This window comes from Talpa europaea (assembly GCF_964194135.1).
Source record: "Talpa europaea genome assembly, chromosome: 7".
NCBI classification, from domain to species: Eukaryota; Metazoa; Chordata; class Mammalia; order Eulipotyphla; family Talpidae; genus Talpa; species Talpa europaea.
The window spans coordinates 125,370,936-125,498,434 of record NC_140074.1 but is presented as its reverse complement, the minus strand read 5'-3'; the positions used below and the strand labels follow the sequence as shown (position 1 = coordinate 125,498,434).

The following is a 127,499-nucleotide window of genomic DNA, read 5'->3' as shown; positions in this document are numbered from 1 at the left end:
GCAGTAAAGATTAGCCCCCCTCCCCCGGCACCCCTGTACAGGGCTGCCTCACTATAAATGCTGTAGAAAGATCATAACAAGCCTGAAAAAGCCACTGAGGGCTCCAGGACACCCCTTTACCCATCTTCCCAGATCCACAGAGAACCTGCCTTGCTGGCATAACAAGTGACATAGGAAGCAGGATGATTCGACGCAGATGGGGATGATTCGACCTCGGGAGTGAGGCGGGGCGGCAGACTGTGAGCATGTCACACTTGGTGGCAGGCCTCCTCTCTGTGGGCATCTTCCAGAGGTGGCTTGAGGTGGCTAAGTCCCCAGTGCGGGTGAAGAGAGGACCCTGCTCACAGTGGGGAAGCATTGGATGGACATGGTGCCTGCTCGGAGGCAGGGCTGGGGGGTGAGTGTTCCCTCACAGCTCTGCAAATGGCGTTAAGGACAACACTGGAGGTGCCACAGCAGCATACGTGGGGACCAGAGCCCAGGAGCTGCGGGAAGAGGTAAAGATGCTGCAGGAGCAAAGGCAGTGACAAGGTTGAGGAGATGCAGGGCAAGACCTTGAGTGGAAGAGACAGCACGCGAGGACCAGCCCACGAGCCCTGGGGCAGCAGACTCACTGGGGATGAAAGAGGACCACAATTCCTCATTCGGAGCTCGCCCTGTGCTCACACAAGGATAAAACTGATGGGCTACAAGTTCCACCAGAAGGTGGGAGAACTTTGATGGTTGATGTTATGTCTATGGGACCCTGGGGGTGGAGGTGGAGAGTATCATTTGTGCACCCCAGGAGATGAGAATCAAAGGGTGGCCAGAGGGCTGGAGTGGCCTAAAACAGCCTTGTGTGAGGTTCTCTGCAGCCAGACAGAGGAGATTTATCAAAAAGCCAGTGTAATAAGGCAAAAAACTGATGCCAAGGTTGGGAAGGCCTGAGCGGTTAAGCAGCTGAAGGATGTTAAGGCAGGCGAGCCTCTTAAAATCACCTGTGGGTGATGCCCTGTTCACTGTTGAATAAGGGTGAGGTGCTGAGGAACCCGTCCTTGGGGGGGCAGATGGGGACCGTGGCTTGTGCTGGGGACCAGAGTCCAAGAGGGGACCGAAGCAAGGGCACATGTGAAGCTTGTATCCACGGGTCCCCGACCATGTGCACATGCAGAGGGTTGGCCTTTTGTGCAGGTGACGGTGGAGGCTATGAAAGCCCAGTGTTGGAGTGATAGCAGTAAGTTCCCCTGGGGATTGGCTGATTACCCCCAAAAGAGTGTTGCCAATCTCAGCGTGAGTGCATCCTGGGGGGCATGGATGCGGTGTATGGCTTGTGGCCGAGACCACAGCCGGTGAAGGCCAGGAAGCTGATGGCTCCTAGCGTGTGATGGCAGGAGGGGTTCACCCCTCGCATGAGCAGGGCCTTTGGCTATAGATTGGATGGATCATCTGCTGGTGCCAATGAACATCTTGTCTTTTTAGCCCCTAGGCTGGTGCCCTGACTGGGCTTAGTTATATACTCTTGTATTCAGTTTACTCTTTCAGGTCACGGCTGCAGTGTTCCACATTCACCAAGGAAAACGTGTACATTGTGGGGCGAATAGCCCTGAGGGGGTGGGTCGTAGGGTAAATGAAGATTTCTCAGGCTTTTTGCACCATCGGCCTCTGTGGCTATCACCTGCGGCCTTGTAAGGAGGCACTTGGGAGCATGGGCTCAGGGAATGCGTGGCTGATGGTGGACACCTGGAGTACGGCGTGGGCATGCGTGAGTGGGCTCACCTGAGCCTGCAGACGGCGTCATGGAGGGCGGCAGAGTGCAGTGGAGAGCAGCCCAGAGAGCCGGACCCCACCTGCCCCGCACCCCAGCCTGCCCTGCACCGGGCTTCCTCACTACAAATGGTGTAGAAAGATCATTAAAAGCCTGAATAAGCCACGGAGGGACCCAAGACTGTTACCCATCTGCCCCAATCCAGAGGGCCTGCCTTGCTGGAATAACCCTCAGCGCATGCGGCGAGCAATGCTGGACGAGAGGAGGGAGGGCCTCATAGGAGGCTGGTACTGTCGAGGGAGTCATCAGCTCTGTTAGGAGCAGGGGACAGCCCTGCCCGCCCTTGAGGTTCATGTGGGAGGGACGAGGGAAACCACTTTCCAGGCTGAGGAAATAGCCAGCACAAAGCCAGGAGTCTGGAGCCCTCCATGTGTCAGAAAAAGTGAGCAGAGAGGCCCGGCTGGAGTGGTTCGCAGACTGCATGCTGAGGAAAACCCTTCAGGATGTGAGGGATGTTGAGTGCAACAACAGCCTTCCATAACAAAATGCCTTTGGGAAACTCCAGGTCAAAGTGTTCTTGTCTTTTAATCGCAGGACACATCAAAGCCTTTACTATACTAATACACCAGGGGTTCTCCAAGACGGGCGGCTCAGACAGCGCGTCCCAAATTTAACTAGACACCCACACACTTCATCCTTGTTTTAAGGGAAACTTGTTAATGTCTTACACCACGATGTCCCCAAGCCGGAGTGTGGGAAGCAGCTGTGGTCAGTAGGAAGCCCGTGCAGAAACCCAGTGGAATGAGATCAAACACAAGCGTAAATGTCCCTCAGACCTGGGTTCAAATCCCACTGCCACGGTTATCCGCTCAGCCACCTTACCCAGGCTGTTTAAGCCAGCCGCCCTACACTCCCAATCCCATAGTTGTCTGCCCACCACATTGACGAGCCTGCACCCCGATGGGAGTTTCCATCTTGTCCAGCAACTGTGGGCCAGCTCTTCTTCAGAGAAGCTTGAATTCCAGCGTTGGGTCTTGCCCTCATCCTAGGAAATTCTTTGGCATTAATCCGCATTTACAGTTAATCACTGTATCAAACTTTCCTTGTTCAAGTGACCGTGTGGTTTCTCTCCTGTTCTGGGACCCTGAATATTACACAGATTTTGTGAATTTTACTTTGTTAGCTGCTGGATTTTGTGGTATTCCAGTGAATATAGTTGAGCCATGTTCTGGAACACAGTTAAGCTTTTGGGAACACTTTTATCGTTTCAAGGTTTGTTATTGAGACTGTTTAGACAAGACTAAGAAATACTTAGTCAAGGGTTTATTTTTTCCCCACTCACAAGGGGGAGAATACAAAAGTCCCCATGACTTACAAGGTCCTCCGCTGGTGGGAACATGACTACTCCTGCAAGGACTATTCTCTTTGCTCCTGTTACGTGGCTGTCTCCTGGCTTCTGGTCATCTTTGCCCTTAGTTGTTCTGGTTAGTACTCAGCCAATGACTTGAAGGGGACCCTGTGAAGATTTCTGAACACTCTCTTTGTGGAACTCTCTTCTCCAGGTCTCTGTCTTGAAAACTAGCTGCCCTAGCCCCCAAAAAGCACTGCGAAGCCCCAGTGGCTGTCTCCCCCAGGAGCTCTGGTGTTCCTGATAAGGGGGTGCAGGGTAGACAGGGGTCTTCCTTATGAGTCAGCTGGCCATCTTTCCAGGGAGTGCTTCAGGTCAGGCTTACCTATCCAGAAACTTCTTTATCAGCTTACTTCACCAGGCTCACTAATTAAGCGCCCAAGAGTTGGGGAAATAATTCAGGAAGCTAATTTTATTTACTCAGTCATTTAATAAATTTATTAGCACATTCTTTTTGCTAGGCATTTATTATTTTTAAACAGTTGAAATCACCTTTTTAAAAAAAAACAAAATAAATTTATGCATGTAAGAGCTGGGGAACAGGCCAGAGGCTTAGGGGGTGAGAGGATTCACCAGGGACAGAGTGGGGAGCAGACCAGGCAGATTGACCAAAGCATATTGCTGAGGGGAGCAGTGGGTGAGCCAGGAGAGGCCTGCGGTGCCATGTGTGTTGCCTCCAGGCCAGCGGGGGATGGAATTCATGCCGCAGAGGCTACGGACAGCTTTTATAGGCTGCATCCTAATCCCTGGCGCCACCAGGGAGGCCCCTGATAGGCATTTATTAGCACATTTTGTTTGTAGGAACTGGGCTAAGAGTGGAGAAAGAGACCAAGGCCTCACCCTCACAGGGGTGCAGTCCAGTAAATTCACTTGTAGTTCATGGATTCTGTGGGGAATGTATGTATAATAGGCTACTTAGTCATATGAAATCCTTGAACCTTGTTTCTTACCCAAAGACAATGACAGGTTCTTCAGGATACCCCCGGGTCGATGGACTGAAATAGATTGGAAGTCCCTCGGTAGGTGACCCAGTATGACATTTATGCTCCTTAGGGGAGCTGAGCTTCACCCTTGGATTTTTGTCTAAGGATAGTTTCTTAGTTTGACCACAAGGTGGTGCAAACAGGCTTCTTGCCCAATGGTGGTTGGCACTGTGGACTCAATCTCAAAACTGTCTCCTTAATTGATAAGATCTTAATTTTCCCCCCTATCCAGCAATTTTCAGTTTCCACAAGGGTCTTGCATTTTTTTTTTTTTACAAAAGTAAAATTGAGCGGGGGAAGGGGAGTCACCACTCCACAAACTGTTATTTTGCTGTATCAACAGGAGACACATTTTCCTCACATAGCCCCAATTCTATGGTAAGATCATTATTCAATCATTTCAGACTTGGTATAATAGCTTTCTAGGTTTTACTTCTTCACAAATCCATTTATTGCTGTGCGTGGCACAGTGATCACATATTGAGACTCAATGGAAACAAGGCCTAAGTTTTACCTGTATTTTTGCTTGGTCATCTTCACAGCCGGACTGCTCTCCACTGCAGTGGGTACCAGGTCGTTTACCTGTGAGTAAGAAAGGTGATGCTTCCAGAAGGCTTGATAGGGAATGGTTAATTACAAGTGAGTCTTCTGCGTCACTGCTTTCTGAGATCACCTGGTCACCTGGTTGATGTCATTGTCCAGATTCACAGTCACAAATGAAGCTGCAGACAACTTTGTGTATAAAGACTTCTCTGGAGTCAGGAAATATTTCCAAAAGTGAATTTTACCAAGCCTTCATGTTTTTGAGGTTCTTGATAAAAACACAGCAGGGCCCTCCCCTGGCGGCACAGGCAGTTGAGCCCGCGCGGCACTGTGAAGCTGTCTGCAGCCTCTGCAGCGCCAGTTCAATCCCGGCCAGCTGGTGAGGGTCCCACATGGCGCCGCAGACCTCTCCTGTCTCGCCCGCTGCTCTCCTCAGCAGTGTATTTCGTCAGTCTGTCTGTTCTGTTCCCTGCTCTGGGTACAGGCCGCGGATCTGGCCTGTACCCCGCTTCTTGTATAAATAAATAAATCTCAAAAAAACAAAAACAAAAACATAGCAGCAAAAAAAAAAAAAATGCAATTCAGAAAAACTTGAACTCTGGCTGGGTATTTTATGACATTAAGGAATTGTTCATTTTCCTGGGTATGCTAATGGTTTCTGATTGTCTGTTTAAAGTCATTTCCTAGTGACACATAGTGCAGTATTTACAAATGCAATATTATCTATAATTTACCTGAAAATAATCCAGTTGAGGGAGGAGGAGGGAATTAATGGAAAAGAATAGACATGTGTTGCTGGTTGAGTAAAGCCGGTTGTGGGGATATGGGTTGATTATGCTATTTTCTCCATTTGTGTATATATGTTTGGAGTTTTTTATAATAAAATAGCCTAAACCATAGCTATAAAAATATTATAATCTTATAAAAATCAAGAGAAGCCAGCCAATAATTCCTATTCTGCCTAATTAGTGCAAAGGGCAGGAAAAAAGGGGCAACTTCCTAGAACAGTTTTGTTCAGCTCTTCCCATCAAACAAGAGGTAAATTCTCCCTAAAGCCAAAACATATCAATTGACTTTGTTAAGATATTTATTTTTAAATAGTTTTAGAAAGGATTTAGAGCTGGAAAGAATCTTAGAGATCTGGTTGGTCTTCATTCTTTTCTGAGAATCTTCTTTCTGAATTATAATCCATACCCTTAAGGCAATTTCTTGCATACACTTTCCACTTGTAGTTTCATGCGGGCTATCATAAATTTCTGGAAATGTCCAGTGTTCCCCTTTATAATGAGGAAACTCCCCTATCTACCACTTAAAAAATTTAAAGTGCACTATTTTGTTTTCTGCACAGGTGAGCTTTGAGTCTTTGAAGACTGTTTCCTGGGGTAGGTCATGGCATCAAGAAGAAAGAGTTCTACCTCTTGTCACTTGCACACATGCACATGTGCATGCACACACATGCACAAGCACATGCAGGTGCACACACACCTCTGATTCTACTCACATCACTCCTCCTGTCCTCCCAGGCCTCACCTGGCTGACTCACCACATCAGCACCCAGGCTTGGGCCTGTCACGCCATACTCCAGGCAGCTGGTCCCCATCGTGGTGAACCGAAAAGAGGAGGCTAAGGAAAGATCTCGAAAGCACAGCACCCCCTTTGCAGTTTTCTGCCTCTAAAAGTCCTAACAGAAAGCAAACCTCAGCACACCGCCTTCCCCTTCTTGTTTCCTGACTTGGCCAAAGAAATAGGAATTTCTGCTCCTCCGTATATACTCCAGGTGTCTTAGGAAGTAAAATCCTCTAAGGCAAAGAGCTGACTCCCTTAAACAAACACCTTTACTGCAGGTTTGATTAGGTTTGGAGGATGCTGGGTGAAAAGTCCTTGACATCACTGCCCTCCCTGCACTGTGCAGGGGAAGGATTTGGGTATTTACCCTTGGCCTTTGAAACTTCCCCCACCAGGATACACTGGAGAGCAGCACCTCTTGTTCCTCTGGGTGCTGCTCTATTCCCTGGGTGGGACTTGTCAATCTGAAGCTCCTGAGGCCGAGAAATGCTGTCTGTCACTGTGGAGCGAGAACAACTCTGGCTCAACCCAGCGGCTTCCAGCCTAAAAATATCTCAACTCAGCTACAGGAACTTTTCCTGCATAGGAATTTCTCTTCTGGAAGACAAGCCTGGGGTCAGTCTAGACCTTTCCAGTGCCAGCTGGAGAGAGCACACGTCTGTCAGAGCTGAGGACAAGGGAATGCTGAGGGCCATCTCCTGGGCCAGGAGGCCAGAGAGGGCCATGATGGCCTCTTGGTGGATGTAGAAGGCTTCTGATGGGTCTGCTCTTGCAAAGGAGAGAGCGAGACCAGATCCCCACTCCCCATGAGCTCACAGTCTCTTGCAGCCCCCTTTTGACAAGTCTCCCAACGGAGATTCACGGGGCCAGAGGGATCTAGGCCACTGGCGTTTATAACCCGGGGCCGATGGCAGTGGGTTGCCTGGTGGCAGGGCTCGAGGAGTCTGGTGCAGATGCAGAGGCCTGAGGAAAAGGAGGGAGTATTGATGGTGAAGGTTGGGATCTGACATCGATTGAACTGCAGAGAGGGAGAAAAGGGAGGGAGCTTTCAAGCTGTTCCTGGGGTCCTCAGTCAGCATCAATGCTAACCCAATGATAGCAGAGACATGAATCCTGGAGTTGTGCTCTGGAAAAGGTCACGGAGATGCTGTGGCAGCAGCACTGGGGCCTCAAGGGACACCAGCCCAGCCCTGGCTGTCACATCCTTCAGAGCTCTGGCCAGCAGGTCATCTCCACAGTTTGCTTCCCCACCTCGGGTACCTCCTTCCTGGCCTTCCACCACACACAGGCCCTTGCAGCTGAGGGCCAATATGATTGTTTGGTGCCCGACTTTTCTGTGTCCCAAAGACCATCAGAACAGCAATCATGGAAGCTGAGCAGGCCCGTGGGATCCCGTCTCTCTCCACGTCCACATGCTCAGTCTGCATGGAGCTGGAAGGAAACAGGCTCCGGGGACATTGTTTGGTGACACCCTGGGGCCTGCCTTGGCCCACACCCCACTCACACATCCTGGCATCAGCAGGCAGATGGAGGTCGCACCTGGAGTCCCATCTGCTGGACAAGAAACAGCCCACAGAATTGGGGGCCTGGGAGGCACAGCTGGCTACTGTCCCCCCAAGGCCTAGAGGGCATGAAAAAGCAGACTGAGGGAGCAAGGTTTGGGGTTGCTGAGCGGCAGCCAGTCCATGTTTAGAAAGGATTGAGTAAGGGTCAAGAAAAACAGGAAATTGACCCTGGATTCAACGAGAGCAGTTTTGGGGGTGCAGGTGGGAGCCACTCTGTAGAATGAGGATGAGAACTTGTTTTTTTAAATAAATTTTTTTAAAAAGATTTATGCATACAAGAGCTGGGGTGCAGGTCAGAGATGCAGTGGGGGTGGGAGGGGGGAGGGGGATGAGAGGATTCACCAGAGACAGTGGGAAACAGAACAGGCAGACTGAAAGACACTGCTGAGGGGAGCAGTGGGCGAGACAGGAGAGGTCTCTTGTGCCATGTGGGTTGCTCCCTGGCCGGCTGGAGTTGGAACTCGTGCTGCAGAGGCTGCGGATTGCTTCATAGTGCGGTGCTTAACCCCTTGCGCCACCAGGGAGGCCCAAGAGAACTGTTTTAAGGAAAGCAGAGCAGAGGCTCTGGCAGGAAGGAGTCTGGCGGCAAGGAGACTTCTCTGAAGAGGGAGATTACAGCGTGTTCGTATGTTGAGGAAGAAACCATGAAGGAGGGAGAGGGAAGGGCACAAGAGTAAACTCCCCACACCAGAACTGAGGCCTTGCGAGGGCCATGGAGAAAGCAGGGCATGCGTACAAACACCCCGAGACTTGGTGCTGGGAAGATGGCGTCTCTCTGGTGGGGATGCCAGGGAAAGAGGAGACGGGTTAGCAGCTCAGTGCAGGGCAAGGCTGGCCTCTGGAGAAAGCACCGTAGCAGTGCCCGAGGGTGAGCAAAAGCACTAACTCTGGAAAGGGCGGCCTTGCTGGCAGGGTTAGAGGCGCATGGGAGGCAGTATAAAGCGGGAGCCGTGAGCGAGGGGTGCAGAGGCCAGGTGAGCCCCGCCGGGGCTGTGCAGACTGGGAGAGGCTGACAGAGTGGACAAGGCCGCTCCATGTACCCAGAACAGGACTCGCTGGGAGCCTGGATGTGACAGGAAAGGGTGGAATCCAGGAGAACCCACTGCTGCTGACAGGAGCAAGTATGTGGGTGGTGATGCCATTGGCTAAGGTGGGAGTGGACTGAGCCCAGGAGCCCATTTTGAGGAATTTTAACATCAGATAAGAATGAGGCACCCACCAGAGACCAAGCAGGCAGAGGGGTCCAGGTGGAGCACGGGGTGGTGGAGGGGCCTTGTGTTTGCTCCTCCACTGTATGAGCCAGAGCTGGGTAAATGATACTCCTGACTTGCACAAAGCAGAGGTCACTAGCCTGCTTGGTCCCTGGCCTGCAGGCTTCTTGAGGGCAGGGCTGTGTCTGAGGCCTTGCAGGGCACCGAGAAGATGAGATGATCAATCATTATTCAGCTGGATACATGACTGACCCACCCCCAGCCTCCAGAAACCGGGTGGCATTCAGAAGTTGAGGACAAACACCTGGGACTTAATGAGAGAGGCCTTACTAATTAGGGCCATGCTGATGACCAGCGGATGACTTATCATCAGGAAGGGCCGCTTGCTCTTCTGGATAATCATGTAAGTGGGTCACACCATGGCTACTCAGGCTGATGGGGAGATTGAGGGGGGTGTGGGTTGGGAAATGGATGGGGCAGCTCCAGGTCCACCAGGAAGCTGGGTGTGCTCAGTGACTGCAGGCCACCTGCTCTACTTCTCTGGCCCTTTGCGTTTGTTCTGATTTTATGGGAATGACAGAGCTCTGTTGCCCCAAATGGCTGTAGCACTACTGAAAAAATCACTATACTTTGGTGGCAAACAAGAGAAGGCCTTGAGGAAGGGTAGGTGGGCAACATGATCTGTGTGAGTTTTGCTCTTGCCCTGTGTGGCCCTGGGACCTGCTGGGAGTGTTCCCGGTTTCCTCTGGTCAAAGAAGGCAGGTGCTGCCCATGATAGGGGGGCCGGGGGCCGGGAGCTATGCTAGTCTTTCTTTCCACATTAGGCCACCCTGTGATTGAAATCTCCAGGGACTCTTCCCGAGAACCAGGTGCCTTCAGTGTCTGAGTGCCAGAGAAAGAAAAAGAAGGAACTAGGGCGGGGCTCAGAGAGATGGTACGGGCACTGGAATCTTCCTACCAGCATAAAGTGGGGCCGTGTGGCAGGCAAGCAGGTAAACAGCATGAAACATGATCCAGATGGAGACAGTGTGAGGCAGGGTTTGGCCTAACCTCTGTAATTTATAGAAGAGGAGACACAGGTTCAACACAGCTCATCCATTTACTCACCAGACATTTCTCAACAACCAATTATGTGCCAGGTGCAGGCCAATGTTTTGGTTAAACATTGCTGCATGACATAGCACCCCCAAACTTAGAAGCTTAGAACAGCAGCCATTTTATCATCCCTTACGTGGCTGTGAGTTGACTGAGCTCAGCTGTGCGGTTTTTTGGTCCCAGTGGCGATGGCTGAGGCTCTGGTCACCTGGGGTGAGACCCAGCTGGAACCTCCAAGCAGGCTCACTCACAGGGAGGGAGGCATGTGCCAACTGGGAGCCGGGAGCTGAGCTAGGCCTTTCTCCTGCTTCAGTTCCTTCTGCATGACCTTGCCGTGCAGCTCGGGTTGCTCATAACACAGACTGACTCCAAGAGCCATGAAGTGGGGCTGTCAGTGCCCTTCTGAGGCCAGGGCTCAGAGGTCCCTGAAGATCACTTCTACTGCATTCTATTGCCCAAAACTAGTCACAGGATGTATTAGTTACCTACAGCTGCATAACAAAAAATCCCATCAGTGGTGGCTTCAATGATGTGATCTCTCACAGTTTCGGTGCAGATACTGGAGCAGTTTTGCTGGGCAGTTTTGGGGCATCTTGTGAGATTGCAGTGGAAATGTTTTCTAGAGCTGCACTCATCTGAAGGCTTGACCTGGCCTGGGGGACCAGTCTCTAAGGTGGTTCACTCACAGAGGTGGCAGGAGGACTCAGTTCTGTGGTGCATGTCCTCACCACATGCTGGCTGGAGGCCCCCAGAGTGAGTGACACCAGGGACTAAAGTAGCCTCAGAAGTCAGATGTCATCCTCTGTGCTCACTCCTCACACAGACCAGGTCCAATTCATGGCAGGAGAGGACAAGGATGTGAGGATCCTGGGACCACCCTGGAGGCTGGCTACCACTCAGGCCTCCCGTAGGTACCAAGAGGTGGGGAAATAAACTCCACCTCTGGGTGAGGGGATGGCTGTGACTCTGAGGCATCTTGAATCCACCAGAGCCAGGGGCTGGGAATTTAGCACAGGACCAATCAGAAGGGGGTTTCTGCTCATGGAGTTTACAGTCTAGAGGACCACACAGAAAACTCGAAGAGAATGGATGTGACTCTCATTTCATTATACAGATGACAAACCCTAAGCCCATAAAAGGTAAATAAATGCCCAAAGTCATATAGTGAATAGTAGCAGAACTGAGATTAATAGTTAGACCCTTTGACTCTGTCCTTTCCCTTAGCCTATATTGCTGCTCGTTGTGTTGCAATGTTAAATTTTAAATAAGGACACTGTACATAATGAAAAATAACAGACAGATGAAGGATGCTTTTAAAAATAGTGGAAGGGAAGCAAACAAAATGTTGACCATTATTAATAGATGGTAAGAAAATGAGTTTTTTTCCTTCCATGTTTGTGGTTTTTTTTTTTTAAGATTTATTTTTATTAATTTATGCACACAAGAATTGTGGTATAGGACAGAGGTGTGGGGGTGAGAGGACTCACCAGAGACAGAGTGGGGAGCAGAACAGGCAGATGGACTGAAACACACTGCTGAGGGGAGCAGCAGGCGAGACAGGAGAGGTCTGAGGCACCATGTGGGTCACTTCCCTGGCCGGGGATTGAACTCTTGCTGCAGTGGCTGCGGATTGCTTCACAGCGCTGCAACTTAACCCCTTGTGCCACCAGGGAGGCCCTCACTTCTGTTTTTGAGGTTTAAGCATTTCATCCCATTCTCTCCCCAAAAGTATTAATCTCTACGGTCAGTGATTTTTCCCAAACTGAAAAACAGCAGCTTCCATTACTTGGCCACCTAGTATATAAAAACGCTATGCCAGGCATTTTACACATACACTTCATCTTTCCCATAACCTATGAAATTGATATCTCTGATTTACAAAAGAGGAAACTGTGGCCCAGGAGAGTCAATAACTTCTCCGAGGTTATATGACTCAAAAATTATGAAATGAAACCAGAACCCAGGCCCAAGTGACTCTAAAACCTCCATTCTGATGCTGCTTTTCTAAAAAGAAAAAAAATAGTATAACAATGTTCAAAGACATTTTAAATCTTCCATCTTCCAGCCTAATTTAGGGTTATTTCGGATCCCTCTTTTTGAAAATGGTCTTGGCATCAGGACCCTTTTAGGTACCACTTGAGGCTTCCAGCCACTGCCGTCCTGGCCAGCCTATGAATACTCATGCCAGCTTCATTTCTTGCATCAGGTCCTCCGTGGGCACCTCTCCAGCCTCTCTGCTCGTTGTCCACACCCACTCGGTGTTGGCCAGGCCCATTCATCCTGGGAGTAAGACTCATGCCTCTGCAGAGCCTTTTGCCATTGGGGGCAGAAACCAATAGACAAATGCTTTCCCCTCCCCACACCACCCCAGATAGTGGGTCCTGAGTTCCCCCAGGCTCTAGGGTTCCCCTAAGCATCCCAGGCCCTCCACATCAAGCAGACAGGAAGGTGGCCACACCACAAAGACACATTCAAACTCCTCTCCCCTCAACCTGGCTTTGGTCCCTGAGCATCTCTCAGAGATGTCCCTGGGCTCACACTCCCGCCAAATGGAATCACTTGTGAGTTTTTGTCTCAAGTGCTGCTTTTTGGGGAGCGCTGGCCAAACATTCAAATATTTTCTTTGTCTAAACTCTCACCAGAGGTAGGTCACAGAGATACTGAGGAGAGCAGCGCGTAGAAATGGCAAGGGCTAGAATTCTAATGTTTCCATTTACAATTCTGTTTAAGCATCTGGTTGAGAGCTGACATTTCCCACTTGCTTCCAGCTACTCTGTATCCGGGTATATAAATCTCCTTTTCAAGATTAAAAAATTAAGCAAACACAACCTTCCCCCAGGTCTAGGTGGATGTGTGTGTTGTTAGATGGCCAGCTGAGCCTTCCCTCCTATTACTGGAGGGGCAGGGACCCTTGCTGCACTGCTCATCCTCCACCCCTGGAGTTGTGCTCCGGGCGATTCCAGGCCAGCTGGAGATTGAATTCCCCGTGCTGGAGCAGAGCGAAGGGATTTGTCCTTGGAAGGCAGCAAGGATGGCGAGTGAAGTCAAGGTTGCAGGGAAAGAGGGGAGCATCAGCTGTGGCGGTGTTCATTCTGTGTGGCACATCCAAAGGCCCTTGAGAGGCAAGGCACAGAGAAATTTCTCTCCCCCTAGAAATTCCATTCCAGCTTTGCACCATAGCAATTAGAAGTCACTGTCCCCCTGACCCCCCATTGGCCCTCAAATGACAGAGCTTTGAGGCATTTATATTTAATAACTCAGGTCTCATGTGCTAATGAGCAAAGTAAATAATTGACATCACCTGCTGTCTGTTGCTCCATGGTGGCTGGGAATTCTCCACGGGTGCATCTTCTCACTGGCTGAGGCATCTCGCAAGCCCCTGAAGGCTCCCCTCAAGTAATGCTTCCCACGGAGACTCCTGTGTTGGCGGTGGCGGGGCTCCATCTGATTAGGGCTCTTTTCCAGCCCTTATCCCAGGGAGTCACCCAGGTGATGGTGCTGAGAGAACAGACATTGTTAGAGGTTTTCCAGTCTCTGGTCATCTCCACAAGGAGCAAGGGCCAGGGAGAGCCCAGGAGTGGAACATCTTCAGGAACTCCAGTTCTCTTTTTCTTTTTTTTTTTTTGTGGGACCCTTGCTGGCGGCCCCGGGGATCGAACCGGCGCTGCAGAGGCTGCGGGCAGCCTCACAGCCCAGCGCTCAAACGCTGCGCCACCAGAGGAGACCCAAGAACTCCAGTTCTCTGACCGCACCTGACCCTGGCATCACTTAGGATGGTTCTGTGAAGCCCTTGTCCCTTCCACCCCACTCTGAACAAACATGTTATCTGGTTCTCCTCTCCTACCCCCATGTATTTTCTCACATTTGTCTCCTCCTCCTTGAATTTCCTATCTCCATCTGTTATAGAGCAGGAAGAGGGGTAGCCCAAGCCCCGCAAACCTGCCTATTCTAAATGGGTTCTGCCATCCGCCGCATCAACACAAAACATAGGAGACTTTAATGGGAAGGAACTTTAATAAAGCTAGGAAACAATACAGGTAAGGCAAAGAGTCTAGTTTCTAAATGAAGCACCCAAAGTTACCCGTCCCCTCGTGGGTAAAAGTCCATCCAAATGGGATTGGCCCAGAGCAAGGCCCCAAAGCCTGCCACAAGTCTAAAGCATCTTCCAGTGGGGACCCACAGAAAAGGGTCACAAACAACCGGACAAGCCCGGAAGGAAAAGAGCAAAATCAACATCAAGATAAAAGCTGCCATGGTCACCTCCCCACGGGTCTCACCCACATCTGTGTCACCCAGTCCACAACCAAAAGACAAGCGCAGTTTCTTCACGGGTCTCTAGGCTCCATGCGCCTCCTCCAGGTCTCCTGGCTCCATCCTGCTTCCTTCCTGTCTCTTCTGCAGCTTCTCCTCTTCCTGTTCAGCTCCACCCTCCCTTGGGTGGGGCAGGGAACCTGGAACCTCCCCCTTTCCTGGGGACCACCCTGTTACACATCCACCACACAACCTGTGACCATCCTCAAGCCCTCTGTTGTCAGTATCCCAAAATGGTATCCCCTATTTCTGATGCTATAAACTGCTGACTGGATTCTCCACACCTGGGCCCCAATGCTGAGTCCTGGACAACCATCTGATCAGCTCAGCAGTCCTGGGGTCCCCGCAAATGCATGGGCCCTCAGGGCTGCCCAGAATTCTCCCTCTCAGTCTAAAAGCTTCCTCTGTCATTGTCAGTGGCTTTTCTCTTAAAGCCCCTGGTTATCACCCCCCTGCACATGCTCAAGAGGTGACTTTTCTTCTTACAATAAGGCTAAGAAAACACAAGCCACAGGCAGGGATTTCCTCTATTTCCTGCCCTCCACCTATGAATAATCCACACCCATAGCCATTCTTGCTCACTTCAGTTTAGAGCAGTGCAAGGGACACTCTCTTCCTGCCCACAGAAACTCCCCATCCCGGAGGCCCTCCTGGCCCTCTGGGCCTATGAGTCCCCTCCTGCCCCTCCCATTCTCTTAGCATTTCTGCTCAGCCCAGCTCAGCAAAGGAGCCTCCGCATTTCTGGCCCCACCTACCCTGCTTTGTCAGTGACCCTGTTGCGGAGCAGTGACATCCTTTTCCCCCTAACAACCCCACTAATCTTTTTTTTTTTTTTTAAGATTTATGCATATAAGAATTGGGGTGTAGGCAAGAGGTGTGGGGGGTGAGAGTATTCACCAGAGATAGGAGAGGTCTGCTGCACCATGTGGGTCAGCTCCTTGGCCAGGGATTGAACTCATGCTGCACTGGCTGGCAATAGCTTAATAGTGCTGTGTCTTTAGCCGCTGCACCAGGAGGGCGGTCCTGACTCCACTAATCTAATTTCTAAATGAAATGGCCCCTTCTCAACCCTCTAACTTGATCTTCTGATACCATTCCCTCCTCCGATCTCTCTTCCTTTGGGTTGGGTAACATTCTCATTTGGATGTTAGTCACTTTTCTGGTTTCTCTTAATGGCCTTCATCTGGCCACCCTAAAACCTTATTGGGGTCCCCCAGAAGTTCTACCTGCTATTCTGTGCCCTAGAGCTCCTAGCTTACCTTTGTGGATGCCTATAATAGTCTGACAACTTGTCAGACTAGATCTGGTGCCAACTGCTAAATCTGGTGCCAAGTCCACCTTCTTCCTTACACCTTTCTGTGTTACTAGTATATTCATCTCCATTCCCAGTGCTCAGCACACCCCCTGGCCCACCCGAGCCCTCCATAATTGCTCATTAATAGTGCAGCACATGGATCCTTGACCTTTTTTACATGGTCTACAAGTGGATCAACTTTTGTGTGTGTGTGTGCTTCTTAACCATTTCTCCCTCTAAAAATGCAATGTACTGTCAAAAAATGCAATTAAAAATCTTAGAGCACTTTTTTGTTTGTTTAGAGAAAATAGGGATTGTCTTGAATGACTATAATTGGGAATAATTCAGGTATGCCAGTACCTATGGAGGCTTCGGATGAAGCCTGGATTGTGAGAGAGACTGGGGTGGGGAATACATGCCGGAATAGTGACTTGGGCCAGAGTTAAAAACTTTCGTTCACTTTGTACATGCTGTAGCTCTATAACAGCTATTTCATGAGTTCAAACTACATATATTTGTTACTAGGCAGGGTGAGGAGCACCTCAGCACCCCCAAACCTGCCTGCTCTAAGTAGATTTTACCATTTACCACATCAAGACAAAACATACTCCAGTGTGTAAGATCTTTAATGGAAAGGAACTTTAATATAATTAGTGTGCAACAAAGACAAGAAAAAGAATAAAGTTTTTAAATCAAGCACTCAAAGTTACCCATTCCCTCATGGGTAAACACCCAAACAGCCAAACAGGGTTGTTCCAAAGCAGGACTGCTAAGGCCCCAAAGTTTGCCTCAAGTCTAAAGCACCTTCTGGTGGGGGCCCATAGGAAAGGCTCAGAAATGACCAGACAAGTCTGGAAGGAAAAAACCAAAACCAAAATCAAGTCAAAAACTGCCGTTGTTGGGCCTCCCTGGTGGCGCAAGGGGTTAAGCACCGCACTATGAAGCAATCCACAGCCTCTGCAGCATGAGTTCCATCCCTAGCCGGCCAGGGAGAAACCCACATGGCGCAGCAGACCTCTCCTGACTCGCCCGCTGCTCCCCTCAGCAGTGTATTTCAGTCAGTCTGCCTGTTCTGTTCCCCACTCTGTCTCTGGTGGATCCCCTCACCCCCCCCCCACATCTTTGTCCTGTACCCCAGCTCTTGTATGTACAAATAAATAAAAAGTTGTCCTGTACCCCAGCTCTTGTATGCATCAATAAAATCTTAAAAAACAAAAAGCTGCCATTGTTAAGCTCCCCATGGGTCTCTCACCCACATCTGTTTCAATTGTCTTTGTCCATGTTCCCCAAGTCCCTGGTACAAGTCTGGGGCCATGAAGCAAGTGTAACAGGGTGGTCCCCAGGAAAAGGGAAAATTCCAGGTTCCCTGCCCTACCCCAGGAGGGTGGAGCTGAGTAGGATGGAGAAGAAGCAGGGAGCTAGGGAGACCAAGGAAGGAGGGAAGCAGGATGGAGAGCAATGAGGAGACCTGGAGGAGGCACATGGAGCAGAGAGACACGTGAAGAAACTGCGCTTGCCTTTTGGTCCTGGACTGGGTGACACAGATGTGGGTGAGAGGTTAACAATGGCAGCTTTTATCTGGTTTTGATTTTGCTCTCTTCTTCCCAAACTTGTCTGGTTGTTTCTGACTCTTTGGATCTCCGCCGGTAGGTGCTTTAGACTTGTGGCAGCTCTCTATCCTTGCTCTGGGCCAATCCCCTTTGGGTGGACTTTTACCCACGAGAGGATGGGTAACTTTGGGTGCTTGATTTAGAAACAATATTGTCTTTTCTGTATTGCTTACTAATTGTATTAAAGTTCCTTTCCATTAAAGGTCTTATATGTTTTGTCTTGATGTGGCAGATGGCAGAACCTATTTACAGTGGGCAGGTTTGGGGGATCTGGGGTGCCCCCTCCCTGCCCTAGAACACAAGCACAGCTTCTTCATGTGCCTCTCTGCTCCACATGCCTCTTCCAGGTCTCCTTCTGGCTCTCCATCCTTCTTCCCTTCTCCCAATCTCCCCTTCACCTGCCCCTCCTTCCTGCTCAGCTCCACCCTTCCTTGGGGCGAGGAAACTGAACCTCCCCTTTCCCTGGGGACCACCCTGTTACACATTCACAAACGTTTTTTGATTGAATTTGCATGCCAGCAAGTCAGGTTAGAATCTATTATCATTCCCATTGTATAGATGAGCAATCTGAGGCTCAAAGAGCTTTAATGACGTAAGGTTTTCACGGTCAAGCAGATGGAAAGTTAGTGCAATGGGACTTGATTCCAAGGCAGTGCTCCTGCGTTCTGTCTTTTGGTGAAGATTAATGTTATTTGCTTCATTTGCCTTTTGAATTGATGCATCCTGTTCCCGGCAGCAGTCAGGAGGGCTGGTCCTCAGGGTCAAGAATGCTGGCTCTTTTTAACTGTTTCTTCTGATTTTGGAGACATCAGGAATCCTCTGTGAGCTTGTTTCTGTAAAATGGAGACAGTAACAATCACATCTACCACACAGGGTCACTGGAAGGTTTCAGTGAATGAATATGGGCAGAGACCTTGACACAGTATTTGGTACAGAGTAACTGTTATAGAACAGGGAGAGGGGCAGCCCAAACCCCGCAAACCTGCCTACTCTAAATGGGTTCTGCCAAACGCCGCAACGCCGCATCAACACAAAACACATGAGACTAATGGGAAGGATCTTTAATAAAACTAGGAAACAATACAGGTAAGGCAAAGAGTCTAGTTTCTAAATGAAGCATCCAGAGTTACCCGTCCCCTCGTGGGTAAAAGTCCATCCAAATAGGACTGGCCCAGAGCAAGGCCCCAAAGCCTGCCACAAGTCTAAAGCATCTTCCAGTGGGGACCCACAGAAAAGGGCCAGAAACAACCAGACAAGCCCGGAAGGAAAGGAGCAAAATCAACATCAAGATAAAAGCTGCCATGGTCACCTCCCCATGGGTCTCACCCACATCTGTGTCACCCAGTCCACAACCAAAAGACAAGCGCAGTTTCTTCACGTGTCTCTAGGCTCCATGCACCTCCTCCAGGTCTCCTGGCTCCATCCTGCTTCCTTCCTCCGTCTCTTCTGCAGCTTCTCCTCTTCCTGCTCAGCTCCACCCTCCCTTGGGTGGGGCAGGGAACCTCCCCCTTTCCTGGGGACCACCCTGTTGCATAACCACTTAGTAGTATGAATATTTTAGTGGTATTATATGTTTATTTATTGATCAAAGCATCCAAAATCCTTCACTTTTCAAAAAAAAAAAAAAAAAGAGCTCCTTCAGGTGTTCCTACTGGATCTTATTGGTTTGAGGTCAGATGGATAAAGTATTAATTCATGTCATATTATGTAGGTCTCGTCGTGCACAAGAAGGAGGGAGATGGCTCAGAGAGGCACACTGCCGGCTTCCAAGGACTCTTGCCTGGCACTCTTGCTGTGGTGCAGCTTCAGAGCCCCCCACCCCAACCCCTACCCCAGGTGGGGTTCATAAATATGGTGAAGAGCTTTGGGCTCTTTCCGCTACAGATAACTGCCCTTCTGGCATATTTCCAGATAACTGCAACTGTAGCCCTCTCCTGTTGAGACACAACTTCCTTTCCTCTGGGGAAGGCCAAGGAGAGGCCAGTAGAGCTCCCAGGAGGTGATGTCGGCACCCCATGACTTTATGCTGATGAGGCAGCACCCTTCAGATATCACAGCATTAAAGGGGTTGCTCTCTGGAGGCTACTCCTACATAGAAGGGCTCCAGTGGAAGGGAACTGACCTTCAAGTTCAAGGGCCATGGCCTCTGTGTTATTGTGTCTACAAGGCAAAAAGGGGAGAGGAATGCGGCTGGGAGTTTGGGCGTTGCTTGATGGCTTTGGAACAAAGCAAGTCACCCTCCCAGGGTTATGACTGAGCCTGGTGATATTAATGAGGAAGGGTGTGTTTGCCATTAAGCTATGTAAGCATTGTGCAGACCCGGTGAACTAGACTGCCTTGTTGCTTCATCCAGGCCCGGTGCTCTCCAAACTCAGCTGCTAGCCTGACCTATTTAGGGAGCTAGAAAGTCTCCCAACCATATTATTGATTTTGAGAATTAAAAAAAAAAAAAGTCGTAGTGTTGGCAGTTGAACTAAAATTCCAATACTAGGACAGACTCCAAATATGCTCCTGAATGTGGCTCTTGTGCAATCAGCATCGGAATCACCTAGGGGGAGAGTTGAAAATGCATATTTTCCCCTGCTCCTCCCCAGACATAGGGAATTATCGGCTCTCACTAACCGTGTTATAATTCTCCAGGGAGATCTGACGCTGAAGTTGGAAACCAGTGATGGAGAAGGCGCTCAGGTAGGGCTGTGGGGGTGAGCAGAGGGAACTCTCCGCGGGTGCTAGTGCTTCCGCCTGACGCCTCAGCTTCACAGATGATGAAAGTAAAAGGGGCCTCGGCAGGAAGCTCATCCTCCCGAGAACAAGCCTCCCGAAGGCACACAACCTCGGGGACCTCAGCTGCTGCATCTCTAAAATGAGTCGTTTACACAAGTGAGCGCCAACTCTTGAGAACTAGCAACAGTGTGCTCGGGTCAGAAGGGGAAGCACCTCCTGAGGGAAGCTGGGAACGTGTCTTTTTAAGCCAATTTCTGGGTCTGGACGGGGCCAGAAGCGTCTGCTAGCCCCTCTCAAACCCAGAATTTGGGGGCACTTGCCCTGCCCAGGAGACTGGTTCTCCTAGTTTCCATTTATCACCGACAGTGGCACATTCTGTCTCCACTTGTTGCCGGGGTGCAGGGAAGAGGAAATTAATACGTGCCAAACGCTGGCGAAAGCGCAGCACCCGGGTTGCAACAGAAGAGAAACTCCGCGCCCCCAGACTCCCGCAGAGAACCCCGCCTCCGCCCCCTGCCCAGTCGGGTGGGCGGCGGGCCCTTTAACAGGCCTGACCAATCGCCCGCCCATTTCCACGGCCGCTCCTCGGCGGGTCGGGGCTGGATTGGCAGGGCCTGGCGCGCGCCGGCCCCGCCCCTGCCGCCCTCTGGTTGGTGGCGGCGGCGCGGGCCGCGGGGCGCGGGGCGGGGCGGCCGGCGGGGCGGGGCGGCCGGTGCCCGGGGGCGGGCGGCGGCGGGACGGCGGCGGGCGCCCGAGCCGGAGCGGGAGCGGGAGCCGGGGCCGCGGCGGCTGCGGAGCGCGGACGCCGGCGCAGTACGATGAGGCAGCCGGCGGGCCGGGGTGAGCGCGCCGCGCCCGGCGGCCGGCGGGGGCGCCGCGGGGAAGGCCCGGGCCGGGGGCGCCGCGACCCCGCGGGGTGCGGGTCCGGGTCCGGCCGGCGGCGGTTGGCGCGGCGGGCGCGGGGTCGGGCCTCGGGGCCCCCCCCGCGGCGAGGCCCGAGCGTGGACGGGGCGCCCGCCCCCCTCGACGCCCCCGGGCGCCCCCGCGAGCCCTCGGGGCGGCGGGGGGCAGTTGGGGCTCGCGCGGCCGGAGGTGCCCGCGGCGGTCCCCGCTCCGGGCTGCGGGCTCCGGGCTGCGGGCTGCGGGCTCCGGCCGGGGGCCCCGTCCGCGCGCGAACTGGAGGAAAACAACTGGCGCCCCTGGAATGGGCCCCGGCCCCGCCGCCCCCAGCTCGCGTCGCGAGGTGCCGGCAAGTGGGAGCCGCGGTTACTTTTGCGCGCGGCGGTCGGGGGCTGCCTGCGCCCCGGGGGGTTTCCTCCAACTCCTGAAGTCGGGGTGCCCCGGGGATGGCGGCGCGCCCGGACCCGGGGGAGCGGGAGGCGAACTGGTGACATTGAGCTGAGGCCTAAGCGCGGCCAGGTGCCGGGTCCCGGAGCGCGGCGCCGCAGGGCAGGTGCCGGCCGTGGGGCGCACGCGGGGGAAGGGGGGGCCGGGGAAGGAGCGATGCGCCGAGTTCATTGGCACCGCGCGCCCTGCCCGGAACGCCAGGCTGAGGCCGTTGGAAATGGCTTTTTGGAAAACTTAGCCCCTCAGTGGGTTGATGGTTACTTAAAGCATCCGTTGTTATGGTTACAGGCATCCAATGTGAGGGCAAAGTCTGTTTCCACCCTCGCTCTCTCACCAGAGCTGGGAAGTACTTTGTCACTACGGATGTGTAGACACTGCACGGGGAGGGATGCTTTTTTATTTTTTATTTTTTTTTGGCTCTTCGTTTTTGTTTTATTTTATATATATTTTACATCGTTCTTGCTTTTGTGCAGTGCCTGCTTTCTCCTCTCTGATGTAGTCCCCGTAAATTCCCACCAGCAATTCACCCCTGCACCATCACCATAGTCCCTTGGGTGAGAGCACATTCCCTCCCCTGTTTGATCCTTCTCCTTCCCCCTCCCCTGCAGTGTCTCTGATTAATAATAGTTGCCTGTTAATGCCTTGTTTTTTAATTTATTATTTTTTTTCCTAGTCCCTTATTTGGTTCCCCTACATTCTGCCTATAAGTGAAACCACCCATGTTTTTCTTTTTCCTTCTGACTTATTTCACTGAGCATACTCCCTGAAAGCATAATCTTTTGGGCATTTGGGTTGTTTCCATATCTTCTCTACTGAGAATAGTGCTGCAGTAAGCATAGGGGTGCAGGTATCCTTCTGAATTGATGTTTTTGTGTCCTTTGGGTAGATTCCTAGCAGTGGAATTGCTGGGTTATGTGGAAGCTCCGTTTTCAGTGGTTTGAGGAACCTCCAGACAGCTTTCCATAGTGGTTGGACCAGTTTGCACTCCCACCAGCAGTGTAGGAGAGTTCCTTTTTCTCCACATCCTGGCCAGCATTTGTTAGGGAGGGATATTTATGCAGAGTTGAAGGGAAAGCATGGGCCCCTTGAAGGCAAGGGTGGTGCCACATTATGTTTGAAGTCTCAGGTCTTGCCGCCATGTCTGCTATGCACAAGAGTAGTTGAAAGGGACCCTCTTGCATGTCTTGATGATTGTTATCAAAGGATGCAAAGGAATCCTTTCAGGGGCAAGGTGTAAGCTGGAATGGAAGCAGTTGTGACTTTTATTTGGAAACTGTAAGGCAAAATGAAGGGGCAAGTGATGCTTGAACTCTGGCCTAGGGAGAGTTTGAGGGGTCTAGGTTTGTGGGTTTAGAGTTGAGGGCACAGTGAAGTTTACCTCAGGGGGTATTGAACAGTGAATCTGCCATTTCTGTTAGTTCTTACCCAGCCCTTAAGCTATTTCAGTATTCTCTTAAATACTTAAAAAATTGGTCCTTGGTCTAAATTTACAGAAAACAATCCAGCCTTCAGACGAGATGGAGATAGAGGGGGATTTTTGCCATACAGTTTCTTTCACACAGACCTCTTTCTGGGAGCAACAGTGAAGGGTTGAAGTGGGGGGGGGGGCGGGCAGCTTGTGGAAAACTCTGGGTGCACTCAGCTTGTCTTTACATGTACCTCCAGGAACAGGTGCTGTGCTTGGGAGGAGGGAGACTGTTTTAACAAACTGATTCACATCAGAAGGTGGTGGTCAGTGAGGCAACTGGTAACCCAACGGCTGGGACAGATGAGGGAAGAGGGTAGTTGCAGGGGTTTGTTTGGCTGAGTGTGCTGGGCTTTGTTGGAGGTTTGAGGAGGGAGTAGAGTGTCAAGATGTGAGTGAATTAGAGACGCAGGGGACACCAGTCTTACTGTGGGTTATCAGACGTTTTTCGATTGCATCTGGAGGAGAAGCAGGCAAGATTGGGCTTTTCATAATGGATAGGATATTCTGGAGTTTGGGTCAAAAAGAAATTGCACAGAGTCAAAAAATAGTCAGTCAGGTAATTTTTATTCAGAGTAGGCTGTGTGCCAGAAACTGGGTAGCATCGTGGCTATATGGTGAAGGGGGTAAGAGGGGTGGACAGCTTGTTTCTGGGAGCCTTGTGACGCGCCTTCCCTCCAGTCCACAGTGCTCACCTCCTGAGGATTTTCGACATTCTTGAGAAAGAAAGGGAAGAAATGCACAGAATATTAGTTAACGTAAAGACAGAACAGAGCAATGGGACAGTCTTCTGCTGCAGATTACCTTTGGTAGCAAATGGAGTCTTCAAAGTCTGGTTTTCTGTGTCAGGCTTGGTATAAAACTATCATTATCCCCATATCTGTTGACCAGTGTCTCTCTCTCTCTCTCTCTCTCTCTCTCTCTCTCTCTCTCTCTCTTTTAATCATTTTAGGTTCTTTTTTTCCCCCCCGCCCCCATCAATTTATTTATTCAAAAGTTTGGAAGCTCATGAAACATAGTCCCGTCTTCCTGGTGCTTCCAGGTTATTTTCTTTGCTTGAGTTCCCCTCAGGGCCCACTTTAACCTGTCTGATCCTTATTCTCACTTGAACGTATCCCTTGGAAATTGTTGAGGTCTCAGGGAATGTTTGTTCTTTGATTTTTTCAAAAATAAAGATTTATCTTATTTATGCATACAAGAGCTGGTGTATAGGCCAAAGGTGCAGGGCGGTAAGGGGTGTGGGGTTGAGGTGAGAGGACTCACCATAGATAAAGTGGGAAATAGAACAGGAAGATCTACTGGGATGCACTGCTGAGGGGAGCAGCTGGCGAGGCAGGAGAGGTCTGCTGCGCCATGTGGATCAGCTCCCAGGCTGGGATTGAACTCATGCTGCAGTGGCTGCCAGTAGCTTTATAGTGCTGAGACTTAACCGCTTGCGCCACCAGGGCGGCCCTGTTCTTTGATTTTATTCCAAGATAGAAGAAGGCTAATGTGGAAAAAGAGCATTTGTTGAATTCCACCTCTGCCAAGTACTACCTTTTCCCTTGCACACATGTCCTCTCCAGAGTGGTCCATACCTCACCCAGGGGCAGAAGCTGGTTAGAGGATAAAGTAAAAATTTTAATCTAGGACTTTCTGATTATAAAACAAGCTTTTTCCATCATGCCATGTTGCTTTTCCCAGAAGAGTAGCAGTAGTTTGTTAGAGAATTTAGCACAGCACCGTCTTTGAACATGAAAAGGTCAGGTTCAAAGATATTCAGAGAATGGCCACAGTTAGTGTGCTCGTAGTGGAGTTGGGGGAGCACCTGGTGTCCTGTCTCTGCCCAGTGCCTTGGATGATCATGTGGCTGCTGGGAAATTGGCGTTTACTGCCTTGTGAAGGTGACCAGACTTAACGGTTCTTTCATCTTGGGCAAGTTATGTTCACTCTCCTTGCACCTCAGTTTCTTTACCTGTACAATGGGGCAGTGTCCACATTTCAGCAACACTGTTTCAAGACAGTACAGTTTGTCTCATCTTAACATTTCTGGAGAAACTTGTATCTTATAACCCTTGGGATCCTATTGTTATAGGTGACAATGACGTCCTTACTTTTGTACATACAATAACTGTGTGTCTTACATTATTAGGATCGATTTGATGAGCTGTGGTCGTTGTGAGGATTGCACGGTCTCGACTCTCTGGCACATAATAAGCACCCAGTAATTGTCGACACTGTTGACTGATAGAACATAAGGGTTAACTAGTATGTGGCTCTAGGATAAGCTGGGGAGCATCTTACAAGATTTGCCACTCGAAGCCCAGGCAGTTAGCAGTGATCTGTGGGCTGGAGGGACGTTTTTCCGCTCTGCCTGGAGCTCTGTCCTTTGGCTGACTCTCGTCCCCGTGAGAAGCATTAACTTCAGGAGCTAACGAGCCATGGACAGACAGCTCCCTGTTACCTGCCTATTCATTAAGGTCTTTGTCAACTTTAAATCCCAAGTTAAAAATAAATATCATTAAAAGAAGATTGGAAACCTACATGGATGTGAATACCCTTGCATGTGAATTTCAGAGCACCTCAAGGTTATGTACAAGGTTACATACAAACTCCTTAAAATGTTCATCACATGGTGTGAAATGTCCGTGAGACACCGTCCATCAGAGAGATGCTCGGGGGTTCAGGAGCAGTCGGGTTTGATGGGTTGATGGCAGTCGGGGTGATGGAGAGGCCTGACTTCCCCTCCTGGGGCTTTCACTTCTTACCTTTATTTATTCTGTTATTATGTGTGTTGTTGGGCACATCATTGCACAACTCTGGACCTCGAGGGTCTCATCACAAAATGAGGACTCCTCCACTTCCCCCCAAACAGGGCCATAGATGATGTGAGTTTATGAAACGAAGGGTCTGAGAAATTAGGTGGTTGAAAGGACATCGTTCGGGACTGCTCATGTCTCCTTTGACGTTTCTCATCATGCTTTTTGTGAAGCAGAAAACAACAGGCAGGTGATAACAGTATGAATAATATTATGTCATTTTGGGGAATGGCTGGGCACTGTTCCTTCTTTGCACCTAACATCACCTATGGGTGGTAGATTCTGGCATGTGGTAGCTGTCATTGCGCTGTAATATTGATGAGGAAAAAAGAGTCCCAGCTGATACTGAAGAAAATGACCTTGTTCAAGGAGCCGCTTTTGTTATATTTCACTTCACTTAACATCTCAGTTTCCAAGGACCTCTCAGCACTCCAAATGAGGACTTACTGTAGAATTAGCAACCGTAGTTTCGAATGAGGAAGCCGAGGGTCAGAGAAGTTAAGTAACTTGTCCAGAATCACACAGCAAGTACAGGGGCCTCTAGTTAGGACTAGAATTTGGGTCTGTGTTGCTCCCCAGTACCAATTCTATGGTTGTTTTGGATGGACCCTATTTTGTCTAGGCCTCTTCTCAAGCCATTCATCCTGGAAGGATTCCTTTAGCTTTGGGGTCACATGGCCTAGTCTTATATGCTGACACCTGTTTAAATGCTGAGTTCTTACTCATCTCGACATCTGCTGTGTTTTGGGAGAACATTGTTAAACCTAAAGAATAACCCCTATGGGAGCTGTAGAAGAAGAATCCTAGAAAGGTTTTTCTTTGATAAACAAACCATAGACCAGTCACTGTGAGCATGAGCAGGAGTGTCAAGAGTCCTTAGAAACTGTTGGGGTGGGAAGCCTGGTAGACTCCATTCTGATCAGGCAACCTTTGCTGTTGGGTTTGCTTGGAGTATTGGTTTTAAAAACCTTGCCCTAAGAAGATCATTGGAAGAAGATTATTGGAAGTAAGCAACAGAGAGCATCCCTGGTTTATCCGAGTGGTTGAGAACACTGCACTGGCAGAGAGACCTCCTCGGTCGTAAGCTTATTTGGAATTTGAGAATCAAGCAACCCATGGATTGCCCCTGCAGGTAACCTTCCAGATGCACGAGTTGTATACTGTAAGTTTCATTTCTTTTGTTACTTAAAGCTGACATAAACCTCCCTGCTCTCATTTAATTTAAATTTTTTTTAAGATTTATTTTTTATTTATACAATAGGGTACAGGCCCGAGGCGAGGAAGGGTGAGAGGATTCACCAGAGACAGAGCGGGGAGCAGAACAGGCAGACGGACCGGAAGCACTGCTGAGGGGAGCAGCGGGTGTGCAGGAGAGGTCTGCCTGTGGGTTGCTCCCTCCCTGGCCGGCTGGGAATCAAACCGGCACCGCAGAGGCTGCGGACAGCTTCACAGCGGTGCGCTCAACCCGCTGTGAAAATTCTTTCTTACACCTAATGCTGTCTTTGAAGCAGTGTTCCTAAAGATGGTTATATTTATCACTTGCAGCTTGAAAGAGAGCATTTAAAATGTTTACACTAAAAGTACTTACTGAATAATGGTTATCAGCCATTGGACAATATTTGAGTGTCAGAGTCACCCATTGTGCTTGGCTTTGGAAATCTGATGGGGGGGAATATCTTTGCTCCCGCCTGCATTTGGCATATTATCTCGCTAGCCAATAAGCTCGTCAACAATTGATAGGACGCCCTGTATATATTACGTTGTGAAATCTCCTTCCTCGGAAGGAAAAGAACCTGGTGATGAGGAAGAATAAAGAGAAGGAGCCAGCATCTGGAAGTGTTGGGAAGAGCTTTTTCAAGACAGGAAGCCACGTGGGAAAGTGGCTGTGGTGGCGGGGCAGAGAGGAGTTGCGGATGGAAAGGGCAGCAGGCGTGTCACGGGGTGAGTAGTGCAGTAGGCGGTGCAGAGCCAGGGCTTGAGGGGCCTTGGGAAGGGCAACCACTTGGGGCTTCAGTTTCCTACTTCCAGGTGGCTTGAGGGTCAAGCGAGCTTATATCTGGGGAGCCCGACTGGATGGGCCAGTGTGTATTGGGCTGTGTGAACTGTACGGCACAATGTGTGTATTGGGCAGTTTGGGTAGGTGGAAAAGAAGCAAGAGCACCCACACTGGCTGAAAATCATGGTCCCACCCCTCCCTACAAGGAATCATAGGATTATTTTCAAACATTCCTAGCAAATGAAATTCACACAAGGTCCAAAGTATGAATTGACTAAGAAGCAGTGCTTTGTAGTGTAGACGGTGTTCCAGGTATAGCATGTACTTGTGAAATCGAAGAGAACAGAGTTCACGTGTTGAAAGCCTCTGCGTGTTAAACTTTTGTGTAGTTTTTTAAAGGGGACATTCAAATTAAGCATGCAGTGACCCCAGGGTGCCTCTGTGGAGCTCTGGCCCAGCAAGGGGGCCACCCTTGTAAGTGGCCAGTGCAACTGAGAAACTGCAGTTTTAATTTGATCTGATTTTAATTAATTTTTGTTTATATGGCCCCATGTGGCCACGTTGGACAGTGTCACTCCAGAGGTTCTAAAACCGTCGATTCACATGATAGGCTAGAGTCTAGCACCAGCTAATTTGGACAACAAGATGAAAGAGCACAATTGAGAAATAGAGCCTCGACTCAGAACACTTGAGAGGAGTTTGATGGCCTGGAGGAAGGACCACGTGTTGGGGTTCATGGTCTTCCATAAGAGTGAGGTTTGGGCTCTCAAAAACCTTGACTTAGTGCTCTGATGGCTCCCAGGGCTGAGGATCTTTTGAAGAGGAGGGAATCTCTTGAGTGGACAACGCATGTGCTTCTCTTGCCTTCTGGAATGTCTCTGAGAGGTAGAGAGAGTCTGAAGTGGCTCTTACAAAGCTTTCAGGAGGTGAGGGTGGGGGAGGACCTCCTACCCCTTGGGAGTTGTGCTCTCTGACAGGAGGATTTAGAGGCTTAGGGGACAGATGCTTAGGGCCTCTTTATCCCCAGCACATAGTAGATGCTTTGTAAATGTTTCAAAAATAGATGACAGGGCCTCCCCTGGTGGCGCAGCAGTTGAGCGCTGGGCTGCGAAGCTGCCTGCAGCCTCTGCAGTGCTGGTTCGATCCCGGCTGGCTGGCGAGGGTCCCACATGGCGCGCAGACCTCTCCTGCCTTGCCCACTGCTCCCCTCAGCAGTGTATTTCGTCAGTCTGCCTGTTCTGTTCCCCGCTCTGTCTCTGGTGAATCCTCTCACCCTCCCATGCTTCTGACTGTACCCAGTGCTTATATAAATAAATAAATAAATCTTTAAAAAAAAAAAAGATGACAGCTTTCAGGAATGGATTTAAAAGTAAATTTAAGAGAAGGGATTTCAGTTTATCTAGAAATTCTGAAAAATCGGGTGCCAGGGATAGATTGCGCTACAGAGGTTTCCTGCAGCTGGTGTTTTTTGCCAGAGGTAATTGACATTTCTTTTCACCGTAGACAGGGGCTAAGCCTCCCTCACCGCATCCTTAGGTAGCTCTTCTCCAAGTGCAGTTGATGTTGATCTTTCCGGCACCTCTGGATGTGGACTGTTGAGTGAAGAGAATGGTTCTCTTTCTCTCCACCTTCACTGCTGCTGCTCTAATCTAAACAAGTACCTTTTGCTGGGACGACCTCAGCAGCCTCCCCACTTTCTCCCCATGGCGCCTGCTACTCGTCTCTAATCTGTTTACCCCTTGCAAAGAAGTCATTCAAAAATTCCCCATCTGATCATGTCATTCTTTGCTTAAGACCCTATGAAGGCTTCTTGTTGCTGCGGGGGTAGGGCACAGGTTCTGAACATTGTTCTGCAAAGTGCTGTGCGCTCCAGCCTTCCAGCTTCTGCTGCAGCCTGCCGCCTGCTCTCACCCTCATTGTCGTCCAGGCACCTCTCTGTCCCCAGCTGGAAGAGAGCTGGACTTTTCAGGAACTGAATCACCACACCGCTCCCTCCTTAGGAAATGGCTCTGCCCCGTCTACTCATGCCCCATTTCTCTCTTGTCCTTTATAGCACATCTGACAGTTTCAGTGTGTTGTTTAGCAGGCGTCTGCTTTTCCCCTTCCTCCAGGAGGGCAAGGTTGATTTTGCTCATCGTTCTGTGCCCAAGTACCTAGCACAACTGTCTGACTCATTGCACAAGCTTCTTCTTTTTTTTTTTTTTTTTTTGTAACATTGGTTTATTTTTTTTTTCAGTCTTTTTTTTTTTTTTAAAGGTTTATTTATTTATTTATACAAGCACTGGGTACAGTCAGAAGTGCGGGAGGGTGAGAGAATTCACCAGAGCCAGAGAGGGGAGCAGAGCAGGCAGAAGGACCGAAGTACACTGCTGAGGGGAGCAGCGGGCGGCAGGAGAGGTCTGCGCGCCATGTGGGACCCTCCTCCGGTGGCCGGGGAGCAGCCGGGGATAGAACCGGCGCTGCAGAGGCTGCGGGCAGCTTCGCAACCCAGCGCTCAACCGCTGCGCCACCTGGGAGGCCCTGCACAAGCTTCTTAATGTCTGTTGGGTGAATGAATGAATGCAGGTACACTAGAAAACGGGGTGGGGTGGGGGGAAGCCCAGGAATATTTTTTAAAACCTCAAAATCATGCCTGGTGGGCACTAAAGAGGGCTGTGGGCAGTAAGTACTGGCAGGGAATTCTGGTGGTGCCTTGGGGAAGAGGCCTCCTGCTGGTGGGAGTCTCTATAATGGGGGCAGAGAACAGACAACATTGTTTAGACCTGACCCTGCAGATGGGGGCTGAGCCCCATTTCTAATCTATTTATTTATTTATTAAGTTTATTTGTTTTTTTAAATCTCTCATTTTTATTTTATTTTTTTACATCATTGTTCATTTTTAAACAATATTTGCTTCCCCCCACCTTGAAACCCACTTCCGATGAGGGGAGGAGCCTGTCAGTGCCTGTCAGATCCATCTGTCGTGTGGGAGGGAATCATAGGGGAGACCAGAATCTTCACAGGGAATTTTTGGTTGTCAGCGGGAAATGAGCCTGAGGTGGGACAGTGGGTATATTTTTTCTACAACTTTTGTGAATGTGTTTCTGAAAGAAGAAACAGATATGTTCTAGCTGGTTTCCTAGGTGATGTTTTTGCAAGGAAAAGACTAGTTTCTTAGGTCATTGCCTCTCATAACCAGAGAAGAGGTGTTATATGAAAGCGGAGTGAAATACCTGTGTCTGTCTCAGAAGGCTTTAAGCTGGCTGTTAAGGAGGCGGAAGAGAAAAGTACACAGGTCAGTTGTTGAACCAGAGCAGGGACCTGCGTGACTGAGCAGCAGTGTAGGCACCAGGGCGGCGCCCAGGAGCTCTCAAGTGGAAGCTGGCACCCAGGCTGGTAGAGAATACCACAGAGGAGGGATTGGGTACTGCATGCCTGAGGCTGAGCAACTGAGGCCTCCAGACCCTGGCATAGCCGCCCGGCCAGGTAGACGTGATTGTGTTGTCGGGAGGATTAGAATGGAGCAAAGTAGTATGAGCACCCTGGATCCCAAAAGCAACCCATGCAAGAGTCAGTCTGTGCACTGATCACAGGGGGCTGCTGGGAAGCTTTTCAGTTGTGCTGGAAAGAGAAGGGGTACTTTGTGTCATTGTAAGGGCTCTGCCGGCCTGCCTGAGGGAGCAAGGATTTTTTTCCAAAGACAAGATTTTAAAATAGCCCCCAGGCAGATGTGCTAGACCTAGGCAGATGTTTGGAGGAGTTGAATATACCCTGTGGTAAATGCTAACCCTACCTTGCTGATAATTTTACATCTGAGGTCAAGAAGAGGGGGTGTGTGTGTGTGTGTGTGTGTGTGTGTGTGTGTGTGTGTTCAGGGTGGCACTACTTGGACATAATGATGACAAATAAGGAAAAGTCAGTTGATGGTATGGACAGGGTAAAGCCATCCAGAGGTGAGGACCCCAAGGCTCTGCCTGGAAATAAGCCCAGAGCTGGGGTTTGGGGGGCTGGCTCCACAGGGCCACATGCCTCCTTCCTCCCTTGCTTTGTTTCCTGTGACCAAATAATGGAACTGCTCCCCACTAAACTGGGTCAGGAGCCATCGGGGTATCTTCAGTTCCCATGCCTGTTAGAAGTGATCTCGCGAATATTAGTCCACAGCAATGACTAACGTGATGTGGCTCCTCCTCGGTTTCCCATCCATCTCATCCCTCTACGGAGCCAAGAGCAGAAACTCCAGTACCTGTGCTGGGAAGTCTGAAGGGAGCTGTCCTCGGGGAAAGGTGAGCTGCTTGCCACGGCTGAGTTCAGAGGCAAGATCGAAGTGGAAAATAAGCCCGAGCAGAAGAAAACCCATGGGAAAGGAGCTGCTTTTGTTTTAATTTCCCAGGGCAGGCTAATGTCTGCGGGGATACGATGAGTGGTGTTCGATCCTGCAGGGGTAGGTTAATAGTACAGCAGGAACATTAATTTTTTTTTTTAAGCTAAAACTCCCAACAGAAATGACTATTGATCATGCTCCGAGCCAGAGACCAAACTCATTTGGTCAGCCTCGTTCTCGTCTCAAGGCTGATGTTGATCAAGAGAGGTGTCGGCAGCGCTTAGTAGCCTGAAATGAGTTTTTATTTTATGAAAGGTCTGATGTGTGGTACAAAGGTCTTATGGAAAGAAAAAACACATCTCAGATTTCTGAATTAGGGGATAGAATTGTTTTGGCAGCAAAGGTAGGAAGTGCAGGACTCAGAATTTTCTGGGGCAGAAGTTCAAGAGGCCCTTTCAGAGATCAACACTTGCAGAGTGTTAATCTAAAAAAAATTTTTTTTTGAAGCATGGTTAACACACATACACACACACACACACACACACACTCTACTTAGAACACACTCTCTCTCTCTCTCTACCTCTCTACTTAGAAGAAGTCTTCCAGAAATTGTAGGTTTTAACTATTTCCAAAACCTACTCTGTGGTCTACTGTGGCCTGATAAGGATCTTAGCCATTTTGTGTTCTGTGTCAGAATTGACACATTAATTTCAATTTCCTCTTCCAGAAATACTCTTCTGCTCCTCCCTGGCTCTCTTCTACAACAAGGTAATGGGGTACCCTGGCCCCTCAAGCCCTGTTATGCTGAATAAGGGCAGCTTGGGGTGGGGGTGTATGTCTGTTGATTGGTTAGTGTTGGTGCTTTTTAGCAAGCTAAGGAGAAAAGGTGGGATTTGGGGGCCATGTTTTTCTATTTCAGGAGTTTGTTTTTACAGATGCTCAAATTGATACTAAAAGTAGGAATGAGAAGTTTTTTTGTTTCCTGTTTTTGCAACAGTAAGGCCAAGACAGGTTCTTGGTTCAGCCCTGTGCGTTCTTAATCTCAGCCTGTCCTGAGGGTGGAGGGTAGACTCTGCTTTCTCCCTCAGGTGAGATGTTGTTGCTCAGGGGAGGCGCCACCCTGTCAGACAGGTAGGAGGCTGGAAACTGCCTTTGTAGTCCCTCCTCCGGCACTGTGATGACTTAAAGAGAAGTTCTTTGAGGCTGAGAGAGGGAATATAGCACATTGAGTTAACATGGGCTGGGCAGCTGGTGATCCCTGGAGCCTTCTGCAGATGACGCTGCTGGGAAGACAGTGGCTGAGCGTGGGGACTGCCCTGGGCAGGCCCAGACTCTCGAGATGAAAGTCCGGCTTTTGTGACTTTTACATGAAGCCCTTACCCACTTTGCTACTTCTTTTAAGGAAGGTAGTTGAAGACTCTTAAGGCACTATTTTAACCTCTTGAATAGCACTAAACATGGTAATTTCTTAATTATAAAATGGTTTATTAGGCACTTTCTCCCAGATTAATAACTTATTAATTAAGCCAGTGTGTCAATTTCTCTTTTTTAACTTAAGTAAGCCCATAGTATGTTTGGAATTTTTAATTTTTTTAAAAAATTATTTGGTTATTTGTAGAGTATCTAGAAAGTAATGTTTTTTTTTTTTTTTTCCATTAAAGTTTTGAGTAAAATTACCAATGGAGCTTTGGGGGCACTAGAAGATTGTCCTCTTCCTGAAGCAGGACTTGCCCCCACCCTCTCTTCTGTCCAACCCCAGCTTACAAAATACCATGCAACCGTCACCCAGAGGGGTGCAGATCAGAACTCTAACCCTTTCACTCAAAACAGTGAAATGAATTATTTGAATCAGGGGGTTTTACCTTTGGGGAGGTGGAGGGGAGAAGCGTAAAGTCTGTGTTTTCCTCTTGAAAATTAATGTGCAGCCTTGTGTATGTGTGAAAGAGAAAGTGTGTGTGTGTGTGTGTGTGTGTGTGAGAGAGAGAGAGAGCGTGCGAGAGAGAGAGAGAGACAGACAGACAGACAGACACCGTGGCCCTCTGGCCCATGAACCTGCCCTGACTTCAGTGCAGGGTAGTCTGGGCAGGGGTGGGCTTTTTCTATCTGGCTCCAAGATCCTAAATGGAACAATCAGGTTTGAGTTAAATGGACCAGTCAAGTTTGAGCAGAATGGACCAGTCAGGTTCAAGCTCTCCAGCTGTCACTCAGCCTTAAGTTATTCAGATCGAAAATGTAAAGTGGGCTGATTGGTGCTAAATGGCCCAGTCAGCCGCTTAGGATGGGTTAACAGTGCACTCGGGCTTGCAGGGCATGGGAGCTCGAAGAGGATATAAGGCAGAGCAGGAGCCAGCTTGAGTCAGTCAGCAGCCAGCCACTGAAGAGGGAAAGAGTCATTGGGCCACCTTTGAAGCAGGATTAGTAGATGGCCTCCAATGAGGGGAAGCATGGGGTGGACAACCTCCACGGGCTTTTAGAACTCCAGGCCTCCATGGGCCTTTGCAGATACCTGGATACTGCACTTGCCTCCAGCCCTGCCTCTGACAGTACCTATCTACATGGACTGCCACTGGCCTTGACCCAGTGTCTCAAAGAGCTGTGTGCTCTTGGTGTAAGCCAACAGTTCACAAAGAGTTGTTCTGGTGCTGTTGAGTCTGTTGCTGTTCAGTCTGGCATCCAACCCCAGCCTTCAGACTTTCAGACTGTGGCTGTGAGCTGCTGCAGTGTCACCTCATCTTCCACAGACAGGCTGTATTTGGGACTTCTGGACACTAACTGGGGTGAGGAAGTAGGCCAGTTGTGGTCTTAGAAACGCTTTTCTTTTCCCAGTCTCCTGCTAAGTAAACCCTCTTTTTTTTTGAGCCTGGATGGTCTTGCCGTTGTGCACACGGTAAGAGCTCCCCTGACTGTGACCTGCCTCCCATGGGCCAGTGCTCCCATTTCGAGCACTGTCCTTTTAGTAATGTTTTTCTGCTGTCTGTGTTCATCAGGCTTGCAAGAAGCCCTCCGAGGAGAAAGGCTTGGGAAGAACTCCAGCCCTAAAGTCTGTCTGATGTCTCATCTAAAAGGCTTCAAAGTCGGGTGTTGAGGATGACGGGACCGAGTCACAGTAGGGAAGAACCTGGTGCGCAGACTGCGGGTGGGAGTCCATGACGCAGGCCTGGCTTTGCCTTGCTGGTCATACTATCAGTAGGTGGTTTTTGGGCCCCCGAGATTCTCTTTCCTCACTGCTGGCCCCTTCCCCCTCCTCAAATTCTTAAGACTTCTGCTTTGCAGGGAGAGTATTGGATAACCATATCCTCTAAGCTCGGTACCCTGTGCCAGGATACTTTCTCCTCGGTTTCCTTAGTCAGTTTCTTTGGATTAATATCCTAATTACCCCACCCTCCAAGTTCTCCAAAACTGCTCCTTTCATTTTCCTTGAATTTATATCATTTGTAACCACCTGTCCTTCCTCCTTTTTGCTCTCATGCATCCTAGATTGACCTGTGCCTTGTCATTGGCTTCACTGTTAGATCTGGTCATTCTTGTCTGGGCCAGAAAAGGGTGCTGAGGTAGACAGAACTGGACATTAACCCTCCCAGCCCTGTGACTCTGGATGGTGGCTCCTGCCCATCCCTGCAGGCCGTGGGTCTTGGGGCCTCAGCCCAGATGTGCAGTGAGTGATCTGTTCCTGCAGCCTGTGGCAGGGCAGGGGCACATAACCCCCTACACACATGAGGCACCGGCCCCCTCTTTCCCCCAGCGCCTCATGTGTCCTGTGCTATTGAGCCCTGCGAATGAAAGTATGATTCTGCTTTATAGTTCACTTTGGCCAGAGGCAGTAAGGACAGATGATCTTGCTTTCAGAAAGACCATTTTTCCAGGGCAGGCCACATTTTAAAGTAACACTGGTAACACATATTATGGCAGCAGAACCCTGTTAGCAGAAATTTAAATTATGCTCAAAGGTGACAGTCTGATTTTGGTAGTTGAAGTTTCTTTCCTTCCTTCCTTCCTTCCTCCCTTCCTTCCTTCCTTCCTCCCTCCCTCCCTCCCTCCCTCCCTCCCTCTCTCCCTCCCTCCCTCCCTCCCTCCCTCCCTCTAGTCAGAAGCGCAGGAGGGTGAGAGGATTCACCAGAGCCAGGAACAGAACAGGCAGACTGATGAAATACACTGCTGAGGGGAGCAGCGGGTGCTACAGGAGAGGTCTGCGCGCCATGTGGGACCCTCGGGGGCCTGGGATGTAACCGGTGCTGCAGAGGATGCGGGCAGCTTCACAGCCCAGTGCTCAACTGTTGCGCCACTAGGGGAGGCCCCAGAAGTTTCTTTCTTTCTCTGAACTACCCCCCTGTGGTCTGGAGGTTGGGATCTGGCCTGAAAGGAGAGGAAGGGCACCGCAGGCAGCTGTGCACGGCTTCACGTGGAGGTGGGCATGTGATCCAAGGCTCTGCTCAGGAAACTGGATCTCTGCATTGATGGAGCCATCTCTGAGCCAGCAATGCAGGCGGCTGGTAATTACAAAAAACCTACCGTGAAATTCATCTAACATTAATGAAGAGTCAGCACTGTGGATTTTAAATATGGGGAAGTTACTGGTGGTGGCTCAAAGTGATCTGAGGGTCAATTATTTCTTGCCATAGTCTTAAAACTTCAGCTGGCTTGGGTCTGCTCCCCATTGGACCTGTGGGTTCCCTTCCCACGCCACTCTCCTTGGTTTACATTCTTTGACACGGGACGATTTTAATGGGAAGCTATAAAAAAAATGTAGCGTATTCCTGTGTCAGTTGTTTGGGGTTATCTGTTCCACTTTTTTGTGAACACAGGGAAGCGAAAGGTTCAGTGTGTTGAAAAGCATACAGAAAACTGGTAGAGAGCAAAAACTTGGGAGTGAAAGTCAGCTAGATGATGGAACAGGTCAGCTTTTCCTGACCTTTCTTTCAGAGCGTTATTCAATACTTCATTTTGTATGTATGTCAGCATATGAAGGAAGGTCTCTAGATCAGCATTTATATGTGCCCTGATACATGGTTACTGTATTTTGAGGCTAAAATCTTTACTGCTTTGGCATACCATCCCCTGATTTAGCATGAAGGCTCTCCGGTCTATATATGCGTTTATGTGACTTGAAAGGGAACTCTTTCCATTTTATATAGATTTCAATTAGGGTAATAGCTTTCAAATATCTTGCAGAGGTACATTTTCTACACTCTTAGAATTGTCAAATTACAGCAAATAGAGTTAGAAATTATTTTGCAATTTTCTCAGCAGATTGTAATTTCTCCTTCTGTACATTTGGCTGTTCTGGAAATAATAGTGTAAAGGCACCTTTTTCTAAAGCTAACTATTTTCCAAATAGAATGGTGCTTTTTGGTTTAAAAGAAATGGGAGAAAAAGATTGTAGTCCAGGACAGCAAGAAGAAAACAGTCATTTTCAGCCTTTCTTTTATTGTACCTTTGGCCACATTTTGGGAAAAAGACCAAAAATTGCTGTAGTTTTGAAAGAATATTGGCAATGGGTAGAATGAAAGTGAGATTTTCAGAGTAAAAAGGTGACTTTCGTCTGTGGCTTGTGGACAGAGGGTGGTGATCACATGGCTCCAGCAGCTGGGATGGTGGAGATCATCAAATGTGTATATTTACATTCTTATGATTCTTAAAGTTTCAAGCTAGAAAAAGCTCATAGAAAGAGTTTGTCAAAACAAAATTTTTTTGAAAGGGAATGTATATGTATTAATTCTGAAGGGATGTTGAAATATCTGGGAGACAGTTGGTGGAGGGGGCCAGAGAACATCAGGAAAGTGAGTGACTCAGGGGTTATGTTTTGATGTAGAACACTCAGTTGAAGAAAAAAACATGCCTGTTAGGAAAGTTTCCGTGGAGATGTGCCCTGCATTTTGAGTGACATACTGAAGCAGCGAAGACTCAACATTAATTTTGATCTTTCTTAGGAAGCTGAATAAAACAATGTGTTTCTGAGAAAGAAATATTAAGTCATGATGAAGCGTCAGAGTGACGCCCACAGGTGCAAAGCCAGTTCAACAATCAGAGCCCTCGACGTGGACCTCACCAGAGCCCCACGGAAAAGAATGGTGGCTCGTACTTTGGCTTCCTAGTATTTTTCCTGGGAAAAAGTGTCTGGTTCCAAATCGCTCTCAACTTGCTAGAAACCTTGCTTACCAGAGGTGGCTCTGCAAAACTTCGATGTCCCAAAATAAATCCAAAGGATCAAGTCCTCCTGCCCTTTAAAAGAAAGAGTGGTATTTTAACTTTGCACCCCTCTGAGTCTGAATACTATGAGCTTTCTCCCCAGAAATCCGAACATGTACGTCCAGACTCAGTTTTGCATGCATGTAGGTGTAAAAGAGTCTTTGAGTTAAAATAATGATTGATATAATAATGATGGAAGAGAATGTTGGGTATTTGCTGCCGTCACAGATGTGGTTTTTCGTGGCGTCCCTGTGTCCTGCGGAGTGTAGCTTGAAGGTTGTTTCTCAGGAGGTTTAGCAGGACTGGAGGAAACACATTGCCTGGCCTCGTTTTGAGAGAGTCGTACTGTGGAGAGTAGTGCTTCTGGAAGGTGCAGCTGCCCACTCCGCTCAGGAGCTGGTCCCAGTATTCCCTGTCTGGGGCTTTTGTTGCTGTCTAAGGGCAGTTTGTAGGAGTATTTGACAAAGCAGTACCAACTCAGTCTTTACTTCCCTGCTTATTCATGTACTTTCTCCCCCTTGTAGAAAAAAAGTGATACAGCCTTTGACCTAGGGTTTTTCAAGCCTGAAATTAATTTATTTGATAAATTGCTTTATATCCTAGTTATAAAAGAGGCACTGTATGCTTTATTATGCATGACATGATTTCATAAGTCTCCCATTTTGACAATTTTTTTTTTAAGATTTATTTATTTATGCATACAAAGAGCTGGGGTACAGGCCAGATATGTGGGAGGGTGAGGACTCACCAGAGACAGCGGGGTACAAAACAGGCAGACTGACTGAAACACACTGCTGAGGGGAGCAGCGGGCAAGAGAGGAGAGGTCTGCCGCACCATGTGGGACCCTCACCTGCTGGCCGGGATCAAACCTGCACCGCAGAGGCTGCGGACAGCTTCACAGTGCAGCGCTCAACCGCCTGCGCCACCAGGGAGGCCCTGAGAATGTTTGTAAAGACAGTACCTTGTGAAAACCGCCTGTATGGGATTCATGTCCTGGTTTCAGATTCTCTGCTGCACTTTGCAGTGGGCTTTGTGCTGTGACAAGCCAGAGCCAGGAGGTTTGGTGCAGAAACGGGCACTCTCCATGGCGGCAGCACTTTGGTTTCCACTTCTGAACCCCTGGTAGGTGGTAACCAGGTCGGGAGCTTTTATTCACACCATGGAGTAGTTACTGGCACCCAGGAGCATCGCTTTTCCTGAAGGAAGCTTTTCTTTGAGACAGCAGCTGGACTAGGATGTCAGTTTCCTAAGAGAGATGCATTTCCCAGCAGATGCAACATAATTCAAAACGGTCTGTGGAAAACCGAGGCTGTAGTCCAGGGAGAGGAAGGCTGTGTTCCTGGAAAGGATACTATTGAGTAGGAATGATCTGGGTTTTAAGTCAGATCTCACTTTCCCATAGCAACAGTGTCACAATGCTGTACATTCTAGAGCTAAAACCAGCCGCCCAGTTTCTAAAAATACACTCAACTGTCAATGATACATTTATCTTCTCTACTATGTGGAGTTTCCTGGAAAGGATACAAACAGGTTACTTAGGTGTTAAGTATAGTATTTATTTGTCCATTGCTAACTATTTTAAGGGCCTAGTCTGTGGCAGCATTATGGGCACAGCAGTGACTACACCAAGTGTCTGCCCACATGGAGTGTGTATTCTGAGGTGACAGGCAGCCAGCGGGTAGGCGGACAACACCTCAGAAAGCAATATTTTGAAAAACGAAGAGAATGAGGGTATGGGGATACCTTTCTTTCAGGATAAGTTGGTCAGAAAGGTCTTTCTGAGGAGGCAACATCAGAACTGAAACCTGTCGTTACTTTTACTAGAACACCTCTTGGGAGTAACAGTCATCTTGGGGCGGTGGAGTCTGTGAGGCTTCGCTGCAGAGATTCTGACTGATTTGAGGACTTTTTGAGGAGTCAGGACTTGGTGTCGGGGACCTTTTGAGAGTGATCTGGCCTTGTCGGTGTTCCTGTAGCAAGAGCAGAAGGAGAAAGGAAGTTGCTGTTGTCCTCTTGACCATGGTTCGGAGCAGACTGTCTCCTCTCCAGTTAGTTTCACACTTGGCTGCTAAACCGAGCTTCAGTCATGTATGCCCACACTCTTCAGGATAAACAACCCAAGGCTTCAGCAGTTCCAGAGACCACCTGAATGCCTTCCCCGGGATGAGCACCCTATCGAGAGGCCCGCTGACCTGAGCTGGGCCCTGCATCCCTCACACAAAGGCCTGGGGATAGGGTAAAGGGTAGCAGCTGTTGGCCTAAGATTTTTTTTCCTGAATGTCATTTTAAAGCCCTGAATCACTAAATTGTAAAATAATTGAAGCAGTGTATTTCTGCTAATGATAGTGCTGCTGTTCACAACATTTTTTCCACACATGTAACCTGTTAATCAGCCCTGTGATTCTTCCTGCTACCCCATAGTTCAGGTACAGGGCTGCATGCGGCAGGCCCGTTGCCATCCTTGGACATCCTCTTGTCCCTCAAAGGAGGGAAGGGGGTGACCACAGATGCTATGAGGCAGACTCCCTCTCCCTTCATTTTGTGACTGAAAAACTGAAACTGTGAGAGCCTGTAACTTCCCCGAAGTTACACAGTTAGTGAGAGGCAGAGCTGGAGTTTGCACCCAATCTATCTGAGGCCACCTGTCCTTTGCTCTCTTCTTCATTTTCTAACTCAGACTCCACCCTACTCTTCAGTGTCACCACAGTCACCCGCCCTGGCAGCTGAGCTGGCGGCCTGCCAGAGTCTGGGCCAGGGCAGGTGTCTGTCTCAGGGCTGGGTTGCTATCTCAGGTAGCTGGAGCATTAATAGACTAAAACATTTGTTGACAGAGAGGTTTATACACACTAGTATCTCTACGTACACATAATTACATTTATATAAATAACCTAAAGGAAAGTTAGGCTCTGTGGCTCTAGCTCATCAGACATTCCTTTACATTTGTAAACATTGTATAATCAACCGTCCTTAGTGGTTTGGGTTTCCCCCTCATTCCTCACGAATTCCTCTGCATCTTACCTCATTTTTACCAGTGCCTTTACGTGGCATCTGTGAGGACTGTTCTGATTCCTGTCAGTATGCATGGACTCCTTGGCTGGCCATTTGAGTCATGAAACTTTTGTGGCCTGGCAAGGAGTTTACCTCATAGCATTGTAGCCTTAGGAAAATAAGTTCTGAGTTTGGCTTAAGAATAAGAGGTTTTTGAAAAATTGTTTTGTAAGTTAGAGGTGGCATATTCAACTGTAGCTGTAATGGATTTTGGCTGGAAACGTGCAGTAGGCATGTGGTAGAAAACATTTGTTTTTTTTCCAGATTGAGTTTAGAGTTTGATTCACAATGTATAAGCAGTTATAATTAAAGCTTAGAAAGCTTTGGGGGATTTTTATGTCTGACTAGGTAAAAACCCTTAAAGGAGCTAAAGCAGAAGGGATTGAATTGATAAAGACAAGTCTTTAAACATTAAAGTTATCTTGAGGCTGAGAATGTAATTGCTGGATCGCAAGTGATAACAGAAAAATCTTTTCATAATAAACACTCCCAAATCCAACCTCCACTGCAGAGAGTTGGCACCCAGAATAGCTCCTTCTTCCCTTCCTGGTCCTCTGTGTTCTGAAGGGTGTTGCCTAGACCTGTTGAATTTTCTTTTCTTTTTACTTTTTTACAAGTTGTGATGCTTCAGGCAAATTTCTCCACTTCCTCATTCTCAGTTTCTTCCTTTGGGAAGTGGAAACACCCCTCTTCCCTCTGGCCATCAGGATTACACAAGGAATGTCTTGACATTCCTGGGACATAAATCTTCATAAAAGTTAATCCTCTTTTCTTACTCTGAACTGAAAACTTTGAGTGAATTGGTGCACACAAGTGAGTGGTCTGGGTGATAGGAGACCCCTTGCCGTTCATTTTAGGAAGCAGTTAGTTTCAATTCTCTATTATTATTTTTTACCTATTCACTGCCCTAGGGTGCCAAAATTTGTGTAGAATTATAGACGGCATTAAATTTCTCTGGAAAGATTATTTCCAGAGAGTTGAATTTAGGCAGGCATTTCTAGAATGGTTTCGTTTTATATGTTGCTTTGCTTGCACAGTATTGTTAGAAGTTCGTGACTTCAAGAAAATACTCTCATCCAACAAGTTCTCTCCCTCCTGGTTTTATGTTATTTGTAAGGAACCATTTGTCTCCTGTGTGGGTGGAGGTATGTTAGTATCAGTTACTGAACCAGAACTTTCTGCTGTCCACTCTTGGAAGTCACCAAGGGTCAGACTCCTAATGTGTCCCAAATGGAAATGTTTTATGTTCCTTCTAAACTCAATCCTCCCCTTATTCCTAGACTTCATGACCACTGTCCTTTTTTAAGGCCAAAACTTGTCCTTACAAGAACACCTCCAGGGCCTCCCTGGTGGCCTAGGGGTTAAGTCTCAGTGCTGTCACTGCTATGGCCTGAGTTCAATTCCCGGCCAGGGAGCTACCCACATGGCACAGCAGACCTTTCCTATCTTGCCCGCTGCTCCCCTCAGCAGTATTTTTCAGTCAGTCTGCCTGTTCTGCTCCCTACTCTGTCTCTGGTGAGTCCTCTCACCCTCTGCACCTCTGGCCCATACCCCAGTTCTTTCACGCATAAATAAAAATCTCCTTTCTCATTTCATCCAACCCCTCAGGTAACCTACGGTATGCTACTTTTGCTACTGATGAAGCCCCTTTAGTGTCTCGGTGAAGTCTCAGGTAGCTGTAACAACTTCCCTAAAGATGGAAATAGAGCCCCCAGAGTCCACAGAAAGGGATGTGCGGCATTTGGGTTTATGATTTGGTACGTGCAATGGAATGTTTTCCATCCGGTGGCAGTGAGTTGGAAGGGTGGTGGGATAGGATGGCTGTGCTGGGGCGGAGGGAGGCCTGTTGACTCTCTGCTTACCTGTGTGCTGTGGTTTACTGTAAGGAAGTTTCCCCCTCCCTTCCCTTAACAACTTGCCTGTTTTCCCTGGTCGATTTTGAGGGGCCTGTCACCATAGAAAGATGAGTTTTTAATCTGTTTTGTCAATTACTGCAACCTTTAAAATATAACACTTTCCAGTGCTTCCCTGAGTTTTCTTCAGACCTAAGCCTCTCCCCTCCGCTGGCATCGATGCTCTCCCCAACAGATTGGTGAAGACTTTTTCTTGCACTGGTGGGCATGGCTGGGGTGGTTTGTCCATGAAGTATCTGAACAAGGCCATGTAGCACTGGCCTAGGAGTGTGAGTCCCAGCTCTGCCAGCTCAGTCCCAGTGGCAGCTCTGTTGTCCTGGTAAGCTGCACCCCTCCGTCTCTTTTCCTCACCTGTAAGATGTGGAGGTGAGACAGTCCTGACCTTGTAGTGTTGTTAGGCTGCCATGAGCTGGTGTTGATAAAGACTTAGAGGCCTGACCCCTCCAACAGACTGCTATAACTCACAGAATCCTTCTGACACATTCTCACAGATCAGAACTGTGTCTCACTTGCTTCTCTGTGGCCCTTGACCCTTCTTTCCTCCAAGAAACAGTTCTTGCTGCTTCAGTTGACCAAGTCACATGCTGCTCAATACATCATGGCCTTTTTAACCACGGAAATTTGAATGGCTGTCAAAGTTTTTGGAGGAAAAAAATCATATTGTCTCAAGAAAAGAGTATTATACATCTTTATTGCAATAAAACTGCCAAATAGACAGGATCTTTTGAGAACAAGTAATGATATTCCATGGGTATAGTACTCGACCGCAGCATAACCACCAAGAGAGGACAGTGGGGCTAATTATAACATGTCTGTGCTGTCAGTGACCAAATCTTCTGTGTATGAAATACTATCCTCATTTTTCCTTTCTCCCAGCAATCCATGAGGGGTGGGGCTTCACCATCCGCACCCTCATTTGACAGAACAGAAAATCTAGACCCAAGTGAAGCTGCTTCTGAGCTGGTACTCTTTCAGGCTAGCCCAGCTGTCCCTTGGATGTGCCTGTGGGTCTTTGAGTTATCGGAGTGATCTTTAATGAGACCCTAATTGCACATGAATGGCCAGAAAGTCTCCCCATTTTGGTGGTGTGCTTAGGGAGGGAGCGTTCCCTGAAGAGCCACAGAAACTAGGAGAGAAACCCCAACAAGAAACTCAGCCTTAGCCACCTGGACAGGGCAGGACACTGCTGTGAGGCAGCGACTGAATCTCTGAACAGAAAAACCTCAAGATCACAACTCTACAGTGTTCATTTCTTTGAAACATCAGATGGAGCCCAGCATGGCCATCAGGTTTATAGTAGCTTCAGAATTAGGTTAGACAGTTTCATTCCCTGCTGTGTACTTGTATTTCTGGTTATGAAATACTACTTATTTTCCCTGATTTTCTGGGAAACAGTTTTCACTTGCTCCTTTGTGTATCCAAGATCCAAGTTTCTTTTTTTACTCCCCTTGCTTTTCATTCTGCCTTCCGTCCTTCTTTGGACTGTGAGAGAGCGGTGAAAGAGACCTTCAAGAATGGGCAGCTGTGGGGGGCGGGGCTAGGGCCAACTCTGTACCCAGCATCCAGTTAGGGAGCCATGACCAAGCCCAGTAGATGAGGCCACAACTTAAGGGCAGACAATGCAGGCGTGTATCAAATATCAGGGGCAGAACTCACTCTGGGTGTGTCTTGTGCGCCTGGAAGCAGGGCCCACCTCTCTGATTCCTTATTTAAAATATCTGAAGTGGCTGGTTAATCGACCTTGATGCAGACATGCCTTATTTTCACGCAGTTACAGAGCAGTGGCTTCTTACAAAGCAATTGCCTCTATAAAGTGGCGCCTTCTAAGCCTGTATTAACTAGTTACTGGTGCCCAGGAACAGCTGGTACTGTGATCTCCAGAGGATTTCCTGGTGATATCACCTTTTTCCGCGCGCTTGCGTGCGTGTGTGCGTATGTGTGTGTGTGTGTGTTGCACGTGTAACATGTTCCTGCTATTCCAGGTTGTTTTAGACCACTGATTTTCAGTTCCATGGCAGGCATTGGCATGTGTCGTGTGTGTCCACAAAAGCTGTGATAAACGCCTTCCATTCTCTCCCTTCCCACCCTGAGATGAGGGGTGACCGTGAAGATTTACCTAGAATTTTCTGGTTCACTTCTCTCTCCAATCCCAGGATACATGTACACTTTGAGAGCTACTGTTAAGAAAGTGAATTCAGTAAGGATTGTCCTGCAGTCTGCTAGGTGGGCCTGACCTAGGCCAGTGGTTCCAATCTGGCTTCTGGAAAGGAACCTGTGGAAGCCGGAGCTCCATTGTCAGCATTGCAGAGGGCTTAATAGAAACTACATTTATCCTGATAAAGACACAAAAGCTACCCAAACCATCAAGTTTCCTTGTTTTTATTTGGAATTGCAACTCTGGATTCATGCTGATTCCAAGTTCTGACTGGCTGTGGATGACGTAATAGGAATTTCTGACACGGGATTGGTTTAACTTGAGGCATTGTTACTAGAGCCAGTATCAAGTCTCACCCCCACAGCACATGCTCACTACCTCTAGGATGAAGTTGACCTTGAATGTGAGTCCCCTTCACTATCAGGATGAAGCTACTGATAGCTTTTTTTTTTTTTCTTAGCTATTCTTATCACACCCTAGCAGTGATGTGGTTTTATACTGTTACTGTAAACCTGTGGATTGTTGGCTAAAATTTAGATCAGTATTGAGATGGAAAAATACTGAACAGAATTAACCAATTACTGTTAAAAAGTATTTGTTAAAATCTTAGAAAACGTGATCAATATGGGGAAGACACAGAGAAAGAGACTGGTAAACTCTACTCTCATCCATTCCCTCATTATATAATGATCCTCTTAACCAGCTTTGCACTAAAAGCAAACAAATAACTCATGAAAGAGCAGCAGCCATTAATACTTGGCATCTCTGAGCCTGTAGATGGTGCATTAGTTGTACTTGATGTACACACATTATTCCAAGTTACGCTTTTTCCTTTTGTATTATCACGTGTCCGCCTTTCCCTGTTTTCACATTGCCCCTGTGTTGTCAGCCTGACGATCACAGTTGCCCGATCTGAGCCTGAAGTCAAGACAGGACAATCTAGTTCTGGTGGTTGGAGAAGACTGGAGACACACTGTCTGTTTGATCCTTGATAATCTGACTGGCGAGTTCACAGGCACTGTTGGCATGGATAAAAAGAAGTGCTCATGCCCTGCAGTTGCCGGGAATGATGACAGCTCACATGGCTAAGTGCTATGTTTTCTCCCCCAGCAGCTACTGTGAGGTGGGCACTGTTATCTCCATTTTCTTTATATCTGAGGAAAAAGAGGCTTTGGACCTTGAACAAGGCCACACACTGGGAAGTAGTGAAAGTAGGATGTGAAACTGGTCTGTCTAATGCCCGAGTTTGAGTTCTCAACCAGGTTTTTCTGGGTGTTGCGGGCCTCATCTAATTCCAGCTCATGTCAGAAAGCTAACCAGCCAGCAGGTGCTGGTTACCCACATCTCAGTTCTCACAACAAACATGTCTTCTGTTAACGTATGTTAAAGTTACAGAGGTCTCATTTAAAAAGAGATAGAGTGTGCTGCTGGCAAGCAGGCACTCTGAGAGCTGTGCATCCACGTCAGGCATTTGTGGGTCTTTTCAGGGGAGAGGGTGAGGGGCCAGCTGGTGTTGTTCTGCCTTCGGCGCCAGCCTTTAGTCACCCTCAAAATTTCACAAACTACAGGGTTGCCTGAAGCATGTGTATTTGTGGGAGAGTCAGTGGATTCTCAGGTCTAATTTGGGCTGGAGGTAGCTTTTTCCTCTGACTGTGGAGCCTACCTCCTGCAGGGGAGTGGCCACAAAGTTCTTTGATGCTAATTAGAAGTTATCTGTGTGCCCTGCTCCATTTGCTAGACAAATTAAGACATTTCCTCATGTTCTTGCTAGACAAATTAAGACATTTCCTCATGTTCTTTTTTTTTTTTTTTTTTTTTTTTTTAGTATTTATTTTATTTTATTTTTTTATTTATTTATACAAGCACTGGGTACAGTCAGAAGCGCGGGAGGGTGAGAGAATTCACCAGAGTCAGAGCAGGGAGCAGAGCAGGCAGAAGGACCGAAGTACACTGCTGAGGGGAGCAGCGGGTGGCAGGAGAGGCCATGTGGGACCCTCCTCAGGTGGCCGGGGAGCAGCCGGGGATCGAACTGGCACTGAAGAAGCTGCGGGCAGCTTCGCAACCCAGCGCTCAACCGCTGCGCCACCGGGGAGGCCCCATTTCCTCATGTTCTTGACAATGCCTTTAACTGAAAAGCAAGACTGAGTAGTTGGAAGGACTGGGTTATTTTGGGCCCTGAAAGTCAGGGACATTAGAGGAGATTAGAACAATGATAGGTTTTTGAGCAATAGAGGGACATGATGAGAGTAGAATTTAAAGAGGGCTTTTCTGGGCTGGAAGCTGGGGGTGAGGGGTGAAATCAGAGAAAAATGCTAAGATGCAAGGTGATGACAGAAGAATGGTCTCTTGATGGCTGAGAGGGAGTCCAAGTGGGGTTGAGGTGAGGTGGGCAAGAATGGAGGGCCAGCATTAGGTTTAGAGTGAGGCCTGTTTGGACCTGGAAGACAGTCTGGGGGTAGAACGTAGCAAGTAATAGAAGAATTTCTAGTCAAGAGGTGAGAATAGTGACTTGTGTCTATGACTAGTATGTGAGGCCAGAGGGCAACTCCTACCACTTTCTGCAAGTCAGGGCCAAGACCCTCTGCTTAGAGGGAGACACAGTTAATTGGACGCCAAGATGAAAGATAAGGCCTGGAATCACAGGAGTTAGGTGGGGGTTAGGGGTGAGGGTGTGTGTGTTATCTAACTAGGAAATCAATTCAATAATTCAGGAATTTCTAGGAACAGCAACAACATGGGCCAAGCCTGCATACTGTAGCCACTTCCTGACTGGGCTCTGTAGCCGTCCATACCCAGCCCTCACCGCCCCCAACCCCACCCCCACGCTCTCCTGTTGGGGTGGACATCCCTGGTGGTGGGAGTGACAGCTCAGAATGTTCACAGGTCATAGACCAAAGTGCGAATGATTTAGAGAGGGTGGTCAGATGGTGGTTTGGTCTCGAAAACCAGGCCAGCCTTTTTCTTACCTTGCTTTCCTTCCCATTTTTAAAGAGTGAGGCAGAGTAGAGGGCATGGAGATCTGTCCCTGTAAGGACACAGGGTCCATGAAGGGCACTGTAGAGTAAGGGTGATGGGAACTTGAGATGGTGTAGTTGGAATCCAAGAGAGGTTGTGCTTGGAGAGGTGTTTGTGCAGAGTAAGAGTGAATGAAGCAGTGGGCTAAAGTCTGAGGGCACTTTGCTCTTATCACAGCCACTGCTGAGGCAGCCTGGGCAGGACCTCAGGTGCAGTTTGGCAGTAGTGGGGGAGCTATGGGGGCCACTTAAGGAAACCAGACTGATGTGTGTGTTTTGTTGCCACCACCCGGTTCTTAGTAACTCTGCCAACTCTCCATTCATGACCAGACAAAGTTAGGGATGTTTCTACAGCTGGGCCAAGCAGGTCCAAAGGTCTAAAAGCAGCTGTTAGTGTGAGATGAGCTGTGTTGGTACTGTTAGAGAAATATTTTGACTGAATCGCCTTAGGCTCATTAGTCAGTTCAAGTGTACTCTGGTTTCTTTGCTTGACTTGAGCAGTTGCCAAGAATTTCTCTGGTGCAAAATGGAAAAAGTAGGACTGTAAGTAGGTTCTGTTCCATGGAAATTGAGTCATAGAAACATAGACTTACAGAATTTAGAGCTTTCTGGAAAATCCCTCAGAGCCAGTGGAGGAGAGTCCCCTCAGTTTACGGCAAAGGAACCCGTGGAGGGGAGGTGAAGGGTGTGCTCATCACTGCCATTTGGGTGTCTTGATTCTCCTCAGGACTCCTACCTTGCTGCTTTATGGTTTAATTCATTATGTATTTCCAGGGACTGATTTTGCTATCAAGTGAATGATGATTGTCAGAAATCTTACAGTTGGACAGAACTTTTGAACTGGGTCATGTCACTAGGCCACCCTGCTCTCAAGGCCTTCCTTGTTACAATCCACACTGGTGATGGAGTTGAGTAGGGAATGGTACCTCACAAGGCATATCGGCAAGTGGTTCTCCTCAGAGGGAACCAAGTGTAGTCAGTGGCCAGTCAGAACTGAGCCTCTGCCAGGAACACCTTACCCACAAATCTCACATGTCTTGAGCATGGCCTTGGGTTTCTTGCCTCCTTCCCTTTTCTTATGCTGTGTCCTTCATTTGGAATGTACTCTCCATCCTGAGTCTGTGGTCACCTAGTCAGGTCTACAAGGGTCAGTTCATGAACTTCATGAACCACTTAAACCACCGTTCATGAACCACTTCGGGGAAACCTTCCTTTCATGTCACCGTCTCTCACCTTATCCCATTACTTCCTTTCTCTCAATTCCACTGGTCTCCTTCTGCCCCCTTACACTAGCTCACTCTTGCTCACACTCACATGCATCTCGAATCTCTTTTTGTTTTAATTTTAATCTTTGGGCCTCATTCCTTATCTGTAAGTAAAATTCTTTGCTAAAGTGTATACTTAGCAGATTTTCCTGAACTGTTTCAAGTTTAAATCTACAGATGCATGTGTGAAGAGTATTGTTTCTGACTGAAAATGGAAGATTAATTTCTTGTTCTCTAACTTCTCAAAGAGTTTTTACAGTTTATGAATGAGGTGTGGATGACCAATTCAAATTATGAATCATCAGTGGGTGCTAATGGATTCTCAGGAAACGGAGAGCAGTATGTGTTACACACATCTTGTCAATGTTTTCTTAAAAGATTTCAGAGACTAATGCTTTTATGCTGATGGAATGGGAAGACTTCCTCAGGAGGCCATGAAAGCCAGAAACTTTAAAGAAGATTGAGAGATTCAGTACCTCAAAATAGAAAACTTTATGTATTAAAAAAAAAAAATTAAGGGCCTCCCTGGTAGCCTAGGGGTTAAGTCTCAGCACTATCACTGCTGGGGCCTGAGTTCAATCCTTGGCCAGGAAGCTGACCCTCATGTGGTGTAACAGACCTCTCCGGTCTCGCTCACTATTCCCCTCAGCAGTGTATTTCAGTAGATCCTCCTGTTTTGCTCCCCACTCTGACTCTGGTAAAGCCTCTCACCCCCCCTCACCTCTGACTTACACCCCAGTTCTATGCAAAAAAAAAAAAACACAAAAAAAAAACCCAGAATTAAAAGATCAGAGATGAGGAAAAATATTTGTACTACATACTGTAAAGAATGTGTTCTCTTTCAAGAATGCATAAAATTTGTAAAAAAAAAAAAAAAACCCTTGGCTATGAAATATAAGTGACCACTTAAAAGAAAAAAGGGGTGGGCAGAGGATGAAGTCCAAGAGAGAGTACATGGGAAAAAAACTGCAAAGCATATGTCCGGTATGATCTTATTTAAAAGGAAACACCAAGCCAGCTCTGTGTGTATTTATAAATGCTTACAGAATTGGAAGAACATAGTCTAAATAGTTGATTTTAGGGGGAAGCAGGAAAAAAATTTCACTGTTTCTTTACATCTGTTTTAGTCTCCTCTGCTTTAAATTATTCTGTGTTTTTGTTTTTTTTTTTAAATTGAAGTGAATATGGGGTTTGACCCTAGGTGTTTCGGTCTAGAAATATTTCTGAAGGAAATAATCAGAGAGGCCGTGGAAAGTTATGTGTAGTATCATAATATATCGCAACGTTACTTGTAACAGCAGAAGATTTGAAGTAGTATCCTGTGTTGAAATGGCTACATTATGGCTTATTTTCACTATTTAAAATCATGTGTGGAAGAATCTTTATTGGCTTGAGGAAATGCTGGTAAGAACAGTTGACATTTAGGAGATGCTTGCTCGGTGGCAGGGACCGTGCTAACTTTGTCACATAAATAGTTTTATTTACTTTTATGCCACTCTTCCCACCCCCATGTCCAGAGGGAGAAACTGAAGCTGGGTAAGGTCAATGATTTGCCTGAGGATCAGTTACTGAGTTGGTGGAACTGAAGCCAGAGGCTGAATCACGTGCTGCATCACGTCACTGTCATCTTGAGGGTGAAAGCAGGCTACATACGTGCATGTCACATGGCTCATTTTATAAAAACGAATCTTTCTGCGCCTTAGTTTTCTTGTGGGTAAGGTATAGTGAGTGGGCTAGTGCAATTTTATTTCTGAAGATGTGATTACATTTTAAAGCTTGACATGCAATTACATGTAATTTTCTTACCAGATCACAAAAGTATTTGGAAATACCTAAAAGCAAAGAATAAAAAATTACCAGTAAACCTATTATATAGAGAAAACCAGCACTAATGCCCTCCCCTGGCCCCTTGAGCTTGGTGTGTGTATAGGGATGAATGTCATTAAGGTGTTTAACGGTTACCACAAAATTGATTTCAGAAAAGATTTTGCTAATTATGTTCCAGCCATTAGTGCCAAAGAGGATTCTGTCACACATTATGTTTTAATCATGTAATTTGATGACAGAAATTGTTTCATTGATTTGTTTTCCCATTCTTTGTTGTTTCTAGTAAGGGGGGCTATTTTATTTCCTTTTTTTTTTTTTTTAAAGATTTATTTATTTATTTATACAAGCACTGGGTACAGTCAGAAATGCGGGAGGGTGAGAGAATTCACCAGAGGCAGAGCAGGGAACAGAACAGGCAGAGTGACGAAATACACTGCTGAGGGGAGCAGCGGGCGGCAGGAGAGGTCTGTGCGCCATGTGGGACCCTCATGGGTGGCTGGGGATCGAACCAGCGCTGCAGAGGCTGCGGGCAGCTTCGCAGCCCAGCGCTCAACCGCTGCGCCACCAGGGGAGGCCCCGGGGCTATTTTATTTCTTTATTGACAACTTGAGCTTTTGGTTGAATTGCCTGTTCACGTACTCAAAAATTTCTATTGATGATGCCTTCCTCAGTTTGACCATTAAGAACCTCAAGAAAGACCATTAGAAGAAGTTTGGTTTTAAAATTTAAGGTATGATTGGTAAAAGGTCCCATGTGCAATTTGTGCAACTTCCTGAGAGTCTAAAAATTTCAAAATAAAGTGCAAACAAAAGTAAGGAACGGACCGATAAAGCGCGGGCTCAGTCCTTTACTGCCTGTTGCTGCACTTGATAATTCTGACTGGTAGACTCAGGCGGGTGGGAGGGGAGCACTAGATGATATCAGATCTCCAAACAAACAACGGTTAGGGACCTTACTTTTGTGTTGTTTTTAATTTGGAAATAATCTCAAACTTTAAACTGGTTACAAAAATTAAAACTCAACAAGGAACACCAAATTTATACGTTCACTTTTGACCCCATGAGCATCAGCTTTTGAAAATGTGCTCTTTTGTGACCGCAGCCACTACTTTCTTCTCATCCTCCTTCTAGATTTTCAGAACCACAGTCTCCTAGATTGAAACTTTCATTTACCTGATCAAAATTGTTTATATCCAATCTTCAAACTTCTCAAGAACCCACATTGGTTCTGTTTCCTAGGACTTAAACAAATCCAAACACAGCCTTTAAAGGTTTTTGAGCAATGGGTTTCCTGCCCCAGCCTTCAAATATTAATCATCCTCCCTAGCCCCCCAGCGCAGCCTAATAAAATGGTTTCTCTTGCTCAGATGTAACTGACTTATTCTCATCTCAGTGCCTTTCTGTACCCTGGAGTTTCTGCTCTGCAATGTTCTTTCTCCACATTGCTTCCTTCAAACTTAGACGTATGACTTTTCTGCTTAAAAAAAATTTTTTTTTTAACTCCTGCACTTCTTGATTATCATCATCTGATTTGGGCATACCTGTTCTGAGTTTTTATTACTTAACTAGGATTTTTGCTCTTACACAGATGTCGCCATCCATCTGATGGACAGATGGATGTTCCCACCCAGTGGAGAGCACCATCATTATTTTTTATAAGCTTGCACAGGCCTTGAATGATTGTGCTGGAGACTTGACCTGATTTTGAATGAATTACTGTGAACTGAATTGGAATTTTATTATTAGAACCACCTAGCAATCCATAAAGCGAAGTTCTAATTGTGTTGATGCGTTGGAACGCCCTTTTCCTCCAGGGATATGGCACTCTTCCCAGATGGGTCTTCCTCATGGAAGTGCAGTGGCTGAAGGGGGAGGGCCTCTGTTTCACCATACCCGACCTTGCTGGGTTGGAAGAGATTTTGAGTGTGGGTCTGGGCGCCTGATAACTAGCGGGAAGGGAGTTCTGGGTTTCTAGCTCCAGGTTTATGTGCCTTGGGAGACTTGTCTTTACAGAAGGAAGACTACTTTCCTTCTCTTTTCTTTTTTTAAATGAAATTAAGGCTAGAGCTAGTTCATTATCTACAATGTCAATATTGATTTTCGTTTGTGAGGTGGAGTATTAACAGATTAGAATGGCTGGTGGCAGTTCTCAGCTGCTTCACTGAATTTAAATGAATGGCGTGATAGCTGTGAAGATGATGCACTTTTAGACTGGATCCAGACTTTTAGACTGGATCTGGCCTTTCGACTGTGGTTGGTTTCACCAGCTTCGTTGTTTCCTCTGCAGCATCCAAGTTTAAATACAGAGTTTTAAGAAGAGTTTTAAGACCTCTTCTTGTCCTTTTTATCAAGCCAACTCCTATTTAAAAATGCATGGGTAAAAGGCGTTAAGACAGCCTCTGCAATATAGTACAGCTTGCCTTTTTCCCTCTGCCAAGAGAAATTTTTGCATTAGAACTGTAGACTAACACAACCCATGCTAGCGCATATCTCATGTCCAAGTGCAAGCTTGTCAGAGGCAGCAAATGTCTAAGGAGCCAAATTTTACGAAGACAAAGACTATTAATAACAATCTGGAAGGATTAGGGATGCTCCTGAGAAGTGGAGAAGCATATTCCAAACCAGACTTGCCTCTTAAGATGTTGTCTTACTGCGCTCTCTGTATCTGGGTGCTAGTTCAGTTTTCAGTCAAATTTGTTTTCTTCAGATCTCCTTGCTTCCCGCCGCCTCCTCTCCCTGCTCTAGTATATGAATTCGAATTGAAATAATAATAATGATTGTAGACACACAGCTATTTAGCTGTCCTAATGTGGGAGACAAGCGGAGTTAAGTACCTCTGTTAGACCCCAGGATTGAATTGTTTCAAATACAGCTAGAGAGGGGAAGGACGGCTGTTTCTAGAAAATTAATAAGCCTTTATTGCTATGGACTTCCACTGTTTTTACTCTGAATGTATCTCTGAAAATTGAGTTTCTTCCCCCTTTAGCATTTCTTGCAATGCTGGTTTCATGGTGATAAACTCCTTTAGCTTTTGCTTATCTGGAGAGCTCTTAATCTCTCTCTCAAATCTGAATGACCATCTTGCCAGGTATAGAATTTTTTGTTGAAAGATTCTGCCTTTCAGCAATTAGATTCTATCAGGCTACTCTCTTCTGGTCTGCCCAGTTTCCATCGAAAAATCTGTTGGTAGCTTCCTGGGTAGCCTTTGTGGGTGACACACTACTTTTCTCTTGCTACTTTTAAGGTTTTTCCTTTCTAATTTTTGCCATATTGGGCCTCCCTGGTGGCCTGAGGGTTAAGTCTCACCACTATCACCATGATGGCCTGAGTTTGATCCCCTGCCAGGGAGCTGACCCGCCTGGCACAGCAGACCTCTCCTGTTTCACCTGCTCTCTCCTCCGCAGTGTGCTTTAGTCAGTCTACCTGTTCTGTTCCCCACTGTGTCTCTGGTGACTCCTCTCACTCTCCCCTCACCCCCACCTCTGGCCTACACCCCAGTTCTTCTATGCAAAATAAATAAAAATCTTAAAATAAAGGAATAATTTTTCAAAAAAAAATTTTTTTTGCCATGCTAATTATCATGTGTCTTGTGTGGATCTCTTTCTTGTTGGATCCCTCAACTTGAAACATTCTGGTCTCTAGTACATGGATGGCTACTTACTTCCCTAGATTAGGGAATTTTTGGTGATTATTTTCGCCAAAACTTTTTCTGGCTCTTTCTGGCTGTCTTCATCTTCCAGTATCCCTGCAATGAGAGTATTACTCCTTTTGATGTTGTTCCAGAGGCTCCTTAGGTATATTCATTTTTAAATTCTTTTTTCACTTTGTTGCTCTGGGTGAGTTGTGTTGCTTTGTCTTCAGCTCACGTCTCCACTCCGCTGCCTCATTTAGTTGGCTGTTGGGCCGTGCTCTTGTATTTTTTAGTTCGATTATTATATTCTTCAGCTCTGTGTCTTCTATTTGGATCATCTTTGAATTTTCTAGTGCATCTATTCTCCTGAGGCCAGTGAGCATCTCTATAGCTTTACTTTCAGGTTTTCTTCAGGTAGTTTGCTTATTTCTGTTTCTTTGTGCTCTTTTTCTTGTGTTTTGTTTTTCTCTTTCATGAGGCATGGTCTTGTTTCCGTTATTTTGCCTAGTTTGTTGTGATGGCTTCTGTGTTCTAGGCAACACCTCTACCTGCTTGCTGTGTGTGTGGTTTTGTGAGAGTGATGTCATGTACAGTGCAGGAGATCCGTCCCCCCCGGCTTCCCAAGTTAGTCGCTCTAGTGTGTCCCTTTGTGGCCTGTACCCTCCTGCGCACTGTGCCAGTGCAGCACTGTGGGTAGGGCTGTCAGCCCTGCCAGGCTGTGGCACGTTGGTTGGGGTTGGGTTTAGCCTCAGCCCTGGACGAAGGTGTGCTTAGTGAGTGGGCACTGTAGGTCTGGCTTTGGTGGGTGACTGCTTGGGATTGCTGCTGGTGAGTGCTGAGGTATCCTTGATAATCAGACTGCCTGCTTGTTGGGATTCACTGCACTGGCAGTGGTATACAGTGCCAGCAGCTGCCTGCAGTGTTAAGAGAGCACTTAGCAGCTGGAGGTGACTAGCCAAGCTATGGGAGATATGTGAGGTAGGTGGGCTGCTGGTGGTGGTCAGATCGGCTCATGCCCAAGAGGTCCGGTAGCTGGATCTAGGCCATGGCAACTGGGACCATGTGTTGGGCCTTGCAGGAGGGGGGAAACGCATGAGTGGGGTGCTGTGGGCCGTTCGTGGGGTACAACAGGTGTCGGGGCCTGCCTGCTGGCTGGTTATGCTTTGGGAGGTCCACAGGGTGCTTGCTGCCTGTAGGGCACAGCTGGCTTGGTAGCAGAGGCTGGGCCTGTTTGTCTGCAGGGGTAGGCCCTTTTGATTTTTGTCTATAAGCCCCCAGCTAGGCTAATTACTTCCTAGAGCTGGGTGGAGCTCTCATCAGGATTCTAGACCTTAGGGTCTAAAACTATGGAGAGTGGGTTCCAAGATGGCACCCTCCCCGCTGTTATCTGCAGGGTTGGGAGAGGTTGCCAAGATGGTGCCTGCCAGTGACTCTAGTTTGTTCCCTAAAGTTTCTGCCTCCTAGGCAAATGCTGTAAGATGATATCTGAGATTCCTTCACCTATGAGTCAGGGCACTGTTCAGATTGGTGTTAACACTTTGGGTCCCAGGGAAAGCGCGTCTACTATTTGCTGGTTGTTCGTCTCTCCTTTTCCCCCAGCTTTTCTCTGCTCACTCATTTCTGACCCTAAGGCAGGGGTTCCAGGGGCTCATCTCCATGATGCTGCATCATAGGGCTGGACGCAGGTATTAGTCTCACCCTGCACCCTGCTCCCCAGGGAAGAGTTGTGTGCGAGGAGACCTCTTCCTGATTTTACCTTGTTGCGCCCAAGGTGGGCTTTCTTTCTGGTGAGAGTGTCTCTCTGTCCTCCCATCCACCGTGGTGCTGCCTCTTTACCCTGCGTGCCCGAGCTGCATTCACTTGGGTTCCAGGTTTGTTTCTTACATAGATTGATCACTAGGTGTTGATTTGCTGTGGTCGTGGGAGGAGCCGAGCACGTTTTCTCTATTCCGCCATCTTGGACCATCTGTTTTTACTTTTGTTGCCGTAATTTGGTATCATGTCCAAGATATTGCCAACCCCAATGCCATGAAGCTTTCCCCTGTTTCCTTCTAAGAGTTTTATAGTTTTAGGTCATACATTAGATCTTTGATCCATTTATTATGGTGTATGGTAAAGATCCAACTTCATCCTGTCACCCGAAGGATGAAATTTTGACCCTGGAAAACAAACCACATGTTTTCTTTGCTCATTTTTCTATCTTCTAGGTGCTTCCTTTTATCCTGTTATTTCTCTAAATTTCCCTGCGACGCATAGTGTGATGCTGTCCTTACTGTTGCTGAGGGAGTATGTCCTGGAGATCTTTATTAATAGAGAGAGTTGACAGTATTTCTCTAATGCTTTGAACAGTGGCCACTAGAGTCAGCACAAAATGAAATTCTCTCTTTAACAATGTATCTTAATTACTTAAGAGAGTAAGACTAACAAACACCTAAGTGAATGGTCTTGCACACCTCCCTTTATTGTTTTCCTTCTACTCCTGTAACAAGTTACCACAAATTTAGTGCCTTAAACAGCACCAATTCATTGTCTTACGTTCTGGAGGTTGAAGTCCCAAAATAAATGTGTTGGCAGTTCTGCCTTCACTTGGAGGCTCTGGGGGAAATTCATCATCTTTTGCCTGTTCTGACTTCTGGAGGCCGCTGCTGCCATGCGCTGTGCCCCTTACCTCACTCCATCCTCTGCCTCCCTTATCACTTCTTTAAGTTTTCTGCCTCTGTCTTCCGTTTTGTAGAACCCTTGAGATTACAGTGCGCCCACACAAATAATCCAGGATAACCTTCCCGGCGCAGGGGAGGGGTGCCACACAGCTTGTCACATTTCGCCATCCCTCCTTGTTTCCCTCAAGGAGCTGGGTGCCTCCTCTATTGAGCCGGCTTGGACTCGTGTGTTCTTCCTCTTCTGTAGTCTTCCATCTGGTCCTGTTGGTTCAGTCTCTTCCACTTCTTTCTCATCTGTCCCTTTCTTTTCAGCCCCTCGCCAACCCTCTCATTCAGGCATTTCTTACCTCATGCACAGACTGCCAAGATCCTTCAGACTGATCTGCCTGCCTAGAATATCTTCTGTACATATTTAAGCTCAACTTGAACCATACTTATTTTTGTTCTGTGCCTGATTATTCCATTATTGAAAGTGCTTTTCTTTATCATCTTTTTCTTCTGCTGTTTCTCAGTTTTATTGCTTGGTTGGTACCTTTGATAATGCGTCATTCCTTTGATTTGAAAAAAGTATTTCTAAAACTAACTTCAGGCCTCAGGCAAAAGGGGAGCGGTTGTGTTTGCATCTGGCAGGTACCTGGGGGTGCTCCTCGTCACCATAAAGGGGAGTCATGGTTGAGATTCTCTGGCTCCTTCAGGAGGTGAATCTGGGCCTTCAGTCTCAGTGAGGACTTCCCTGCCCCGTTTCACCTGGTCTTGAATAGGTGCGGCCCTCCCCTCCCAAGACTCAGAGGTAGTTGAAAACCCAGGGTCTTTTGGTCTGCTGGGGGCTTTGAAAGGTGATGACCTGTTGTTGGGAAGGAAATTTCCTTTTTTGGCATTTCAGTTTTTGAGGACTGAAGATAATGTGGGACCTTGTTTTTTTTTTTTTTTAATATTTATTTATTTTATACAAGAACCGGGTACAGGCCAGATGCGCGGGAAGGTAAGAGGATTCACCAGAGACAGAGCGGGAAACAGAACAGGCAGACTGATGAAATACACTGCTGAGGGGAGCAGCACTGCTGAAGCTGCGGACAGCGTGGCGCTCAACCGCCTGCGCCACCAGGGGAGGCCCAAGATGGGACCTTTTTTTTAAGTGTGGTATATGATTGGATTTGCATAGTAGAAGACAGGATATGTCACCTTTTTATAAAACTAGATCGTCATGAGATCTTCATTGCTCAGTGCAGTTGGTCACATGCTGATGTTTGTTGAAAACCCAGCTTTTAGCTCCTGGGAGAGCTGTCCACGAAGGCACTCAGAGGGTGGGGACCAAGCCCAGGACACAGGAGGGAGCGTGTCGGTGACGTGCGTAAGGAGGCAGCTTCTGCGTTGGGGAAGGCAGCAGGACAGCATTATAAAAAGAAGAGACTTGCTCCTGCCCCTTCCTTGGACAAACTGTAATTTTCCTAGGCCTCAATTAAGTGCGCTTTCCTCTGAGCCTGGCTGTTGTGCAAGGCCGTGACTGTGGAGGTGCTGGTTCTGCTGTCCCAGGCAACCAGCCATCAGAGGACACAAAGGGGGCCTTGGAATCTGCTTGATGGTTGTCTAGAATCCAAACCATGGACCCTGTTGGTCCCGGTACACTCAGTTATCCAGCAGTTTTGGTCCCGGAAGCAGCCCTTGTGTGTCTAGTCTGATCCCTTAACTGCAGATGAGCAAACAGGGCCCTGAGATTTACTTGTTTTGAAAAAGCATCAATACTGCTCTAGGCAGGGTTGTTTAAAAAAAAATCCAGTGACATGGAGCCAGACTTTGGTCTTTGTGATTTTTGGGCATTTACTCCAAACATCTAAAGCTGCTGCCTGGCTGCTGGAGAAAGACACTGGTGATGTTAAGCCAGGTTGCCCGCCACCAGCTGGCCACCTGGCATGTAGCTCTCCATGGAGCCTAACTCAGACCCTGTTGGCTGACAGACCTTGAGATAGTCTTGTCAGAGATCAGCCAACGTCCCTTTAACCCACAAGTCAGGGAACCCAACTGATCATAAGAGGATTGGGCAACTAGGTCCCTGGTGGCCCTTCCTGGGCAGGTGCCAGCTCGTTTCCCTGAGACCTTGCCTGGCTGCTGAGGCTGCAGGCTACAAGATACACTGCTGATTTTGTCCTTTGACCCTGGATTGGACTCTGCTTTGCCTGCAGATTCCCAGGCTATCCCCTCAACTGCAGGCAGGCCTTTCCCCTCTTGCCGTGCTCTCCAGAGGACCCACTCACACTGTTCAACCCCCAACATCATGCTTTCTGTGTTTGCGCCTATGCCCCAGCTGCTTTACTGGGGGCCACTGCTGCTTGCAGAGCAGCGTGGAGTAGCAGAGCCACGCTCGCCCTGTCCGTTACTGAAACAGTTTAAATGAAACTCATTTTTTAGCCTACTGAGAATTATCAAGTACCAAACTTTCTTTTTAAATTACCTCTATAATTTTCTTTTAAAAGTACCATTATAAAACTAGGTGACAGTTAAATGAAAAACATGTGTTCTGTTCGGCATTTTTCTTTTCACTAAGCCTACAAACCTGTTGGCTTACAGATAACAGAAGGTTTGTTCCGGACCTGAGGCTGTCTCTCTGGCTAGCTGCCTTCTGGATTTAGATTGCTTTGTCTGATGGATAAGGGAGCATTCCTGTTCCCGGATCCAGCAGCCCCGGATAGCCTGCGGGTCCTGCAGAAGTGTGGGCAAAACTCTGTTTTTATGAAAAGTACTTGTGAAAGTCATTTCTCTCAAGTACGGATACTAAGAATGTATAGTTTCAGATGTGTGCTCACTGTGATGGGGCCTTTGAGCTGTAATTCTTGTCATCGTGGGGGTATTTCTTGTTTCTGGTGATCCAGGGTCACTATTTCCTGCCGTCCTCCCCCGCTTCCCTGCCCAGTTCTTCCCCCCCGCCCCCGGGTTACCTCTCATCTTGTTAGTGGAATCAGAAGTCAACACTTTGAACGTGAATATTTGATAGAAGTCTTAAATGTAGGAGTTCTTCAAACTAGAGAAACAAGCAAGCAACATAATGCTGGTTGTCTGTGGAAGGTCACGTGTATTATGTTGACTTACATAGACTCGCCTGCAGACAGAAACACCAGCCTTTTAAATTTGAAAAGGACTCTTGATCTCCTGTTTACAGACCCCAAAGGGGTCTTAGCATGTTCAGGGTCCCAGAAAGCCATTTGGAAAGGGAGATGTTCCAGAAGCTGCATTTCCTAATCCCAAGGCTGCTGCCTTTCCTCCCCAAGACAGACACACGTGTACTGATGACCTCAGACTTACCATGTGGCAGGACCCCCTACTCCCCTTCATGCCTCCGGCGCTTCTTTCTCATTATGCCCCTTCCACGATAATCTACCAGTCTGTTTAAAAGATCAAGTGGGGGACCTCCCTGGTGGCGCAAGGGGTTAAGCACAGCACTATGAAGCTGTCCTCAGCCTCTGCAGCACGAGTTTGATCCCCAGCCAGCCAGGGTGCAACCCACATGGCGCAGCAGATCTCTCCTGTCTCGCCTGCTGCTCCCCTCAGCAGTGTATTTCAGTCAGTCTGCCTGTTCTGTTCCCCACTCTCTCTCTGGTGGATCCTCACACCCCCCCCCCACATCTCTGGCCTGTGCCCCAGCTCTTGTATGCATGAATACATAAATCTTTTTAAAAAAAAAATCGAGTGGGTATTCTTCCTCCCATGCTGGCCACCTGAGGTCCACTCTTCCGGTCTGTTTTCGCTCTTTCTCGTCTCTGCAGGTAGTGGTGTGAATTTCCATCTTGCAGGGCCTGTTGTGATGCCTGGTACCCAGTGAATAGGGTGTGTGTCTTTTGTTTCGCTGCCCAGCCTATCAGGTGTCTGCCTTCTCAGCTGGCTGCTAAATAAGCTCAGGAGGACAGAAGGCAGAGCTTCCCCGTCTCACCATCCAGAGCGGGGTTCTCAGCTGGCGGTGGATGACAGCATCGGTCCTTCATGTTTCTGTCACTGACTCGTGCATTCAGTTTGAAATGTCAGCTTTATTATGAAGCCTGAGAACACGGTCAGCGCTGACTTCATGGCACCTACCACTGGGGAAAGGGAAGTCAGCGCGTCACAGCAGTGGTTTACAGAGTCCCCGTCCACACTCGGATGCTTTACTACTTATTTGCGGTGTGAGACTGTGCGTGTTGGTGGGGGATGCACGCTGGTGATTATTAGGATAGCTTGGAAAGTTGCAATGGAAGCAATGACCCTCCTGAGCTAGAAACTGTTCCAAGATCCTCAAAATCACCAGGATGTTGCCTTTTAGCCTGTTGAATTTCTGACGTGACGCTGGTAACAGCTATTGCGCAGGTGTTTCAAGCCTTGAAATACAGAACTTCTGATAGAAATGATCTAGTTGAGAGGGAGGGAGCGATAACTCAGATGCTGTGAAATAAGACAGATTGCATGGCATTTGTAACACTGGTGTGTAGTGTGCGCATAAAAGAGAATGCCTAACTGGAATTTATCCGGTGAAAATTAAACCATTAAACCTGCTTAAGTGAAAAACTGTGGCCGTTCGCCAAGTGAAAGCATTATCACCATTGAGAAGTGAGCTTCCGGGGTGCTGCTGTCTGCTCATGATGGTGTCTCCTGTGGAGACCACTTTCTGACTCTGGTTTTCTTGCTGTTTTCACAGAGCTTGAGCCCTTGTGAAGCCGGCAATGACAAGTCTGAATGGTCGCCATGCCGAGAAAACCATTGACATGCCCAGACCATCAGCCCCCAGAGTGCACGTGCAGAGGTCCGTGTCCCGAGACACGATCGCCATTCACTTCTCGGCATCCGGGGAGGAGGAGGAGGAAGAGGAGGAGGAGTTCAGAGAGTACCTCGAGGAGGGGCTGGACGACCAAAACATTGTAACGGGGCTCGAAGCCAAGGAAGACCTTTACCTTGAACCCCAGGGTGATCATGGCCCCACGGGCCCTGCCGCCCAGCCCATCCTGGCAGGCGGACTGCTGGCATCCCCTGCCATTTTGCCCGTCTCCGAGAACACTGTAAAGCTGCTGGAGTCCCCTCCGGTGGCACAAGTATTAAGTGCAGTGCCATTGACTCTGTCCCCAGGGTCGTCGTCCTTGGGGCCCATCGCCAGCTCTCCCAGCGTGTCATCTCTTTCTGAGCAGAAAACCAGTTCTTCCTCCCCCTTGTCCTCCCCTTCCAAGTCTCCTGTCCTCTCATCCAGTGCCTCATCCTCCACCCTTTCCAGCGCAAAACCCTTCATGAGCCTCGTGAAGTCCCTGTCAACCGAGGTGGAGCCAAAAGAATCCCCACACCCCCCAAGGCACAGGCACTTGATGAAGACGTTAGTCAAGTCTCTGTCCACGGACACCTCCAGGCAGGAGACAGATGCTGTGTCCTACAAGCCACCAGACTCCAAGCTGAATTTGCACCTGTTCAAGCAGTTCACCCAGCCACGAAACACAGGTGGAGATTCCAAAACTGCGCCTTCTTCCCCGCTGACTTCTCCCTCTGATACACGCTCCTTTTTTAAAGTGCCCGAAATGGAGGCTAAAATCGAAGACACTAAACGACGCCTTTCAGAAGTCATCTATGAACCTTTTCAGCTCCTCAGTAAAATTATAGGGGAAGAAAGTGGCAGCCATAGGCCCAAAGCCTTATCTTCAAGTGCTTCAGAACTCTCCAATCTGTCCAGCCTGAACGGTCACCTGGAAAGCAATAACAACTACAGCATCAAGGAAGAGGAGTGTGATTCCGAGGGGGACGACTATGGGAGTGACCCCAGCATCCCTAAAGCAGACCCCCCAAAGCCCATGGATGAGCCCACAAGAGAGGCAGAACTGAAGAGCTTCCAGGGGGCCAGCCTGAAGGACTTAGGCCTGAAGACAAGTTCCCTCGTTCTGGAGAAATGTTCTCTGTCTGCCTTAGTGAGCAAGGAAGATGAAGAGTTTTGCGAACTGTACTCCGAGGACTTCGATTTGGAAACGGAGGGGGAGAGTAAAACTGATAAACTCCCAGATACCCCACTTAAGCCAGAGGTGCTGCGGGCAGACGCAGGCGCGGCCCTTGACAGTGACGACGAGGTGGACACAGGCCCGCAGCACCCGGAGCTGCCAGTGAAGACGCTGGGCTTCTTCATCCTGTGTGTCTACGCGTACCTCATCCTCCCCCTGCCCCACTATGCGAGCGGACTCTTCCTGGGAATTGGCCTTGGATTCATGACTGCAGTTTGCATGATTTGGTTTTTTACACCACCAAGTGCTCATAAATATCACAGATTGCATAAAAACTTACAACACTGGAACTCAAGATCTCTGGATATCAAAGAACCTGAAATTCTAAAGGTAAGCGTCCCAGCCGCAGCTCACGTCCCGGCTGCTTTGAGATCTACTTAAATTTTGTAGTTAACTGATAGGTTTATTTTTGTGGGACCCTCGCCGGCGGCAGGGGAACGAACCGGCGCTGCAGAGGCTGTAGTTAACTAATAGGTTTTTGCACTCACGCTGTTTTTAGAAAGACTTGGGAATCCCTTCCTTCTCCGGACACCCGTGAGACTGATCTGGTAAACCTTATTCTAGTATAGGTTTTGCTGATTCACCAAGAAGTTTTTCTTTTCTTTAGTTTTTTTTTTTTTTTTTTTTTAAGATTTTATTTATTTATACAAGAACTGGGGTACAGGTCAGAGGCGCGGGAGGGTGAGAGGATTCACCAGAGACAGAGTGGGGAGCAGAACAGGCAGACAGACGAAAGACATTGCTGAGGGGAGCAGCGGGCGTGACAGGAGAGGTCTGCTGTGCCATGTGGGAATCTCCCTGGCCAGCTGGGAATTGAACCTGCGCCGCAGAAGCTGCGGACAGCTTCTTAGTGCGGCGCTCAACCCGCTGCGCCACGGGCAAGACCCTCACCAAGAAGTTTTTCAAGGATCTACATACATCTCAGTCTCTCTCTCTCAACTTAGCAAGAATTTACTACTTGCAGAGGATTATTATAGCTGAGTCTGTTAGGATTAAATACTCTTGGGACCCTGGAGAAGGGTTAAATACTGGAAATGCAAGAGAAGAGAAGGAGGATGAGAAGGTAAATGCTGGCCAGTGGTTGCTCTCTCCTGGCACAGGGGCATGGGCTGGAGAAAGAGACCTCACCATCCACTGTGTCAGATGCTAGGCTTGGGTATCGTGAGGGAGGCACCAGATGATCCCTGAGACTGCAGGAAGAAGATACTAGAACTTAAAACAAAAGAGAGAGAGAGAGAATATTAAAACTTTTGTATTTATTTTTGCATATTAAAATTTTCTGTTTGTGTATATTTCATAATAGTCACAATATGAAAGTACCCTTGTAGCTTATATAGTAAATCTTAGGTACCTACATCTTTGAAAAATATGTATTCAAGTCCTTTGTGCATTTTTGAATGAGATTTTTTTTTATTGTTAAATTGTAGTTCTCTGTATATCCTGGATATTAATCCCTAATCAAATATGCTAATTGCAAATATTTTCTCCCATTCTTTAGTTTGCCTTTTTACTATGTTGATAGTGTCTTTTGATGCACAAAAATGTTAAATATTCATGAAATCTAATTTGTCTATTTTTTCCTTTGTCACCTGTGCCTATTGTGTCATAGGCAAGAAATCATTGCCAAGTTCAATGTTGTGATGCTTTTGTCCTGCTTTTTGTTAGAATTTTGTTTTCGGTCTTACGTTTACATCCTTGGTTCATTTTGAGTTAAGTTTTGTATCTGGTGTTAAGTATGGGTCCAACTGCATCCTTATGCATCTGGATGTCCAATTTCCCTTTATGCGTCTGGGTGTCCAAACGTTTCCCTAGCACCATTTGTTGTTTTTTCCCCATTGGATGGTCTTGGCACCCTTGTCAAAGAATCATTTGATCCTATATGGAAGGAAGGATTTGTTTCTGGGATTCTGTTCTGTTCCAGTGGTCAATGTGTCTATCATGCCAATTGCTACAGTTTTTTTTTTTTTTTTAAATTAATGTAGCTTTGAGAGTAAGTTTTGGAAATAAGAAGTGTGAGTACATTTCTTTTTCAAGGTTGTTTTGGCTGTTTGAGGTGCCTTGAGAGTCCATATAAATTTTAGAATGTTTATTTCTGCAAAAAATGTCGTTGGGAGTTTGATATGATTGCGTTAAATCTATAGACTGTTTTCTTTTCACAAACCTTTTTCCCTTTGTAAAGCAGCAGTGGCAGCTCTCCTGCCCACCTGTGACTACACAGATGCCACCTAGTTCAGTAGTAGGGGTGAGATTTGGAGTGTCCTCTCTCTCTGCTTCTCCTGTGACACCTCTCTGTCCAGGCCTATCTGGAGAAGCCTTTGCATTATAGGAGATACATGAAAATTAGTTTTCCTGGAGGAGTTTTGAAACCTTAGTTATTGATTTTAACCTTTAGCTTTTCAAATTGAAAACTTGCTGCTTTTTTCTGTTAAATAAATAGTTTTTTTCCTCTTTTCTGTTTAAATAAGAATACTTAAAAAAACATAGAGTATGGTATTTATTGCAAAAACAAAGAAAGTAAGGGGAACGACCCTCCTGGTCCAAAATTCTGTTCTGTTTTGATTTTTAATTTCACAGATGTTTCTCACTGTTCAAAAGAAAAAAACATGGCCAATACTTAAAAAGCACAAGACAGCCATAGAAAATTTTTTTTATCATGCGAGTGGAAGGAAATAACAGTTAATGGTTTGGTATATATGCAGTTCGTTTTTGTGTGTGTGTAATCTGCATGTATGAGAAGCGCACATGCACACTCACATACTCCTTTTGTTTTGATTTAATGGCTTCATATGTTTTGCAGTCTGACCTTTCTTTCACATGGCAATATATTATGAGACTTTCTTTTTTAAGAGAAACTGGTGCTGAGTCTTGAGGGTATTATACGCTTAAACTTAGTATTAACATATGAAATGGAGCAAAATGACTCATTCTGCATGGTTGCTAGGCTTTTTTGATAGGGTGGTGCTGTGACTACCTGAATTTCATGCTTGCTAAGTAAGTTAATGCTAACTTTAGCAAGGAAAATGATACTTATATTTAACTCCAGTGCCTAATGACTATGATATTCAATTTAAACTGACTTGCACACTTCATTGTGTTGGGAAGATTTTAAATTTAATCCAGTCAGTCTTCAGTGTTGAGTTCAAGCACTACTATATGTCAAGAGTTTACTAATTAAAGAGATGCCAATGGAATGGGATTTTAATGTTCTGGCATAGTCTGGTTGCTTTGATCCTGTCATTGAAGCAGTGACGGCGTGCTACCATGCTAAGCACTTATAGTGGATTAATGTTATGTGACGGCGTGCTACCATGCTAAGCACTTACAGTGGATTAATGTTGGGTACATTATTTAATCCTCAACCCTTTTCAGTTAGGGTATGTACTCCTGAAGCTAATAGAGGCACAGAGAGGGTAAGTTCCTCGCCGAAGGTCATACAGCTAGTGAGTGGTAGACCCACATACAACTATTTTTTTTTTTTTAAGATTTATTAATTTATTTATACAAGCACTGGGTACAGTCAGAGGCACGGGTGGGTGAGAGAATTCACCAGAGACAGAGTGGCGAGCAGAGCAGGCAGACCGACAAAGTACACTGCTGAGGGGAGCAGCGGGCGGCAGGAGAGGTCTGCGCGCCATGTGGGACCCTCGCTGGCGGCCGGGGATCTAACTGGCGCTGCAGAGGCTGCGGCAGCTTCACAGTGCGGCACTCAACCCACTGTGCCACCGCCACCAGGGAGGCCCCACGACTATTTTTTTTTTTAAGGAAAGTGTTTTGCTCTCAGTGCCTGGATCAACGTAGTTACATTTTCTTTGTAGAAAGCAAATTCTTAAGTGTTGTCATGGGATGACACCTGTAATCCAAACAAATTGTCTTAGGCTGTCTGATGAGCATTCTTCCTGGTTGATGTTTGAACAGCTCTGGTTGAATATTTAGATAATTCTTTTTAAAAGAAATCCCCAGTACCTGCTTTTTAAAAAGGAATATGTAAGGGGGGTTAAGATGAAAAATAATTACTAAAAAGCCTATAGCTTATAGAGAGTTTTTTTTCCTTCCTACAAAAGTGGAAATTGTTTATAGGATTTAAAAACCGATGTTTGTTGCTTAGAAGTGGTGAGTCTGCTCTCATATCAGTGCCCATTATAGGGCTGCCCTCCTGAATTCAAAGGTAGTCAAGAATGGTGTGTGCCCAGTGGAAGAGTAGAGAAATGGGGGTGATGGTAAGTTCTAGGTTTCCATTCTGTCCCCAGATTTACATGGCCTTCAGGTGATACAGGAGATGGGCTTTGGTTTCTTTATGGTTTCTTTAGAAAACAGTTTGATATTGGGGATTAGTCGGCTATTTTGAGTTATTTTCTGTACATCTGATCCTGCTTAGGTTTTTTTTTTTTTTTATAAAGGATATGATAATGCAGAGTGAGTTTTAAAAATTCATGATACAGAAGGCTAAGAAACCTGCTGGAGGTAAAGGTCTCCAACACAGAGGCCCAGCCTGTGACAGTGACCATGCAGGTGACATGTCCTCAGAAAACTCCCTCGGTGCCCCCAGGAACCAGTTTGGCAGGCAGCTTGCTGCTCCAGGACTGTTTTAAGAGGCATGTGTTTTTAAACCTCTGAGCCGTATAAATCCTCATTGATGGGTCCAGGAGACCTTGCAGCCTAGACTGAGAGTCTGGTTTCTTTATTGGCTCCATAAACAATTCAAGGAGCATTGCAGTTTTTCATCAGTTTGACTTCGCTTGACAAGGAAAGGAAGGAGAAATGTAAAACTTTTCTGTACTTTCTCATGTTGATTTTATTATTCCATTTGCACTATAGACATTTGTATTTAAAAATGATGCTGTAACAGTGATGAGTATGTGCGATGGTGAGCCAAAAAGACCAGTTTGCAGCCCGGTTGTAGCTATTCTCAGATTGGTATGTGGTTGGTTAGCCTCACAGTATCCACAGTCTTCCCCTCTGAACCCTCAGCAGCTGTACTTTCTGGAATAGAGGCAATCAAAGCCTCTGTAAGGCCAAAGAGTTGGAAGAACACTTAGAACCCCCTCCAAAGCCTGCTTGTTCTTAGTATATGGGAATTCTTAGCCAATTCTCTCTCCAAATAGGAGAGGGGTTGCCATAGACATTTAACATGAAGAGATACAAAGTCAAGAGAAGACAAATGTTAGTAGATGCAAATGTGACTTAAAGCACAGCATTCTGGGTAAGTCAACTCAGGTGGAGTCTTGTGTGTGTGCAGAAGCTAAGGCATCATTGCTAAGTAATACCCTGTTACCTTCAGGGGGGTTTATTTGGGTGACTAGCTAGATGGCCTGAACTGGTGACCCTGGGACCCGGGGAGACTGAGTCAGAGTTAGCACAGTACGCTGGCTAGTGGTCGAGGGCGGGGGGGTGGGTATTGCTGAGCATTCTTGGGCAAAGTGAGTGCTCTTCTTTCTTACCATAGGACTTGGAGTATATTTAATTCAGTGTCTTTCCTGCATCCTAGTGTTTCCACTTGTCTGTCCATAATCAGAAGCTTCCTGAAGTTGTCAAAAGATTCTTGGGAAGTATGTTTGTGTATATAACTCACATAGTTTTAAATTATATTCTTGAGTAAGTGCTTTATCTTAGACTCATAAACCACCTGCAGAATATAACAGTAGGATGTTGGGTTCTGAAATATTGATCTCCCTTCTTGAAAGAAATGGCCTACCTAGAAGGATGACTAAAGTTATGTTTATGCCATTGCAAGACTAACAGAAATAAATTTTGGATGACCTTTTCCCCTTAGCTTGTGTCACGTGTTGATACTTAATAAGAGATCTTTTTTTAAATAATTAGTTTCCCTAAATACAGGCTTTGCTTTGATATATAAAAGAATATTTTTCTAGAAGAACATATTAATTTTGAGAAGAAATTTAACTTGTAAATTTAATCTCAGTTTCATGCACTTCTTTCTTTTAAGAAATTGGAGTGAGCACATCTTAAGGAGAAAATTACCTCATTACATGCAGCAAAAAGAGATTTGGGTTGCTTCTTGTTGGTCTCTTATTATAATCCTCAGTACAATAAGTACAAGAAATAACAAAGCTTTTCTTTCTACATTACACTTAACAGAAAATACCCTGCCTCTGAATGGGTCACTTGAGTTTTTATGAATAGGCCATTTCCTGTGCTTCTTGTTGCTGGAGTTACAGAGGAGGTGCCACAATGCAGGCACCCTGTCCTTAAGCAGTGCCCACTTTTTGAAGTTGGTTGGAGGGTCGACCTCGTGGTTATGCTTCCCGAATTCTATAGGCATAGTGGTTAAGGATGTCAGATGACTACAGAAAGTTTTTTTTTTAACTTTTATTTGTAACTTGTAGGAAATTGCAAGTATACTCAAAAATAGACTAGTAATAAGCATCCCGCTTCAACAGTTATCCAACAATTTGCTAATTTAATTTTCCACTGACCTATTAACTGATGGATTGGCTGAACTGTAATTCTTTTTTTTTTTTTTTTTAAAGATTTATTTATACAAGCACTGGGGTACAGTTGGAAGCACGGGAGGGTGAGAGAATTCACCAGAGCCAGAGTGGGGAATAGAACAGGCAGAGTGATGAAGTACACTGCTGAGGGGAGCAGCGGGCATGGCAGGAGAGGTCTGCGCGCCATGTGGGACCCTTGCCAGCAGCTGGGGATCGAACCGGCGCTGCAGAGGCTGCAGGCAGCTTCGCAGCCCAGCGCTCAACCCCTGCGCCACCAGGGGAGGCCCTGAACTGTAATTCTTGTCCACCTATATGTAACTAGTGTATAGCATCATTTCCTTGGGAAAATATATCCTGAATTCCAACTCCGTATTGCAGGACCTTCTTTGCTTTTGTTCCGGGTATCATTTATGGAGTGAGAAGAAGCAGTGGACATTGTGAGATTTCTCAAATCGTGAAAAAAAAAATCAATTCTAGATATATCTTTTCACCTCTAAAATTTATATTTAATATGTAAAGAAAGCAGTAAATCCATTGAAAACTGTTATATAGTAGCTAGCCAATAAAAAGAGATTTGCAGTACCCCCAAAGAGAAGGGGTTGCAAGCAAGATGGCCCCGGGGCATGGACATATAGGTGTGGTGGTTCTCTGGGCCTCGTTGTAAACTCTGTTTCATTCTGTTGCTTCTTTCAGTGGTCTCCAAATTGGGTGGGTGAAGACATTGGCCAAGATGAAAATATTGAAGTTTCTATTTATATATACTTTTTTCTTTTTGTCTAAGAAAATAAATACGCCTTGTTGATATTTTACATACCATGTATTAACCTTTGGTCAGCATCCTTGGAAAATATCAATAAGACTATTTGAAATACTGATTTACATGCATTAACATTAACTGCAAGCCTCACCCTAAGTATGTAAATTGTGCCTTGAGGTGTCAGCTGAAGATAGTACAGAGCTGTCAGGAAAAACAAAATTAGCAAAAAGGTGCTAATAATTTCATCTTTTGTGCTTTATTTCTGTTTTTTAATTTTTATAAAACTACATTAGGACATGTTTATAATTTATAAGTACATGTATAGATTGTGGGTATATACTTACAAAATTTGAATGTAGTATGTATAATCTAAAAAGCTTGGAGGCTACTAATTTATTTGTCTTCTGATCTACTTATCATTTGAGCACTTGTTAATGTGGCTTAATGTTTATCATGTATAATTATAAAACAGACCTTGATTACTTCAGTGGTTTTATCTGATACCATGATGTTTTTCTGTCTAATTTGAAGGTTGTCTCCCAGCTCTATTACTTACTGTCTGTCAATGCATTATAAAAAGAATTCTTTGGTACCCTGAATTAAGGATACGCCTCCCTGAAGGATAGGGAAAGCTGAGATCTAGGCCATTTTCCAGGCAAAGCTTGTGGCTTTAGCCTGTCTCCACTGCTTCTAGAGGCACAACTGTGAAGGTGACCTTGAAAAGCAGGCTGCTGGAGAATGTGGATGGTATTGATGATGGCATTTCTCTCCCCTAATGGACTTTTAAAAATACTCTTAATGGGGTCTTTGAGCATTATTTGTTTTGATTGTTGACTGTTAGCATGAAGCTCTCCTTCAAAATATGAATTATGTGTCTATAGGTCTGCTTTATTTTCATGGGTAAAATTAAATTTGTATCTCAAGTTCCAGAAAGCTCAATACTCTGTTTCTGCCTTATTCTGAAGTTTTGTCATCTATGGTGTTTTAACTGGTGACTCCAGTTCTGAACCATTAATACATCAAAAAGGCTTATCCCCGGCAAAGAGAATATCCTGCCAATGGTATAGTTTTGGGGACAAAAGAAAAGTAATCACATATTTGTTTGCTTCAAAGATGGTTTTCAACAGCAGGGGCCTCAGGTCCTAACTCTGTTCTTATGTTTAGAATTTGCTCCTTCCTGATGACTGGGTGAAGGGTTGATGAAGAGGACCTGACAGGCAGGGTCAGAGGCCAGCAGTCTCGTGCTAGTCGGGTGTCAGCCCAGCACTGCACACTGAAGGTAGAGAATACACATCACGTCATGAGGCAGGGGACTGGTACTTTTCTCTGGTCATCTTGGCATCAAAGCTGACCAAGAGGGCATTGGCCTTGACCCCCTGATTGGCACTGTATCTGAAAGAGAGCACAATAGTAGTCCTTCCAGACTTTATTATTTTGCAAAAGGTTAATTATAGCTTTTAATCTCTCAAAGTATTAAATGTGTCCCTTTATAGATTGTGGTTTATACTTTCAGCCAGACATAGCATCTAAATCCAGTGGAGAATTGAAGAGAACCCCCTGACCTTTTACAGACAGGATCACAGGACTAGTCTGTGGGCCAGACAGCTGCAGCCCAACTGACTGTGGTCATTGTCCCCCAGCAGCGTGCACTGTTCCCATTTAACAATTCCAGCTTCAGAAAGAAGCAAGGCTTGTCTTCATTGCTTTCGTGTGGGTTGAGGGCATCTCTGAATGTTTCAGTTAAACTGTTAGAAATGGGAGTGAGCTGCTAACTGCGCTCTCTCTTTGGACACACTCCCATGTCACAAAGTGAAGTTGGAAAAAATACCCTCCTTGGTAAGAAATTCAGGGTTAAGAAGTGTGAAACAACTGAGCAGTGGACAGTTTGCTGGACACTGTAGGGACTAACTCCCCAGATTTGATGTTTGACTGTATATCAGACAGGCTGATACCGGGCCTGTGGGGTCTGGTCTTCCACTAATAATCAAAGGACTAGGCTAACGGCTTAATGTACACTTCTTCATAATTTGAGTGTTTTGAATGTCCTTGCAGAACTACAAGAATTTAAACAATTTTAACCTTTCACTTTTCTTCTTATTCCTGTGTTAAATCTTGCTCATAAGGTTTTTTAAAGGGCTTGACTTTCTGAAGTAGAATGTTTCATCTGGAGAGTACTTAGATTATCTTCTTTCATTATGTGAAGCACCTAGTAAAAGACAGCATAGATCTGCAAGGATTCACCAGAGACAGAGTGGGGAGCAGAACAGGTAGACTGACAAATCCACTGCTGAGGGGAGCAGCGGGCGAGTCAGGAGAGGTCTGCTGTACCATGTGGGTTTCTCCCTGGCCGGGGATCGAACTCGTGCTGCAGTGGCTGTGGACAGCATCATAGGCTGCATCTTAACCCCTTGCACCACCAGGGAGGCCCTATTTTCCCCTTTTTTAATGTGGCTATAAGACAGTTTTAAATTACTTATCATGACACACATTTATGACTCACGTTACAATAGTTCCATTGATGGTGCTTCCCTGGACGATCCCTGATGTAGGAAAAACAAAATGAAAATAATTGGAAAGAAACAACATTTTATTCCTAAATTTCTCTTCTTCATCAAGTAGATAACCTGTTCAGTCTCAAGAGTTCTGCAAGAGAAAAGTCTCTACAGCCCACATTACTCTCTTTCTCAGACACTGTCCTATTATTTGGAATAACTTCATAATTCAGGGCTGCCTTTTTTTCTTTGGCCTTTCTAAATCTGGATTATAACTGTAATGCTGGGAATTTTGTCTAAAATGTTCATGCTGTTGGTTTCTTTTTTGTCTATAATAATCTTGCATAGGTGGAAATGAATGAAAAATCTTTTATACAGAGATATTATTGCAGAAATGTCATGTCAAATTATTATTACCATAATTCAAAACCGTCATTAAATAAAGGTTGAACATCTCAGCCTAGATATTATGATGGACCCACAGAGCTTTCACATATGCTCTGTGTCTTCATGTGGCCTCTGCGCTAGGCAGAGGGACACAGAATTTCAGCTGAAAAAGAGCAACTCAACTGGGGATTGTCTGACCAAATGATTCATAAATGACATTGATAGCGATTTGCTAATTTTTTTTAAAGATTTATTTTATTTATGCATACAAGAGCTGGGGTACAGGCCCGAGGTGCAGAGGGGTGAGATGATTCACCAGAGACAGAGTGGGGAACAGAATAGGCAGACTGACTGAAATACATTGCTGAGGGGAGTAGCGGGCGAGACAGGAGAGGTCTGCTGCGCCATGTGGGTGAGCTCCCTGGCTGGGGATCGAATTCGTGCAGCAATGGCTGCGGATGGTTTCATAGTGCTGAGACTTAACCCCTTGCACCTGCAATTTGCTATTTTAATCTAATAGTCACTCAGGCCCTCTTCCCTTCCTCCATGGCTTCTTGGTTTCAATACCTCTGTCAGTAAATACATCCTGGCCTTGAGATAATTCCAGAGCAGCTCAGAAAAATCAGGTCTGCTTCAAGCTCATAGTCACCTAGTTGCCTTTAGAACGTGATGTAGTAAAGTAAGCCCAATATATACAAGAAAGTGTATTTTGCAACCAAATCGGGAAAAAAGAAAACTGTGGGTTATATATCAGGAGATATTTAATGAAGATGTTTGTGTCTAAAAAGACAATTAAATACATTTACAGCAAACTATTCAACAGCAGAATGCATTTTTTATTGTGTCCTTGGAACATTCACCATTTTATATTTATAAAATGCAGGAAATGGGAAGATATCAACTAAAATTCCTAGAAACTTCTTTTAAAGAAATCTGAGCCATCCCTATCATCTGAAAAAGGACAACGGGGGCAGGAAGTGTATTCAGTGATGAGTATCGATTACAGCTATAAGCTCAGCTTTAGCACAGTTTTATGGTGTAGGCTTTGTGTGTTGTCCATATATTTCAATGTTTGTTCATTATAAAATCAATGTATAGATACATTTGTGTTGATTTGGGCATAGGGAACCTAGAACACAATTTGTTTTAAGTTACTGTATCTCTTTGAATTTTGACATGTTGTTGGTCATTTCTACAGTTTATTTAAAAATTTATTTAAAAGTTTATTCTCAAAATCCAGTTTGGGGGCCTCCCCGGTGGCGCAGTGGTTGAGCGCTGGGTTGCGAAGCTGCCCACAGCCTCTGCAGCGCCAGTTCGATCCCCGGCTGCTCCCCGGCCACCGGAGGAGGGTCCCACATGGCGCGCAGACCTCTCCTGCCGCCCGCTGCTCCCCTCAGCAGTTTACTTCTGTCCTTCTGCCTGCTCTGCTCCCCGCTCTGGCTCGGGTGAATTCTCTAGCCCTCCCGCGCTTCTGACTGTACCCAGTGATTGAATGAATGAATGAATAAACAAACAAACAAACAAACAAATAAATAAATTTTAAAGATAAATAAATCTTTAAAAAAAAAAATCCAATTTGGTTTCAGTGTCCAGAATACCACAGGGGTCATCATTTTCATTCTGAATCAGATTTGTGTTTATTCTAATTTTACTAACGGGAGTTTTTCTCCATCAGGGATGGATGAATGAGATTTACAATTATGATCCAGAAACTTACCATGCCACCTTGACACATTCAGTCTTTGTTCGACTTGAGGGTGGAACCTTAAGACTTTCAAAGCCCAATAAAAACATATCCAGGAGGGCAAGCTACAATGAAACAAAGCCAGAGGTCACCTACATCAGCCAGAAAATCTACGACCTCTCAGACAGCAAGGTGAGCACCACTAACTTTAGAAACTTAGATGAATGAAAAGCCTTTGGAATTTGGGCTGCTTTACTGATTTTTCCCCCTAAAAATGTTGTGTTTGTGTGTGTGTTTTAATATTAGTATAAATTAGACCAGTAACCTCTCAAGTGTAAATGTACTTATGACTCGCCTGAGCACCTTTTTTTTTTTTTTTTCCTCTGAGCACCTTTTTGAAGGCTGGTTCTAGTTCAGCAATTTTGAGTGGGCCTGAGGGTCTGCATTTTTATGAGCTTTCAGTTGATTACCTGTGCCACTGGTCCATGGACCACACTTTGAGAAGCAGAGGAGTCACATACTCTTCTGACTTTGAGAGTTAATTTTTTCAGCCAAACACAAAGCCATGTGTGGAGGTGCTAGAGTAATAATTAAAGAAGCCTCAGTCAATGTGAAAATTATGGATATGTGACATAACTACATTTGAAAAGATTATTAAATGCTTATGTCTTTGAGAGATGTAAATTATTATGCCCCAAAGCTGTAGGTTCTCTGTTCTTCTTATAACATGTGAGTAATCTTTTAAGTTTCCTGAGGATTTACAGAAGTATTTAAAACATTTTTGTATACATTTATTCCAACTTGAGGTTGATAAATTTGATCATCCCATCTGGATATAGTTTGATAAGTTCACTTTTCCGCCTAGTTTAAGTTTCTTCCAGGGTCATTAAACTGAATTGGTATCCAAACTTAGTTTACTTGACCAGTATTACTTAGATAATCCATTAAACAAGTAATGTGCTACTTTTACCTCACAATTACAGATATTTGTAACTCTTGAAATATTCTTTAAAAATCTATTTTCTTTGAAAACAAGTCCTGTGGGAAAATTATTTCAGTTTTTATGTGGGCAGGTGGTAATTATTTCACATTCATTATGTTAGAAATACTCTAAAGTTTGCATTTGTGCTGTGCATAATATTAATGCACAATGTAGACAATTCTTTATTTAGTATAAATAAAGATAAATGATCATTGCCCTTTTTCTGTAGATTTATCTGGTACCTAAAAGTTTGGCTCGAAAACGAATCTGGAATAAAAAATACCCGATTTGTATTGAACTTGGTCGACAAGATGATTTTATGTCTAAGGCCCAGACTGATAAGGAGCCTTGTGAAGAGAAACCACCAGCTGAGAGAGAGCTGGGAGGTGAGGACCCGAAGAAGCCATCCCATCCTCAGGAGGGAGCAAGATCTGGCCCCCGAGATCAGATACTGTATCTCTTTGGGAGAACTGGTCGAGAAAAAGAAGAGTGGTTTAGGAGATTTATTCTGGCATCTAAGCTGAAGTCAGAAATCAAGAAGCCACCTGGTGTCTCTGGAAGTAAACCAGGTAATGACATTTGTGCTGAATGCTTGTGTGTCTTTAAAGGACCTGGAGCAGAACTGAGAGGGAGTCCCAGGTAGGAAGAAAGGAAGCCCACCTTGATTGATGACTGTGTCTGTTCGTAAGGGAGGTTTTCACAAATCGTTTGCTTTTTAGGCTGATGGCTGCAGTCCTTACCTAGTGGTAAAAGTCAGAGATGTAGCTGGGGTCAGGCGAGCTGCATCCTTACAGCTCTGATGTCCTTTCATTATGCCTTAGTCTGGGTTATTAGTAAGGCTAGAATTGGGGTACTTATGATGAGTCTAAGCCAAGAAAAGTGTGATTAAACTAGTAGCAGAAGTAAATTGGTAAAGACTGTGCCATTTGAAACCCTCGCTGACCCACTGCCTGCCTGGGTGGCTTTGTCAGCTGTTATGGTGTGACAGCTCCATTCTGTCAATACCAAGAGGAGAGGAGTCCTCCTGCTCGACCAGCTGGCCCTGTCCCCCTCTCAGGGATGCTGTCACGAAAGCCGGAGGTTTCACCAGAATCCGCATCGTGCTTCTTAATCTTGACTGTTGGGGGTACCTTGTTAAAATGCAGGTTCTGACTTCAGAAGTCTGCAGGAAGCTGGGGTGCTGCATCTTTGACAGACAGTGCCCGCCCCGCAGTTGAAAAGGGCTCTCTAGGACACTGTTAGAATTCTAGCATCATCTCTGCACAGCAGGGTCTTGATGTGCTATAGGGCCATCATCCACGAGATCCCTAGAGTGTGACAGAGCTTGTAGTTTCTCATCCCCTGGGGAAGTGTGACAATAGCCTTGAAGAGGCTGTTCTTTGGCCAGGAGGCCCCGGCCAGGACCCAGGGTGGTTTCCTTTCTTCCCCTAGGATGACGGGGGGTGGGGGGAGGCACGGGTCTCTCTGGGTTCAGTTTGAAGTGTTAGTGCCTTGCTACCCTATTTATTTTCATCCTTGTTTTTAAATACCTATTAACTAAACTTGAGACTTTATTTGAATTTCACTGGTTTTTCCTCTAATGTCCTCTCTCTACAGCAAGATCTAATCCAAGGTCTGTAGTACATTTCGTTTTCAGCCATTTTGAAAAGTTTTTGGTACAGCTCTTACACCAACATTAAAAATAATGCTGACCATTAAAATGGTATGAGGATGAGAAAGGATTACCTTTTAAAAATTTACTTCTGCAGGTATGCAGTGTAAAGCCTGAGATATTCGAGTGCTGGAAATGAGCTCGCCTAAAACTTAGCAAGTGGCTTGCATGCCCTTTGGGAGGCTGTGAGGAGCTGTGGCTCAGATGGCTAGTGCCTCGCAAAATAAAACGATTTGATTTTTAGCCACTCTGCCCCCCCACTTTCCTCTCAGGGTGAGACTAAAGCCAATTATTGGCATCAGGCACTTCCCGTGCTTAGACCCTCTAGTGCTACAGGAAACTTTAAGTGTCAGGGTTACTTTTGAAGTACATTGCAGTCTGTTCCCGCCTAATGCTCCATCTCTGCCCCATGTACTGCTCTGCTTGGAACTTTAGAGAGGCCCTGTTTTTGCATATGTCATCCCTTCTACCTGAAATGTTCTTCCTACACCTGGGCTGGGAAAATGCTGCTTCTTTCCAAAGGCTGCCCAGATGTCTCTCCTGGAAGAGTCCGTTTTGGGATCACCTCTCAGCTTTCTCAGGCAGAGGAAGTCACCTCCTTTCTGGCCTGCAAGTCCTTTAGTTGTACTTCCATTGCAGTGCTCACCACAGAACATTGTGATGTATTTGCCTAGATGCCCAAGTTCAAGGGAAAGGATTAGGTCTTAATTCTTAACATGGAATTGGCTTAGCCTGAGTGGCTGATGAAAAGCGTGTTGAATGAATGATTCCTGTTGGGCCTCGCGTGGCCTGCGAGTGAGCAGCTAGCTCTCTGCTCCCTTCTCTTTGCCCCCTGGTAGCACCCTGCGCCCACTTGGGGAATGTCGTCCTGCATTTGACCCTGAGAAGAGAAGGTACCGACCAGCTGTATTTTATCGCTCCCATTACTCTGAATTGTCTTGGAGCGGAATAAAAGCTCTTCTTTAAAAAGTGTCTGTCATTAAAGCAGAAGGTGTTTTTCAGGATGGGAAAAACAGCCTAATCAATATTTTTTTAGCTGTCATTTGATACCATTTTCGCTGTTACTCATCTTAACCCAGTGGAGTTTGCTCTGCATTCCTTTTCCACTGCAGTCACTTCTTCATCTGTATTAACAGCCGCCCCTTCTCTGCTGCAGGGGTCTTGCCCTCTCACAGCAGACACAGCAGCCCCTCGGGCCACCTGACGCACAGCCGCAGTAGCAGCAAAGGCAGCGTGGAAGAGCTTATGTCCCAGCCAAAGCAGAAAGAGCTGGTGGGCAGCGTGCGGCAGAAGATGCTTCTGGACTACAGCGTGTACATGGCCAGGTGTGTCCCCCAAGAAAGCCAGAGCCCTCAGAGGAGCCCCGTGCAGAGTGTGGAAAGCAGCCCCACGGCTGGGAAAAAGGTAAAGCAACTGCTGAACTGAGGCGTTTCTGTCCTGCTACTTAAATGCATTCCTTCCAACTTACACACTCGAAGTGTCTCTTATGTGCCAGGCCTGTCCTAGTGAAGAGCAAGACAGGTGAGGGCCCTGCCCTCAGGAAGCCTGCACTCTGGTCAGGGAGACAGCAAGAAACAAACGTGAGGTGGTGGTAAGATAAAATAAAGCCATTATGGGAGGTGGAAAGTGGTCAGAACTGCCATTTTAGATTGGTGGCCAGAGGGGCCATTTTGAGAAAGTGACCTTTTTGCAGAGGTCTGGCCAGAGTGAGAGAGTGCGCTGGGGCACTGTGTGAGAGAGGAACTGGGGGGGAGGGGGCAGGGGTGCCACCATCGAGGGCAGAGGCCCCACAGCACAAAAGTGGTCAACGCATGGGTGGATGGGGAGCAAGGGACAGGGAAGCAGACCGGAGGAAGGCCATGGGATTGGTTGCAAACGAGATGGGGACGCCCTGGGAGAGTTTTGAGCAGGGAATAAAGTTGATCTGATTTAAATTGGATGGGTTACTGGCTCTCTGTGGAGTGGAGAGCTGGCTGTGGGCAGAACGAGGGGGCGGGAGGCGATTTTGCAGTGGAGGATGAGGGTGAGATTAAGGCGTATCAGGTGGTGAGAAGTGGCTGCCTTCGGGGTGTGTTGGAGGGAGTGTGAGGCCAGGTTTTCTGTGTTCAGTTCCTGAGGTGTCTGACCTCTTACAGTGACTGTGTTTCTGTTCTTAGCAGGACACGTGCATCGCCTCCCACTCTGCGCCTTTAGCCGGTCGTCAGTCTGTAGTCATTCCTTTGATCCTCGTCAGTGCAGAGGAGGTTCCTGAACCCTCCCCCAGCCAGTTTTATCAGGACAAAAAGAGACAGTGTGACTTTGCCGGCCTCTGACCTGCTGCCTCCACACTCTAAGTTAACAGGCTTGAGTGGGAAGTAGGCCTCTCTCTAGGCAGCGTGGACCATAATATGAGATATAAATTATTCTACCAATGTCCTCCTTATACCAGAGAGTCCCCCTATCCCAGAGTCGCCTGCCCCTGGATTGTCAGCTGTCCATATTCTCAGCAGACTTGGGGAAATGAGGAGAATTGTGCACTGATGTAACCAAAATTGCCTAATAAAATGCTTACTTTTAAAGAGTTCCTTGTCCTTAAAAGGCAAGCATGTTTTAGAACATTGTTTCCAATGCATGTTCCCCGAGCTTGCTGTGGGTGTAGTCAGGGGGTCTGTCACCAGCGTCAGTTGTGGGGGTCTCTATTACAAACCTTTCCAGGTACGTGGCAACTGCCCCTTTAAGTACTGAGGCATTTTTTCTTCTCTTCAATCTGATGAAAATCTTTAAAAACCACATTGCACTTCCTGAGCCCTTAAGCAGATCAGGCAGCATGATTTAATATTTTCTTGATAATTTAAAGACACAGTAACACCGTGACCAGCCGTCATGCTGGCCTCCTGAGGTCACAGCCTTTCACCCTGAGTCTGGGCATCCCCACACGCAGACTCTGCAGGTTTTCTCTCAGTTCTCTGTGGCTGGTGTTGGCCTGGGTCCCTCTGGCCTTTCCTCGAGCACCCCGCCTCCCACCCCCCCTTATTAAGCTAGTGATTCTGATCTGTGTGGGCTGGGAAGCCAGACCCAGACTTGTGTGAGCAGAGAGAAGTATGTTCGAAAGAGGGACCTTTGAAGAAACCGTATGAGCTTTGGTGACGGGCTCCTGCATCCGCCTGGCCTGCCTGAAGCCCAGGTGGCCCGTACCCTGCTCCTGGACCAGTCTGGTAGTGGACATGATCTTGAATAAGATATAGGTGTATGTTTTAGTTATCTATTGCCAGATAACAAACAACCCCAAGAGTGGTGGCTTAAAATGGTAACAGTTACTTATTTTGCTCACAAATTTGTGACTTGGACACAACTTAGCCCAGGAGACTTCTCTGTGCTCTAGGTAGTGACAGCTGGGGAGGCTGGGCTGGAGCTGGGGGATCTGCTCCCATGATGGTGCACTCACATGTTGGCAGGTAGCTGCTGGTTGTTGACTGGGGGCTATGGGAGGTGAAGGGGGGCATCTCAGGGCTCCATATGCTCTGGGCCTCCTTTAGCGTGGTGACTGGGTTCAGGGGGCACGTGTCCTTAGAGAAAGAGCCAGGCAGACGCTATGCGTGGCCCTTTCTGATCTCGTCCCAGGAGTACACGAGTGTCTCCGGCCTCGCGTGCTGCCATCCAGGTAGTCACACAAGCCCCCCAGACTCAAGGAGAGGAGCATAGGTTTGGCCTCTTGCTGCAGGAGTAAGAAGTTTGGAAGAGCATGTGGAATGGGAAGTACCACCATCCGATACTGTGCTCCCCCACTATTACTACTTCTCATACTTTTCTTTGTAAGTCACCAGAGGTAGTTTTTTATGAGTTTTATTTCTTATTTCATAATTTGAGCCAGTGATGACACCCCCCCCCTTTATTTTATTTTCTTGGCGTGTGTGTGCATGTGAAACATTAACTTGATTCCAGAACTCGAAGTTCAACAAAGGCTTACTCAGGAAAATGGCGTCTTCCTCACCCCATTCCTTCCATCCTTCATTGCCATTTCCACCCACCCTTGTCGTGATCCGAGCTCTTAGTCTCTGGTTATCCTTTCTGGGTGTCTTAGTTGCCCTTCTCTGCTACTCAGGGATGTTCTTTTGCATGTTGCTCTTTTCACTTATGGCTACATTCTGGAAATCACTCCACATTAATTCATAGATTGCTCCCCCTCCCCTTGTTTTTAAACAGTTGCAAAAGCACTCTATTTTGTGAATGTTCCCTCGTTTATTCAGTTTCTCTCTGATGTGGGCAAATAGGTTAATTTCCAATATTTCACAATTGTAAACAACGCCACAGTGAGTAACGTATACGTGTACTTTTGTGTGTCGTTGGAGGTGTATCTTCGAGGTGAAACTGTAAAAGTGAGATTTTGCTAGATAAGAAGGTAAATGCACATGAAGTCTTGTTAGTTATTGCCAAATCTCTCCCCCCTACCCCCGCAAATGGCTTGCACCAGTGTTGATTCCCACCAGTATCGAGTGCCTGTTCCCCTATCACCTCACCATATGTGGGCCTTAGGCTGGCCTGGGTTATTTTTTAGGTTTCATAATCTCTGATATCATGCGTCTAAGAGCAGCTCACAGGGCTGAGGCACAGGAACCTCTGACATATCTTCAGGTTCCGTCATCATGTGGCCAGTGTTGGCCACCACCTACGTGCTTGCCTGGGGTAGCACAGCCCCTCCTTTTTCACAGAAGGAGCTTGGGCCATAACTCCAACCTTTGCCTCATCTCTCCCCTCCATACCTCCAGCCAGCTGCTCTGTCTTATAGGCCGTAATCAAAGCATCCCTGACCCTGAAGCCTCCAGGGTCTAAGGGCAGCTTCTAACTGCCTAGTGCTGAACTATGTCAGGAGGTGAATGGGAACACTGGGTAGGTCATTGGTGCTCAGGAGCCAAACCAGTATTAAAACTCACTAGGGACATAATTAGTAACTATACACTAGATCTGTATTAAATAACACTAAAACACATTTGGCGATTATTTTTTCCCATAATAATTAAAAACAGAGGACTTTGCATATTGAAATCATTTTGGAGCTTACACTTTGAATGACAAAGTCCCACTGTTTTTGGAGAAAGCGCCTGGCACTCTAGATGTCTAATGGCCAGTGACCAGCTGCAGAGTCCTGACTCGCCCCTACAGCTCCGCTCGTCCCACGGCCACGGCTATGCCAGCCTCCAAAGTCTCCACGCCCCGTGAGCCTGATGCCATTCTCTCTTTGCAGGAAGCTGACCCTCTAGAATAGTGATAGACTGTGAGGCTGGCTGAGAAGACCTGGGCCTTTATCATCTTGTCAGGGTGGTCTCCTCATCTCAGGAGATCGAAATAGTAATTCAGAAAACGAGAAAATAAAGAAACTCTCTCAAAATCTGTCTAAAAGTAGGAGAGTATGAGTCCCTCAGGAAGAGAGACTACGCAGACTGGCTGTTCAGGTTATGAGCAGCGAGGCTGCTCGTCCTGTGTGTTAAACATGTTAAACATAATGCTGAAGAGTTATATGACCCAGCAGTTCCACTCCCAGGCACATAGCCGAGAGAGAAGAAAACTATGTCCACATAAAAACTCATAGCCAAGTGGTCATAGCTGTATTCTTTTTTTTTTTTTTTTTAAGATTTATTTATACAAGCACCGGGTACAGCCAGAAGCGCAGGAGGGTGAGAGAATTCACCAGAGCCAGAGCAGGGAGCAGAGCAGGCAGAAGGACCGAAGTACACTGCTGAGGGGAGCAGCGGGCGGCAGGAGAGGTCTGCGCGCCATGTGGGACCCTCCTCCAGTGGCCGGGGAGCAGCTGGGGATTGAACCAGCGCTGCAGAGGCTGCGGGCAGCTTCGCAACCCAGCGCTCAACCGCCGCGCCACCGGGGAGGCCCCATAGCTGTATTCTTCACAGCAGCAGTAGTCAGAAATGACAGAAATGTCCATCAGCTGCTGAACGGGTGACGTGTGGTGGACCTCACCCATTTTACAATGTGGGTAAATCTTGAAAACATTATGCTAAGTGAAAGGAATCAGTTACAAAATAACACATATTATTTGATTCCATATCTGTGAAATGTCCAGAATAGGCAAGTTTATCAGGACAAATTAGTGGGCTGGTGATGGTGGTGGTGGGGCTGGATCTGAAAAGGAATGGGAAAGACTGCTAATGGGCACAGGGCTTTTTGGGAGGGTGATGATAATATTCTAAAACTGACTGTGGTGATGACATCACAACTCTGAGAATACACTAAAAACCGCTGGCTTGTGGTCTTTAAGGGGGTGACCTATATGACATGTCTAGTCCCAGACCATAATTTTATCTGAAAGATAATTTTTAAGTATGCAAAATCCTGTTAGAACAATTTTGCTTTTTTAACTAGTTCTGTATTCTTTTTTTTTTTTTGCGGGCAGCTTCGCAACCCAATAGTTCTGTATTCTTAAAAGTACATGTAATTGCAAAAAGAGTGAAAGGAAAGATGGTAAGAATACCGTGAATGTTTATCCCGGCCAGTGGGATCGTGGATGTTTCTACAATAACAATGGGAGGTTTTTATAATCAAGAAACAGACACACAGGCCTAGGGGAAGAGTCTTCTGTTGGGCTTTCTTCTTGGCCAGATGGCCTTTCTAAAACCCAAGTTGTGCGTGAGCAAGCCTTGAGCTGGCCTCCTAGTCATTTGTAAGCGTAAAGGCTACAACACAAGGCTAAGTCTATAGTACTCAGTCTATACTACTTTACTTCAGAGGTTAGTTTTCAATAAAATATATCCCAGGAGCTACTCAGATCATTCCAGTAGCCTTGCTTCAGCTTCAGGCCATTAGGCTCTGCAAACCTTTTCTTCAGGAAACCACCTTTAGAAAGTTACCCTTTCTAAATGTATGTGTAGAATTGAAATGGTGCAATGAATATTCTTCTCATGTTTCATCTGTAGCCAACAGTGTTGTTAGGAAATATATGCACTTGTATTCCTTAAGCTCTTAAATTTTTATGACATTCATTAGAAGTGAGTTCTTTCTGGCCACCTCCTAAATCCAGATTTTAATCACAAAGCTGCTTTGTGCACTGTCAGTGTTCTGCTGCTCTTGGAGTTTCCTTTTTTCCCAGTGAGTCTGTGGAGAGAAACTTGCATCTGAAAAATGAACTGTTGGGGAGAAAAAAACAACCTGCTTGTCACATATTTGAGAAATTTGTTTCCACATTATATGCCTTTGGCTTGGCCATAAATTTGGCCAGAAATAGTCTTTGTTTCTTCCATTTTGTGCTAAACCTGTTTCCTCTGAATAACTGGGGTTATAAAGAAAGGTTAATAAAGGGTAGACTCTCACTTGAGAAGGAAAGAAAGAGTAACCTGTTCTCTGATGTAGGCTACAAGTCTGACACTGGGCAGCAGCCTGGCATTGCCTGGATATCCGGGGAGGAGGGCCTTGTCCTTGCGTGAGTGTTTGCTCAGAGGCCCGTGTAGATGATCTGATATGACTCAAAGACAAACCCTAGAAAAGCTGGACCAGATCCCCTTGGGGGTGGCTTGCAGATGTCCCTCTAGAGAGAAGAGTGGTTCCGAGAAGCACATAAACTTGTGGCATGATTGAGTGCTCGCTGATCACAGGCTTCTGCGCTTTCTGTCTAAGACCTGGAGGTAGAAATGTCTTGGTTATTATCAACAGACACTCCAGCACTTCAGGAGCCATTACGGGAGTGAGGTGGAGCCCTGTCTCCTAAGTGGAGTGACCAACACATTATTGTTTCAACCAGAGTTGAGTCATTTTTAAATGAGACTTGCCAACATTCATAAGGGAGAACTTTGAGAACACCCAAATTTTAAGGACTCCTAGAACCAAAAAGTCTCTCCTTATATATATTAACATGAGATTAGAAAATGCATATAAACTCCTACGTCCCCAAAGAGAGAGAAAAACACAAATTCAGACAAAACTAGTGGACAGGTGGGTGCTGGGCAGTCAGTGCTGTTCATCTTTATCAGCCCCTCAGGACTCCGGGCTTCACCTAGCGACAGGCCACAGCCCTTTGGAGTACTCACAGGCTATCAGACCGGCAGGGGCACAGGCGCAGTATCATACACATGACTTGGGGGGCCTTAGAGACCGTGAGGTGTCTGGTGTGTGACTGTAGCTGACCCGTGAGGCAGGATACATGCAGTTTATTAGTCCATGGAGGGAGGGGACAAGGCGAACATCTCAGATTTCTTCTGGTTGTTTTGGTCTTTGTTTTCCCAGGCCAGTTGTTTCTATAAAGTTATGGTCTAATTAGAGACGTTATCTTAGGGAATTATTTGTGCCACCAGGGCCCGTCACACCCCCTTCCGCCCTCCCACAGAACACAGCCGGTGAGCTCTGGGGGAGGGTGGCTCTGAGTCATGCTGTGTTCATGAACCGGTGGCCGAGGGCAGGGCACTGAGCACTTCCAAGCCTGTTTTCTCATCGCTGAAATAGAAACCAAAGCTCTGTCTTTCTGGGGTGTTGTGGACATAGATGTGGGGTCTCCCAGGGCCTGGCGCCACATCAGCGGACAGCACTAGTAATGACAGTGCCGCCCCCAAGCTCAGCCACCAGCACGAGTTGTGTTCTGACCAATTGCCTGCCTCAGCCATGTTGCCACGGCTTTTCCCTTCTTTTCCCAGCCCTGGCCCTCTCCAGGCAAGCCTTGAAAATTGGAGGTTGTTGGGGTGGCCCTTCTCTCGCTTTGCACGTTGGCCATGACAGATGTTTCAGATCACTTATATCAGGTGTTGGTGAGGCCCAGGGTCTTTCACTGGGCTGAGGTTGGGGAGAACAGCTATAGGAATTTCACAGCGTCCTTAAGGGTGGTCCTCTCAAATCTAGGTCTGTGGGTCTCAACCTCACCTGCTCATCACATCAGCGAGGGACTGTACAAAAGTCCCAGTAACCCCCTTAAATTAATAGGACCCAGGCACCAGTATTTTTAAGCACTCTCCTGGCCCCTTGCCCAAGAGAATCATGATCTCACAAGAATCAGATAGAATTTTTATGAGTCCTGAGCATCAGGAAACCTGGGATGCCTGGTGAGGACCAACTGGACAATTACACATCATCCAGGAAACCTGAGCTAGAAGAAAGGCGAACTTTCCATCAGATAATGCCACTGATTCAGTGTTGGCCAAGCTAGCTTGAGGGGGAAGGGTACATTGGCTGAGCAGATTTCATGAAATATTAGCTGGTTCATAGGAAGACCGACTGGAAAAAAAATAGACAAAGAGAAATTTTTATCTGCGGTGGTAGCTTTTGTTTCTCCCTCTTTCAATTCACTGACATGTGGGACTTGTAATTTATGGGGAAGAAGTGTGACGCACGTGGTTGCCCGTCTCTGTAGGGAGGGACCTTCAGTGACTTTATGAAAATAAGCACCTGTCTTGTTCTCCAGTTGCTTTCTTGCTAATTTTGGTCCTTTCTCTTTTGCCAGTTGCCAGAGGCGCCACCTTCTGAGGAAGAAGAACAGGAAGCCTGGGTGAATGCCTTGCTTGGAAGGATGTTTTGGGACTTCTTAGGAGAGAAATACTGGTCTGATCTGGTGTCTAAGAAAATCCAGATGAAGCTCAGCAAAATAAAGGTACGGTTTTCTACACAAGAGGCTTCTAAGAGTTCACACTTCTTAATTTCTGAAAGTCTTGTGCCACTACACCCTAAGTGAAAAAGCCTGGTTTAGAGCACATAACATGTGAGGGTGGTGAGTTCTTACAGATCACACGTCTGGGCTGTGACCTTGACCGTCTGACTAACTGCATCTGGGGACTTAGTGAACCTTCCTGTTTACTTTTTTCCTTGTGTTGGCTCTTTGTTATCCCCTCTAGGTGATAATCCAGAATTGGGTTTAGGACCATGTGTGCTTTTACCACACAGTCCACGCTCCAAGGAAAATACCAGACTACTTACGGCTCTTTCCCAATTGTGTTCCCTCTCGAAGCTGGGAAGTTAGCATTGCACTCTAAATGTGTCTGCATTTGACCTTTACCTCTAGCCAGATGGTATTTTATTTTGGGCTCTCTCTCTGCTGAAGAAACAATTCTGGTGCTCCTCTAGGCCCACTTGGAATTGAGTTTAAACCGCATAAGTTCCCTTGGTATTGCCATTATACGTCACTCACTCACACTGCCTTTGCCAACCAAGGGACCGTATTTAGGTTACTTACAAGTCAGCTTTTGATCCAGTGAAGACCCAGCCAGCAAAGATTTCAGTCCCCAAATCTTCATTGAGACCTTGCGCCAACAGCCACCTAAGTCAGTGAATCTTTTGGGGTAATATCCCTTTGAGAAGCAGAAACCTGTGGATCATTCCTGGAAAAATGCACAGTGTCTCAAAATTTTGCCCATGACTTCAGAGAGTTCCACGACACTGAGCTAGGAGACTACACTAAGGTAAAATTACCCTCAATGGAGAATACTAGATGGGGGAGTTGTGGTTTGATATATGTTGCTACTGTGGGTGAAGAATGGAGCCTCCCTGGCTTGCTCATGCTCTAGTGAGCTGTCTGCAGCCTATGAGAGCGGGGCGCCTCCTAAGCTGGGAGAACAGAATTCAGGGCAGGGCTTTGGGAGTGCTCTATTGACAAGGGGCAGCCTGGTTGTGTTCTTCGAGTGGGCAGAGGGTTAAGTGACTCTGTTGGCTGGGATGCTTCCTGCCCCACCGCACCCCCAGCCTGATGCTCCCCCAGTCTCCTCCTCTTTTGGAAATCAGTGGAGGGCTTGAGTTCCGGGTGGAGGCGCACAGGTGGGACTGGCATCCCTCCTTACTCAGAGACTATTGAGGGCCCTTCCCTGAGTGGGAGCTCGTGGCAAGATGAGACAGAAAGCAGGGCATGGCGTGCTTGACCTCCAGACAGGGCACTCTCCCTGTCACACACTTCCATGTAGACGTGGAAATACCAGTGCCCCACACTTCTCTCTGGAACAGACGTCCCCCGAGCCTCTCCTGCTTTGGAGAATGATGGGGCCTTTTATTCTAGAATGAGTGAACAGAAAGTCTCTTTATTTTCATCATCTTCCTTTGCTAGTCACATGGGCTTCTGAAGTTCACAAATTCAAGCTCCCTTTTGTTTTTTAAGGTCAGAAGATTAGGGTAGAGAAGCGCGCCTGGGATCCAGCAACACCAGCAGTTTAGGGCTGTACCTCCTCCATTGCCCCAGTGCCTCCACCCCAGGCTAAGCTGCTGCCCCAGTGGACCAGCAGGAACCCTGGCAGTGGAGTAAATAGGAGGGCAGCAGGTAGCATTCAAATTTTGAACCTACTGCCACCCTCACCGAGAGAACTCCTATTATTGCCAAGTACTTAAATATCCCTGGGAAGAGCTGCTCTCTGAGTCGAGTAGTGATGCTGGTTAATGGCCGGTCAGGAGCCAGGATGACTGCAAGAGCTGTCCCCGGTGACAAAAATGTCCGTGCCTCCTAGTTTCCCTTGAAGACCTGATGTAGGAGAACTCTCTGCTGGTCTCACGCTCCGGTCTGAGCTTGTCACACCTGCCTGGGATGAAGACTCAATTAACCAGTCATAAAAGCGCAGCCCTGTGCATGTATATCTGGGTCTAATGATGGGTTTAAAACAAGCGGAGTTTCTGCCTCAGCAGCAGATACCCTCGACCTTGGCCACCGTAGGGCCCCCAGTAGTGGCGACCCCTGTATCTGTCAGCAAATGCTGTTGTTACTGCTTACAGCTTCTGACTCACCATCCATCCACCTGAGAGTGTCCCACACACCTGAAGGGGGTGGAGAACATGCTTCTTGCATCCTGCTCCACTGTGGTGCCCATGGGTGGGAAGGACAGAGTTTCTGGTTGAAAACAGCAGGAATGACCTTTCCTGCCTCCTGCTGCAGGATAGGAGGAGGCTGCCCAGGGCCTGATCCTGACAGCTTTGAGTCACATCAGAGATCTGAGCAAGGTGGGACTGGGGGAGTGCTTAGAGATATTCTGGAATTTGGAGTTGGGTAATCAGGTGAGTAAATAGGAAATATGGCCCTATTGATCCCCCTGCTCTACTTTCTAGCCATGAGAGCCCACCCAACCCTTGCCAAGTCATTGCTGCTCCCTCCGGCCCCCTCCGTACTCTAAGGACTACAGGGTGCAGAATGGTTTAGGGATAGGTAAGAAAGGCATGAGGAGGCACATGTTCCTGCTGTCTCTGTCATTATCCCTGTGGCTCCTGTCCCCGCCACATAAACCCGCCTGTGCTGGGACACTGGGCATTAGAACAGCAGCAATAGACAGAAAGGGGTCAGGCGAGGGTGCAAGATTTTGGTAACATTCTTGGACAAGTAGTGTTCTGTGCATTGATCGGGAGGCCAGCCACTGCTTGACACCGATGCCCTAGAAAATGGTCTTTCAAATACAGCAGCCATCATTCAAAATGCTCATTTAAACACTGACTGTACTATTCTCCCCCGACCTCCATCTACTCAGGTTGTATCCATTGCAAGTCTTATAACCCCACCTTCCCCCCACAAAAAATTGAAAGGTGAAGTTCTCTGACTGGTAATTCCTAAAGTATGTAAGTTTCTCTGCAGAGAGACAGCTGGAGAGGGTCAGCCAAAACAGAAACTAATCTTAGAATTAGTGAAAAACATACTGGTTACTAGAGAGAATGGGGTTCAGTCAAGGGACGGGACGGGGCATTCCCAGGGGACAGTTGGTGAAAGGTGAGGGAGGCCTGTGCACTTATAGAGGAGTAAAAGTGTACTCCCAAAGTAATAGATAGACATGTAAGCTACTGATAAATTTAACTTTTATAATGTCCATGCCTGGCTACATGCTACCCCAGTGTTTTTGTTGTTTTTTTTTTTTCTTTTTTTTTTTTTAGATTTATTTATTTATTTATTTATACAAGCACTGGGTACAGTCAGAAGCGCGGGAGGGTGAGAGAATTCACCAGAGCCAGAGCGGGGAGCAGAGCAGGCAGAAGGACCGAAGTACACTGCTGAGGGGAGCAGCGGGCGGCAGGAGAGGTCTGCGCGCCATGTGGGACCCTCCTCCGGTGGCCGGGGAGCAGCCGGGGATCAAACTGGTGCTGCAGAGGCCGCGGGCAGCTTCGCAAGCCAGCGCTCAACCGCTGCGCCACCGGGGAGGCCCCATGCTACCCCAGTTTATGGGAAATGTTTAGTTTTTTTTTTTTTTCCAAAAACCTCCTAATTATATTCTGAATTTTGCAAAATTCTAATGTTCAACTGGAAAATACTCATCAAAATAAGAAAATTCTAGAGGGAAAGAAAGGAAAGGGATTTGCAGGTAAAGATGTATTATAAAGCTGCAGTGATAAAAGCAGTTAAATACTGGTGGGAAGGGCTGCTGGCTCAGACTCCAGTTAGATGGGAATCTGATATTTAAAGGTTGTTCGTAAATAGGTTAGGAGAACTGACTAGCCATTTGGGAAAAAGAATCCATTTGGGAATGGACTAATTTTTTTTTTTTTTAAAGAAAACTACATATACACAGATAAACCCAGGTGGACGCAAACATAGGAGTAATTCTATGTTCTTATAGAATTCTATGTTTTTACAGAATTAATTCTGTAGTCTTGAGGCAAAAGAATTTCTAAGCATGACACCAGGACTCTTGTGTTAATTCCTTTAGAATTAATCCCTACTGATAGTTGAATTGGTTGGGGTTCCAGCAAGAAACAGATGGCACACTCAAGTGGAGGTCTACACAGGTGTGCGCAGGTGTGGAGAAACCAAAAGGAACAGAGAGTAGCCCCGGGCTGTCACTGTGGGGAGCAGCAATTATTACCTCCCCCAAAGGGCGTAAGCTAGGAGCAATTGCTAGAGAGCAGCTGGCAATGTGTAGAGGGCCACCTTCAGGATAGGGAGGTGTCCCATTGGCTGAGCCCTCCCAAAGGCCAGAGGCCTATGTGGTCCTCACTGAGCAGCCTCTCAGGGTATCAGAAGGAGCAAATCCAGGGGCGCAAACGGAAAGTGTGCAGCATGGGGTCAAAGAGATGTGATCTTTTTCAAGGACTTTAATACACATGGTGAGTTCACCTATCAGAAATGGTAGCAGCAGTTCCTTCACTCCCCACGCTTCGGGGGAAGTTAATACCGAAGTTAATACCCAACTGGTCAGGGTATTAACCTGACCAGCTCCTCTACAGTTGGCTCTCTGGTCAAATGCCGCTCCTCAGAGATCCCTGAGCCGTCCTTAACCAAACCCTCCCTCACTGCCCCAGGCTCCCCTGTCCTGTCCGTCCAGCTACCCACCTTATTTTGTCTATAACACTAATCACTGTGAAGTTGTATTATTTGTCCACTTATTCATCTGTCTTGCCCTCTCTGTGTAAACCCCACAAGAACAAGAGCCTTATCTGACTCACCCATAGCTCTGTGTGTCATGATAGAATGTGCTCAGTAAATTTTGGTTAAATAAGTATGTTCCAAAACCTTGACCATCATTCCCTGAGAGTATGTTGACACCTAACTTTTACCAGGTTACTAACGTCATCATTGTTTACTTCTCTTCCCTAGCTCCCCTACTTTATGAATGAGCTAACTCTGACGGAGCTTGACATGGGGGCAGCTGTGCCAAAAATCCTTCAGGCCTTCAAGCCTTATGTTGATCACCAAGGTAACTCTTAATTAACTCTGAAGGGAATGGACCATTTTATGAGTGTTAAAATGTTTCCATCCTGCAGAATGAATACCAAGACTCTGTCTTCAGAGGGAACTGGGACTCTTCAAGCATCTATTATTTCCTGTTGAGTGTCCTCTGTTCTTAATAGTCACAGTTTAAAACTGATGGGCAGTAGATCAGGAATCCCTCCTCCCAGGCCCACAGCCTCTTGGATCCTCATAGGTGCGCCTAGGCCCAACGATGCCCCACACCAGCACCAGTCAGTGGGCTGAGCTTCTGTATGGTTTGGGAAGCAGCCCCTGCTCTGGATGGTGGCAGCCGGCTGGATGGCAGCCCCCTCAGCCCTAATGAGCCTCCACTGTGCATCTGGGCCAGGCTGGGCTCTCCTGTGTTTACATCTTTATGACGCCCCAACTTCTAGGTTGCAGATTCTTTGACCTTCATGTTTTACACCTTTGTGTTTCTTACCAATGAAAGCATAATTGTCAGGCTGTATTTTCAGAAATTGTTGCTGGAGGAAAGTTCTCAGATGTGATTTTTAAGATCTGATACTGACATTTTTATACCTGCTCTTGTGGGTGGGGAAGAAAGAGTTAATTAGAATGTATGAAGTGTTTAAATAAAATGATGATGGCAAGATTTATGTATATTTTGTGACACATGGTTTTAAGAGGACTTTGAGAGAAATTGTAATATGTGGGATTCTGGTGGAAGGAGCGAGCCAGCCAGGCACACGTAGTTAATGAGAGCAGGGCAGTCTCCTGTTCTGGAAGCTTCTATTCTGCGATACCCTTTTCCAAAGGAACACTTTCCATGTGCTCAGGAATTACATTATTCTTCAAAAGCTTCAGGAACAAGGTGGGGAAGAAAAAGAATCACAACACTCCAATAGTGATATTTGTTTTGAAGTCAGTGTTTTGTAACACTTGGTGACTACCTCACCCACTTGGTCTCTGTATAGCTCTCAGATGGTTGTTGAACCAAATTTAGTGAAATCATTTTCTATGTTGTAGCTTTCTCATGTAAATACAAAGAGATCTTTGCTAGCAACACAATTAACAGCCACCAGTGAGCCCATATTTCTGTTTTTGTTTTTATCAACACATCGATTTCAGAGAAACAGAGACCAGAGTAGTATTTGCAGATCCAGAAATCTACCTCCCTGTTGAGATCACCTATAACCACTTAGTTTGGTCAATACTGTGAGGAATATGAGTGCTCTTGGGTTTGCTGAATTGCTGATTCACTGTAAAGTAAAAGGTTCTTTGCGATGGTTTAACCAGAGTTTGTGAGCCACATGTGAGGTCTTAAAAGATGCTTTATGTGTGTGTTCAGTGCACAGCGAGGATCTTCTCCCCGTGGACGTAAGAGGGAAGGAGGGATGAGGCTGCCTGCCTCTGGCGTGCCGGTGGGCTCTGGCTTGCTCTTTGCTCCCTGACTCTTCAGGAATCATGACGAGCTGGTAAATGATCAGCCAACATAAATCTCCTGAGTGTGGGGTTTCAGGAAAGCAAATAACATGTGTACATAGGCTTTTATCTTGGGGCTGTCCTTTGTTGAATTAGTAGGCCTTTCCAACCTGAGGGGAGCAGGCCCACAGCAGGCTTTGCAGCATCTAAAGAGTGTCCCTGTGGCTTCCTGCTCTATAGCCTCTGGGGCAGCTGGGTTAGGCTTTGAGTGAGATTCATGAACACCTCAGTCTCCAGTCTCCCCGGCGCCTCTGGAGCAGGAGCTGCAGTGAGACATTCCACTCTAGAGATCAAAGCTTTGAGAGTTTTTAATCCATGTGAGCCTTCTTTAACTCCTTTCCGAGCAAGTTGCAGAGATCTGCCTGCTTATGTAACAAGGGAGGGATGTCCCTATAGAAGGGAATGATAAAGATATAAAGTCTGTGGGTTTTAAAAGTTTGATTGAATTTTCCCAAGTCTGCAAAGGATGCATGTGATGGTAAAACAGAAACGAATTCAGAGGAGATGTGTGTTTTGGATTGCATTGTTTGAAGGGGACCGTTCCTTTCAGGGAAATTAGAACTTGCTAAAACTGACTTTGAAAAGCCTGGTTAGAAAAAAGAAAAGCCTGGTGGAGAAGTCCTCCAGGGCTCTAGGGAGGTCCCTCCCAGGGAACCCTTCCCCCCACTGAACCCACTGAAGCCTCTGGGGAAGCCAGGCACGCTGTGTGTCCAGCTGCCATGAGTTACCAGCTGTGGCTGCCCCCTCGCTCCTGTTCCTGCCGAGGCAGAGGGGAGTGACTGTCTGTGCAGTTGGCCATCCTACAGCACAGAGCAGCAGGCCCTTCCAGAATAAACAGAAAGAAGAAGGTCATTCTCAGCTATAGTGGCCTGGTCACGAAAAGGACAATGAATGAAATCTCTGAATGAAATCACGCATTAACCATCAGTGGCCCGAGTTCCAGGCCACACAAACAATGTCCAGTGTAGGGAAAAAGATGAAATGACCACCTTTCCCAGGTGCCTGGGAGAATGGAGCAGATCTGTGCCTTGAGAATGGACTGTGCCCCTCCCACCTTGCCTCTGACCCCCGCCCCCACTCCACGCACACCTAACCATGGGTGCATGCCTTGTCCTTGCTTCCACACTGGCCACCCGGGAGGGCCCAGATGCATTCTCTCCCCTTCTCTGCTGCCTCACCTCCTCACTGCTGCCCGCTCCCCCCCAGGCTGCTGTCTTCAGGGCCTGTCCTCTGGGGTCAGGCCACCCTGCTCAGCCAAGCTCTTTCCAGTTTTATTAACTCTGTTAGTATTTTTTTTCCTACATTCAGCAAACACTCATTGTGGGAAGAAGGAAATATTTAGAAAGGGCAGAAAAGGAAACCATGACCTCTTCTCCCACTACTCAAAGACAGATTATCTTTTTGGTACATTCTCTCCAAATCTTTTTTTTCCTTTATGGGTTAAAAAAAAAAAAAAAAAAAACAACAGAATGTGTAGCTCTTTTTTTTTTTAAGATTTTATTTATGCATACAAGAGCTGGGGTATAGGCCAGAGGTGAGAGGAGGGTGAGAGGATTCACCAGAGACAGAGTGGGGAGCAGAACAGGCAGATCCACTGAAATACACTGCTGAGGGGAGCAGCGGGCGAGCCAGGAGAGGTCTGCTGCACCATGTGGGTCAGATTTCTGACAGGGGGTTGAACTGGTGCTGCAGTGGGTGGATAGCTTCATAGTGCTGAGATTTAACCCCTTGTGCCACCAGGGAGGCCCTCAGAATATGTAGCTCTTTTTTATTTTTTATTTTTTTTTAAAGATTCATTCACTCATTCATACAAGCACCGGGCACAGTCAGAAGCGCAGGAGGGTAAGAGAATCCACCAGAGCCAGAGCAGGGAGCAGAACAGGCAGGCTGATGATGCACACCATCGAGGGGAGCAGTGGGCGCTGCAGGAGAGGTCTGTGCGCCATGTGGGACCCCCACTGGTGGCCAGGGATTGAACCGGCGCTGCAGAGGCTGCGGGCAGCCTCACAGCCCAGCGCTCAACCGCTGCGCCACCGGGGAGGCCCCATCTTTTTTAAACTCTAAAAGTATTGGGAAGATTGCCTAGTTAGACCTGAAATGTTTTAAAGATTGCCTGGACCCTGGAATGTTTTAAAGCCCAAAGGCACCTCAGCTTCGCCTTCTCATCTTGTTCCGCAGCCTCTAGGCCAGTACCAGAGGCTCATAGCGAGCCCTGACTCTGCGTTAGGGCCCTGCCCCTCACCGTCCAGGGCGAGACCTGGGCTTCCTTGTCCAGAGAGTGCAATGGCAGTTGTGTCCCCCTGGTTCGGCTGAGGTGGAGATGAAATGTTCCATATACAGTGCAGGCGGAACACGTGGCATGAGCGACCACGTCTCTACTATGGTCACTGCTGCTGCTGCTATTAGAATGCTTTGTTGTTAGGGAAACTTCTTGAGGGACTGGGTAGGGACCCTCTTCTGTTGCTCAGCATTTCGTCTTCCACACCTAGGATCAGGGTATCAGAGTGGGGCCTGCAGGCCTGACATCAGGGACAGAACAAGCCAAGGACGTGGACCTGGGGTGCAGAGTGATTCATTTAGTCTTCAGGATGTTGCTGGGGGGACCATGGAAGAGAGTTGAGCCAGTTTTGCCATTTCAAGATGCCCAGTAGTGGCCCATTTCACTGGAAGGTCTGGGTATCTGTGAATGCCACGTCCACAGGAACAGGGACCTTGACTGCCCACCACTGATGACTGCCCTGCCACTCCTCTTCTGGTCCTGGCTCTGTAGTGCCCACCGCCTTGATCCAGTGTTGGGACAGAAGTCGCTGTCCGCGGATTATTGTAGATTTGGAACCATCCCAGTTGTGACCTGTCCTCTCCTTCCACTTCACCCTTGTCAGATGCAGATGTTAAGAGGGCAGCTGCCCAGGAGTGAACTCTTGTAGGCCAGACCAGGGGCTCAGCGCTGACAGGAACAGCACATATGCTCAGGCCAGACCAGGTTGTGGAAAGGGAGAAAAGTACCCTTGTGTACTTTTTGCTTGGGATGGGAGAGAAGACTGGCTTGTGACTTTGTCAACCCCGAAAGGCAGAGCTGTTTCTGAGAACGGCTACAGGTAGACAAAGCTAAAAACGTCTGTCCTAAGCACATGCAAATACCAGGAATGCTAGTCTGTGGTGTTTGTGTGAGCAGTATGGCTGCAGTCTGTCTGCCAGGAACATAGTGATCACTGGTGCTCTCTCCTAAGAGTGGAATCACTCAAACATCTATTCTTGGTGATATATTGTTAAATGCCCCATTTTAAGGAGTTTTGTTCTGTGGATGCCAAATGTGGACTCTCAGTGTGCACATCAGCCATGAATAGGTCCAGGAAGAGGACAGTGCAGGGCAGCTGACACTAGGACCAAGCCCAGGCGAGCAAGGAGTTTGGTTCTCTTGACTCCTCTTGGTAAACCTACGGGCCAGACCAGTACCTTCTGTTTACTTACTTACTTACTTACTTACTTACTTAATTAATTAATTAATATAAGCACTGGGTACAGTCAGAAGCACGGGAGGGTGAGAGAATTCACCAGAGCCAGAGCGGGGAGCAGAGCAGAGCAGGCAGAAGGACCGAAGTACACTGCTGAGGGGAGCAGTGGGCGGCAGGAGAGGTGTGGGACCCTCCTCCGGTGGCCGCAGAGCAGCCGGGGATCAAACCGGCGCTGCAGAGGTTGCGGGCAGCTTCGCAACCCAGCGCTCAACCGCTGCGCCACCGGGGAGGCCCTTCTGTACTTTAATTGGACAAGATGGTGCACTTCGAGGGCTGTTGTGGCCACAGCAGAACTCTGCTAAGGCCCTGGGCTCCAGCAAGTAGAATGCTAGGGAGAAGGCCGCTTGTCTCTGGTCAGGCACCCAGACCAGGTTTACCGTCTCCGGAGGCTGGGCATCTTCGTTCTCCAGCCGTAAACTTCCTGAGGGGTCGTCTCCCCTCTGTAGCTTGCATTAAGAACTCAGTGAACAGGGCCTCCCCGGTGGCGCAGCGGTTGAGCGCTGGGTTGCGAAGATGCCCGCGGCCTCTGCAGCGCCGGTTCGATCCCCGGCTGCTCCCCGGCCACCAGAGGAGGGTCCCGCATGGCGCGCAGACCTCTCCTGCCGCCCGCTGCTCCCCTCAGCAGTGTACTTCGGTCCTTCTGCCTGCCTTGCTTTCCGCTCTGGCTCTGGTGAATTCTCTCACCCTCCCGCACTTCTGACTGTGCCCAGTGCTTGTATGTATAAATCAATAAATAAATCTTTAAAAAAAAAAAAAAAAGAACTCAGTGAACATTTCTGGGTGGGATGAGCTGTAACTCTGCCGCAGCCTCCCTGAGTGGCAGTAGTAGTTACATTAACTGCTCCTGCCCTCCTGAGGCTGGGAAGGGCAGAGGGGGCCTCTGGGCTCCTCACAGCTCCTTGTGTGAAGACGGGCCCAAACTCGTCGTTTTTGTTGTCAGCTGTTTTTCCGGTTTTGAAGAATGAAGGGTCAGTTTTTTTAGGGACTTGTTGGTAGTTAGCTGATAGCCTCCGCCACTGGACACTCTCCCCATGAGGACCCCTTGTGAAGAGGAGACCTTGGTCTGGCCTGAGTGTGTGTCCTCCCCCAAGTCCATTTGTGGAAGCCCTGCCCTGCAGTGCGATGGGCTTGGAAGTGGGGCCTCGGAGGGGTCTCGGTTTTGATGAGCTTATGAGGGAGGGTCCGGTGGAGTCAGTGCCCTTGGAAGAGACCAGAAAGGAAGAGACCAGACCTCTCTCCTACCCTCCCTCCGCCATGTGAGGATGAGTGAGAAGGCAGCTCTGTACACCTTGACCTGGGACTTCCCAGCCGCCATAACTGTGGGAGAGAAAAATCTGTGGTTTAAGCCACCCAATTTCTGGCTTGTTGTTACAGCATCCCAGCAGATGAAGGAAAGACTCGCTGTATCCGCGCCTTCACAGGCTCTCTCAGGACTGACGCCGCACTCCTCTTTGAAGGCATAAAAAGTCCTCTTCAACTTTTGGTGTTTGTCCTTGAGCACTACCAGGAGCAGATGGTTAAAGAAAGCAGCCTTTTATGAAATGCCTCACTGAATAAAGAGTGAGCAGATGTCGAGCACGAAGGGAAAGACTAACTGCATTCATCTAGAGTAGAGCGTGGGGCTTGGTGGAGGTGCGATGCCTCCACTGGCGGCTTGGAGTCTGTGTCCATCATCATGTCCTTGCTACCCGTACTTTCTAGTAACTGTTAATTTCTTCTTCCCGACTCGCAGGGCGGGAGCCTCCTGACTCACTGGTTATGTAACCAGTTGGTCTCGGCTTCAGGTTGTGTGTGCTCCAAGGTTCTCAAGGCGCTTTTCACCTGCTGAATCATTGTCACAGAAGCAGGTTTTTCTTTGCACCTAATGCTAAAATAGTTTCCTCACTCTCCTCTGAATGCAGCTGCATCATGTGAAAGTACTTTGTTGGATTATTTGCAGTTTAACATCTTGATTTTAAAAGTTCTCAAACCATTCTTGACCCTTTCTTTTTTTTTTCTCTGAGAACCAGGGCTGAACAACGCCTCAGAGAGCTACAGGGATAGGAAACAGAGGCTGGGTCCAGGCCCACATTTGTCCACTCCCCACCCCAGTGGGGCTCTTTGCTGCTGTCAGGCAGCCTGTCCCCTCTTGACCCTGCGGACTCCTCAGGTCTGGTCCTGTCTACGGCCTCAGCAGCCAGCTAGGCTGGAGCAAGGGGTCTTGGAAGTAAGGGAGTGGGCTGCCACTTGGGTGGGATGTGCTGGGTGCTGGGATGCCCATGGCCCTCCCCTCAAGGGCATTGAGGTCTCCCTTGTGCCAATGGGAAGGCCAGTACATGGAGGTCAGGAAACTTCCATTGATACTCAAGCCTCAGTCCATGTGACGGGACTTCCCAGGCTCTTCCCTGGACCTTCCTCCTGCCTCCGTTCCAGGCAGGAAATAGCCCAGTGACTAGGGAAGACCAGCACTTGACTGAGCTTGTACCCTATCCCCGCATTAAAAAAACAGACAAAACATTCCACTCAGTGAGATGTAAAATTCCAGTGCCTTTAATATGGCAGCCTTCAAAAGCAATACACACTATTAATATCTGTTGGACCCCTGACTAGGATTTTCAAAAGGAATCATTGTCTGATTATGTGTAACAGCCAAGCAGTTTGAGTCTATTGATTCTCAGATAAAGCTGGAGGTAGTATACAGGGGCAAATGGCTTTTTTATTGTTGTTCTGTGTATATTGAGTTTAAATTCTATTAATAGCTAAATTTTGCCCTAGTCCTCTTTCCAGTAGAAGTGATTAATGACTAAATGTCTTTATTAAAGCAGATGTGTCCTTTATTTCCAGTAACAGTACCTTTGAAGAACAAGCTAATTAATGATTTTTAACTGCTTAATGTAAGCAAGAACTGAAACAGTTTTGTGAGTGGCTGTAAAGAAGACAATCACAATTGATTTGCATATCTCTTAACTAAACCAGGTTATTCATGGATCGATGATAATAAAACCAATTTGTTGGAAACAAAATGGAAAGTATTCTGCCTTCAGTGAGAAATTACACCATCAGTGCTTCTTGAGGTTAAGCAAAGCTTTTTTCTGAGGCTGGCCGAGAGGGGGATCGGTTATTTACTGTAACTGCTTAAAAATGCTGCTGCTGGATGTGAACAGTGGTTTTAGATTAATTTCCTGCTTCCTTTTAGATGTTGTCATTTATCTTCGGAGGATCCATAAACATTTATTAACATTTAAACACCCATTTGAAGGATCGCTTTTTGACTGAAAGCCCATGAGATATTGTGGAACTTGGGTCTGAAAACTCATAGCACAGCCCGTCCCTCCTGCTCACAGGTCCTATGGAAGGCCGGGAGCGCACCCCATCTGCCACCGGCCGTCCCCAGTGAGAGTCCGCAGAGCTGACAGCCTCTAGATACAATCGCACTGACATTAGTGTCTTTTCTAAGCAATAGGTTTTTAAAACTCAGGTACAAAGGGGTTACCTGACTCTGGGAAATGAACATTAAGTTTTTTGTTTGTTTCCATTTCATGGTAATTTCCAGAGAGTTTCTAAAAGTTTTTGTCACTACCCCCATCATACCAAGCTAAATCTGAGCCATTTTCCTTGCCTCTCCTGGCTAGCAGCACTAGCCAATAATAGGAAACACACAGGGTCTCACTCGCCTTGAAAGACGAGTCCCCTGAGGTGAAGCCCCCCCACCCCTCTACCCCTCTGGGCTGCAGTGGACCTCGTCCTAGTGGGCCCTGGGTCAAGCCTTGTCCTTCTGGGAGTGAGCTTTCTTCCCCAATGTGAGACAAACCCCGAGGACAGGACCGTTCCCTGCTCCCAGGGGGACGGACGCGCTCACCATTTTAGTGGACAGTGAAACACTGGCTACTTGCCAGATGCCTGAACCATTTCCGGAAGCTCTTCTTTCACTCTCCTGTTGCAGGCCTGGGTAGCTCAGGCCTTGTATATATGTGCAGATTTTCAATGCGATGTCTACTCGATACTTTAAAATATAAAGTTTTAGATTGCCATTTATAGTCATGTTTTTCTGGGGGGAAAAAAATCTGTTTTTGTTTTTTTTTTTCCCACCATTTCTCCAGGACTGTGGATCGATTTGGAAATGTCCTACAATGGCTCCTTTCAGATGACTCTTGAGACCAAAATGAATTTGACCAAACTAGGTAAAGAGCCTCTTGTTGAAGACCTGAAGGTTGGAGAAATTGGCAAAGAAGGGTAAGGGGCTATATGAATTTACTAATCCAACCCTGGGGAACCAACCGCTCCCTCCAGCCTTTCAGAAGCAGGTTTGAGGTTTGAGGTCTTGGATGTCGAATGAGCATCCATGAAAGTGCTTCTGGACCGCTTAGAGTCCCAGAGGTCCCTAGTTTCATCTCTCGCAGACCATGGCTCCCCACCACTGCTGTACTGCCCAAGAGGCGCACAGTGTTGATTAGCTGTGAACGTGGAGACTCGGACCAGCAGGGCAGGCTCGTATGTGCCAGAGAACACTCTGTGATGAGGGACTCATCTTTCAGAAAGTTCCTCCTTCCACTTGCAGCCACAGAGAGCCATGCGTGGGCCGGCTCTGGTCCCTCGAGGGCCTGCTGCTTTCATCGCAGTCAGAATTATTTATAATGAAGCAATTGATTCTGCAGCTCCTGGAGTGTTTTGAGAAACCTTTTCCCCAAATTATACAATATTGATTTACTAAGTAAATTCCTTTCTTTGTAGAAAATATTGCATCTGTTGCCCAGAGTTTGTCTGATTTAGTAAACATTTCAATTTTTTTAGACAGTTAATAAAGATAGATTGTTTTTTTCCATGAATGCCTAGAGTGGATAAGTTGGAACTTCCGCGTGCCCACATACCTTAACGATACTGTGTGTGACTACAAATTTAAACTATGCTACTGTTTTTGCTAAGCTGAAAATTTGGAGTCTACCTCTCACATCTCTAGCTGCCCAGCATGGGAGGGGCAGTACAATGACAGGGAACGGCCCAGCCAGCGATCTTCTCAGGGTGTAAATACAACCCAGTCAGTTAGTGTTACTGACCAGTCAGTGTTACTGACCTAACACTTCTATTCACACTTGTGGTCATAGCAGATGGGGGGAGTTGGGTCATGTATTTGAGAATACTCTTTTCCTTAGATAATTCTGACTTACCTGGGATCCTTCACAAAATGTTCCTAATTTAGTAAGTGGAGAGTTCACCTGCGTATTCAAACTAACCTTATCTGTGCTGTTTCCCTTTCATTTTTCTGCTCTTTGTTAAAATGTATGTGGATTCGGCAATCTGTGGATTGTGCTTTCTGGTGAGTGGTACTTATCAACTATCTGTGCAGCACTTCATGCCCTGTGAGTGCTGAGTCTCGTCCAGTCCCCCGTGACGCCACTGAGAAGCTTGTCCTTTTATCATTTCCTGGACAGAAGGCACAGTGTGTGGGTCAGAGGGGACTGAGATCAGGAGTGTTGAGAGGCTCTCCTGACTGGGAGTCATCCAGCTTCCTGATTTGAACCTGGGGTTCTGATCTTGTCTTCTAGTCAGGCTCACTATCACCCTCAGGGGATGACGTGAAGAAAGACCCTCCCCACCCCCACCCCGTCTGGCACAGCCAAGCACCAGCAGACCAGCCTCAAGACACCAGGTTGCAGGACCAGCTGCCTATAAAATGGAGCCCCTTGGGGAAGCAGTCTCAGGAGAAGTCATCCAAACGGGGCACAGTGGAGCAAATTTCAATTGGAAACCTTAGTGCAAGACCCCTTTCAGGGGCAGCCTGTGCGAGGACAGAGCTGCTGGGACCCTGATGGAAAGGAGGTGTTGGGCTATGATGGGGGCTCCCTGAGATCCTGGCCACTGAGGCGTCCGTGCTCACTGCTGCTCTCACAGCTCTCCTGCCACAACTTAAAGAGCATAAATTCTGGTCAGGTGGAGCTTAGACATATTTCTAAGCAGGCAAGGCTTCTCTGGACGTCATGAAAATGTCTCCTGCTCTAGACATGTGATGGTGTTATATTGAATTTGTAATATTCTTCTAAAGGACCATTTCCTCCCCTAGTAGAGTCTGGTTTAAAATGTTTTGCCTTTTCCTGTCAGGGTTTAAATCATATGTTGATATATAAGTGACTCTCCCTCAATTTTAAAGGCAAGGAAAAATATAGTCTCTCAATGCTTTCTTGGGGAGGAAGAGACCTAGAAAATCAGGTTCCTAACCTGGTTTTTTTTTTGGACATAAAAGACCCCTTTAGGAATCTGAGCACTCTGGAACCTTCTCCCAGAAAATGCCTACACATGTTCCATTTGGCTCTCAATTTCTGGGAGCATCGAGAACCTCGGAACTTAGCCCTGGAAGTGATTCTAGAACCACTTGTTTACCTCCTCTGTCAGGAGCACTTGGAATCCCCCAGAGGCTAAACATCAGAGGAGCAGCAAGTCAGTAGTTGGAGTCGCTTTTCCGTGCATATGATCTTGGCGCTGACATTTTCCTTAAGAGCAGAGTGTCTGGAGTTGGCCAGCAGCAGCCCCTGCCCCACTCCCTTCCACACAAAGACTTGTTCCCTGCCCCGGCAGGGCTCTGCTGTGTCTTCTGTGGCCTGTGCCAATGAGCATGCCCTTGGGCATCTCTGCAGAGACGCTGCCCCGCCTGTGAGACTCCTGCTTCCCAGTAGGAAGTCTGTTCACTCTTCACGTCTTTATCCTGAGGTGATAGTGAGGCACTGAAGCCTCCGTTGCTTTGTTCCAGTGAGGTCCTCCCCTTTGGGAGGTGTGCATGCTTTCCGTGTGTACACATTTTTCCTTTAGTCCTCATATTCCCCAGTAGCCTTGTTGTCTCTCGTAGTTAATGTCACTGGGGCAGCAGGTACTGACGATGCATTCAGATAGGGGGCTATCTGAGTGACCTAAAGGGGGGCCACAGCCAGTCAGAAAGGGCAACATTCTACTCGCCAGCTGCTCTTCAGCAAGCGGGGCACCAGAGCAGCCTGAACACACAGTCTCCCTGCAGCCCAGGCCCCGCTGACCTTTCACGTCGGGCCCTTCGTCCACAGCCCCTTCTTTTCTGGAGCCACAGATGCTGCCAGATGTGTGGGTGTTGCCAGCAGATGTATGGGCAGATTCCAGTGAAAGACAGCCAGTGCACCCCATGAGTGTGAACCCCTCAAAGCAGCCACCCCTCCAGGCTGTTGGATCTAATTAGGCACCCGTTGCTGAAAGCATTTTTCGAATTTGCTTCCAGAGTCTGCCGCATCCTTTCAACTATCCTGAGTGACAGCAAATGTCTTGCTCTGTAGAAGAGTTGGATCTTTGAGAAATTGCTACAAGTAGTTCAGAAGGGTTAGTGATTATGAAGAAATAAAATGTTTGGTCTGAGACAAAGTATCAGTGATCAAATGTCTGGCTCCAAACATATTTCCAAAAAGTTTTTGGCAGGAGTAAGCCTTTGAAGGTGGCTCTTTGAAAGGCTGTCACACTCATCTGGAATTCTGAGACCCACTACATGTAGCACATCTTATGTAAGAGTGTGTGGTGTGTCTGTCTGTGATGTCCATGCTGACAGCTCAAGGCTAAGAACATGGAATGCATGTTCAGTTAGAAAACTGAGTATCAACCAGACATTTGGTTACACGCTCAGCTAGTCAGTCTCTGGGCGCCACATACTACAGCTCCTCCTGAGGAGAATAGAGGTGCCTTGTGGTCAAAACCGAAATTTCATGTCATCTGCTCCGCTGTGACTGGTGTAGCACTGTCTGAATCACTAACTTCAAGCCACAGAATTTGTCCTGCTCTCTGTCCTACGGAGGATTAATTCGGGAAGCTGAGTGTTCGCTGCTGTGCTTGGTCTTTGGTGTCTTTGGCCCCAGGTCTAGAGGTTGTCAAGTACCAGAGGGACAGGAGGGGGTGCCTAGCAGGTTCCCCTGTGGCCCCCAATCTCAAGGCAGCCTTGTGCTGTGGGGGTGGGGGGCAGGCGGCCCCTCCTGTGAAGACGGATTCTGTGCCTGCAGCCATGGGTCTGAGCCAGGAGCACAGCGCTGATGGAGAAGTCAGTCAGGTTTCTGAGATGGTGGTTTCTCTTTGGGGACAGATGTCTCATCTGTCCTCATCCTAAGGCCCACTAAGGCTTACTTGGGAATCCGCTCTGTCCACTTCAAATAAGAGAACTCCGAGAGCTGCCTGGCCACGAGATCACTGACATGTGTGACCAGTGGACACAGCATTTCCTGGACCAGTCTCTGAGGGGAGGAGGGAGAGTCTTGAGGTGCTGCCCTCCGCGGCCAAGGACAAGCGGCTCCATGTCTGTGCAGGGAGTCCCTTTAATTCTACACTCAGGCCTGGTGGAGGAGCAGGCTGGCCATTGTTTCAGTGCGGGGTGGAGGACTGGTGTGTCCTGGCAGAGGACACCTTTGAGGTCTTCTTACAGCGGAGCTCCAGTTTCAGGGCGGAGATTTCAGTCCTGCCCTCCCAGGGGTGGGCCTCTGCCAAGCCTTCAGGTCCACACCAGCTTCACCCTGGGGTGCCCTTGTCTGCCAATGGCCATGAGATGATTGTTCCAGTCAGTTCTGGTGTCCAAGGTCCGCGTCAGGGAAGAACCCAAAGGGTGGCATGCCGGGAGATGGACCTAAGACAGCGCCACTGCCGTCCCCCCTCCGGGTAATTGTGTTCTTGTCAAAACCACATGATGCATCCAGCTCTGTGTCGTGAGCGCCTGGTTGCCTAATAGTGTTAGGAAACCATCCTTGCCCTTGTTTATTTCATCCCAGTGATGTCTTTGAGCTTCTCTGAAGCAAAGCCACAGTCCAGGGAGGGAACTCTGTGGGGCCAGAGTTGAACCAAGAGACCTCCTGTGCCCCTTAGGGGGAGCTCTGATTGCTTTCTACTGCCTCTGACCCAGCTACCCTTCCATCCTCTGCAGACTGAGCACACAGCCTGGCAAGGTGAATGCTCTCTGCTGAGGCTATTTATTACTTTATTTTGAAAGCGGCCTGGGAATGTGCACTTCTCCAGGGAAGTTCGTGGGTTCTCGTGCCAGTTGCTTTGTAGAGTCCCTTGAGGTTGATATCTTGTGGCTTCAGAAGCTGGGGGAGGTATGTGGTAAAAGACATAACTTCACTAGGAAGGAGTCTTGAGTCAGAACTCATCTGGAGGTAACTGTCAAAAAACACCAGCGTGACTCAACTCAGCCAGAATCAGGGGCCTTGCCTGAACATTCCATCATCCTTGAGGGGTGGCCGTGTTGCCAGCATTGGCTGTCACCCCACACTCGCAACCATCCATTCTTCCCATTTGTACTCCCATCTAGAAACTGCTGCACGGTCGTGAATCACTGCGTTTGTGTGGACTGCATCACACGCCCCCCAACTTCCTTGTGACGCATGTGCAAAGCGGAACTCTTCAGGCCAACTCCTCTGTGATTCTACCAGGGGACTTGGTGTTCAAGAGTCCCCGTGACAGGCCCATCCAAGTCTTGCATTGGTCTCCTCTTTGGCGTGGGTTGAAGAGAATGCTGGCGTGGGTGGTGGCTGCAGAGTGTGTGTCGTCCCCTCGGCAGAGCCTGGTGCTGGACGGGCTGCCGTGTGACTCTGCCTGTTCAGTTCCAGGCCTAGGGCGTACTGTCTGGCCGACAGTGATGAGGAGTCCTCCAGCGCTGGATCCTCCGATGAAGACGATGCACCAGAGCCCAGCACAGGAGACAAACCGCTTCCCCCAGGGGCTGAAGGGTGAGTGGATCAAACTTCTCAAGTCCCCGGAGGTCAGGACGGCAAGTTGGGAGGGAGCTTTTTTCACTCTTCCTCTATGATCTTTGCTCCACATTGAATAAATGGTTTTAACATTAGTAACGCAAAGTCAGTGGCTCTAGCATGCATTAATAACCCAAACCCCAGGCCCTGGAGTGAAAATGATCTGTACAGCTTTACTGACGGCAGTCCGGACTGAAATGACTTTCACAAGCCAAGTGAACACTGGCGCTTCGGAGCCCCGGCTTACCAGGCGCGCAGGCTGCACGACAGCGCCCCCTGGTGCCCCGTTCGAATCTGACACCCCTGCAGTCAGGTCGCTGCCTTCCCTGGGCTGCGGCTTCCTGGGGCTGACACTTGGGTGGTTTCTTCAGGAAATTTCGAAAATGTAGATCACTTAGCTGAGCTTTTTGTATGGTGAATTTCATTTCGGGGCTCACTTTGCCTGTTACTTGGACTGTGGGATACTCAAAGAGCTTAGTAAGGGATGTTAAATTATTAAAAGTGAGTTGAAAAAACTAAGATTATAAAGAAGCCAGGTGACTCAGAAGCATTGGTAGGAAAATACCACTTTTTTCCTTTTGAAATTCTGCAGAAGATGAAAAGAGAATCAAGATCCTTAGGGCTGGCACTGAAGTTTGTGTGCAATTATTAATTTTTTGTGTGTGCAATTATTAAATAATTGCCTCCTTGACCTTCTAAAGAGTGGTTGCTTCCCCTACACATGTGCAGTGACTGTTCTGACCCCAGGACTGGGAAGGACCTATCAGGCAAGCGGCCTTCTCCTGGGCTGTGTGTGCGAGCCACAAACCCTTGCTGCTTGGCCTGCTTAGTGCATCAGCTGGATGGAACATTTTTCTTTAGAAGTTTTCTAAGCCCTTTGAAGCGTAGCTGCCACTCAGCATTGGCATGACGCCTCCTAGGAGGCAGTCCAGCCTCACTCTTGTGTCCCTGTCGCTGCAGCACGACATCACATGTGCTGTGTCGCTCCCTGGTAGGACGCCATGTTCACACCCGTCTTTGGGGGAGTAAAGGAGGACAGGCGAGGTGCCTTCTCTGCACAGGAGAGTTGACCTCTGTCTGATGCCATTACCTTCTCTGGAGTATTAGTTCTCAACTGGGGACTTGTTTTGTCCCTCCAGGGGACAGTGGCAATGTCTGGGACATTCTTGACTGTCGTGACTGGGGGGAGTGTGCTGCTGACACCATGTGGGACGGTGTCCTGTCTGCAATGGCGGTAGCACAGAGGTTAGGAAACCCTGGTCTAAAGTAAAGCGAACAGAGAGCCTCAAAGTTTTTATTTGTGAAGGAGTAATTTATACTCGTGTGTCTTTGTTTAAAGGTATGTTGGAGGTCACCGAACAAGTAAGATTATGAGGTTTGTTGATAAAATTACCAAATCCAAATATTTCCAAAAAGCAACGGAGACAGAATTCATTAAAAAGAAGATTGAAGAAGTCTCCAACACCCCCTTGCTGCTAACCGTCGAAGTACAGGAATGTAGAGGGACCTTGGCGGTCAACATCCCACCTCCCCCGACTGACCGGATATGGTACGTAGAGGGGCCTGGGGGCCAGAAGGAGCCCCCCTGGTGGCATGAACATAAATACCCAACCTGCTTACTCTCGGGATTATGGAAAGTGCCTTCTCCACAGCGGGCGCACTCTAAGCGGTTCATGAGACCTTATATTGTCAGTTGGGTTCTATCCTCTTTGAATGGCTAATTCACATGTAAAGACTCATCTTCTCACATTAGGAGAAGTTCAGGTCACACATTAAGCTGATGGGACGAACTGCTTCTGTCCTTGCTCATCCTCCCCTCTCAGCCAGCCCTTTACACCTGTGAGAATAGCTGCTGTCGCAGAGCTCTGAGCTGCTGCCTGTCTTGGGGTGTAACTGCTTTACCCGCTCAGTCCTCACAGCTTCTGTGGCAGTCAGTGCCGTTGCCATCTCCACCAGCCAGACAGGGATCGTGCATCCAGCGGAGCCCCAGATTTAGAAAGCTGTTTCTGGGTCGGATCAGACCTCCATGTTCAGCAGGCAGGGCCGTGTGCACTTGGTAACTGTGCTGGGAGGTCTTTCCAAGGGGCGGTCATGGGATGAAACGATGGTTCTCAGCCCTGCCAGCATATCACAGTTCCCCTGGGGACTTGTTAAAAATAAGAGAGATGCTCAGCTCAGCCCCTAGGATTCAGGGCTTGGGGGACTAAGCCAGGCATGAGAATCACTGAATTCAATTATGCATAGGTATTGAAGAAGAAAGTCACTATCTGTGACTCTCAATTTACAGTTGACATTCCAGCCCCAATGAAGTGTGCATAAGTGTATACAGTGATTGCTTCAGAGACCTTGTTGTATCACAGGCTACACTCATGAGAAAGGCAGCAGTGCTGTTCTGTCTCCGTGTGAAGCCAGCACGCTACACGTGCCCTTGGTGTCCAGGAGGGTTGTGGGAAGATCAGTGAGGATTTTCGAGTTGGCCAACCATTTGATGCTACTGCTGGTGTTTCCCAGTAAAATAAAAACACCTCTTTAGGTTTTATTTTTTTAAATGTAATGTTTTCATTTTCAAAAATCAAAAGGTTGGAAAAATTGGGGGGAAAAAAGGCCTATCATCTGTCCATCCAGAAATAAATCTTATTATATAGTCTGCTAAACCTAAAAAAAAAATTATTTTTCATAGTGAGAGTTCATATAAAAGTTCTCCTTGTTTCCAAGTTTTAAGATTTTCTAGTCAGTCACCCTCTTGGGATACCATTCCCCGGCGCTTGCTCAAACACAACTGTTTATTGATCCATAAAGCTAACTATAGATATTGAGAGTGTTTAGAAATCTTCATAGAAACTTGACACATTTGTCATGGTATCCGTGCCTATAGGAGTGTGGGGAAAACTTATCTCACTTCGCTCAGTGATTCAGTCTTGGGGAGCGGGGGGAGGTTCAGGGAGAGCCAGTGTCTCCCTTTCTGCTTTATACAATAATATATTTGGGATTTTGTAATGTACATATATCTCTTTTATTAAGAAGCACACATCAATGGTTCTCCTTGCCATTTTTGGAAAAACTAAACCCATAAACAATGCCCAGGTCATGGGCTTTTCCATGCTGCTTCCTGGCTTTGCAGCTTCAGAGCTGTTTTCCAGCCATCACAGCCTCACCCACAGTCCGGAGACAGGAGTTCACAAGACATTGTTTTTAGATTTTTCAGATTAAGAGCATTTAAGTAATGACAATGAGGAATGGTCACTGTTGGGAGTTGTCCACTTCCTTTCTTTGCTTCTAACTGTGGTTATTACTTATCTTCTTCATAAAGGTATGGTTTCCGGAAGCCACCATATGTAGAGCTAAAAGCTCGGCCAAAACTTGGAGAGAGAGAAGTGACTTTAGTTCATGTGACAGACTGGATAGAGAAGAAACTGGAGCAAGAGTTTCAGGTACACCTGAGGTTATCTAGCATTTCACAAGCACCTGCAGGCTCTGGGTAGGGTGGGGGGTGGGGGAGCGAACTCCGAAAATCAGATGAAAAATTGTGGGCCCTCATCCCAGGCAGGTGACAGGAGTGACATTTCAGATAGTTTGAAAAACCCCTGAAACAGTCACAGAATCCAGAGCTATCTTCAGAGGAGAAACCCAAAAGGCAGGAGTCTATAAACAAAATGGCTGCCGTGTCCTCGTACACCTTGGGGGCAGGGGCCCCCTCCTCCTGTTGGGCTGTCTTTGGACTTTCTCCCAGAGCGGGCCTGGCATTGGCCCTCAGGTAGGACCCACACAGGTTAGAGAAGTTGTTTTTGTCTTTATATGGTATCCACCTCACTCAGTTCGTTCAGCTCAACCGGAAACCTACCCTGGGAATCCAAAGAAAACAGCAGGCCTGTCCCCCCTGCTGATCTGCCTGGAGGTGACTAAGCCAGAACTCATTCTTTGGCATTTGCTACATGGTGTAGCTAAGGCCCTGGTGAGCTACTTCTATCAAATTTTCATCAGCTGATATTTTTCAAGGTCTTACAGATTAGCAAGCAACTTACTTTGTCATGAAGCCCCCCTTTGGAAGAAGACACATTTTTTATAGTATGTTTTGAATTATTGCCTTTAAAAAATGATGTTCTCCTTATTTAAAGGCTAGAGATAATATAATTAATAACCAGTTTCTGGAAAGCTTAATGTGTCACCAAATAGAAAATTTGAATCTAGCCAGGGGAGAGACCACCTCATGCCTTCAGTGTTCTTTCTTATCTTCCTCAACCCTACATTAGGCGTGTGAGGCCTCTCTTCAGGGGCCTTGGGTAAAAGGAGCAAAAGAAGGGGAGGGGGCAAAATATTGATGCCTGGTATTTTTGAAGCTAGTTGGGAACGCAAAGGATAACAGCTGCAGCCCCCATGGCCCGTTGTTTTCTTCTATACTTTGGTGAGTGCATTACTCAAAATTGACTGTGTTGCCAAAATGCACTTACGTCAAATTAGATTATAAATAGACAGGCAGAGCCCCATTACTGTCCATCACGCATTATCCTTCTGGTGTTCACGATAGGATTTTTCTTATATAACTTTGCATGGTTCTCTTTGAAAAAAAATTGTTTACATTTTGTTACTAGGAGTTAAATGGAAAAATTCACATGGAATATGTATCCAAGTTACAGTACCTTGGAAATACAACGAGCAGCTTAAACCAGTTCTCTTACTGTTGAATATTAGTTCTTGAGTAATCTTATTACATGTGCGTGAAATCAAAGGCTGCTTCTGCCCCAGAGCTGACTTATTGGGCTCTTGTGTTCATGCACTGAATCTTCAACGCTTTCTGAATTGAAATGTGGGAGAGGGGCTCGTTTGGAACGTGTAGAACTTGTGGTAGTCTGTATCTTAAAGTTTGTGTTGGCTACAAAACAGGCCATTCATAACATCTATGAGAAGGAATTTAGGTAAGAATGAAGAGAGATTGTAGGATGTATAAAGACTCTCTCTCCTGAGGCCATTAAGAAATTCCAAATTGGCACTGTTTTGAATAGTGACATTGCATTAGCCTTGCTAAAAAACAAGGCATTCTTGCACATGACTGCTCTTTCTTCCTGCAGAAAGTTTTTGTCATGCCAAACATGGATGATGTTTATATCCCTATAATGCACTCAGCCATGGACCCTCGCTCCACTTTCTGCCTACTGAAAGACCTGTCGGTTGAGGCTGCCGATCAGCTGTGATGGGGGAGCACTGGCACTCACAGTATTAGCAGACCGAGCTCCAGGTGTGGGGCTCTTGGCCGCCGTCCAGGCTGTAGCACCGGCCTCTCCTTGTGCCACAGCTTCTGCCCTCTGCCTGCTGGTGCCCATCCCACTGTGAGATGTTCAGTAACTGGTATCTGGATTGCCTGCTGCGAAGCTGTGACTCAGCCAAGGAAACAGGAAAGACCATCACAGCAGACCCAGAGTTTCAAGTGGTTCACACCCCCGCTTTCTACTTTACAAAAAGAGCACATGGAGCAGGCTGTCCACCTGGAAGGCCGCCCTTGCCTGACGCCAGCTTTTCCTCAGGCAGCCAGAGCAGGATGGGCCACTGTCACTTCTGTGGTCTGTGTGATGCCAGCCCCCCCATTCCAGAGACTGGCGGTGTGGTGGGAGTGGCATTCTGTGTAGGCCCAGCAACTTGCTCATCATTGGAATTGTGCATTTTGGAAGCAAGTAGCCATAGAACACACACACCAACACTCAGCTCGGGTGGGGACCGCGGGGTTCACGTGAACATTAGGCAAAGCCATGAGATCAAACCATCCCAAGCCTTTACCAATGAGTACAATCGCCTGGTTTGTAACCCCATGTTTTCCTGAGACAAGAGCTTCTGTGAAAATGTCGAACTCGCACTGAATGACCAGTGGTGGGCCAGGAAGCCAGAGCCAGTCCAACCACCTGGCGCTTCCTGTGCTCTGGGAAGCTTTGTGGGGAATCTTAATGCATCATTAATGGAATTGGTTGGGGATAGTTTTGAGGGCAGTTTCCCTTTCTGGTGGCCAAAGCGGAGAACTGCTCTCTTAACTATCAAGGTGAGAGTCAAGACCAAAAGTTTGCTTGACATCAAACACTACAAATCTCAAAATTAACACGTGACCTTTCTTTAATGTTGCCAACTTTATTTTGTGCATTTGTGTCATGATGTAGTTTACAAGTTTGGGGGCTCTGATTGTAAAACTTGCTTTGAGAAGTAAAAACAAAACTTGTTTAAAATTGCATTCAAATCAAAATTACCTTTGGGTATCTTTTGATAACTTACATTTGTGGATAAAGCTAATAGTGGTTTTTTAAACAGCACCTTGCTTGAACATGACTTTTAAGAAATGAGTCTTATCGAAAAAAATTTCAACCCTTATTTGATTCCAATCGCACCATTAAAACATGACTTAAATCACTTGACCATTCCAGTCAGTGTACTGTTCTAATTTCTCATTGTGTAGGCCAATTTGCCTGTCAGTCCGCATGTCTTGTTCACTGGTCTTTATAATTTCTGTGCAATAACTAAAGGACTAGACGCACTACTGTGTAGATTCCACGACTGTACTCTATTGCACTTAATCAAATAGTATGTGGGGATTTACAATCGCTTGCATTGTTTCACAAATAAATATCTCATGTCAAAAACAAGATCATTTGTGCTGAATCCTGTTTACAAGTAGGGACAGAGCCTGGTGGCCCTCCTTTAGTAAGTGCAGTGGACGGAGGTGGTCCTAGCCACACCCTGATAGGCAGGTGTCCTGGCAGTTTAGACCCCTCACGTGTGCATCTTTGTCATTCAACTTGACTTGTCCTCAGTATACATCTCACCCAAGCACAGGTCAGAGATGGCTCATCTTTCATTTGGATTAGTTTGATCATACATGTGCCCATATGTGAAAAATCACAGCAGTGTGTAAAATCTAACCTAACTGCCCTGTTATTACCTGTGCAAGCTAACGACACGCTAACCCGACCAAGCTTCACCTCGCGCCTGGCACACCGCACCCAAGTAAGCAGTCGCCTGAATGTGGCTCGCAGCCACCACTGCACCGTAGTCAGGGGAGTCAAGTTCGCACCGCCCAAGAGCGCAGCCGTGTGTCCCCCCCCCCCCGCCCCCGCAGAGGCCGCCCCGCCCGCCTCCCGATCCCCGCGGGGGGGGGGTCGCGACGGGGACAGCACGAAGCGGCCGAGCCGCGGGATCCCCAGTGCCCTGGCTTTGAGGGCTGCGCCCCAGCTCGCACACAGCCGTGTCGCTCGCGGTTAAAAGGGCCGCCGGCGGGGGGCGGGCGGCCCCAGTTATGCGCGAGCTCGTGCTCTGGCGCCGCAGCCTGACCCCCGGGGCCACGCGCAGGCCGCGGGGGCTCAAAGGCGGCGCGTCGCGAGGACACGACGCGAGACGGACACGAGCACTGGGTCAGCCACTTTATTGAGGGACTTCGAGGGCGGGAGGGCCGGGGGCCGAGGTCCGACGTCCGGGGCCGCGGGACCTGCGGGGACAAGAGCGCAGGGTGAGCGGGGGGAGCCCGCCGCCCGCCCCCTCCCGGCCGCCGCCGCCGCCCGGCTCAGACTCCAGGTCGCATCACTCGCATCAGCAGTCTAACGCGTGCTTTGGAAAGTCATCACCGCAGGCCGCCCGCCCCCGCCCCCGCCCCCGCCCCCGCCCCCGAGACAGGCCGCCGCCGTAGCCCACGAGCCTCACCTCCCCGGCCGCGGAAAGGCCGGGGACGCGGCCCCGCTTCCACTTAAAGGAGCGACCGCGGCTGTTGGGCGGGGTTTACCGCGATTGACCAATAGAAAGTCGAGCTTTAGGCCACGTGCTTGTAAGGTGACTTAATGATTGGCCGGGCTCTCCGAGTCATCCAGGGTGTAGAGTGGTCACATACCGACCATAGAGACGGGCGTCGAGGGCGGCCAGAGAGTCGCGTGCGACGTCACCCGTGCGGGTTTCTCCCGCGTCTCGTCGCCGCGGGCCCTGGTGCTCCCGCCATCCCCGCGGGGCCGCTTTGCGAGCGAGCGGTTCCTGGCTTGGGCGGGATTTTTTATAGAAAGTAGGATAAACGCCGAGGGTGTAAAGTTGAGCGAAGGTAACGTTGTCCCCGGAGGTCAAAGTCACCGGTCCCGGTGGAAAGAGTCTGTCTCCCAGCAGCTCGGGGCCTGGTGCTGCGTCGCCGTGGCCGCCGGAGCCTCGGTTTCTGAAAAAGAGGAATAGGCCACAAAGTTGTGAAGAGGGGCCTCCCTGGTGGCGCAAGGGGTTAAGACGAACCTATGAGGCAGTCCGCAGCCTCTGCTACACGAGCTCGATCCCGGGCCAGGGAGCTACCCACATGGCGCGGCAGACCTCTCCTGCCTCCCCGCTGCTCCCCTCGGCAGTGTATTCCAGTCAGTCTGCCTGTTCTGCTCCCCACTCTGTCTCTGGTGAATCCTCTCACACCCCCCCCCAAATCTCTGGCCTGTGCCCTTCTTGTATGCATAAATAAATCTTTTATGAAATAAAAAAGTTGTAAAGAATGAAAACTACTGGGCCCGTTTAGTGGCCAACAAGCATTTGTCTTTAAAGAACTGATATGACATGGAAAAATTCTGTCATTGCAACGCTTTAAAAAAAAAATGCCAAAACAGTTTTGAACAGCGTCTTGGGGAGTTCAAAGAGCCCTGACTGGGAAAAGTAAACGTGCTTCTTAGTGGCGAGCTCATAAGAGTGGGAAGATAAGAAAGCTGTGCTGCCCGAGAGCTTGATTTACTGCAGGGAGAGCGCAGGAAACTAACAGTCTCCAAGTATCTTAATTTCCTTCATACGCTTTCCTTGGGAATTATTTTCCTGTCAATAAGAAAATAATAAAATTTTAATAATAAAAAGACAAAAGGTGAAAGCAGTCCAGCTTTGGACTTTGTAGTCCAAAAGACTCTCATTTTCATTTTCTCTCTAGTCTTTAAAATTAAAATAAATTTTTGATCCAAAACATTATTATGGCAAATGTTTTGTAATAATATGAATATTTTTATTGTATTGCTATTTAAAATTTTATTAATGTCAACATTTACTACAGTGTGGTACAGGTTCTACACTGGGAAATGTATGAAAGTTCTCCCTGTGGCCTAGAATGTGATCTATTGTAACAAGTGTTCCATGGATTTTTTTTTTTTTTTTTAAGATTCATTTACTTATACAAGAACCGGGTACAGGCCAGAGGCGCAGGAGGCTTAGAGGATTCACCAGAGACAGAGCAGGGAACAGAAAAGGCAGATCGACTGAAATACACTGCTGAGGGGAGCAGAGGGCGAGACAGTAGAGGTCTGCTGCGCCATGTGGGTCCATCCCTGGCCTGCTGGGAATCCAACCAGTGCTGCAGAAGCTGTGGACAGCTTCACAGCACTGCGCTTAACCTGCTGCGCCACCAGAGAGGCCCAATTTGCTCTTTTTAAAAAAAAAAAATATATATATATATATTTATGCATACAAGAACTGGGATACAGGCCAGAGGTGTGGAGGGGGAGAGGATTCACCAGAGACAGAGTGGGGAGCAGAACAGACAGACTGACTGAAAGCACTGCTGAGGGGAGCAGCCGGTGAGTCAGGAGAGGTCTGCTATGCCATGTGGGTGTCTCCCTGGCTGGCTGGGGAGCAAACTTGTGCTGCAGTGGCTGCAATAGCTTCATAGTGCTGTGCTTAACCCCTTGCACCACCAGGGAGCCCCTGATTTGCTCTTTTATTTATTTATTTATTTATTCATTTGTTTGGTTTTTTTTTTTTTTGTTTATACATGCACTGGGTACAGTCAGAAGCGCGGGAGGGTGAGAGAATTCACCAGAGCCAGAGTGGGGAGCAGAGCAGGCAGAAGGACCGAAGCACACTGCTGAGGGGAGCAGCGGGCGGCAGGAGAGGTCTGTGCACCATGAGGTCTGTGCGCCATGTGGGACCCTCCTCGGGTGGCCGGGGAGCAGCCGGGGATCGAACTGGCGCCGCAGAGGCTGCTGGCAGCTTCGCAACCCAGCGCTCAACCGCTGCGCCACCGGGGAGGCCCTGATTTGCTCTTTTAATTGCTTAATGCTGGTGACATTCACATTGCTGACTGTAATACAACCCAGTCATTGTAGCCCTGCAGCCAGTCGCTGCTGAGAGGGGCTCCAGTATACAATTATACTGCAGTTACGTCTTGTTGTCTTTGTGTTAGACATTTAAAATAGCTTCCAGTGTGTATCATTACAAGCAAAGCTGCTTTAAGTGTTCCTGTAGTGTGTGTGCAAGAATTCCTTTAGCATAGTGCATAGAAGCACAATTGCTGAGTGGTAGACAAGGCACAAAACTTTCTAGATAATAGCAAATTCTTTTCCAAAGTGGATGCTCTAATTTGTAGTCCCACACTGACCTACGCTCTCACCAATTCTTGATATGATCAGATGTTTAATATATTTGCCCATTGGTGAGAAGATGGTATCTCATGGTAAATACATTTGAAGAGGGTTTAATGTATATTTATAGGCTCATCACTCAGTTATTTGACAGTCATGTTTTCTGAATTAGTTCTTTTGAAATCAACTTTATGTATAAGTTAGAAGACACATATATTAAGTGTCCACTTCCTGTGTGTGTGTGTGTGTGTGTGTGTGTGTGTGTGTGTGTGTGTGTAGAAGAACTAGGGTGAAGGCTAGAGGTGTGGGGGAGAGGGTGTGAGAGGACTCACCAGAGACAGAGTGGGGAGCAAAGCAGGAGGATCGACTGAAATACACTGCTGAGAGGAGCAGCGGGGAGACAAGAGAGGTCTGCTGCACTGTAAGTGGGTCAGCTCCCTGGCCGGGAATCAAACTCAGGCTGTAGCGGTGATAATACTGAGACTTAACTCCTAGGCCACCAGGGAGGCATGTGTTTTGTTTTGTTTTGTTTTGTTTTGTTTTATTTTTTTATTTTTTATTTTTTTCTAAAGTTGGATTTTTAGTGTGCATATGGATGGGCCCCTCAGATTGCCAACAGTCCCTAGTGTTGTAAAGCCCTTTCCTCATATGTTCTGAAATGGGGATGGTAAAACCCTGCTGATGAAAAAATAACAAAACCACTTGGAGCCGTGAATATTGGAAAGTCATAATTTCTGCCCACAACTCTACAAGCTCATACTGTTCACATTCAGGCCTCAGCAAAACTAAACATTGTTGTATATCATGACATGGATTTTCAGATGCATATGTTTATGCCTGAAACCTCAAGTCACCTCACGATTACCTACTGTAATTATTTTTTTGTTCCCCTCTTAACTTTACTCTTTGACAACGGGAATTTTTCTTGTTTATGCTTGAATAATTATTGTTATTTTACAATATGAAAGGACAGATTTTTAGGAAAAGGAGAAAGGGAGCCACCTGCATAGTCACAGGTGGACAGAAGAAGTGCTGCTGCTGATGCTTTTTAAAGGAAAAAGTTTTATGAAAAGAAATGCCTGCATAGTCACTAGTGGGCAGGAGAGCTGCCTGCTTGAATTATTTTTATTTATTTATTTATTTATTTATTTATAAATTTTATTGTTATATCCCCCATACAATTGCAGCCCCCCCATTCTGACCCCAATCCCTCCCCTCCCGCCCCCGCCCCCCTAAAAGTGTCTCTGGTTCATAGTTGTTTGTTGATTTTGATTTTCACTTTCTTATAGTTATTCATTTTCCTGGTCCCTTATTTAAGTTTTCTAGATTCCTGCTATGAGTGAGACCATCCGGTATTTTTCTTTTTCTTTTTGGCTTATTTCTCTGAGCATGATCCCTTGTTTTAAACCCATACACTCTATAACCTTCCACCTAAGCAAGACATAGAATAGTCTCATCACTCCAAAAATTTCCCTCATCTTTTTACCGTCAATCCCCGTCCTCAGCAACCTCTGTCCCTGGCAACCACTGGTCTGATTTCTAATATTACAAATGGTGTTGCCTATTTTAGATATTCTTATAAATGGAATCATGCAATTTGTACTCTCATGTCTGCCTGGCTCCTGTTACTTAATCTAATGTTTTTGTGATGTACCCATATTGTTAGATCAGTAATTCGTTCCTTTTTGTTGCTAAGTAGTATTTCATTGTCTGAATAGGCCACAACTTGTTTTTTTCCACTGACATTTATGGAATTTGGGTTGTGTCCAGTTTGCCCCCGGTGAAAAGATGCTGTGAACTTTTGTGTGGAAAATTTTTTTTTTTTAAAGATTTATTTATTTATTTATACAAGCACTGGGTACAGTCAGAAGCGCGGGAGGGTGAGAGAATTCACCAGAGCCAGAGCAGGGAGCAGAGCAGACAGAAGGACCGAAGTACACTGCTGAGGGGAGCAGCGGGCGGCAGGAGAGGTCTGCACGCCATGTGGGACCCGCCCCTGGTGGCCGGGGAGCAGCCTGGGATTGAACCAGCGCTGCAGAGGCTGCGGGCAGCTTCGCAACCCAGCGCTCAACTGCTGCGCCACCGGGGAGGCCCTGGAAAATTTTTTTAATGCATTCAAGAACTGGGGTGTAGGCCAGAAGTGTGGGGGGTGAGAGGATTCACCAGAGACAGAGTGGGGAGCAGAACAGGTAGAATGACTGAAATACACAGCTGAGGGGAGGAGCAGGTGAGACAGCAGAGGTCTGCTGTGCCATGTGGGTCAGCTCCCTGGCTAGGGATCAAACTCCTGCCGCAGTGGCTGCTGATAGCTTTGCTGTCAATTGCTTGATAGCACTAAGACTTTAACTCCTGTGTCACCAGGGATGCCCCCTGTGTCAAAGTCTTTTTATGGGTTTTTGTTTGCATCTCATTGTGTATTTTTGTAAGAAACTACCAAACTATTTCCCAAAGTGGTAGGACCATTTTGTACTCCCACTAGCAATGTATGAGTTTCCAGTCACTTCAAATCCTAGTCAATACTTGGTATCATCACTATAATTATAGCCAGTTCAGTAGGTGTGCAGTGGCGTAGTGCCTACCACAGATATGTTTAACTAATTCTCAGAGTGGCCCTGAAAGGTAGATAGGACTATTTCTGTATTTTAGTGCTAATTCTAAGACCAATCAGAGAATCAAGGCTTAGTGAGGTTAAGTAATTTGTTTGCATTTATACAATTAATAAGTGGCCAAGCATGGGCCTCCCCAGTGGCGCAGCGGTTGAGTGCTGGGTTGAGCTGCCCGCAGCCTCTGCAGCACCGGTTCGATCCCCGGCCACCGGGTGAGGGTCCCACATGGTGCGCAGACCTCTCCTGCCTCCCGCTGCTCCCCTCAGCAGTGTACTTCGGTCCTTCTGCCTGCTCTGCTCCCCGCTCTGGCTCTGGTGAATTCTCTCACCCTCCCGTGCTTCTGGCTGTACTCAGTGCATGTATAAAACGAAAACAAATAAACAAACAAACAAATAAATAAATAAAACATGCCTCTATTAAAAAAAAAAAAAAAGAAATGTTGAGCCAGCATTTCAATCAAGTTTTTTGGGTGTGAGCAAAGGAAACCTAGCTGAGATGAGCAGGAGTATATTGTGAATTGTTTGGTTAAATGGGGGAGGGCGAGCTGGGCAGTTCCAACGAGAACGGGAACTCAGGCCTGTCCAGGGCTCTGAGTACCTTTGTGCTTCTCTATACTTGTCAATGTCTTTCTTTTGAACTGGGTTTCCTCATGCCTCCTGGCTTTGCCACTACAGAGGAAATGATCCTCTTTTCACGGCTCTAGTTGGCATGAGATTGGGTACAAATCTCCCCATGGTCAAGTAAAGGAACCAGCTGGGTAGCTGTTTTTCATGTTATCACTACGTAACAAACCACTCCATACCCAGCAGTTTAAAACAATGGCCATTGGGGCCTCTGTGGTAGCGCAAGGGGTTAAGCACCACACTATGAAGCAATCCGCAGCCTCTACAGCACGAGTTCGATCCCTGGCCGGCCAGGGAACAACCCACATGGCGCAGCAGACCTCTCCTGTCTTGCCCGCTGCTCTACTCAACAGTGTTTTCAGTCAATCTGCCTGTTCTGTTCCCCATTCTGTCTCTGGTGAATCCTCTCACTCCCCCACCCCCCGCATCTCTGGCCTGTACCCCAGCTCTTTATGCATAAATAAATAAATCTTTAAAAAAAATAAAACAATGGCCATTATGTTCTCTCTCACAAATCTGTGAGTTAACTGGGTTCTGCTGGAAGGTTCAGCTAGGTTCCAAGAGTGAGCATTCCAAGAGGAAGGAAATGGAAGCTGTTAGCTTCTTAAAACCATGCCAGGAAGTCCCTGAATGTTACTGCTGGTCAAACCCAGTCACAAAGTACAGATTCAACGGGAGGGGAAGTAGCTCTGTTATAGGACAGGGAGAGGGAAAGGACCACCCTGTTACAGCTCTACTTTGTGATGGAAAATGCAGCATGTGTTTCTAGGGAGGGAAAGACTGCTTTGGGACGTCTTTCGAAACTAGTTATTGCAACAGAGCAATAGGATGGGCCCAGCCTGGTAAGTGCCTATCAGGGTCAGCAGATAAATCCACACCACCTGGCATTTCTTCCCCTCTGGCAAAGGTGCTGCCAATTTCTATTCCCTTAATCTGCTGTGGTCCCAACAGTGAGAGCAACTCCTTGAGCCTGTAAATGTTTCATGGACGTTGTTGAATTCCTTCTGAACGCCCTTGTTTGTGGGTCTGCATGGGTCTGTTTTCCATCCTGCTTTGGCAAGATCTAGCTATCCTGCCTCCTGCCATTTCTTGCTCTGGACTAAGACCAAAATAACCTATTTGCAGCCTCCTAATGGTCTCTCAAAGGCCTGTTTCTCCCCTCAACACCCCCCCCCCACCCCTGCCCTGCAGCCCCAAAGCACTTCAGTCCTATCTCACGCTGCTGTCTACTAGAGGGAGCAGCCTGACTTCAGCACTCTGCTAAACACAGGCTGACCTGTGTCATCCAGGGCTTCAAGAAGCCACATAGAGGTTTCCTTTCCCCAGGCCTTTTTCCAGGTCCTCCATTCCCCTAGAGACAGAAAGCCTGGCCCAGACACCACTTCTTCCAGGCGGCTCTCTTCATCCCACCCCTTTCTTTCGACCAGGACCCATCTCTCAAAAACCACAGGTCTGTTTCCAAGTTTATGCTCACACTTTTCACAGTTGGCCTTGTATGTTGCCTTCTTCCGTGTATGTCCTATCACCTTTGTCAACTGGCAAGCTCTGATATTCGCTCGTGGCACGAACCCTTTGTACAGAAGCCCTCCATGGTATTTACTAACAGTGTGAATAATCAGGTGAGTGGATGATGGTGTCCATGACCATGCAGAGTTCAGAGAGGAAGTTCATCTACAAAATGAAGCCGACTAGGGCCTCCCCGGTGGCGCAGCGGTTGAGCGCTGGGTTGCAAAGCTGTTTGCAGCCTCTGCAGCGCCGGTTCGATCCCCGGCTGCTCCCCGGCCACGGGAGGAGGGTCCCACATGGCGCGCAGACCTCTCCTGCCGCCCGCTGCTCCCCTCAGCAGTGTACTTCGGTCCTTCTGCCTGCTCTGCACCCCGCTCTGGCTCTGGTGAATTCTCTCACCCTCCCGCACTTCTGACTGTACCCAGTGCTTGTATAAATAAATTAATTAATTAAAAAAAAATGAAGCCAACTAAATTAGACCTAAAGTTCCTGCTCTAAAATCTGGCTTTGTCAGTGGAGGGAGAAAGTGGAGGGAATAGTAAAGTCCACTAATTAAGCCTTGAGAAACACATTCTGGAAGAAAAAAAAAGAGCAGAGAGAGAGCAAGCCAGAAAATGGTAGTATCCATGAAGGAAAAAGTTCTAGAAAAAAGAACCATTAACATACCTAAACTGAAGGCAGGCGTTGTCAGGGAGGGGAAGGAAAACATGGGCACTGGGATTTTTACGAGAGGAAGAACATTTATGAGGTGCTTGAGAGAAATTTCCAGAGAGTTCTGTGGGAATAAGCCAGGCCCCAGGGGATTAAGAGGGACTGGGCAGTGAGGAGGTGGAGACAGAGAGGACCGCCAGTTCTGCCAGTTCCACGTTGTGCCGTGTTGGACACTTGAGAATCTTTATATATGATAAACGGGGGGCCTGAGGGACGCTTCAGCATAGTACAACAGTGGGTGTGAAATATAACAGCAGAGCAAGTAAACAAAAATGATCAGTCAGGATTAGACTGGACTTCCTCCCCCCAGAAGACTCCCCATTCCCCCAGGTAACTTCTCCATTCCTCTGCACATCCCCAAAGTGAGAGTGGGGGACATAGATGTTATTTGAGGCCATGCCTCTGATGTCACCTGTGTTTCCAAACTTCTGGTTGTTTTTAGTATTCCAGGAACATGCCAATCTGGACCCCTGCCTAACGCCGTTTGCAGGTCACATACTGGAATCTTGTCACTATGCTGGGGGCAAGGGCAAGAGAAACAGCCAGCTGGCGTCTAGAGCGAGCCAGACAGGCTCTCAAGTGTCATTGATAGCTGTTCTAATCCAGGTTGTGTCTCTTTTCTTTTCTTTTTTTTTTTTTAAGATTTTTTTTTTTTAATAGAGGCATGTTTTTCTTTATTTATTTGTTTGCTTGTTTGTTTGTTTTGTTTATACATGCACTGGGCACAGTCAGAAGCGCGGGAGGGTGAGAGAATTCACCAGAGCCAGAGCGGGGAGCAGAGCAGGCAGAAGGACCGAAGTACACTGCTGAGGGGAGCAGCGGGCGGCAGGAGAGGTCTGCGCGCCATGCGGGACCCTCCTCTGGTGGCCGGGGAGCAGCCGGGGATTGAACCGGCGCCGCAGAAGCCGCGGGCAGCTTCGCAACCCAGCGCTCTACCGCTGCGCCACCGGGGAGGCCCAGGTTGTGTCTCTTACGAGCTGTGTCAGCCTCCAGGCTGTTAGTCTTTTCGAGTTTCCATGGGTCATTTGTAAGATGGGGCTGATAACACCTGCCTCATAGAGCTGCTATGCGGGTCCCATGGGTGACCCCGCAAGACGTGTATTTGCATTTCCCAACATTTCCCAACAACAGCAAACAGCCGATAAACATTAACCACGAAAGTAAGAGACGCTTTTGCTGCAGCAAATTCACAACAGCCAGGGCATGGAAACAAGCTAAGTGCCCGCTGCTAGCAGACTGGACGAAGAGGTGGGCCATCCGCACGGTGGAATACTATTCAGCCATCAAGAGGAAATGGTACGCCATAGAGCGAAATGGAAGGAGTTCGAGGGGATGTTGTATAGTAAAGTGAGTCAGAAGGACAAAGACAAATAGTGGGCATTTACATAGAATAGATGGTTCAACCAAGTACAACAGCTGTAAGAACCAGGGGACACTAGGAGAGGGAAGGGGAGGGAGAAAGGGGCAGGAGGTACAAGGTGTGGTGGGAGGGAGGGAAGAAACTCTTCTATGCAAGACTGTGTAGTGGGTGGGTTTCTGGAGCAAAGACAAGCCCTTCAGAATGGGTGTCACCATCTCTCCAAATGCAGTCACCCCGCAGCCGGGAGCGCCCCCGTTTTATTTCCCTAAGAGCCAGACTGCTCACAGTGATAACCTTTCTGAAATTTTCCTTAAGCAGGAGGACACGCGGAGATCAAAATTTAGCTTGCTCCCGGAGATGCTTCCTTCGTCATTTCACTCACCCCATAACCACCCTACATATTCTGTCACTTCAAATATGTCTGGAAGCAGCAGCCACAGCAACACCCAAATCACTGTTAAAAGAGGTCAGTTGACTTTACTCTCATAGACACAGTTCCTTTGCCAAGGGCCTGGAGCTTTCAGTCTTTCTTTCTGGCTTTGCCAGCTTTTTCTTTCAAGTATTCTTGGAAGGAAGCTACCCTTCCACTAAGTAGGTGTAGCCACCTGCAAATTAAACTCGTCATAATTTTTAAATGAAAATTTGAAGAGTTTTAAAGGGAGCTAGGCGCCGACTTTTAAAGGCTGGATCATAATTGCTTCCACGAGAGGGCGACATTTCCTAAAATAAATAAAAAGACTTGAGGGCCACAGGAATTAACACCAGATTTCAAGGAGGCGACTGGAGACCAGGATTTGGGCTGCCCTTGGGCACCTAAGGAAACTGGAAAACACAATTTCTGGGCTCCTCTCCATGGAGATTGTGAACCAGTAGGGAAAAGGGCCAAGAAAACGTGTTGAGAATCTTTTTTTCAAGAGCTCTCCAAATTTGGGAACAACTGATTTGCAAGAAAGTGCAAGCAAGATTTTTAACTCACTTTTCTCCGGACCCCCTCAACCCAATATATATTAAGGTCCTGCTACAGTCTTTGTTGAATCTGGATATGTATTTATTTTTACCTTTTTATTGGAAAAAAGAGGGTTTATTACACTAAGACCATGCAGGACCTTTGCTCTATTGAGTGGATGCTATTTAATGCTATTTCCAGAAAGGTCATTTTCTGCCTATTTTCAGGTCTTTTATAGGGGCAGGTCAACTTCAAAGGCACCCTACAAACTATTTCCACTTCTATTTGTGTTTATCAGCGATGCCAGCTTTTGCTTTATTGTAAGCAAAACACTGCTAAAATAGTGCTTGACTGGAAGAAGATGTGGGCGGTGCCACCATAAATAAACCCAGAGCTTATCAGCATGAGTTGCCAATCCAGGGGAGAAGCACATAAAACATGTGAACCGATTACAAGTAAGAACAACCTAACTGGTGTGGTTAAGGCTTAGAGATTTGGTCTGAGTACAAGACAAATAGACCCACCTGGACAAGGTTCCTTGGAGTGGAATATTTTTTCATTATTGCATCGTTAAAGCTGATTAATGAGTCAGATTGAGGTAAGCATTTCCCTTTGTGTTTCATCGGCTGTGTTTACAGGGTCACAGTGACATTTTGAATTGTAAGAGGGCTGCAAAATTCCTGGCACAGAAAGCTCCCCTCCTGGACTTACTCTGAGAAAAAAGGAAGGGATGTGAAAGCAGCATTTTTCAGCCCAGCTTCTCTTTTAATTCCAGCACGTGGTCTCTCAGATCTCATTGTCCGCTTGCAAACTGGACAGGTAATCATTCAAGAGCTCCTCCCAGTGTCCTCCCTGTGGGCTCCTCCCTGGCCACCTGACCACACTGCCCCAGCTCATTGCTGGAGCTTCTGTTTGCACACATCTCCCCACAAGTCCCAAATCCTGGTCTCCTTTCAGATGTGTCCACTACTTCCAGGGTTGCCAAGACGTGTCCAGTCTCCAACTGGTGTGTTGGCTTCTTCGGCATTGGCAGGGATTGATCCTTTGACTGTGATGTCGGGGGTTGGGAATGGGGTGCCCTGTTTGCAGGGTTTGGGCATTTCTGCCTATTATAGGTATAGGTGGAGAGGATTGCGTCATGGTGCACACAGACCAGACTTTGCCAGCCTGTTTTCTCTGGCGTTAACTCTTTTCCCCCAAGCCCTGAAACACCTCAGGCTGTCGTGTGAATAAGTTAGGAAAAATTAAGAGGAGCTGCTATCCGCCCTCCCCTTTTTTCTTTCTCCTAGGACATGTAAATGCAGTGCTCCGAATCTTAGTTTGCACCTCATTACAATGTGTCCGCTCTCCCCCCTTGCGTCTCAGTGGAGGGCAATGTGGGACCCAGGGACCAAACAGCTGGCAGGGCTCTGTAATCCAGACTAAGGGCCCTCAACCCTCAAGGAGACCTCGTGCGAGTCCCCCGCCCACCCCCTCCCGCCAAGGAGCGATGACACATGTCATCTCAAGCGTCACGAGGTCACGTTTACAAACACCACATTAGCACACACACCACACAAGCAGCCGAAATGGTTTCCTTCTTTGCTTATAATTGTTGGGTGACTTGGCCACGGTTCATTCCAGCGGGAACTTACGGCTGTTGGAATGATTTGCGGGGACTTCCTCGGGGCAAAGAAAGGCAAGAGAAGGGTCTCAGCGCGCAGGGCCGAGCGCCGGTTGCTGGACTCCCTGCCGGGGCTGACCCTCCCTGCGGCGGCCGCCTCGCTCCCCTCGGCGGGAGGACCGAGCCGGGGCGCCCGGAGCGCCGCCTCCTGGCTTCCCCCCGGTCAAGCCTGCCCGTCCCTGGGCCCCTCGGCGGGGTTCGTGCGACCGCCCGGGGCAGGGGCGCGGCCGTGTGGCTGGGGTGCCGGTGTCCCGCAGGCCGGGGCTGGCTCCCAACCTGGACCGCCCTGCGCCCCAAGACGCCGCACGCGAGGCGGGCGCCCTCCCCAGCGGCCGCGGGCGGAGACTCCGGGCAGCGCGAGGTGGCCCCGGCCTAGCCCCGCCCCCGAGCCGGCCCCGCCCCGGGACCGCCCTTAAGGCCCCGCCCCCGAGCCGGCCCGCCGAAGCCCCGCCC

At 47.5% G+C, this 127,499-nt stretch overlaps 1 protein-coding gene across 1 annotated transcript; it reads left to right on the top strand.

The window, feature by feature from the left end:
- Window positions 1-62,234: 62,234 nt before the first annotated feature.
- Window positions 62,235-112,498, top strand: TEX2 (testis expressed 2; the record flags this gene model as incomplete). The annotated part of the gene is made up of 11 exons (XM_084239425.1): window positions 62,235-63,982; window positions 75,413-75,613; window positions 76,633-76,972; window positions 79,211-79,458; window positions 87,467-87,613; window positions 92,507-92,606; window positions 101,676-101,808; window positions 107,163-107,288; window positions 108,649-108,858; window positions 110,620-110,740; window positions 112,376-112,498. The coding sequence occupies exons 1-11, from the start codon at window positions 62,345-62,347 to the stop codon at window positions 112,496-112,498; spliced, it is 3,387 nt and encodes a 1,128-aa protein (XP_084095551.1). The 5' UTR covers window positions 62,235-62,344.
- Between the last annotated feature and the right edge of the window lie 15,001 nt (window positions 112,499-127,499).